Raw genomic sequence first — 144,179 nt, 5'->3', positions numbered from 1 at the left:
GGCCCATAAGGGTCAGTATGTTGTCCACCCAGGTGCCACAAAAATGTACCAAGATTTGGAAACTAAGTTCTGGTGGCCTAGGATGAAGAAGGATGTTGCCGAGTATGTATCAAGGTGCTTAATTTGTCAGAAAGTCAAGTTAGAACACCAGAAACCTGCTGGTTTACTTCAGCCGTTGGATATACCAGAGTGGAAATGGAAGAGCATCTCTATGGATTTCGTTGTTGGTTTGCCTCGGACTCAGGCTGGTCATGATTCAATTTGGGTTATAGTGGACAGGCTTACGAAGTCTGCACATTTTCTGCCAGTGCGAGTAGATTTCTCAACGGTGAAATTAGCTAAGTTATATGTAAAGGAGATTGTAAGGCTCCACGGGATACCGGTTAGCATTGTTAGTGATCGGGACCCGAAATTTACTTCTCGTTTTTGGGGAGCCTTGCAGCAGGCTTTTGGCACTCAGCTCAGGCTGAGCACTGCGTATCACCCGCAGACTGATGCTCAGACTGAGAGGACCATACAGACACTTGAGGATATGCTGAGAGCTTGTACATTGGAGCAGGGCACTGCTTGGGACAAGTACTTGTCATTGGTGGAATTTTCTTATAATAACAGTTTTCATTCCAGTCTGAGCATGGCACCGTATGAGGCATTGTATGGACGGAGATGTCGTACTCCTACTTGTTGGACTGAGGTAGGTGATAAAGAGAGATTTGAGCCGAATTTTGTGCAAGAAACTACAGCACAGATTGAAATGATCAGAGAGAAACTTAAACAGGCACAAAATCGGCAGAAAAGTTATTATGATAATAGACACAGACCGCTGGAATTTGAAGAAGGTGATTATGTATTTGTGCGGTTATCTCCAGTTACGGGTGTTGGTCGTGCATTGGGCGTGAGGAAGTTGAGTCCTCGGTTTATTGGGCCGTATTAGATAATGAAAAGAGTAGGTTAGTGGCCTACCAGCTTGCCTTGCCCACTCAGTTGTCGAATTTGCACGATGTGTTTCATGTATCGCAACTGCGGTGTTATATTCCGGATGAATCACATGTGGTGATACCGGATGATATTGAAATTCGGGAGAATTTAAAGACTCCTGTGGGTCCTATTGATGTCCTCGACCGCAATGAAAAGAGGCTTAGAAGTAAAATTATTCCAATGTTAAAGGTTCAATGGGAAGGACGCACACCTGAGGAGGCTACTTGGGAACGGGAGGATGAGATTCTCCGGCTGTATCCTGAGTTAGCGGACATGTATGATTTAATTTTGCGGACAAAATTCTAAAAAGTGGGGTGATTATAACACCTCGCAATTCTAAATTATATATTAAAATATTAAACATGGATTAAAGGGAAGGATTATTGCAAATCCTGAAAACTAGGTCAAAATACAAAGAAAGGGTAAAACGGTAATTAGCCAACACGCAACCCTAGGAAGATAAAAAATTGAGTAGGAGGTCTTAAACGATAAAAATAACCCTGGAAATGGATTCATAACGAAAAATTGAGTGGATAGGCAAGTTTCAGAAAATTCAGTGAATAGTGTTTTTACCGGATAAAAATATCGTGGTACGATGCACCGTAAAACGTGCTGATTGAGTTTTGAGCTCTAGATTTTGAATACAAGTATAAATGGTTTATAGAACTAGAAAATATGATTTTTGATGAAATTTGACGAAATTTAGTAAGTTTGGAGAAGCGGGCCTGCGACGCGCCTAACAGCTTAAAACAACATTTTTCCTGAACGACCGGAAAACTCAGGATTCATCTGATCAAGTGTAATTAAAGGACATTGGTTAATGTTAAAAATTAGAGTTTCTAAATAGTTTATGAAATTATGGACGTTTAGCGGGATAGGCGAGAGATTTAAATTCGTTTGAAATCGCGTGAGGTGGCGGTGGGGTCCACCTCACTTAAGTGGACTTAATCCACATGGCATGACACAAAATTTCAACACCTTCTCTCTCCTCCCTTCCTCTCCACCCGCGGCCTTCCTCTATGTATGTGCAAGAATGAGCTTGAAACTTTAATCAACCATAACTCCACCAATACTAAACCAAATCCATTGATTCTTGTCTTGAAATTTGTTGGAAATCACCTTCCAAACACATTGGTGGTATCCATTAGCCTTGAAGCCCTCTCATTTGTGAGAAAACTGACAAACACAGCCACGAATTTCTTGGAGCTTTTGTGATTTTGGGGTTGATTTCTTAAGTCATTGCTTGTGGGGTGCTAGAAGGAGCCTTGTGACTTGATTGTGGGTAAGTTTCAACACCTCTCATGGTTGATTTGATGAGTTTGATTTCATGAACCCTAAAAGGGATTTTGTTGATTTGTGTTGTTAGAGAGCTTAAATGGAAAATGTGTATTAGATGATTATGTCTTAGAGTGATGTGTTAGAGCTATAAATGCAATAAAAATTATTGGTGAAAATATGATTTTAACTTAGGAAATTTTGGATGATTCAATGACTTTATGATTTGGAAAATTGTTAGGATTGTGTTGGTGAGTTGTTGTATGGTTGTATGATGTTATAATAGGATTGTATGAGGTGTGGAATAGTTGAATTGGATTGAAAATCCTTTGAGGTGTACCTATGCACAATTCAGCCTAAATGGAATAAATGGGGAATTGATGTTGTTAAAATTGTTTGGATGATGTGTTGTATGCTAAATGGTATTTAGATTGGTTGTGTGATGGTTGGAAGGTTGGAAAACCAATGGAGAAATAATTGATAGGATTGAGTGGTGTAATGGAACCTAGAGCAAAATATTAGGCAAAACGATGTTTGAATGATTTAAAATGAAAAGTGGCACTTGATATGGCCTTTTGGTAACCTAAGGATGCCTAAGAAAATGAGAAACAAAATTTAGAAAAATAAATTGCAAATTAAAACTAATAGGGTCGAACCTACCTTGGGTGGGGGAGGATTTTTGACGTTTTCGTATTTTGATAGATTTGTCGTGTATTGATGATTCGTACATGGTTGTTGTAGGTTGCCGTACGTAGGTTTGAACCCCGAACCGTGAGCTCAGTGGGTTGCCCTTGGTCCTGGACCAAGTGAGAATGAGGTGAGTATTTGAAACCATGCTTGAAGAGTTGATAACTTGCATGTGTTGGTATGAATTGTAAGTAATTGGGAATGTCCTCTGTGTAGGCATTTCTGTCGTGTAACGAGCTCGGGGAATATATTACCTTGGAGCTAATTGGAGAGGATTATACAGGTAACCTCTTGGTATTGGGGCTTGATCCCCTTGTGTGTTACACCATGCCCGTTGAGGGTGATGGTAGGAAGTGTATATAAGTAATGTAGAATAACATGTTCATGCATATGGTATGTGTGTTGGTACATAGTCTAACACCCTGTGTTAACCCGTATTGTTAACATGTCATCGTATTAAGCCACGCTTAATATAAAAATGCGGAATAACTTTTTACTTTTAATTATGACGTCAGTATACTTAGCCAGGTTGATTATTAAAATCCAATTACAAAATATCGCCTGTATGTGATTGCAATCCAACAACTAACTGAAATACCTCATAACATAGATGTGAGTATTTAAGTCACGGAACTACAACACGTAGTCCGGACAATATCCTGATACATTATTAGTTACAACTTGAAACAACTAAAACATAAAGTCAAGTGAATGTGGCATGGACAATCCTCATGCTCACCAAATAAGGCAACAACGCCCAACAGCAATCTCAAATCAAATAACATAACAGTAAAGATAAAGCAATGTCATCATCCAGCAAAATCATCATAATAGCATGCAATCAGCTGAGCTCCGGCCTCTTACCGCTAGAGGTCTCAACCCCCGCATTACCTGAACCTGAAATGGTGCCCCAAACGTGGGGTGAGATCTCTAAACAGAAATCTCAGTAAGACAAAGGGTCCTCAAGGATCTTCCACCCCAAGCTCACTTACATGTGCAATATAAGTTCTAAAAGCAGTAATTCAATATTAGTTCCAAAATCAGTGCAATGCAGCAGATATTCATGTCATGTGTGTAATAACTATTCTACTGATCAGAGAAGTGCATGAATACGTCTATTACCCACACAGTACACGCCCATGTTGTACCCGCCCCCAAGAACACCCCATGGCTTCCTGGCTAGGCGAAACACCATATACATATCATAAGCATTTTGCACTTAACAGCTCCTTAGCATTTCAATAAAATAGTACATGAAAACACATCATGCATATAACTATCCCCCCATGGGACATGGTGGAACAAACAATGGCTAAACCGAGGACACGAAAGCTTACCTTGCAAGCTTGCTATCCAAGCCAAGAGTCCACACAAGCTCAAGGTCCACACACAGCACAATCACAATCTGTTAGGGCCAATAACAACATCAATATTTATACTCTACAAGCATACGACATAAAGACAACGCATTTCCTTTGCGTTCCAAGTCTTAAGGCTTCTCACAAAGCCACAAGCCCTTAATCACTTGATTCTTACTTAACTTAATCATTACAGAAGTTCAACTTCCACAATCTAGGGTTCACAAACCCATAACTCAGTTCTGTATGAACAGTACCGTTACTGTTCTCGAAAACTCAGAATATCCGGATATTTGTCGGGGGCATATCCGGATATCAATATCCGGATATTCAGAACCCCATATCCGGATATCAATATCCGGATATTTCTAACCCAATATCCGGATATTTCGCGGCATAACTCAGATTCTACATTTCGCGAGATATCAATCCAAAGGTGGTTCATTTCACGATTTCAGAAGCTTAAACATGCATTTTTAGGTGTGTTTAACCTTACCCAACCTTAAGTTATCAACTTTAATCCATTGTATGCATCAAGGCTTCATTTTTAACTAAGAAAACTCATGTTCAAGGTTGATGACACTTACCCAAGCTTAAAACAGAGCAACAATGGCCCTTGGAGCTCACCAATCAGCCTCCAAGGTACTGACTTTAAGGAACCAAGAAAATGCAACACAAGGTGGGTCCTTTACACTCAAAGGTGGCTTCTTGAAGCCTAAGATGCCAAGACAATGGCCTTCCCAAGGGGAACCCACCAACTCAGCCCACCAAACCCCACAAATCAGAAGCCACACTCAACAACAAGGCTTCTCAACCTCTTCACAAACAATTACTAGGTGTTTACAAGGTTTAGTGTGAAGGAATCAAAGGGAAAAGATGAGTTCTTGGCTCTCAAAGGTGCATGGAGCTCAAGTTCATGAAGGGAGAAAAATGGCTAAAGGTGGTCAACTCTCACAAGCCTCACGTAGCAGCCAAATTATGGCCTAGGGTTTTGTACACTTAGGCTTTTATAGTTTCATTAATTTAATCCCACAAGTATTAGCACTAATAGCTACGCTTATCATTTTAATCCCAAATTTTGGAATCTGAATCTACTCATTTTCCTAAGATTTGTCATATTTTTATTTTATTTTTCGCAGCACCTTTTCGGTACACGCTTTTCCATAGCCAGTATCAGTTCTGGCACCAATTCTCATATTTTTGACTTGAAACTTGTTTTACAAGTCATATATATTATTCTAGTAATATTCCCACACTTATTATAATTTTCGGGATACTTCATCGGTACGCATTTATATCGAGTAGCAGAACCAGTATTTCCACTTTTCGTCAGAAAAGTGACTTTCAGCATTATTAATCACTTACCAATATTATTTAAGCCTCATAATAATTATTAGGGTCAATTATGGAATTATTTCCTAATTTCTCATAATTAATTAATTAACTTCCTTAATTAAAGGTGCGGGTTCTTACACATAGGATGTACCGTGTCTCTGGCCAATAGACAGTTTGCCTTCGGGCGTTACGGACTTCCACTGGATAGGTCTCCGAGAGGGAGTTTCAGTTGACCTAGGGTCGTGGTGTGTGATCCGGATAGGAGCACACTAGGAAGTCTCGGGTGTATATGGATGGAGGGTGCCTTGGTTAGATGTTCTGGGAACACGCCTTGGTTGAGACCCGTAGCCTTATATGCTGAGCCAATAGGCTGGACATTGCATGGTTTTGGCATTGACCATTCCAGCTTCGTCGTATTTTGTATCCCTATGCTCCCCTATTTTTCTAAATCCCTTGCTTTATCTGTTTTCAAGATGTTATTGTATGTTATTTATATGCATCGAAGTGAGCCATTGGGCGGAGTATTCTCCAGAACCTCTGGGTTACAAATCACCCCGTCTTGGGGGCATTATTTTAGGAGGTAGCAGTGGTGCAGGAGCGGTCGGCAAGATGCCCGAATGATGACTGAGACATAGGAGTGTTAGTTGTTTTGCATTTTGGTGGCCATTGGGCCTAGGCTAGACTTAGGGCATGAACATCGCATATGTATTTAGGAGGAGATTTATTGTCATATTTGTTCATGTCATTTTGCCTAAGTCTAGTTACATTTAGATTATGTCATTTTGAGGTTCTTTATTATGTATCAATTGAAGGTCGAAGTTGTATTTGTAATATGTCATTGGAAGCCTTGAATTTGTACAGGAATTGTTGTAACCATGAAGCATATGTAATATGATGAAAGGGCAATAGACCTATTTTAGGATTCTATTATGTGTATGTTTAGAAAATGCATGCAAATGGACATTGGTGATTGAAATATGTAAATGTTAATAAAGTAAGTGATATGGTATTAATAGAGTATTTTGATATAAATTGTGAAGGGTTGTAAGAGCCCCAAGGCATTGCTGGTCCTTGTGTGTGACACCCTATGATTATTAGGTACCATTTGAGGTCATAGATCACTTGTACAGATTTGGGGATTGTTGGAAAAACAAAGGAAACTCTGGCGAATTTTCTAGAAATTGGCAGAATTTAGACAAACTTTGGGAGAGTATATCTCCCTCCACAGAGGTCCGATAAGGACGTTCCATGCTCCATTTTGAAGGTTGAGATGTTCTTTATCTTGTGGTAAAATTTGGTAAAAATATGGGTTGGGTGTCGGCCTTTAGAAGGCAGAGAACACAGACTGCCCATTTGCTTACTACACATGTGCAGTTCTGGACCGGTTTTGGGAAATTTATTCCTGCTTCGTTTCCTGGTCAAATTAGGTGTATGATATATCAAATTTAAGGTTGAGGTGTCTAGTTTGTTATATAAAAATTTTAGAGCTATTGGATTAGTGGATTTTCTTCAGTAATTATTTTAGTGAGGGATGTTTGGAGTTGTTTTGGGGTTGGCTGACAGCTTTGCTTTTCCAACTTCAAACGGCGGTATCCGGAGCAAACGAACTCTAAATAACTCGTGTGATAGCTTCCTAGAAATTTAATTGAGTCTAGAATAACATACTAAAAGATGAGGAGCGCGCGTCAGGTGGTTTGTCTGCAGAAAAATAAAGAGTTAACCATGTTCAGATATGTAGAAAGCTTAAAAGTGAGATTTTGGCTAAGTGGGTTTATGGGAACCCCTTAGTGACTTCAGAGATGTAAAACTAGTTATAAAATTAGTTTAAATAATTATTCTGCAAAGAGTTTACAATTACGGTCACAGCTTTTAATTATTACGCTTTTTATTGTTTTAAACGTCTGTGTAATAAACGGAAAAAGTTTACTCGCATTTTTATAAATAAACTGTTGTGATTGTAATTGCGCTTAATATCATAATTAATGTTAACAATACCGGTTTACAATGGGTTGTTACACATATGTTCACTAATACAACAATATTAAGCAATCACTATAACTAGACACGTGTGAGGTAACTAGTCATGTGTCATCACATGAAGCCCACTAAGTCAATACCCTATGTGGCAAACTCTTTTAGAGCCACTGGTCTTTTATATATGCAGACAGAACTCCTAGGCTGTGTAATATTCTCCCCCTCTTCAGATGGGACCTTGCCCTCAAGGTCAAAAAAAGGATAAGAGCTACGAAATTCAGTTTCTCTTACCCAAGATTCTTTATCTGGCAGGCTATTAGACCAATGAACAATTAACTCCCTGATTGGTCTTCCATGAACAAGAGTGGAACGAACATCCAAGACATCAACAAGAACCTGAATTGGCATATTATCTAGAGACTCATCAGGCAAGGGTCGCGAATGAATTGAGTTTGAAGGAACAAAAGGCTTCAACTGGGAGACATGAAAAACAGAACGAATCTGAGATCCAACTGGTAATTGCAATTCATAAGCCACTGGTCCAAGCTTCTTAAGAATAAGAAAAGGGCCAAAAAAACGTTTGCTAAGCTTGTGATTAGCTCTTCTCGTAACACTTACTTATTGATATGGCTGAAGTTTCACCCAAACTTTATCACTTACAGCAAAAGAACGCTCTTTGTGGTGAATATCATGTTGCACCTTCATTCGGTTCTGTGCACGATGGAGATTGAGTTTTAGACGAGCCAAAATCTCGTTGCGTTGTTGAAGCAATACATCTAAGGAAGAAACCTGAGTCAACCCTCGAGGGTAGAAAGGCAGAATCTGAGGAGGTTTACCATAGACAACTTGAAAAGGAGACATTTCTATAGCCGAATGAACTGCTGAGTTATAATGATATTGTGCCCAACATAAAAGCAATCTGTCCACTTCTTCGGCTACTCAAAACAAAAAGAACGCAAGTATTGCTCCACATATCTATTGGTTACCTCTGTGAGGCCATCCGTTTGTGGGTGATAAGAGGATGAGGTCGTTAAGGTTGTTCCGCTCAACTTAAAAAGGTGGGACCAAAATTTGCTAATAAATATAGTATTCCTGTCAGTAAGGATGGAGCGAGGAAAACCATGATTTCGAACCACCACTTCACAAAATAGATTGGCTATAGGGGCAGCAATATATAATAAGGGTAAGGAACCAAAATATGCAAACTTTGACAACCTGTCTGTGATAACCAATATTGTGGTGTGGCCCTTGGAAGAAGGTAATCCAACTATGAAATACATAGAAAGGTCTTCAAAGATACCTTCTGGCAAAGGAAGAGGTTGCAACAGACCCGCATTTTTGGATGTCTCAAACTTCACTTGCTGACAGGTCAAACAACTGCTAACAAAGTGTCGGACATCCTTGCACATTGAGCTCCAAAAAAAGTTAGCGCAAAGTCTGAGATAAGTTCTAGCAACCCCAGCGTGTCCCCCTAACTAAGGAACTTTGAGCTTCAGATATTCAATTTGGAATTAACGAAGAGGTGGGGCTGAGCAAATACCTCTGATTGTGGAATAGAATCCCATCCCTACACTACACATCAGGGACACTAGCAGGTTGATCTCGCAACTTCTAATGTAATTGAATGAGGAAGGGGTTTGAACTGTTTTGCTGCTTAATAATAGCGAGAATATTAAATTGAGGCTCATATTGTAATGTTTGTAAGGAGCCTTCCTCATAGACACGAGAAAGAGCATCAAATACTATGTTTGTACGCCCTGGTTTATATTCAATACGAAAGGAGTACCCCATGAGCTTACACACATACCTCTATTATTCAGGAGTGTGTATGGTCTGTGACAACAATTCCTTAATGCTCCTCTGATCTGTTCTGATAACAAATTGAGATCCCAGAAGGTATTGACGTCAGAGCTTGAGTGCTGCTGTGATGGCGTATAATTCTCTAATGTAAGTAGAGTCATTATCCATTCGGTAACCCAACTTCCAACTGAAATATGAGATAGGGTGATCATTTTGAAAGAGAACAGCCCCAACACCAGAAATGGATGCATCGGTTTCTAAAATAAATTGCTCCTCCAAATTAGGCAGACTTAACACAGGTGTATTAGCCATAGCTTCTTTCAACCTTAGGAAAGTTGCATCTGCATCATGTGACCAAGAAATGTTGTTGAACCCTTCAACAACTCAGTTAATGGCAACGCAAAAGAAGCATAACCTTTAACAAAGCGCCTATAATAACCCGTGAGACCCAAAAATCCCCTTAACTGCTTCAGATTCTTAGGTATGGGCCAATTAATCATGGATGAAATCTTCTTAGGATCAACAACAACTTCATTTTTTCCCACTATATGGTCCAAATACTCAATGGTTTCCACACCAAAGGAACATTTAGTAATTTTCACAAAAAATCTATTATTCAGCAAGCAATCAAAGGTCAACTCTAAATGTTTAACATGCTCTTCAACAGATTTACTAAAAATCAAAATATCGTCAAAGAAAACAATGATGAACCTGCGAAGGAAAGCTTTGAAGAGCTAGTTCATCATGGTTTGAAACGTTGCAGGAGCATTAATTAAGCCAAAAGGCATGACTAAGAACTCATAGTGGCATTCATGAGTTCTAAACGCTGTCTTAGGAACATCTGCTGGTTGCATCCTAATTTGATGATAGCCCGCACGAAGGTCAAGCTTGGAGAATACTTGGGAACCACCCAGCTCATCCAATAGCTCATCTACAGTAGGAATTGGGAAACGATCTTTGATTATTACTGAATTTAAGGCCCTGTAATCAATGCATAATCGCCAAGAACTATCTTGTTTCCTCACCAAAAAAACCGGGGATGAAAATGGGCTTTGAGAATGTTGGATGAACCCAGACTGTAACAAGTCAGCTACCTGCCTTTCAATTTCGGAATTTTGGTGATAAGAATAACAATATGGTTTCACGTTAATGGGCTGCACACTGTCAAGAAGGCGAATAGAGTGATTCAACCCTCTAAAAAGAGGTAATCCACGTGGGACTGTGAAGACGAGCTGGAAGCGAACCAATATAGGCTAGATAGAGGAATGAACAGACCCATCTAAAGCTAACACCTCAGGAATGACCACTGGATTCTCCTCTGAATCAATCCCAACATTGTCGTGTGTAAGAAGTGATTGGAAAGAATGGCATGTAGGCGGAGACATAGTATTCATAGCAGCATCATTTTTCCCAAACAAACAAAAAGATGTACTTTCTCAAGAAAATTCCATAGACTTGTGAACATAGTTGTGCGTGACTCACCCCAATTATTTCAACCAAGGCATCCCTAACACGGTGTTGAGGTTGGAAAGATCCAAAACCCACAAGTCAACAACAAAATGATGGCCCTGTATTTGAATTGGGACCTTAAGACATTTTTTTTCAGCAACCAAGAACTCCCTGTTGCCTAAAAATACTGGTAGCTTTCGAACATGTACCATAGGCAAACCCACTTGGAATGCCAATTCCCTCTGGATGAAGTTATGGGTGCTACCGGAATCTACCAAGATTTACACCTCCTTATTCCCGAAATGAGAAACGAAAGACAAAGATCGTGGATTATCAATTGCATGCAAGGAATGTAAAGCAACATCTCAAGTTTCCTTACCATTGGTTTCTGCTTGCTAAAGTATTTGCTCCTCCTCAGCTTCAAGATCATCCTCGTCCTTGTAACACCACGTGTATACTCAGTTTGTTATCATATCATTGCATTAAGCTACGCTTAATTAAAATGCGGAATTAACTTTTTATTTTCAATTATGACGTCATTATTATTAACCAAGTTGATTACTTAATCTTTTTCAAAACATTGCATGTATGTAAATTGCAATAAACAGCTAACTACACTGAAAAACCTCATTACATAAATAAGTGAGTAATTAAATCACGGAACTACAACACGTAGCCCGGACCATAAGCCTGATACATTATACAACTCAATTCTAAAAAAAGACATAGTCAACCAATGTGGCATGGACAACCCCCATGCTCACCAAATAAGGCAACAAAGCCAAACAGAGTCTCAACAACAAAAACATAATAATAAATATAGAACATGTCAGCATCCAAGCATAACAATATAAACAGCAAGCATATCACATCAGCTCTAGCCTCCTGCCGCTCGAGGTCTCAACCCTCGAGTTACCTGAACCTGAAAATGTGCCCCAAACATAGGGTGAGATCTCTAAACAGAAATCTCAGTAAGGCAAAGGGTCCTCAAGGATCTCTCTACCCCAAGCTCAGTTACATGTGCAATATAAGTTCTAAAAACAGTAAAACAGTATAAGTTCCAAAATCAGTGCAATGCAGCAGAATAATCATGTCGTATATGTCAACTATTTTACTGGCCAGAGAAATGCAGGATTTACATACGTCTATTACCTACAATCAGTGCAAGACACCACTTGCACTCACTCACAGAATCACCATATCATATGACGTCACATACTCAGGCTTACCGTCTAGGTGGAACAACACATGCATATCACAAGGAACTTACACACAACAGCTCAACAACATTTCAAATATTTACACATGCATATAAACCATGCCCCCATGGGGATAGTGGAACCAACAATGGCTAAACCGATGACACGAAAGCTTACCTCTTAAGCTAATCGTCCCAACCAAGAGTCCACACTAGCTCAAGGTCACCAAACAGCACAATCATAGTCTGTTTATACAATAAATAATCAGTAATATTCATTGCCCAAGGTTCCATTAAGTGATTAAGGCTTTCCAACTCATTATAAGTGATTTCATGCAAAATTTGTAGGAGGTATTCGAATACTCCTCGATGAGTATTCGAATACTCCAAGTCTCCAGAAAGTATCTGAATACTTTCACTTAAGTATTCGAATACCACAAGATATCAGAATACTTTTTCCCCAGTATCTGAATACCACATGGTATCCGAATACATTTCCCTCAGTATCCGAATACTACCTAGTATCTGAATACTTCATCTAAGGTATCCAAATACTTTTCTTCTTAGAAAAGTATCCCAATACTCCTTCAAGGAGTATTCGACTACCTGCTGATGAGTATTCGAATACTACACGAAAAGTATTCGAATACTTATCAGACAAAATGCAAAAACTCGAGCAGTTTACTGAATAACACCAATTTTAATGGTCCAAACTCGATTTGGAGTCCAAAAACTCCAACAACAGATGTTCATTAACATGTTTTAAACATAGAATGTCAGTCCTTAACTCAAAAGATCAAAGTTTTCCTTTTTAATGGATTAAACAAGCTAAAAGCATGAAAATACAAAGATGGTGATCGTGGTATACCTCCAAGGCTCAAAACTCAGAAAATCACAGTGATATGGAGCCCTCTATACAGTACTATGATTCTGCCACTTCAAGACTACGAAAATACACAACAAGCTAGGTTCTTTCTCCATCAAAATGGTTCCTTGAAGCACTAAAGTGGATGAAACTAGTCTTACCACTTATAACCACAAGGTCAGCAACTCAACCTTCCAAACTGAGGCTATAACTCAGCAATGAAGCAACCCACATCCTCACAAGACCAACCCACACAAGGCTCTGGTGTTTTGGTAGAGGAACAATGAAGAAAAATGGTCTCTTGGTTGAGTTTCAGCAAGAAGAGGGAGAGTGGCAAGGTGGAGGCTCAAGGCTGCTGAAGAAAATCAGAAAACTCATGTAGTAAAGGCACCAAATCAGCCTAGGGTTAAGTGCCCAAGGCTATTTATAGTTGTTTAAGTTTTAAACCCACAGTATTAGCACTAATAGCTACACTTGTTATTTCAATTTCAAACTTTGGATTCTGAACCTAGCCATTTTTCTAAGATTTAACATATTTTTGTTTTATTTTTCGAAACACTTTGCCGATACGCGCTTTTACGTAGCCGGTATCAGTTCTGACACCAATTCTCATTATTTTGACTAGAAACTTGACATACTAGTCCTATATATTATTCTAGGAATATTTTCATACTTATTATAATTTTTCAGGATACTTCATCGGTACGCATTTATACCATGAGGCAGAACCGGTATCTGCACTTTTCGTCAGAAAAGTGACTTTCAACATTATTAATCACTTACTATAATTATTTAAGTCTTCTCATAATTATTAGGGTCAATTATGGAATTATCTCATTAATCTCATAATTAATTAATTAAGTTCTAAATTAACGGTGTGGTTTCTTACAGTCTTCCTTACCTACCAGGAGCAGGAACTTGCTTTTACATCTGTATTTAGATGTCCATTTTTCATCGCAGTTGAAACAAAGACCCAATTCACGTTTCTTCAACATCTCAGCCTGCGAAAGTTTCTTGACATTAGATGGTGGGGGTAGAGCCAAATTCTGTTGTACAACACTGGAAGCAATTGGAAGAGGGTTACTTGGCAACTCCGTTGTTGATGCAACTTTTGGAACGAATATCTTTTGAAAGGGTTGGAACGACGCTTTAAGTTCTCCAAAATGGTCATTATAGGCTAAGGCCAACTGAATTGATTGATGAAGAGAAATTGGTTCTCTAAATTGAACTGCACTTCTTAATTTCGCTTGTAAACTGGAGATGAAGAAGTTCATTAATAGATCATCATCAAGCCCCGGCACCTGATTCACCAAACCCTCAAAACGCTGGATGTAATCCCTCAAAGTGAAGGTCTGGGGCAACTTTGATAAAACCCCTTTCAAATTTAGATAACATGATGCAACGAACCTTTTCCTCAATTCCACTGTGAAATCGCTCTAAGAATTGATGGTGCCACTGTTAAAGGTCTATTGTAACCATGCCAAAGCCATACCCTCCATTCGGAGGCCAGCCAACGCTACCTTAGCTTCTTCTACTATGTGTTTGAGATTAAAGAATAGCTCAGCTTTAAAAATCCGGATATTTGGGTCATTACCATTGAATGGAGGTATTTCCACGCGAATTCCTTTAAGCAATGAACGTTGATCCACCATGGTGTGCTGTGTATGAGGATCAAAAGAGGAAGATGTGCCCCTTTGAGAATTAAGGTGAGCTGGATCTCGTGGAACAGCGTTCACCGATAGCACAGCTTCGTGAAGCTGTTGCATTTGGGTTACTAGGAGAGCAATATAGGAACGAGTATCCGCAGCTTGAACCCGAATTTCATCCAAATTGGAATCCATTATTTGCTGAAAAGAATTCAATTCCTCAGACAATTCTCGAATGCCCATGATCATTCAGGAATGAAAGCACCAATGTTAGGGTTTATCCCTAAGAACAGAGGAAAAATATGAAAAAGAACATAGAAGGAACTAGATAATTCAAGTTGTTATTTCTGATAATCCCTGACAGTTTACAATTACTCTCTTTTATACATCCGTTCACTAATACAACAATACTAAGCTATCACCGTAACTAGACACATGGCAGGTAACTAGTCATGTGCCATCACTTGAAGCCCACTAAGTCAATACCCTATGTGGCAAAATCCTTTAGAGCCACTAGTCTTTTACATATGCGGACAGATCTCCTAAGCTGTGTAACAGTTGCACTGGTCTAGCATTTAGCACACTTCGAACATTCTTTAAAGAAATAGATTATGGTTTTATGAGGGTCAAAGTAGTATCATCCCTGTCAAACTCATCACTTCCATCATCACGGTAAGCATATCTGTCAAGAACATATACAAATTAAAGAACAACAATAACAATAAGAAACAAATTTTGTATAGACAGAAAGAATAGAAGGGAAAACTCATCTTTCTCTTGTAGGCATTAAAGAAAGAAAACAAAAGGACTTTAAGATAAAGGAGGAATTTTTACCGTGATGGTGCCCAAAGAGCACAGATAAGGAAGGCTAAATATAAATATTTAGTCATTTAAAAGTAAAGACATTTTATTATATCATCTTATTCATAATATTGGATTATAGAGAAAATACTTGTAGAAAAAAGAAGATAGAGAAGAATATCATACCTTCCTCTGAGGAAGTATAGAAGTACATATCCTAGTGATTCCAAATCATCTCGTCAGCTTTACTCTACAATAGAGCTACAAAAAAAACGAAAAATAATACATATTCATCTAATATAAGAGTAGTTTGAGAAGATGATAAAGATAAACAGACAGAGAAGAAACATGTGCACAAAAGCTAATTACCAAATGAAAAGGCCAGTAACACATATCCTATTTACACACAAAATAATTTTATTTTTTAGTAACTATTAATAGGGTTAACAATTACTTATGCAGAAAATTTTTTTTTAGGTATACTAATAAGGGTTCGTTTTTTCTGCAGTTAATGCAGATAAGTTATCTGCATTTAGCCCAAAACGACGTCGTTTTGGGGCAGAAATCAAGGTGTTTTTGTAATTTTAATTTATTTTAGGGTTATAATAGTCTTTATAATTATAATTTTTCAATATTTCAACAACAAAGCGACGTCATTTTGGGAGTAAATGCAGATAACTTATCTGCAGTAACTGCGGAAATATTTTTCTGTAATAATAAATATCATTAATAAACTTAACCCATTTCAATGCATCAAGTAGTGGTAGAATTAAAAATTTGAATTAAAATTTTGATTTTAGAAATTTATTAAATTGGAAATATTTTAAAGTGGTTTCATTGTTATTATGGTTTTTCTTGAATGAAGCGAAATTAATAGATTCAACACTTTTCAATGAAGAAAATAGTGGGGTTTTATATTTGTAATTAATGATGAACTATTTTCCCACACGTCAAGTTCAAATTTCAAATTTGAAAAGTGGAACATTTTGTAATTAATGTTAAACTCTTTTCCCACCTGTAAAATAAAAAATTCAAATTTGAAATATTTCTAAAAGTGGAAAAAATTAAAGTGATTTGTAGTGTGAACACAAAGTGGATATTGAAGGAGAGAGGAACACGTCAGCAAACTTGCCAAATAATGATTTTCCTTTTGTATGGATATAGATAGATAGATAGATATTTTATTTCTTGTTTTTTTTCATTTAAATTTCAAATTTAAATTATTTTTTATCATCTATACATAAATTTTTATAATTTTAAATTTTTTTTCGTTTAATCTATAATTTTATATTAAATTTAAATTTATTATATATATCTTTTTTTCCACTGCAGAAACATTGAGCGTCGAACTCTTTTTTCACCTTTCAAGTTTAAAAATTCAAATTTAAAAAAGTTTGAATTTTAAATATTAAATATTTTTTCATCTTTCGATATAATAATAAATATTATTAATAGGCTTAAAATTTTTCATACAAAAATTAATAGGAAACATGCATAGAAGGTTGTGCATATTCTTCAAATAATAGCTTATAATTATTCAAGCATGACATAGGAAATTGTGTTAATTACACTCACGTAATCTACATCAATAGAAAATCCACTAAAATCGTAAGATTTTTTAATACCACAAGATTGTATTTCCTTTGTTTAATATTCTAATCGAATATCATGTGACTTTTTTTCAATTCTTTAAAATTCTAATTAAATAGCAATGAATTTTTTTTATACAAAAATAATCTATTAAAATCTCAATCCAATATAAGTCTCTTCCAATTCAGAAATTATTAATTAGTTAATCATTATATAAGGATCCCAAAAAACTTACTTGTTGAGGAGCAAATCTGGTTCCAAAAGTCTAGGGATATGTGGATAAGAGAAGGAGATAGGAACACTAGATTCTATCACTCTAGTACTGTTATTCGCAGGAAAAGAAATAAAATCTTGAAACTTCAGGATGAGAAAGGCAATTGGGTGAATGAAGAGGGGAAGCTAATTAACCTTGCAAGGGACTTCTTCCTAAATTTGTTCAAGGATGATTCTGAAGGTGACAATTGGATCCAAACTAATAATACTTGGCCGAATTTGAGGGAGGATCAACTTGAGATGCTGAATTCAGGGCTAACTGTAGAGGAAGTAAAAAAGGCTTTTTTCCAAATGCCTCTTCTAAAAGCTCCTGGAGTTGATGGTTTTCCAGCTATGTTCTTCCAAAGGAATTGGGAGATGCTAAAAGGACAAGTTTGTAATAGTATGCAGCATTACTTGAAGTTCCCAAATCAGATTGGTGAGATAAATCACACTCTTCTTGTGGTAATTCCCAAAGTAGAAAGGCCTTGTTTGATGAAACAGTTTCGGCCTATAGCCCTTTGCAACTCCATTTATAAAGGGTTTAGCAAAATTCTGGCAAATAGAGTGAAGCTTTTTCTTGAAGATTTGGTATCCCCTAATCAGGCTAGTTTTGTGCCTAAGAGAAACATTCAGGATAATATAATTATTGTCCAAGAGCTCATTCACTCTATGCATAGATTGAAAGGTAAAAAAGGATTTTTTTCTATCAAGATTGATCTAGAAAAGGCATATGACAATCTAAGCTGGAAGTTTATAAGATCAGTGTTGGTGGATTTGAATCTTCCTGGTTTTTTGGTGGAAGCTATAATGGGGTGTGTGACTAGTCCAACGCTGGAGGTGTTGTGGAATGGTGCTAGAACTCCTAGTTTCTTTGCTCAGAGGGGAATTAGACAAGGGGATCCCCTATCTCCCTATATCTTTATTCTTTGTATGGAAAAATTAACACATCTGATATTGGATGAGGTGGAAGGTAATTCTTGGTGCCCAATTAGAGCTGGTAGGTCTGGTCCTCACATCTCACATATAATGTTTGCTGATGATATTATTTTGTTTGCTGAAGCCTCATTAGATCAACTCAATTGCATCGTTAACTGCCTTGACAAATTTTCCAAGATGTCAGGCCAATGTGTGAGCATTGAAAAATCTTGTATATATTTCTCTAAAAATACTAAGCAGGAAACTATGCAGTCTCTTGCTGATGTTAGTGGCTTCAAGGTGGTTAATAATCTTGGCAGGTACTTAGGTGCTCTGATGAGGCATGGGAGAATAAGGAGGGATCATTATTCTGAGGTCATATCCAGAGTTCAGGGAAGACTACAGGGATGGAAATCCAAATGCCTGTCTATGGCATGGAGGATTACCCTTGCAAAAAGTGTAATTTCGGCCATTCCATGCTATCATATGCAGAATAATATGATTCCAATTCATATCTGCAATGATATTGAAAAAATGCAAAGGAATTTTATATGGGGGGATGAGGAGTCTAAGAGAAAAGCCCATTATGTGGCTTGGGAGATGATGTGTCAACCAAAGGAGTGTGAAGGAATGGGAATTATCAATTTGAGGATTCAAAATGAGGCTTTTATGCACAAGCTTGCCTGGAAGATTACTGAGGAGAAGAACAGTCTATGGGTTCAAGTGTTGCTAGGAAAATATGGTAGGAATCTTGATCCTAATCGTAGTCTAGTAGCAAAGAGTAATGATTCTGTTCTTTGGAAGAACATTGTGTCGGCTAGAACCAAGATTGATCAGAATCTGGAGTGGGTGGTGGGGAATGGTAAATCCATTTTATTCTGGACAGATCTGTGGGGAGGGTGGCAGGATTCCATGATGGAAAGGGCTTTGATTAAGCCTCCTATGGCTGACATGGATCTCAAGGTGTGTGATGTGTATGACTATAATCTTGAAGATTGGAATTGGAACTATCTGCATAAGTTCCTGGACTTGGCTACTTGCAGCAAATTGAGTAAGCTAAGCATTCCTAATTCTGGTAGCAGTGAAGATAGGCTCAAGTGGAAGAAGTTTGTCTCGGGTAGGTCAGTAGTGAGAAATGCCTACTGTCTTCTGCTGAAACCTATACATGAGAAGGACAAAATTTGGTCTGGAGTGTGGCAGTGGAAGGGACCTTTTAGGCTAGCGGTGGTTTTATGGCTTGCTTGCCTTAATAAGTTACCAGTAAGAAGCATCACATTCCTTTGGGGTGGAGGTGAGTTCCAATGCCCCACTTGTGGGCTAGGTCAGGAGACCTTAATGCATATGCTCAGAGATTGTATAGCTGCTAGAAGAATTTGGGAGTTGTGGTTTGCTGGCAATATTCCCAGAAAATTCTTACAAGTTGAAGGGTTGGAATGGTTTAGATTGAATTTGTATAAGAATTTTTCTTCTCATCTTTGGCATTCATGGACCGAAATCTTCTTTGTGACATGTTGGTTCATTTGGTATTGGAGGAATTCTACCATACATGAGGAGCATTTTTCGAGGCCTCAGGATCCTGTTTTCAGAATTTTGTGCTATCTAAAGGAAATGAAGTTAAGAGGAAGAGATGACCCTGCTGCTGTGGTTTCTACTGATTCTGTAATTCCTAATTGGGATGGACAGATGGATTCTGGTAATGGGGTGAAAATCTTTGTTGATGGTGAAGTTAATTTGGCTACTCACAAAGGTGCGTGTGGTGGTTTTGTCTACTCAAATAATGGTGGCTGGTTGAGTGGTTTTTCCCTCAATATAGGAGCTTGCTCTCCTTTGGAAGCTGAGCTTACTGGTATACTCCATGGCCTTAGGATAACAACGAACCTTAAGATCTCCAATGTTTGGCTAGGAAGTGACTGGAAAGAGCAATAGCTTTGCTAGAAGCTGATACCGAAGCCTGCAATTTTTTACCTTTGATAGTTAGCATCGGGAATACTGTCAAGACTTTTAAGCACTTTCATGTGGAGTTCATCCCTAGAGCTTGTAATAGAATAGCTGATTCATTAGCTAAGTTAGGATTTATTTGCAAGGGTGATGAGTTGAAAATGTATACATCTCCACCTGGAAGCATAGAGGTCTTGTGGAACAGTTTTAGTTTGAATTCGCTGATAGAGCATGTGAACTTTAATATGCATCAGCTGTCTTTGTAGTTCTTGCTGGGCTAGGTCCTCCTTTTATACAAAAAAAAAAAAAAAAAAAAGAAGCTTACTTGTTGGGCCTATCCAGAAACGGATAACGGCCCATTAAAAAAGATTGCAAATCCTCACCAACAAGAAACCTCCCTTTGTAATGCTTATATGCTTTGAACTCTGAAGTCCCAAGTTGTGTTTTCTTTTCTGGCACACTGCACTCATAGCGAGATTTTCTTTTGTTCTCTGTCTCGGGGTTTAATTTAATCCCTCTTTTGCTCCTCACTACCTAGCTTTTAGGGTTTCCAATTTCTTCGTTTTTCCGATGGCGCCCGATCCTAATCGCGCCGGCGCCGGCGCCAGCTCGAGCGGCACTGCCAAAGACGAAGCCGTAACGAAAAAGAAGGTCGAGAACGAAGATCTGGTGAGTCGAAAAGCCTGAGTTCAAATTTTCAGCTTTTCTCTTATTCTAGGGTTCAAATTTGTATTAAACTTTCTGTAGAGAAAATATAATCGATTTTTCGTGTGGTATCTGCAGTCGGATGAGGATTTGGCTTTGAAGCAGCAGCTGGAATTGTATGTGGAGAGGGTTCAAGATCCAGACCCTGGACTGCAGAAGGTTGCTCTTGAGAGCATGAGGTAAACCTAGTGTTACACTTGAGGATTCATATTCAGTGATGAAGTGAACACAATTTGGTTTTAGAAAACTATTTGTTTAGTCGTGTATTGAAAAATCGAATTTATGGTTGTTTTGTAGACAAGAAATTCGAACTTCGACAAGCTCCATGACTTCAGTTCCTAAGCCATTGAAGTTTCTTCGCCCTCATTATGGCACTCTTAAGGCATATTATGAAATTATGGTGGATTCTGATTTGAAGGTATTGTTTTTTATGTGTTTTGGTTCTGGCTTTTTTTTGAAATAAAAATATGGTATTCTGCTGCTTAACCTATTTGTCTTTCTTCCTCAATGCAGAAGTACTTGGCAGACATATTATCAGTTTTGGCCCTTACAATGTCTGCTGAGGGAGAACGAGTAAGTTAACTGTATAAGAAATTGGAAATCTTTTTGATGATTGCCTTGGTTGTGTTCAAGCTGGGCTCACCTTCATTTAGGGTTTTAGACACATTTTATGACCTTTCCAAAATAGTTTTCATTGGAGTAATGTTTGTCATATTGAATCTTTCCTATGACTCTTCAGGAAAGCCTCAAATACAGATTATTGGGTTCCGAAGGTGATATTGGTTCATGGGGCCATGAGTATGTTAGGTGAGAATTATTGTTATTTTTTTTTCTGGGATAGTGTTTTTGTTTTTTTATGGTTGAAGACGAACTGCTGTTGTATACTAGTACATCACTAGGAAAATAAAATTCTGATTATTGAAGTCTAACTGAAAAGGAATCATAACATCAATTTTAATCTTAATCTTAATAGTTTTGTTTTATTTCGTTGTCAGGAATCTTGCAGGAGAAATTGCACAAGAGTATGTAAAACGACAGGTTTGGCATCTGGCTAATTTAACTAATAATATTTACCTCTTAAAAGTGCTTTTACTATAGCATTTTGTGTGCTCTCAGCCCAACGAATGTGCATGGATAACCTTCTCTAGTTCATTTACTATGTATAGGATCAACCATTGTCTATTTTTGCATTTGGAAAAGTAGGGTGGAGTATAATTAAATCTATTTGCAAAGTTGTGCACCCCTTGGTGCCCCATTGTTATAAATTAATAATTAATATATATTAAATATGATTAGTGTGTAATAGCCTTTTTTTTCTTTTGATTTGTGTTAAAGGTGCTAACTACTACACATTTAGTTTAGTTGTGCCCGTATCAGATTGTTTTCCAGTTCCTTTTAATTTGATATGTTGGTTATTTTTTTGTGATTTTACAGAGTGAAGAGGCCCCCATAGATGATCTCATGGAACTCGTGCAACAAATAGTTGCTTTTCACATGAAGGTATGTTATATAGCATTCACTTTACTGGAAAAATTGTAAACTATATACAATATAGACGCAACAAGGTGGTGGAGGAAGACTATTATTTAGTTTTTAACTAATTTCAATTGTGCTGCAGCACAATGCAGAACCTGAAGCAGTTGATCTTTTGATGGAGGTAATATGCCTGATCCCTTTTTAGATTGTTTCTTAACTACTTCCGATGGTGAACTAAATTTTTTTCATGTAATAATTGTTTAATGTTAGGTTGAAGACCTTGATATGTTGGTTGAACATGTTGACAAAACAAATTTTAAAAGGACGTGCCTGTATCTCACCAGTTCAGCTAGGTAAGTGCAAATAGGCTTTATTTTTTAAAAGTTTGATGAGACTTTAATTAGATTCAGACAAGTCACAAAGAAAGAGAAATAATAGTTTATTATTGCATATGAACTTTTGTATCTTTTGTAGTTTAATGATTTGTTTGTTTTGCAATCTCAAACCCTTTTTGTTGATTTACTATTCCTATGGTATCTCTATTATTAATTTCTGGATTATTATAATTTAATTATTCCATAATTAAGCGATGTCCCAGGTTATCATCCTGGACTCTTCAAAGTGATAAAGTGATCCAATGCTTTAGGAATGAAACTGTTGTTAGCTTGACCAATAGTTGGACCTTGTGGCTTGTGGTACTGAGGATTGGGAGTTCTTTGTTTTAGTGACTGAATAGATTGAAATGATATGTTTGTACAGTCATAAGCTTGGCTCTAAAGCATCTTAGTTTAGTTTTGAAAACATATTTAAGAGTTGTATTTTATGATGTAAAGGTTTGTTGAATGGAGTTTGACTTGCAACGAGAGGGAATAATTTAAAAGGTTTTAGTAGGAAGTGGAAGCTATTTGATTCATGAGCATCATTTTGCATGATAAATCACATATTGCAGTCTTGGTTTAGTTTTTTTGATTTTATGTGTTGTTTAGGGCGAATTGACCATCTCTCTCTGACTGACAAACTCAAAGTGAAATTTTTGTTTTTACTTCTATTTTTTGTAATGTTGCAGATACCTTCCCGGGCCCGATGATATGTTAGTTTTGGACATTGCATATTTGATTTATCTAAAATTTGAAGAATATCCAAATGCACTCCAAATTGCATTGTTCCTAGATAACCTGCAGGTTTGACACTGAAATTCTTTCTGTCTTTCAAGTGTTTTTTGACTCTTTAATCTGGGATCGAGTTTCACTTTTAAGTATTATTCATATATAGAAATTGACTGGCTTAAATGTTTTATATCCTGTACCTGTAATTCAATTCCATATACCTGAAAGTTATAGGCTATAAAGAAATAGTTTCTATCATTTGTTACTTAAATGCTCTTTTGGTTTGAAACTAACTAGTTGCTGTATTGTTGACAGTATGTGAGGCAGGTGTTCACCTCTTGTGATGATGTGCTGCGAAAGAAGCAATTCTGTTACATACTTGCCCGTCATGTAAGTCCTGGATTCTGTTAGTATCTTTTGAATTTATGTTAGCTGAAGTTTTCTCATGTGCAATATTGGAGGTGGCTGTTACGATATGAATTGTTTAACACATGGTTATTGATCCCGGATAGCATCGCAAAGCAGCTAACCCCAAAAATGTTGGCAAGATAGCATATAGCGGGATGGCTGGTATATTGAAGATTACAGATACAAAAGAAATAATTTATACTGTATGCATATATACGTTCAATAATAGTTTTTTTTTCAAAATTAAAGACATTCATAATTAATAATCAGAGGTCATTGTCTGAACACATAATCACCAATTCTCCATCATTCTAAGGCACAATTAACAAGGCAATTACAACAAAAGTCGAAGAGCATAAGGGGAGAAGTACAGCACCAAATCTTAAATGAGTTGGCGGAATTAATAGAAGAAAAGGGAATAATAGAGTTAATTGAAGAAAACACGAGGGTGAAATGCATAGAAATATAGTAAAAATAGGGAACAGAGGGCTATGAACTTTGAAGCGGGTGAACTGTGAAGGGCTGTTACAGTACACAACAGAAAAAAAAAATGTAACTGAGACACGGTTAAACCATGAAGGGTGTAAACACATTGAACAGATAACCATGTGAAGGTTGTGAAGAACATGCATAGTTGAGCAGATCAGCAGAGGGCACTGGCTAGCAGTAGGTGTGATTGAAAATGCCAGGCTTGGCTGGAAATCACGTCGACAAGCAGTGGGGCTGGGGTCAAAGTTTGAAACAGAGATTGGGATTTTAGTGTTTTACTTGAACCGTCCAAAGGTTTTTACCCAATGACTATAGGGGGCGTGATTTTGGGCACAATGGCTGCGACTCCAAGATGCAATGCAAAGATTTCACTATCAGATTTATTTTGAGACTCTTTTGATTGTTTTTGTGGTAGATATTTGTTGTGTTGATTATTGTTTACATGCAGGGAATTACTTTTGAGCTCGATGAGGAAATGGCCGCAGATGATGATAGAGAGATGTTGCAGGATATCATAAACAATTCTAAATTAAGCGAAGGATATCTGACCCTTGCTCGTGATATTGAAGTCATGGAGCCCAAGTCCCCTGAGGATATATACAAGGTGTGATTTTGATGATAATTTATTCCTGCCGTAATCAACACTTGACAAGATATGGCTCCAAGTTCGTGTTTAGTTTTTACATCTAATGCTCTGACAGGACATATAAGTGAATCATGATTTTTTTTTTTTGGTGCTTATATAATTATTAGTTTTGCAGCTTGCATTGTGGTTGCTTGTCATTTCTGAGAATTTTTTTTGATAATTATACGGGGATTTGTGGAACAATTGATTTTGATTTGTTATACTCCCTTTGATTTAATGCCATACTACAGAATCACTTCATTACATTTATTTTAATGCCTTGCTACAAAATTGAATTGTACATTTTCTAATAATGTTTTGCAATTGAATACCCACATTTTCTAATTGAGTCTATTTTTGTGTCACAAAACCCACCCAAAATAAACCTCACTCTTGCATATTAAACACTGTCAGAGAATCCACCCAAAATGTTTTGAATAGAGAGAAGCTAGTCGCTGATCGCCGGAAACAGAAGCTGGTTGTTGGTTGCTGGTGCTGCTGGTCGCGAAGAGATGAGAGAGACAGGGAGGTTTAGGTTGACACACAGAGAGAGTGGGAGAGAGGTTCAGAACAAAATTAGGATAAAAGATTATTTAACCCCTAAAATATTACTCTTGGCACTTTGAATAGAGGGCAAAATTAGAATCTTACTCCCCTTCGCTGTAGCACTGCAATTGGCCTCAATTTGGCCGCTACCATGAACCATCGTGTGGCGTAGTGGCTTCAGTAGTGCAAAAGTGGCACTATTGATAACTATGTTCATAATTGGAACAGTTGTTTCTGATGTGTTGGGATTCCCTTGGTCAAATTTGGTGCCTTACTACAAGATAGCCTAGATTAATAACTGTAAGAATTTATATGTATGTTGAGTTGGTCATGTGATCAATGTGACATTCTTATTCTTATTTACATTTTAAGAAATCAGGTTTTGTTATTTCTGTGTTATTGGTGTTCTTTCCTATTTGCAACGTAAAGTTCAGTTATTCAGGGTTCAGGCTCTAATTATTTATTACGGAGCCCTTCTTTTTAAAGCAGCAGCTGTATCTGTTAACGCTTCTTGTATTTTGAGAAAGCTGCTGCTTTGTAATGTATTGCTTTATATTGACAGCAGTGGTATTACTAATGAGACTACCCTTTGCAACCTGCTGCAAGGAGTGGGTAGGCTGAAATTTTAATGTGATTATGCTCATGGTCTATGTATCAGAAAAAAAGTTTCTAGCAGTGCTATTTTTTATCCTGAGTGTGCCATTTTGTTGATTGGCTTTCAATCTCATGTTTCGGTCTGCTTGGTTTTTCCTAGGCACACTTGCTTGATGGCCGGGCTAGTGCTGGTGCAAGTGTTGATTCAGCTAGACAGAACCTTGCTGCTACTTTTGTTAATGCATTTGTAAATGCTGGCTTTGGTCAGGTACACTGGACTTCATGTTTCTAAATTGTGTTTGTTGTATTTGTTGTGATTTCGGGTTACTGATTTCTACTGCTGCTTCTACTTTTTTCCTTCTTTTCCATTACTGTTGTGCAGGATAAATTAATGACTGTTCCATCTGATTCTTCAAGTGGTTCTTCTGGAAATTGGCTTTTCAAAAATAAAGAACATGGGAAAACTAGTGCTGCAGCTAGCCTGGTATGCATTTTCTTACTGAATCATCATTTATCTTATTTATGGGCCTTATAAATTTCATTTGCCATGCTTATATTATTTTGTGTTATGATAGGGTATGATTTTACTTTGGGATGTTGACTCTGGACTTGCACAAATTGACAAGTATTTCCACAGTAATGATAATCATGTCATTGCTGGTGCATTATTGGGAGTTGGAATTGTCAATTGCAGTATCAAGAATGACTGTGATCCGGTGAGTTCCTTTTATTTTTCGCTTTACTCAGTATGACATATCTTCTCAGTTTCTATTTTAGATCTTACTTGATTCCTTTTCAGGCAATGGCACTTCTAGGTGACTATACAGATAAAGAAGACACTTCAATCAGAATTGGTGCAATTATGGGGTTGGGAATTGCATATGCAGGTTCTCAGAATGAGCAGGTGAGCAGTTTCTCTTTTTATTTTTTAATACTGTTTGTTGGGATACCTTTTGATTTTTTATTTTCAAATGTAAAAAGTTTTGATTTATTCATGCTTCTTTCAGTTACGTTACAAATTGGCACCTATCATGAATGATGTTAAAGCTCCACTTGATGTGGTTGCTTTCACTGCAATTTCATTGGGTTTGATCTATGTGGGTTCTTGCAATGAGGAAGTTGCTCAAGCAATTATATTTGCACTAATGGACAGAACTGACTCAGAGTTGGGAGAGCCCCTTACCCGACTTTTACCTCTTGGCCTTGGCCTTCTTTATCTTGGGAAGCAGGTATTTAGATGTTCCGAGGTTTCAGTTGTCTCCTTTTTTTTCTTGTCTTTTTTTTAATAGATTGTTTCCATTTTACCTCATTAATCTTACTTTTTTAATTTCTGAGAAACAATTGATGGTTAGGAGGGGGTTTCTTGCTATTAGGTGAGGTCAAAGTTGCAACAATGTAGTATTCACTCTTCACACTCTGCTTTGTGACAACAGGAAAATGTGGAGGCAACTGCCGAAGTTTCAAAGACTTTTAATGAAAAAATTAGAAAGTATTGTGACATGACATTACTATCATGTGCCTATGCTGGAACTGGGAATGTTCTCAAGGTACAATCTAATGATGAGTTAGTTTTAGTTGCGAAGTTCTTTTTAAGAAGAAATTTCTGCTCCAGCTTTCTATGTCTTACAATTGCTGATGCTTTTTTCATGCAGGTTCAAAATCTCTTGGGTCATTGTTCACAACATCTTGACAAAGGTGAAATGCACCAGGGTCCAGCCGTGCTTGGAATTGCTATGGTAGCAATGGCTGAAGAATTAGGTCTTGAAATGGCAATTCGATCATTAGAGCATCTTCTACAATATGGAGAGCAGAATATTCGCCGAGCAGTTCCTCTGGCACTTGGTCTATTGTGTATATCAAATCCAAAGGTAAAATGGGCTTGCTTCCCTGCATTTTATCACTTTGGTATTGTTATTTTTCAACAGTGAGAAACTCATTCTTACCTTGCTCTAAGAAGATGACTAGGCTAAACCTCCATTATAATTGCTGGTGCAAGATATCACTTTTGTTTACTTTTGCTAAGCCTTTACTGGATCATGCCAGGTCAATGTTATGGATACTTTAAGCAGACTTAGCCATGATACTGATTCAGAAGTAGCAATGGTAAGATGGTAGAGCCACCTTACTTTGATCATTATGGTCTATTTCTTCTTATTTGTAGCTAAAATAACAATGTGTGTGCTACAGGCGGCAGTTATCTCCTTGGGTCTAATAGGTGCTGGAACAAACAATGCCAGAATTGCTGGCATGCTTCGCAATCTTTCAAGCTATTACTACAAAGATACCAGCCTTCTATTTTGTGTATGCTTCATCTTAGTTGTTGATATTTTCTAATTTCCTGTGTTTCTATGTTCACTGATTTTCTTCTATTATATCTACAGGTGCGGATTGCCCAAGGTCTTGTACATTTGGGAAAGGGTTTATTAACCCTTAATCCATATCATTCCGATCGCTTCTTGCTATCACCGTAAGTAAACCCTTATACGCCCATTAACCTATTATCCATCTAAATTAAACCTTGTGTAAGTTGTGTTGTCAGATAACAATCCATTTGAGTTCACTGTAAAATACATATACAGCTTTATTGTAATAATTTTTAATTGACTGTTCCCTTTCATGTTTTACAGTACAGCGCTTGCTGGACTAATTACCATGTTGCATGCATGCCTCGACATGAAAGCTATTGTGTTGGGAAAATATCACTACGTTCTCTACTTCCTTGTTTTGGCAATGCAGGTTTGTTTTGAATCTCATTTCTTCTTTCCAATGATTAATTCCTCCCCCTCCCCCATTTTAAGCAAATCTCAGTTATATTTTGTTGTAACAGCCAAGGATGTTGTTGACTGTGGATGAGAACTTGAAGCCTCTATCAGTGCCTGTTCGGGTTGGCCAAGCAGTAGATGTTGTTGGACAAGCAGGTCGTCCTAAGACAATCACTGGTTTTCAGACACACTCCACACCGGTTCTCCTTGCTGCTGGGGACAGGGCAGAGCTGGCAACGGAAAAGTAATATACCACTCCCTTAAAATTTCATAACAGGCTTATGTTATCTTTCTAATACTAACAATTGTTGTTTTCCTGCAGATATATTCCCCTATCTCCCATTCTTGAAGGTTTTGTTATTTTGAAGGAGAATCCAGATTATAGGGAAGAGTGAGGACTGTGGTTATGTATTTTTGTTTGTTTGAAGTTTCTGAACAATATATAGTTATTATGTTGCTTTTTAACATTGTCTCAAAATGTAGAAGAAATTATTTCAATTTATTTCTTCTGGATAAAAGTATGAAAGTCAAACTGTTTAGATAGTTGGAGGATCTTCTAGCTCGACAGTTTTTAATTTCTGTTAATTTTTTAGCATATTCTTAGCACTTTGATCATGTATAAATAGTATGATATCGATTAATTCGAAAGATAGATGTCATTGTTGTACTGATAATAGTTTCCTTTTATAGGCTTTTAGTAATGTAAATTATTCAAATATTTTAACACCCGAAGCATTCAGAAATTACGTACCAAATTAACAAAACTTTAAAAATAAACGTTCTGTATAGTCGAATATAATTTGCAGCAAGTATAATGCGAAAGTAATGCTGCAGATATGAATTAATAAAGAGTTTTATTAATCTCATATTGTAGGAGAGTAGTTTTCTTCTATTATAGAAATAATCATGGGTGGGGCCTGTTTATTTACAAAAATTAAAAAAACAAAATTAAATTTCACAAAAATTAAAGGGTGTGTAGGAAAAAGATATTATTTTATAGTGTATAAGAATAATATTTTCCATTAATAAATAGTATTAATTGAAAATTCAAGTTAAAAAAATATGAATATATGAATTAAAAAATACTGATTATCATCATTTATATAGTTTAAAAGAAGGGAAATACTAATCTCATGTTACATGTGATAAAATTATTTTCTACACAATCTTCGATAATTGTGTCATTTTTTTCCTTTTCTTTTCTTTTTATTTTTTAGATGTTGGGACCCTCAAGTTTGTCTCTATGACATGAGATAACTTATCTCCTTTAATATGAGATTAATAAAAGGGAAAAATATTTCTGCAGTTACTGCAGATAAGTTATCTGCATTTATTCCCAAAACGACATCGTTTTGGTATTGAAATCTTATAAAATTATAATATAAAGACTATTATAACCCTGAAATAAATTAAAAATACAAAGACACCGTGATTTCCGTCCCAAAACGACGTCGTATTGGGTTTACTGCAGATAACTTATGCAGTAACTGCAGAAAAAGCGAACCCTTAATAAAACCCTTAAAAGAATCTGTTGAGTAACTACCATGTAGAATTTTCTAGTGATTTCCTGCGAAGCACTAAGGGCATAGTTATTAAACCTGACCGGGTATCGATCCGGTCGGAGTATTGGATCACTGGTTAGATCAGTGGGTTACTGATCGGACCGATTAACCCAGATATATAAATATATAAAAATATATATAAATATGACCATATAAATTTAATTATATTCTCCATATCTAAACTGAATTAAACAAAGTTCATTAAATAAACTACAAAATGCATAAATACATAAATAAAAATGCATGCTGTTATCATGTCAATTTAAATTGCAACTCGAAATCTCTATAAATATACCTCTTAATGACATTGAACTCATATTTTTCAAATTCAACTACATTAAAAATAACATATGTCACATTCTCTTAATTTATTATTCCACAAATTGCTTCAGTAGTAGAAGCTGAAATTTGAGATCATTATAGAAGAGTATACTAGCAAATAAAATTACAAAAAGTTTTTAAAATGAGTTCTACAATTTATTTTTTTTGACAAAATGAAACAATTTTGGTTATTTTAGTTTTTTTTTAAATGCATGACCCGACCGGGTCACCGGGTCACCAGTTTTGGCCTGTTTTGTCTGGGTTTGACCGGGTCGATGCATGACCGGTCCAATGCTTGACCTGAACCAGTCCGATGACCGGTTCACCGGGTCGGGCCAGGTTTTACAACTATGACTAAGGGAGTGTTTGGTAGGGGATTTTGGTTTCTTTCCCAGGCAACTTGAAATAGATTTTGAACTTAACTGTGTTTGGTAGAAGATTTAACAAAATTTAGGTAGGAGAATGCTTTGCCCAGTCAACCCATTTTGTTTGCAAAATTTCTTTGGAAACAATATTCCAGAAACCCATATTGATGGTGGTATTTTGGGTTTGTGGGGAAAGAAAAAATTGAGCATGAAATTGCTGACCAAATTGTCCCTGGTGTATTATTGAAAGTGTTTTTTAACTCAATTTTTCTGGTAATATTTGTACTTACCAAGCAACTTTTTTAAAATTTTCCTACCAAAATCACTTTCACACCATATGCCTTGTAATTGTATTTTTCTGGTAAATTTTTTTTTCTTCTCTACCAAACGTCCCCTATACGCAATAAATGGGGTGATGAAATTTTCACAAACTCATCAACGCTTCAACTCCACGAGTTGAAGCATGGATGTGACAAGACTCACCGACCCAGGAATGATCCTTTTGTGAGTTTGACAAGGTTAAACTTTTAGAAAAATTCTTTTAAAAATTAGGACATATACTTATTTTAAAATTTTTGGCATAAAAGTCTACAGGTTAGTCTTTTAATTTTTTTTATAATATAATATATTTATGGTATATATTGTTTTACTTAAAGACATATTATGATATCATGATTTGTAACACTAATTTTCAAAGTAATAAGATTGATGTTATTTTAATAAATAATAAATATTTATTTAAAATTTAAAAAATAATATTGAATTAAATTAGTAAAGAAAGTGCAAATTATATATATATATATACATATATGAATTTTTGCATGTGATATTTATGAACATTTTTATATGATCTTTATGAATATTTTCATGTAATATTTATGAACATTATTTCATGTGTTAATGAAATTATTATTTCATGTCATATTTGTGAATAAGAAATTTTATCTTTTATATTTCAGTTTGGTTTGGGCCTATAAACTTTCGTTTGTAACTTGGTAGGCCTTACAAGTCATGTTAGGTTTTTTAGTTCTTTATAATACCAGACTTATAAATCAAGCCTTTAATAAGCTAATAGGCCAGTATAGGCTCTAAATGTTTTACATAGGCTTAGGCTATCGAAGCCAAAGTCTGGTCTAACCTGGCCCATTTACACCTCTAAGTGTCTCTAATTTCATTTGTGCTAAGTCTGCCAAGCAACGAATGTGTAGTCCCTGGACTTAAGCGTTGATTGTAAAACTGCTAGGAAAGAAGGTAGGAGTGGGCTTTATAAAGAAGAAACTTGAAGCACTATGGGCACTAAATGGAGTGGTTATGGTATCTGATATTGGTAACGATTATTTCACAGTCAGATTCACAAGCAGAGAAGATCTTATAGAAGCCATTAATGAAGGACCTTGGGTGATATTAAAACACTAAGTCAGGTTCACTAGAACATTTGGAATTGACTAGATTACATCATCATCATCTAAACTGAAAGAAAACATTTATACTCTATCGGGGTAGAAATCTAAAGTCATTCCACGGCTACACAAAATCACTCTGAACTCCGTACCGTCCTCAAATTCTCTAAACGTGGTACTTCATTCTACTTCAAAAATAAATGTACTAACATGCTTACTTTTTTGAAAGGTTAGCATAAAACAAATACGGATGAGATAAATCTCAGTAATTTGGGGTTTTCAAACTATAACCAGTCCAGCCGCTTTGTGAAAAATACCATTATCTCAAAACATATTTATAATAAGAAAATAATAACATGAATAATAAATATAAGCCCAGACGTTTGTGGGTTTCTGCATACAAATATAGAAAAGAAGTGTAACCTTTAAATGCCCAAACCTTTATGGGTTTCTACATATGAAAGGTTCTGTTTGGTGGAGCTTAAGCCAGATAAGGTGTCCCTTACCCTATAACCCTCTGATCCCAAACCTTTGTGGGTCAGTTCACATCAGAATCATTCAGTTAAAACTTACATATTCTGGTACTAGTCGTTTGGTATCAAAGAAATTCTTTAGTTCTATAGTTTTGATTTTGTATCATTCTTATAACATATAAGAGCATATTCATCAAGGGCTTTATTAATCTCATGTTGTAGGAGAGTAGTTCTCTTCTACTATAGGCACAATCATGGGTGGGCCCCATTCATTTATAAAAAATGAAAAAATAAAAATTGAGCTACACGAAAATCGATGGATGTGTAGGAAAAAGAAACAACATAAGGGTAGTTTTTCCCATTCATCAATCCACAAAACCAAATATAGCGGATAAACTAAAAGAATAGAAGAAATTCATAAGAAAATGATTTGCCAGAGTAACGATACATTCTCATATTTTAAAGAAATAACTTCAAAATAAATTTTAAATATAAAATAGATGAGAAAGAATAAAAATAAGAGAATGATATTTTTTCTCAGTATTACCTTTCCCCTTTTATTTCCCTCTTTCTCTTCTTCTTTTTGTCTCTCTTTTTCTTTTCTCTTCCTCATTCTTTCTTCGTTTTCCTCTCTTTTATTTTCTTTCCTCGGTTTCCTTTCTTTCTTTTGTTTTTCCTTTTTCTTTCTTCTCACTTTCTCTCACCTTTCTCCCTCGATTTCTTCCTTTCTTTCTATGATCATCAGGGTATCTATATATATGAAATTTTTTAAGACTGCAATGATTACTTAGTTAATTTTATTAATTAGTCATATAGTTAAGTTTTAATAAAATTAACTAAGTAATCATTGCAGTCTTAAAAAATCTACACTGGTTAATTAAGCTTGGAAGGGGTGTCTTCCCATGTCCCCTCTGGACATACTATTTTTTATATATTATTTTAATATTTATTTATTTTTTATTTTATTAAAATTATTGGCGCTACAGGTACCTTTTCCTTTCTACACTATTGCATTTTTAGCGCCAACTAATTACACAGCACGAACTTTATACATGGGGCTTCAAGCGCCACCATATGACATAATACGACGCTTTTAGCGCGAAACTGATTCAATTGCATGACGCTTTTAGCGCCAACTCAAGACGCATAATGGCGCTTCAAGCGCCGCAATATTCATTATTTTTTATTATTTTAATGTTATATTTTTCCTCTCCTAAATAAAAATTTGTCACCAGAATTTAGACAAACCTTCTAGAAAAATAATTTGGATAACTTTGTTCAGTTGCCTATGATCCATATAGTGGACAGATAACTAATTTATGCTAAAAACCACACCTATGTCAATCATAGGTAGATAAACTAAAAATTAAATTTGACGTGCGCTGTCGAACTCACGCAAATTACCGAGCTAGGTTTTTTAGTGATAGGGCAACTCGGATCGTCTCCCAAAGAACCTGCTAGAAATCAGAAACGCTCTTGTAAAATAAAATGTAAAGGGAAAGAGGGATTTTGTTGATTTGAAATTTAAATAAAACAGATTTGAAAAAGATATTTAAAAATTAGAATTAAAAAAAAAATAATCAACCTAAAGAGTCAGGGTTCGTTAATTTATTTCAGAGGGTATGTTTTTAACTTTTTAATTCAACTTCATTTTTTCCCAATTCAGGTTGAATATCATGCGATTGTAGATATTCAAACTGAATAATGCGATTGCATTTTCTAAGGGAAAACTGATCATTAGATTTAATGGTCAGATTAAATTACCCGATGAACATAAGTTGAATAGATCAAAATTACTGCGATCGCATAGTTGAGATACTATATTCAACCAGACGCTAGGCGATAGTCTAAAGAGGGTTTCCAATTGAGTTTGAGGATTCCTAATTCGATTGGGGTAAATCTCAAGTTTATAATCATATCTTTTCAATCCAATGACGAAATAAATTAATGAATCCTGATTCCTTAGGTTGATTTTTTTTTTAATTCTAATTTTTAAATATCTTTTTCAAATCTGTTTTATTAAATTTTAAATCAACAAAATCCCCCAAAGAACCTGATAGAAATTACCGAGCCTTAGGTTTGTAGTGATAGGGCAACTCGGATCGTCTCCCAAAGAACCTGCTAGAAATCAGAAACGCTATTGTAAAATAAAATATAAAGGGAAAAGGGGGATTTTGATGATTTGAAATTTAAATAAAACAGATTTGAAAAAGATATTTAAAAATTAGAATTAAAAAAAAAAACAATCAACCTAAGGAATCAGGATTCATTAATTTATTTCGTCATTGGATTAAAAAGATATGATTATCAACTCATGATTAACCCTAATCGAATTAGGAATCCTCAAACTCAATTGGAAACCCTCTCTAGACTATCGCCTAGCTTTTGGTTGAATACAGCATCTCAACTATGCGATCGCAGTAATTTTGATCTGTTCAACTTATGTTCATCAGGTAAATTAATCTGACCATTGAATCTAATGATCAGTTTTCCCTTAGAAAATGCAATCGCATTATTCAGTTTGAATATCTACAATCGCATGATATTCAACCTGAAATGGGAAAAATGATGTTGAATTAAAAAGTTAAAAACATACCCTCTGAAATAAATTAACGAACCTTTAACCTTAGATTGATTAAAGGTGTTTAGCCTAGCATCGTGATGTTAAACATCATTCAAAATAAAATAGAATAAAAGAAGAAGAAGATGAAAAGAAAAAGTGCAGAATTTCGATAAATAAAACTCAAACAATTGTTCAACTCCAAATCTCTCTGCCGAAGGGTTTCCTAAGCTTTTCCTTAAATAGCCGTCATTCAGAACGGTTAGGGTTTCATCACTTCGGCCCATACATAAAATAAAAACTGAATAAAATAAAACAAAACATTAAAACATGGCATTGGGCCCTATACACATTGGGTTCTAATTAATTTACAAGTCAAAATGTCAAAATAAAATTCCAGCAAAAACATGTCATCTCGGGCTCAGGTTTCGACCATCTTCCCGTTCGAATTGGGCTTCAGTAGCTGAAATAGCGATTGTAGCCCTACCTGTTAGCTGCAAAACGCAACAAGAACAGAGTCAATAGGACATCTGTAGAGTGAGATATTGTCAAAATACAAAAGTAGTGTAAATCTAGAAAATTATGACGAAAATCAATTAAACCCAATTAAAATCTAGAATTCTGATTTGACTCAAAAGACCTTTATTTAATTCAAATAAATCATAAAAATACCAACTAAGAGTAATAAATAAGTGTAACAAAATATGTGTTATCACATACCTTCTAGAAAAATAAATTGGATAACTTTGTTCATTTGCCTATGATCCATATAGTGGATAGATAACTAATTTATGCTAAAAACCCCATCTATGTCAATCATAGGTAGATAAACTAAAAAATATCTCAATTAACTTCCCTTCGATTTGAAGAGAATAATTCCTATAAACTTGGAATATAGTTATATTTTTCCTAGTAAGAATGAAGATTTCCTATATAAGAAGGTATAATGGAAATTGGTAACTTTAATTTTTAAGCAAAAGATAGGGAGATGAAAGAATGAGTTGCCCTGAAATCATAAATAAGAGAATTTTGTATTGGACCTGTACCTTAAACTAAATTTGAAACTTAAGTCGCTTCCTAACCACTAAGAGTAAAGACTCTTCCTTTTGCTTTAGATTTTTTTTTGAAGCAATCATTTTGCTTTAGATTGGTTGGATGAATTTTGACCTTGATTTTGAGGGAACTGCCTCATCAGGTGTCCTAACTTTTCACAATTAAAACATAGGCCTTTTCCTACTAGGCACTGTCCAATATGATTTTTTTTTACAGTTTGGACATACCTAAATATGAGAATTCATCCATCTCTCATTTCCTTTTCCTTCATTGCTAGCAATTTTTTTTCGATTCATATGCTTGTGGAATCTTCTCTTCATCGTTGTCATCATTCTTCCTTCTCCGGTTTGTACCTCTGACTTTTTCCTTTGCCTCCTCTGCTTCCATCATACTTGCGTTAATGTCTATGCACCTGTTTATTAATGACGAAAAGTCTCTTATTTAGTGTCATATTATCATGCTTTTAAGTTCATATTTTAATCCTGATTCAAACTTAATTAACAACCATTCTTCATTAGGTTGATTCTGTACATAATTGGAATATCTAGATAGTTCCTTAAATTTTGCCACATATTCACCAACAGTCATGTTTCTTTCTCTTTGTGGAAAATATTTTTCCAAAAAGGTATCTTTAAATGTTATCCAAGTAATCTTTGTTCCTTGACTTTGGAAACATATTTTGGTATTCGTCCACCAATGGTCTGCTTCTCCAATCAACGTATATGTGGCAAAATTTACACTACGAATATTAGAACAGTCCATTACTAGAAATATTTTCTCAAGTTCTTTTACCCAATCCGTAACTGCCTTAGGGTTATAATCTCCCCGAAAAGTGAAAGGTTTATGCTTGCAAAATTCAGTTAGTCCTTTGTAATAGAGATTAGATCCTCCCTGAGCATTTGCAGATCTTGGTCACTTCACTTTCAGAGTTACGAGTGTGGTTTCTGGTTACACGATCCTCCCTCACCTCCTAGATAATTTGCTAATTTGTCATAGCCTGTTCTCTAAGAGCTTCTCCTACCCAATTAAGTTATTTATATCTTATTTTGTTAACACGACATTGATGAAAATAACATTCAATATATATTATTCGAGTCATGTTAATCCGCATAGTTAGCTAGACGAGTTTGTGTCCAGGGTCTTGCATAAATCTTTACTTGTGTCATGTTCTTATCACATCTTGATCCGACAAGAACACCACTCATTCACACAAATTGTCATCCTTAGAATAATGACATAATTTTAAGGGATAGGTTATTCTGCCTACTCTCATTTTTGTCTACCTTTGCCTACCCCTTTCATTATCGTTCGATTACAATCTAATCTAACGGTCCATATTTGCGAAATAAAATAAATTTTCCTCCTTTTCTTTTGCCTCAGTTCCTCCCACACCCTTTCTCTCTTCCTCTACGCCATCCCTATTTATTTTTTCCTTCATCGTTGGTGATTGTTATAAGAAACAATTTTGCGAAATAAATCCCATAATGCTTGTGAAGAGGCATTTTACATTTGATGATTGTTATAAAAAATGATTTTGACTATTCAATCTTCCTTGGAGTAATAACAGTACCCAGTGGTAAAAGGCTTTGGTTTATGGTCGAGTAGTTAACCTTGATATATCTTTTTGCATTCGTTCGTGATTAACTATTAGTAAAGTTTCTTTGAATTTTGCTTTTGTTATTTTACAAATGAAGTGCCAAAAAAAACCTGATAAGCTACACAAGCGATAAAAAAAGTTGTTCACGGCAGCATACACAAGCGATTAACGGGGAGTTTTATCAATTCCCAATTTGCGCCACCATGGAAAACAACTAAACAACACCTTGTGGCACCGCCGCTTTGGATAGAGTTGCAGAAAAAGGAAGGATTTTTTTTTTCAAATTCTTTTTCTGAAGTTGAAAAGCTTCTAACTGCAGATGGAGTTGGAGAGGGTGGGGGGTTAAAGAGGTCCACACGGCAGACAGCAGCGATAAAAGAAAAAAAAAATAGGGATGGCGTAGAGGAAGAGAGAAAAGGGAGGAAGTGAGGAGAAAGAAAGGGGGAAAAGGAGTTTATTTTATTTCGCAAATATGAACCGTTGGATTAGATTGTAATCGAACGATGATGAAAGGAGTATGTAAAGATAGACAAAATGGAAGTTGGCAGAATAACTTATCCCTAATTTTAATAGGTGAACAAGTTAGGTTGTTGGGTTACACTAAATTGAAGTTAGGGCCCAAACGCGCATTGGGCTCGGCCCAAGCCCGACGAACATGATAGAGCCGGGGTTTTACAAGGTCCAAAACCCTAGGTCGATTTCAAACAAGTCCGATAACGAAAATGGCCTCTGCCGCCAGATCGATCTTCCGATCATGCTCCGCCGGCCGGTCAGCGATTCGTGTTGCGTCGGAAGCCAAATCGGCTCGTTCTCCGTTCCGCATGGCCTCCAATAAACCTCTCTCCCAATCTCACTCCGCTCTAAGGTAAATAATCAATACACAGGTTCATACATTGCATGGAAGCTTAGCTAAGCTTCTATTTTGTGTTTTCTGTTTTTATTTTTCCGAATTCGTTGTTGATTGATGGCAGTAGTTGCATTGTTTTGTGTGAAAAGGTTCCCTGTTGAATTGAGTTTCTGTGTGGAATCCATGGTGCCGTACCACACCGCCACTGCTTCTGCGCTCATGACTTCGATGCTATCCATTTCAAGTCGCACCTACATTTGGCTTCTTGAAGGTATCAAAATCTTTTTCATTTCATCTCTCCGATTAACGGTATCACAAAACTCAATCCGTGTATATGCAATTTGAATGGCTTTGATTTAGTGGCATTGTTGAATGTTGACTATGTGCAAATCAGAAATGACTTACAGGAGGTTATTCTTTTTCATGATGTTTGGTATATTTAATGTGGATAAGATTTGTTAGAAGGGGATTTATAAGTTTTTTTTTTTTTTTTTTTCAGTTTTATGTCGTAAAAACCTATCAGAATAAGAGCTAGAAAAAAAAAAATTGAGTTATGTGGTCCCTCTCTTCGGGTCAACTAGTTTTTGTTAGTTTCGATTTCCTGACGATTGGATTTTACTTTTGAATTAGGTAGCTAAACATCTCTAGGATTTCTTCATGTTCTTTCTACAATTAATTTTCTGGTATGTTTTCTTTCGATTCTTGAGTCTTGTGAGATTTATTATATGATTATGATGATGATGATGATGATGCATTCTATTATTCTGATATATATAAATGATCTAATATCATACCATATTCGTACGCAAAGGGCAGTTCGTCTGTCTGATGCTTGACCATATATGTTACTATAACTACCTATCCCGTACCTAAGATTGATGGATTAGTTTACTCCCTGCTTCATATGTTGCCCCCCTAATCGACTAAATGATTTAGTGAAGCCAGACACGCTGCTTTTGTTTGTAGGCTCTTAGCAGACTCTTTGAAGATCAGGAAGCAAAAGTGGGAGGACAGGGACTTCCTATGATATGATGTGTTATTCCTAATAATTTCTAGGCATCTGTAACGAACTATTTAAACCTATTTAGAACACATTTTTTTGCTCGTGGATTTGGCCTATGTCATTATTTAAAATACTTCTTAGTTTACATTCTGGGTTATTTGTTTCCCAATTTATGAATCATATTGTCCAATATTTATTCATCTTGAAAACAGTTATCACTACTTGTCAGGAATTCAAAAGGAACAGTGGCATTGTTTCTGATGAATTCTTTGTTTATGAAAAATTTCTCAATGTCGGAGAAATTATTGATAAAAAAAGTTAAGATAAAAATACTTCTCCATACTCTTTCAAGGGATTTTCTGGAATTCAGTTTATTTGCCCGTACCTTCTACGTTTACTTATTTGGAGAGTTGTGTATCGCACATATCTGTCTTGTGTGATTGTGTTTCTGAAATTCTGTCATAAATAATGCTGCAATTCATTTTTTTTTTTTTTCTGGTTTGCCTTCATCATATATTATAGGATCAATAAGTAATTAAGGGGTATAGTATGCTGATCTCTTTTGTTTAATCGGATTTCTATAATGATGTGTGATAAACATTTAGAAGATTCAAGCAAATTTTTCCTGTAAAAATCTGCGCTGGGTGACAGTGTCTGCTACAAAGATGAGGACATTTGACTGAGCCACTGGAGGAGCAAGTTAGAATTTTCATATTGCATCTCCTAGGGATTGGAGTATGCAGTGAAATTTCTCTATTTCCAATATAATGATGCCTCATAAATAGGAATCTCAAACGAATTAAAATATATATTAAGCATCCTTCCCTTTGGTATATGTAATTTCTGCTCGTTAATGACTTAAGTCTAATAACTTGGCTATGTGCCCTTGGCTGGCCAGATTCTGACAGTCATTTTTTGTGAACCTTTGTGAATGGAGCATTTTTTATGGAATTGTAAACTCGTTATCTTTCTTTATGCAAACACAGTTGGACTGCTTTTGTAGTTCACTTTTAATATAATTTGAGCCTTGGTTACTTGAGCTCTTAAACTGTTTCTGTGCCTCTTAATTCAAGTTCTGATTCCATGTTTTGCTTATACAGGTCTGTGATTTCCCCTAAAAGCAACTTTGGCTTGCAGAATCATGCTTTTCACTTGCATTTCCAAAATTTATGTACGCCTTCGGTATTAGAAGACGGTTTGGCCACCAGTTGCCCTCATAATAGTGCTCGGTTTCCTCATGATGGTTGCTTAGCATTTCAATCTTGCACGTGTATCATGGATATTCTTTAACTTATTTTCATGTGGTGGCGTAGAAATTCAAAAATTAAAATCTCTTGTAATAAACTAAAACTCGAATCTCAGTGGCTTTCAGGGTAACCCATCCCTTGTAAACCCCGTTTCCTGAACACCCGGTCTCAAAAAAATGATAATGATTTAACTATCCATTTTGTAGTTATTCTTTCCTGAAATTCATTATTTTGCGTATCACATCACAAAATGAGTCATGCCTTAGTTGTAGCCATTATCTTTACAACACTGATGTGCTATGTAGTTAGCTTAGGAACTTAGCCATGTCGTTTCCAAAAGTAATTATTGGCCAAAATAAGTCAGAGCGGTTAGGCTAAGAGCCTGTTTGGATCCTCTTATTTTTAAGCTAGAAGCTACTTATAAGCTAAAGCTAAAAAAAAGAGCTTAAAAAAATAAGCTAAAAGCTGTTTGGAAATTACATAAAAGTTTTAGCTTAAAAATTACTTAAAAGCACATATTTCAAGAAAATTATCTCTTTCTATCTTTATCACTCTTTATTTTAAAAAAAAGCACACAATTCAAGAAAAACAGATAAGAGCTTAAAAAAAAGCTCCTCCTAGGAGCTTTTAATTTTCAGCTTTTTTCTTCATTATAAACAAAAGAGCTTTTCGTTATAAGAGCTTTTCCCAAAACATGTTTGGCCTAGCTTATGCTTATAAGTAGCTTGTAGCTTAAAAAAAAGAGGATCCAAACAGGCACTAAGATTGGGTGAACATTTTAATGTTTCCAATTTCATTATGATTGGATAGTGATGGGGACCTTTTTAGCAAAAAGGCTAAGCTTTGAAAAGTAACGTAAATGGGATAATAATTCTGATCCTTTCATTTAAATGATAAAAACATTAAATACAAATTACAATGAGCAGTTTCTTTCCACTAATTACAGAAAACTGAAACTTAATAACTGACTTCCCACTAATTAAAACTTAATAACTGACACCGCAGAAAATAAAAACTAAACAACAAAAATACAAGAATGCAGTGGACGTGCATTTGGTCTATTAAAATAACTGAAGGTCAGCAAGTCTTTAACTTCTATTGTTGTATCTTCCTTGCACGTAGTCTGAGAGGTAAGATGGTGTTACGTGGGCGAGGTGTTGGGACATTGACAGTTGGGTTTGTATCATTCCCCACCACTTCAGGACAAACCTTGTCCCCAAGGTTCTCAAGATCCGGTTCTGGAAGGGCCAGCTTGTTGGGTGTGTTGGGGTCTCCATAAAAAGGTTTAAGTAATGACACATGGAAGACAGGGTGTATACGGGAGGAAGAAGGTAAGGAAAGCTTGTAAGCAACTAAACCAATGCGAGCAAGAATTTGGAAGGGGCCATAGTAACGTCGGGACAGCTTATAGGATTGACGTTGGGCTAGGGAATGTTGTCTATAAGCATGAAGTTTAACAAGGACCCAACTTCCAATGGAAAATTGGCGATCAGTGCGTTTGCTGTCAGCAAGAGCTTTCATGCGTTGTTGGGCCTTTTGTAAGTTACTTCTGAGTGTTTGCAGCAGTGTGTCTCTATCATGCAATAGGCGATCCACTTCAAAGTGTGGAGTACCACCCGAAATATAGTCAGGAATAGTCGGAGGGGGACGTCCATATAAAGCCTCAAATGGTGTCATCTTGGCAGAAGAATGGTATGTAGTATTATACCAATATTCTGCCCAATGTAATAGCTTGGCCCATGAGGATGGGTTGTCCATGGTAAGGCTACGGAGATACTGTTCTAGACAACGATTCACAACCTCGGTTTGTCCATCGGTTTGTGGGTGGTAAGCCGAGCTGACCTGTAATGTGGTGCCATGCTGTTTGAAGAGTTCCTGCCAAAAGGAGCTTAAGAAAACCGAGCCACGATCAGTAGTGATACTTTTGGGGATGCCGTGGAGCTTCACAACATGTTGAATGTATGCACTGGCTGCACTCTGAGCGGTGAAACTAGTGGGCAGGGAAATAAAATGCGCATACTTTGATAGACGATCAACCACTACTAAAACAGAAGTCTTGCCTTGTGAAGGAGGGAGACCAACAATGAAATCCATGGTGACATCATCCCAAACGCGTGTTGGAATGGGAAGCGGTTGAAGGAGGCCCTGAGGTGAAGTGGCGGCATACTTCGTTTGTTGACAAACCGTGCAATGACGAACCCACTTCTTGATATCGACCTTCATCCGTGGCCAGTAAAAAGCTTGAGTCAATCGCTTTAGAGTGCGATAATATCCAGAGTGGCCACCAATAAGAGTACTGTGATGATCATCAAATACTTCTTTGCACAATGGGGAAGGATTAGGAAGGAACAATCTGTTTTTATAAAACAAAAGACCATCAGTGTAACGATAATGAGGATAAGCAGTGGGGTCCTTACGTAAGGCAGCAATGATGGTGAGAGACTTCTGGTCCTTTTGTAGCAATTGTTGAATTTTGGTGAAGAGGGCTGGTAATGGAACAGAAAGAGCATGCATGGTAGGACAACGTGACAAAGCATCTGCAGCAGCATTATGCTTGCCAGGCCTGTAGACAATTCGATAATGAAAGCCCAAAAGTTTGTAAAGCCATTTTTCCTGCTCAGGAGTGTGGATGGATTGGTTGAGTAGGTGCTGGAGACTATAATGGTCTGTACGGATGAGGAATTCGCGGCCTAAAAGGTAGTGGCGCCATTTGTGAACAGCCTCTGTGATAGCACATAATTCTTTGACATATGTAGAGGCAGCACGAACTCTTGGGGAGAAAAGCTTGCTGAAGTACGCCAGAGGATGGTCATGCTGGGTGAGGACAGCGCCCATGGCATCACCGGAAGCATCTGTTTCTACACAAAATGGGGCGGAGAAATCTGGTAGCTGAAGAACAGGTGCATTGGTGAGGGCCTGCTTGAGGTTTTCGAGAGCTTTGTCCTGATCCTCTGTCCAAAGAAAATTATTTTTGCATAATAAAGAGGTCAGAGGAGATGCAATAGTAGCATACCGTTTAATGAAGCGCCGATAATAACCGGCCAAGCCCAAGAAAGCTCGAAGTTGAGTGATGTTACGAGGAGTAGGCCACTCCAAGATTGCTGTAATTTTAGCATGATCAACAGCAATACCAGCAGCAGAAATGATATGACCCAAGTAATTAATTGTAGTTTGTCCAAATGAACACTTAGATAACTTGATGTGCAATTGGTGCTGAGCCAGCAGTGAGAAGACATCACTCAGGTGGGTTAAGTGGGATTCCCACGTGGGACTATAGACCAAGATGTCGTCAAAGAAGACGAGCACGAAGCGGCGCAGGTAAGGAGCAAATATGGAGTTCATGGTGGCCTGAAAGGTGGATGGTGCGTTGCAGAGTCCGAAGGGCATGACTTTGAATTCATAATGTCCTTGGTGGGTACGAAAAGCAGTGGCGAGAATGGAATCTGGGTGCATGCGAATTTGGTGGAAGCCGGAGCGAAGGTCAAGTTTGGTGAAATATTTGGAGCCCCTAAGTTCATCAAAGAGCTCGTCAATGGTGGGGATAGGGAAACGGTCACGGGTAGTGATGGCATTGAGGGCACGAAAGTCAACGCAAAAGCGCCAGGTACCGTCTTTTTTACGGACAAGGAGGACAGGTGAACTAAATGGGCTTAGGCTAGGCTGAATGAGTCCATCTTGCAACATTGAATGAACTTGACGCTCAATTTCTTGTTTCTGAAAGTACGGGTACCGGTAGGGTTTGACATTGACGGGTTTGGCTCCTGGAAGTAAGAGGATGCGGTGATCTTGGTTTCTGGGGGGAGGAAGACCACTAGGTGGCTCAAGGAGATGGTGAAAGGGTTGGATGATAGTAGCAATGTCGTGTGGAATAGTGGGAGAAGTGGATGTAGAATCTGTATTAAGGTGAAGATGGTAGAGTGTTGCGATGGAAGAAGTAGCTAAGTGACGTCTTACGGTGGATGATGTAATAGGGGTGGACATAGGAGGAGTGTATCCATGAAGTGTGACAGGTTCAGAGTTGAAATGAAATGACAAGGTAAGGAGACGGTAGTCAAAGGTAACTGGGCTTAATTGACGCAACCATTGAGCTCCAAGAACAATATCAGCACCATGGAGGGGAAGAACAAATAAATCAATATGAAAAATGTGTCCAGCAAGTTGAACAGGAACAGCAAGACACAAACCAGAGCACTGCAACGTATCTCCATTACCCACTGTAACAGGAAAAGAGTGATTGGTATCTACAGGAAGATGAAGGTGGTTTGCCATCCGTTGTTGAATGAAGTTGTGAGTTGAACCGCCATCCACTAAAACTTGTACTGTGACACCCTTAATGTACCCTTGCAGACGAAGTGTACGGGGAGAGTCTTGGCCAGCAAAGGCATGGAGAGAGATGTCAAGTGTTTCGGTTGAAAGGGGGTGATTGGGTCGATTTCAGTTTCGGGTGGAATGTCAGTGATATCCTCTATGAGAAGGAGATTGGAGGGCTGTTTGCACTTGTGGCCACGGGAGAATCGTTCGTCACAATTAAAGCACAATCCTTGTTCACGGCGGGTTTTCATTTCCTCAGGTGTGAGGCGACGGACACCGGGTGGAAGGGAAGGTGTTGAAGAAATGGAAGGGCGTGACAGAGTCGTTGATTTTGGTGCAGGCAAGGCTAGAGCAGTGATGGCAGTGGGTTTAGAGTGTAGATCGGCAAGTTTCTCCTCCTGTAGTCTGGCTAATCCTTGGGCGGCAAAAATAGTGGTTGGTTGTAAGGCCTGGACTTCTTGTCGTATGGCTGGTTTGAGACCGGAAATGAAGTTGCGAAGGAGGAATTCTGCAGGGAGGTTGGTGGTACGGTTGGCTAATGCTTCATACGTGGCAATGTAGTCAGCCACAGAGGTGGTCTGTTGAAGTTTGGCTAAGGATCCCATATGATCAGTATATGGTGAGTCACCAAAGCGAGCTTCTAATGCTTGCGTGAACTCGTTCCAGTCATGAAATGGATAATTAGAGTGCATCCATTGAAACCATGCTAGAGCTGGTCCATCCATGTGGAAGGAAGTTATTTGGAGCTTTTGGTGTTGGGGAGTGTTGTGGAAGTCAAAAAATTGTGTTGCTTTGAAGAGCCATCCTGATGGATCACTGCCATTGAACCGAGGAAACTCTAGCTTAAAGGCACGAGGTTGAAGGACCGGAGGGAAATGAGGTGGTGTGTTGGAAGAATTGGTATTGTTGCTAAGTGTCAGTTGATCAAGGCGCCCCAGCAAGGTGGTGAGAGTAGTTTGAACTTCATTTAGACGGAGGACAGTTTGGTTGGTTTGTTCTGTGAGTTCAGAAATTTGGGTAGAGGTTTTGGTGGTAGAGTCACGAAGTTGATTGATATGGTTTGTTTGAGTCTCTTGTGTTTCTTCAAGCTTCCGGAACCGTGTTCCTTCTGCCATGGAGGGAGAGTGTGTTCAATGAAAGCACCAAATGATGGGGACCTTTTTAGCAAAAAGGCTAAGCTTTGAAAAGTAACGTAAATGGGATAATAATTCTGATCCTTTCATTTAAATGATAAAAACATTAAATACAAATTACAATGAGCAGTTTCTTTCCACTAATTACAGAAAACTGAAACTTAATAACTGACTTCCCACTAATTAAAACTTAATAACTGACACCGCAGAAAATAAAAACTAAACAACAAAAATACAAGAATGAAGTGGACGTGCATTTGGTCTATTAAAATAACTGAAGGTCAGCAAGTCTTTAACTTCTATTGTTGTATCTTCCTTGCACGTAGTCTGAGAGGTAAGATGGTGGCTTACGTGGGCGAGGTGTTGGGACATTGACAGTTGGGTTTGTATCAGATAGTGTATTTGACGCCACAAAATAATAAACTCTACTCCACATTTCGGAAGATCAACACAATAATCACAGTTCGATTCAATAATTTTTTTTTTCTCGGTAAAGGTTCAACTCAATTTTTTAACAACCGCGATAACACCACGTACATTACGGTGTCATCAGAATTAGAATGGATAATAAAACACAAGGTTACAACCATGTATTTTCAATTTCATGAGCTACCTTTATAATTAGAGGCACCGTATCTTTTCAATGCATAACTCGATGCTTCCAGAAGCAAGTCAACTGAATATATGAATCAGAAAAATATTTGCATAACAATTTCCAAATAATTTGTTGAAACACGACAGGTTATATTATATTATTGAGGTAATAAATAGTAAATACATGACAATATTTACTTTGCATGTTGAACATAAGCACATTAAACCCAGAAAACGAAAAACTAATAAAAACTCAAGAGGCTAAAAAATCACTCTTCAACAACATTAACAAGTTCATACTCAACTAAAGAAAGATTGTTTTCCTCTTTAACCTCAAAATTTGCAGGTTCAGTGACTTCAATTCGCCCCCATCTATCAACAGCTAGCCTCATGGATCCTTTGAACATGTCAATCTTCGCATTACGCAAAATTATAGTTGAACCTGGGTTCATGAGCTCCACTGCACACACACACACACACACACACACACACACACACACACAATTAAAAATTAAAAAATGGATCAAACAGTGATATAACAAATAAACATTAGTTTAAACAAGAAGTAAACAGGAGTTTAAAGTTTAAACATGATTATTTTATTTATCAGGTTAAAACAAAAGAATGCGATGAATAAGTGGTATACCCTGTTCGTTGCGGGCAGTGAAGACGACGGTGCCGGTTTCGTCGCCGATGAGGCATTCGGCGATTCGGGAGGGGCGAGGGCCGCCCCTGTTGGCGACGGTTTTCACCGGTTTGGAGGTGACGACCTTGACGGTGAGTGTGTTACCGGTGGTGCCGGGTTTCAGCTGGTCCACCTTGATGAACACCGGCTTCCTCTTCGCAAGTGGTGGTGCTGCCATGGCCTCGGATTCTCAAGTTTATTCGGTTTTTGGAGAGATAAGGGTTTCTATTTTTTCTAAGTTTGTGTATGAGTGAATAATGATAAATGTTAAGCCCTAACCCTAGTTTCTCTCTCTATTCTTCTTCGGATTTGGGGATTTAATTGATGTTGGGCCTGATTCCATTCTTAAAGGGCCTTTTGAAAGGAAATTTGTGTTTGTGTTTGTGTTTTTTTTTTTTTTAAGAAATTTGAGTTTAACTCAAATAAGCTTTTCTTCTTCTTATTTATATATATATATATTTTTTAAAAGAATAACTCGCAAAACACATGATATTCATCTTAAACTCAATTATAATTACCTCATCTTTTTCTTATTTATTCACTTTTCTATTTATTTATAGGTTAAATTGCTAGTTAGTCACTTCATTTTTAAATTTTGTGAAAATTACTTACTGATTTTTTACAATTTAACCTTTGAAATTTAAACACTTAATTAATTTATAACTTTTATTTAAAAATTATAACTCACTCTTATAATTTTATTTTTTCAATGTTGTGCAGTCAAGAAAGTAAAAACATCAACATAATTATATGTTTCGAATTAATAATGTATAAACATTTAATTTTATTTTATTTTTTGTTAATAACTATATGCATATAGTTCGAAGCTGCTAAATTGCAAAAATTAAAGCATAACATTCTCACTTTTTAATAATGTATAAACATTTAATTTTTTTATTTTTATTAAAAATTACAGTAGGACTAAATCTCAACATTCTCACTTTTTTATTTCTTTTTTTTTTTTATCTGATTTAAGCTCTAATTTTCACCTTTTTATTTTATTTTTTCCTCTTTGCTTTTTTATCCCTACATGTATATAATTTTTACATCTCCAACCAATGATTCACACATTGTCTTCTATTTCTTTTGTACAAAAGAAGTTCGAAAAAGAGAGAAAAAGGAAAACAAACTAATAGAACAAAAGCTCATCCAGTATGCTAAAAAAGAAAATTTGCCAAGAAGCTCCCCTCATTTAAGCCCATGCTATGTGCTAAGATGGGACAGAAACATTCTGAAGAACATTCTAAGGGTGACACTAAAACTGTCACTTGAATATATCCATCTATTCATTGATTACCCGATTAATCTAGTTTGAGCACTATCAGACCTATTATAGGAGTTGACTCTCCCAAAATCATTTTTTTCATTCTTAAGATTCGAACACAAGACTTCTGATTAAGGGAAAAACTATCACTCTTGATAATCAAATTTTATAATTATCCATAAGAACGTACACAAATTATCCCAAATTTATTCCTTCTGGGAAAGCTAACACCTACACTGTCGGTTTCATATGAAAAAGAGTTCAATTTTACAACTGTCAGCAGCAAAGGAAAAATGTAGTCGTTCTTCGATATCATCAACTATTCAGAAGGCAAAATATTTTGCACAGCACACAAATGTTGATATCCAAGTCATTGCCCAAACTATTAGATCCTGATTAATCTACAAAGATAGGATAAGGCTTGATGTTATAACTTATAACCATCCAAATCATGAAGGTAAAAAATAATCACGCAAACATAACATACCTTGTGTAAAAATTTCAAACAATGCAAGTTGCTGGTAAACTCCGCATGCATATTTTACTTGCTCATAGTTGATGACAGGAAAAAATTCCAAAATATTGAGCCCATTGACATGAAAGCCACTCTAGCTTGAAGAGGCACCACCCTGCATATATGCCATAAATATAGCCAAGGAATGTAAGACTCAAGATCTAAGCAATTCAAACCCCAAATAACTAGATTATTGTCTAGACAACGTTTATGAACTGCAACTGCAAAACAGCATATCCAACTCACATATATGATATAACTACATTTAAGTCAAAAAAATGAACTAGCATGTCATTGATATTGAATTTCAGTTGAAAAAGATAAATTAACTGATAAGGGACGCGAACCCTCACATAGGAGCATGAACAGAGAAGAACAAAAGAGAACAAAAAAAGACGTTTCTGTTGAAGATATATAGTCCCACATTGGTTGTATGTGCAACTAATATGGAGTTTATAAGGCCTTGGGCACTCCCACCCTTTGAGCTAGCTTTTGGGGTGGTGACCTCAAGGTTCTTTACATGGTATCAGAGCCTCGTGTCCCGGGTTCGATCCTCGCCGCCCCCAACTTTAAAGTGGAATTAAAATAAAAAGCACAAAAAGGTAAACCAAAAATTGGACCTGTGTAGTTCCACGCTTCTAGCCCAAAGGGCTATTGCTTGAGGGGCCGTGTTAAGATATATAGTCCCACATTGTTTGTGTGGGCAACTAATGTGACCTTTATAAGATCTTGAGCACTCCCACCCTTTGAGCTAGCTTTTGGGGTGGTGTATCCCAAGGTTCTTTACATGGTATCAGAGCCTCGTGTCCCGGGTTCGATCCTCGCCGCCCCCCACTTTCTTTCTAGTAGAATTTCTTAAGAGAAAGTGGGGGGCGGCGAGGCTCTGATACCATGTAAAGAACCTTGGGATACACCACCCCAAAAGCTAGCTCAAAGGGTGGGAGTGCCCAAGATCTTATAAAGGTCACATTAGTTGTCCACACAATCAATATGGGACTATATATCTCAACAGTTTCTGATTATTTTCTTGAATGAATTTCCCATCGGTTACAGCTGTGCCTTTAATACATTGACCCCAAACTATCAAATGGTTTCTTGCCTAATACAATGACACGTCATAGGCTAACAATTGCCACTTCAATTATCAAAATATAAGCTACTCCTAATGCTCCTAATGTAACTCCTATATTGAAATACAACCATACAATTATGATATGCAATTGTAACACTCAATATTAAACTACTATCTTTATTGCTACCCAAGCTGTGCCTTTAATTCTCCTCTTATACTAATATTGTAACATTGCCTTCCCCTCAAAAACGGACCTTGTCCTCAAGGTCCAATGAAAAAAAAAAGTAGAAATACTTTTATATAGACTACATATTTTTAGGAGGGCCGGCCTGGCGCGATGGTGGAGTGGTTCCATTGTGCGCTGGAGGTCTCGGGTTCGACTCAGCCTCTCTGCAAAGCAGGGGAAAGGCTGCCTAGAAATTCCCTTCCCCAGACCCCACAGTGTGGGTTGCTTCGGCACTGGGTAGGCCCTTTATAGACTGCATATTTTTCTACTATAGCTATAGGTGTGGTCGTGAAGATCACATTGCCAAAGTAACCTGGTGGGAGGGGAGGTTGCAACTCAAACTCGTGCAGTTCTGAAGGGCTAATAGGGAGCTGGAGATTTCTATTTCTGAAAGCACCAACCGGGACTTTGATAAAGTCCATTGTAGGGTTCCTCTCCTTTCCAGATTTATACCTATATATTGGGGTGCCCATAAAGAAGATTATAATGGAAAGTAGAAGCCCAATAGCTGATAGGCCATATCCTAATCCCCATCCAAATCTGTCTTGAATGTACACAGCTAGCAGAGTGGCCAATAAAATGCCCAATGAAATGCTAGACGACCACCAGTTGAAGAATGAAACTTTTATCTCTTTTTCTTTGGTGTTGAAGTCATCAAATTGGTCAGCACCAAAAGTTGACATATTGGGTTTCACTGCACCACTGCCAATTGCTATAGTGTATAGTGATACGTAGAGTAATATTACTTGCAAATTTGATGCTTTGCTGCAAATTCCATTTGTACATGTTGGCCTCAAGCACTTCAATGAACTTGTCAGGACCAGAAGCCCAAGTCCTATGGCATATATGAGTAAGGAAATAATAATTGTCCAAAAGCAGCCCATGTAAGAATCTGCTACGTAAGCACCAAGAATTGGAGCTATCCATGATGTTCCTGACCAGTTATTCACACTGCTTACTGATGATACCAAGTCTTTGTGGAGTTGGGTTGTCATATAATTCACCAAATTGGCACCTACCCCATAGTAGGAAAATCTTTCCAATACTTGGTAAACAAGTACAAAACGGCAAGCTTTCTGTTTCCCAGTTCTAGAAGAAATCGTTGGTCGTCCACGGAGATCCACTGTGCCATTTGGTGGGAGGGGAGGTTGCAACCTTGACCTTCCAGCAGTTGCAATGTACAATTTGGTCTCTTGATCATTAAGAAGTGTTATTTCCCTGCATACCCTTTTCCACAAGTGACCAACCAACATCTCATAAGTGTTGTAGGTGATTGTGGTGCCATCTTCTTTGGACTTAGCTTTCAGTATGCTGAGTTGGTCACGAGTCAGTTTGAAAATAGAGACTGCTACATAATCTAAGCCTGATTTTGTTGGTTGTAGAGAAGTCTTCATGGCTGGTGGGGGCTTGTATTCTATGCGATGAAAAACAGGTCTAGGTGGATCTTTGGCACGAAGTAGTATCCGGCCAATGAATGGTGGTATAGAAACATCCAGATCACGAGCCACTGACACTGTATTAATAAAGTGAAGACCAGAATCACCCCCTTGGGAAGGGAAATGAATAATACTTTCATTTATTTTCAATCGGCAAAAGGCAGGACCACGCTGAAACTGCCAAAATTCACCACTTGAGCTACACACAAGGGCAATGCATACAAACTCATAACCGGGAACTGCAGATGCAATCAAAGAGTTAAATGTATGCAATCCATTCAAACTACTTCCTAGCTTACTTTGTTGCAACTGCCGCTTACTTTGTTGCAACTGCCTGTGGAAGGATGATGTTTTCGCAACTTTATTTGTCACCACAGACGATGGAGTAAGAAAATATATGAATCCCCCTGGGTCCCAAGCAAAATGAAAGACAAAATAAAGAAGGCAAAATGAAACAAAATCTTGAAGAGAAAATTCTGAAAATGGGTCTTGACGAATTTCATCAAACACGTGTACTGCATACCCTGCATTTAGGCTAGGATTTTCATCAAACATGTGTGGCGCATACCCATTCTTTGCAAGATTCGACTGCACGGGAACTTTGAAGATCCAACCGGATTTGGGTTTCATCATCTTCTGCAAAACCTGTGCACAACCCTTCTTCGTCATGTTCCAAACTTCCAAATGGGACCACTTCAATCCTTTCATCGGCAAGGAACGCTTGTTCCCATAAACCTTGCAGCGCTGACCTCTGGGCCTTGGAACCTGTGAATTTGAGGGAGGGTGTTGTTACAAGGAGAGGAGCAAGTCTAGGAAGCTTGTAAGGTTTCTTGACCATTACGAGCATTTTGTTGTTCCTCAAACGCTTCAAGTGTTGAGTCAACAAGTTCCTACATGGCTTTCCTTGAACAGGAATGGGCTCTCTTGATGTCACCTCTGGTGGTGATGGAGATCGAGGAGTCAGAACAGGGTTAGAAAAATATGGCTTCAAAGGGCCACGATCTGGAAATTCCATGTGTGACAACTGACTAGAAAGTGATTGATCGGACCATTTCTTGACACCAATATCCATTGCAATAACAGAGGTAGAACTCTCTTCGGAAAGAACATCAGAATTTCTTGGAGCACCAAGAATAGAGGCTTGCAGCGAACTTGCTAACTTGTGTAGAGTTCTTTGATCCGACAAAGATTGTGTTGCTCTTGCGCTCAAAGCATCAGTACCCAATGATTGATCGGGCCATTTCTCCAGGATTACGGCGTGAATTTGCTGCAACAAAGTATTGATTTTGGAGAACAAAGCTTGATCTTCAATAAAACCTTTCTCCATTTTCGTTTGCATCTTGAATCGCTTGCTACGTTCGACAAGGATGAAGATTCAACAAGATGAAAGCATGATTTTGCAAAACAAAATGGCAAAGTTCACAATGGTGAAAGCACCAATGATAAGGGACGCGAACCCTCACATAGGAGCATGAACAGAGAAGAACAAAAGAGAACAAAAAAAGCCGTTTCTGATTATTTTCTTGAATGAATTTCCCATCGGTTACAGTTGTGCCTTTAATACATTGACCCCAAACTACCAAATGGTTTCTTGCCTAATACAATGACACGTCAGAGGCTAACAATTGCCACTTCAATTATCAAAATATAAGCTACTCCTAATGCTCCTAATGTAACTCCTATATTGAAATACAACCATACAATTATGATATGCAATTGTAACACTCAATATTAAACTACTACCTTTACTGCTACCCAAGTTGTGCCTTTAATTCTCCTCTTATACTAATATTGTAACATTAACCTTAATAATGGGAACCATTTGCAGGTAAAGGTTAGCGTATCAGTATTCATTGAACCAAGTGAATTAGAGAAGAGAGTTCATGTGCATGATTTAAAACCATTTTGCAAATCTGGATATGGAATTACTTCTTTGACACCATTACTCATAGTGTCACAAAAATTTGGCATGAATTAATTTAATTGTTCCGACCCAACTAGTTTGGAATAAAGATGTTGACGATGAAGCTGAGTAAATTTAATTGTTACAACTTGCAAGTTTCCCTAATATCAGTTTCTACCAAGAGAGGACATATCTGTATTGATTGGGATTAAGTGGCAGGATGATGAAGTAAAGAAGTATCAAGCTTCCATCTTTTCCCAGCATTGGAAGAGAAACTTCTACTCGACAGGTAAAAACCATTTGTTCTTCAAAGGTATATAAGAATTAATTTGATCAAATTGCTCAGATTTGAAGTTTTCTTGCTACCTAAATGGATGGAAATGTCTTTCTCTTGTTTTTAAAAAAAGCATTTATTCATGGTAACTTGCCAAGAGAAGTGTTTTTTATTATTATTAGGGTTTCCAAATGCACAAGCCATAACTTACTGAACTTAGTTTCTAAACCAGAGCTGTTTGCATTAATGAGTACAAAAGAGGGAAAGCGATAAACATACACAAATAGAAGATTAAATTGAAGAGTAAGAAGATGCGCACCCGAAGTTTAATGCACTGACAGGGATCCAGAATCTAAATCCTGCATAGACAAATCAGACAGAAAGGCTGGCATCAACCCATATGAAACCTGCATCAGCAAGTCATGATAAATAACATTTAGGCAATGAGGTAGGTACCATAAAGTAACGTTGGAAAAGCATCTCTTCTGTATTTTTCCGGAAGCTGTGAGAACTTCCCTAGCCATAAATTATTCCATGCAAAAACAACAGCAATGACACATGGACCTAACACAATCTGGTTCAGTAAAACCTGCCAAAAGGAAAGGGAGAAAAATAGGAAACTTAGAAGGTATCACTATCCATAACTGCTTACACTGCTCCTTGTCATTAATTCACTTATGGGTTAATGATTTCTACTGTTACTTTATATAAGCTTGTCTTCTATGCGGTTACCACTTATAATTATGTCTGAGAATAAATAATTATAATATTAAAGTTATTTTTTTTTCTCTTTTCACATCAGCTAACAAGTTTTTAAAAAATATTTGAAGATAGAAAAAAAAAACTTTAATATTATAACTATCTACTCCCCGAAATACATAATTATAAGTGATGACCACGAAGAAACATATCTAAAGTAATAATAGAAATCATTAACCCTTCACTTATAATCCAATGATTCACATAAATAAAGAATTAGAGTCATTAAATATAAGTGAAATTAACTATCAAAATTAAGAGTATAAGTTTTTGTATAAAATGATAGTAAACCAAATTATAAATGGATTTGGATCCTCTCACGTGAAAAAGTGGTCATGTCCTTATGTTATTGATCACCAACACTCATTGATGATGAGATAAGAGAGAGAAAGATGTAAGTATTATAAAGTATAGTACCTTTAGTATTAGGTTCTGGACCGTTGGTTTGGGGAGAAAATGGTCAAGAGATTGGTACCAAGCATAAGAACCAGGGCCATAGAAAAGGAATCCATAAGAAGTCATTCTCAGAGCACGTAGCCAATCATGGTCTGAAAGGTGGCCCCACAACACATCCTAAAGGAAAACCTTTTGGTTTATTATTGCAAAGAAAAAACACAGCAGCCCTCATTCTTCATCTATAAACTACCTTCTAGCATTGTAATTTAACATCTAAAATGCTCTCAAAAAATGTAAGAATCACTTCAAATTCAAAGAAAGTAAAATTAATCAGCTTCAAATTCAAATTCAAATTCAATTCTCTCATAATATCCCAGCACTACCTTCTAGGCATGAACATTGAATAAAAAATCTCCAAAGTTAAAATCTTTCTATTTACCTGAGAGTCACTGTCCCTACCCTCTTCCTTGGCTTTGCTCCAACGGCCACTGAGCTGAGCGATTGTGTCGCCGGTGAGGGCGAGGGAGGCGGCGGTCGCCGCCTGCTTCAAAGGGAACCGGTAACCGCCTCTGCCGGTTGAATCCGAAGACCCTGAATTGGAGCGAATACGACGCCGTCGTGACGGCGGTAACGGTTTCCAGTTCCAGAAACCACAATACCCAATTGCGTCCATTCCCTTACGACACTTCCAAACACCCCATTTCGTCGCTTTTATAGCAAGTGACTCAAAAACAAAAAAACAAAAAAACAGAAAAAAAACGTGAAAAACGCAGCGTTTCACGCTTAAATTTTCCTTTTCTAAATTGTAAAAATTGAATCTTTCTGGATTCAAAGCGCAATTCAAGGCCAAAAGCAACAAGCTTTCTCCAATTCTGCAATTGGGTCTGCAGCATGTAACTTAGGGAATGAATATCTCATGTTGAGATTTGTGAAAATTTTGTGCATGTATCTCATACCACACCTATCTGTTTATAAAGAGAGAATGACACGAAATTTGTGAAATTTTAACACCCATTTGGAGTTACTTGCTGTTTTACTGAAAATGAGTCTCTATTCAGGTGAGTGTTTGCTGCAACTTGCACAAAGGTGCATGAAGCACCAAAGACAAATGGAGCAAATTCATTCTCTTGTAATCACCAATGGCCACCTTGTTTATCACCCAAATGCATCATCACCCCATCAAAAATGGATGCCAACCCTCTTGTACAATGCCCTCATTAAAGCCCAATCCCATCACATTCAAACCCAACACAAGACCCTTCTCCTTTTCACACACATGCTTGAAAACCAAGCCCCACCCAACAGTTACACCTTCCCTCCCCTCCTTAAGTCCTATCCTCCTATTACTTTGGGGACAGCCCTTCACTCCCAAGCCCTCAAGCGTGGCCTCTTGTCTGACCCCTTTATACTCACCTCTCTCCTTGCCCTCTATGCAAGAAACAACCACCTTGCTCATGCACGCAGGGTGTTTGAGGAAGTTCCTCTCTTTTGCATTGTCTCATGCAACGCAATGCTTAATGCTTTCTCCACCAATGGGAACATGGAGGCTGCTATGTCACTATTTGAAAGCATGTCCCATCGGGATGTTGTTTCCTGGACAACCCTTGTGAATGGTTTTGCTCTGAATGGGAACTTTGGTGCTGCAATTCGGTTCTTTGGACAGATGATGATGATGACTCATGAGGATTGTTTGGTGAAGCCAAATGAGGCTACTTATGTTAGTGTGCTCTCCTCCTGTGCCAATTTAGATGGTGAAGCTGCCCTTGATTGTGGAAAACAAGTTCATGGATACATAGTGGCGAATGAGGTCAACTTGGGAGTTTTTTTGGGAACTTCTTTGATAAATTTTTATGGGAAGATGGGGTGTTTGAATTATGCTGTGAATGTTTTCAATTTGATGGTTTCCAGAGCGGTATGCACTTGGAATGCAATGATTTCTTCACTGGCTTCCAATGGTAGAGAGAAGGAGGCTTTGGACATGTTTGAGAAGATGAAGCTTCAAGGATTACGACCAAATAGCATTACCTTTGTAGCAGTTCTTACAGCATGTGCTCGTGGAAGTTTTGTTAGGGAAGGATTGGAGTTGTTTCGATCAATGTCGCATGAGTTTCAGGTAGTGCCAATAATGAAGCACTATGGATGTGTGATTGATCTTTTGGGAAGAGCAGGGTATGTGCAGGAAGCAGCTGATATCATAAGAAATATGCCTTTTCAGCCTGATGCATCGGTATTGGGAGCTTTTTTGGGTGCATGTAGGATTCATGGAGCTATTGAACTCGGAGAAGAAATAGGAAAAAAGGAGCTTAAATTGCAGACACAACATTGTGGCCAATATGTGATACTGTCAAGCATGAATGCTGAGAAGGAAAGATGGGATCATGCTGCTGATCTGAGGAAAGAAATGATGGAGGCTGGAATTCAGAAAATTCCAGCATACAGTATGGTTCATTTGAGATGATTTTTTTCAACTCTTTTCAGTCTGTACAATATAGGTAAGGCACAAAATTCTTTGTATTCTCACTAATTAGAAAAACAATGAACATATGAAGTTTCTCACTGTTGAATATCTCAGTCGATTACATATTGATAAATTCGACATCAGCTAGATTTCCTTGTATATGAATGAATAAATTTGTGCACTTGAATCAGTTTGTACAACAGGCTGATTATGACTATAGAATGCCTTTCGACATCAGCAAATATTAAACATAGACTATGAAAGCACATTTTTATTTTTCACCTAACTACAAAGAAAAGCAATGTGCCATCAATAGGTGCAAGATACATATTTGTGTTAAGTGTCAAGATATGGCAGGATGAACTAAGTTTCTAGCGTTGGCGCCTTTTTTGTGCACTTGAATCAGTTTGTACAACAGGCTGATTATGACTATAGAATGCCTTTCGACATCAGCAAATATTAAACATAGACTATGAAAGCACATTTTTATTTTTCACCTAACTACAAAGAAAAGCGATGTGCCATCAATAGGTGCAAGATACATATTTGTGTTAAGTGTCAAGATATGGCAGGATGAACTAAGTTTCTAGCGTTGGCGCCTTTTTTCTGCAACCACTAATGCCTGCAGTTGTTCCTCTTCCTCTGGTTCTGCCACCACTAGTGCCTGCTGCTGTTCCTTCTCAGCCACTTTTGCTTCTCCATCTTCTACTTGTTGCGTGACATTTTGCCGAAAATATTTGAGTATTACAAGCAATATAAATGCTGCAAAGAAAATCACATTATAAGAATCAACTATCACAGAAGTTGTCAAATGCACATGTCAATTTAGCTGTCCAGACCTTAAGACAGAGGATTAATCTTTTAAGGATCACTGTCCACCAAGGAAATAGGTAAGAGAAACATTGTTTTTATAGATGAGACTACTAAATACATTTTTGGAGACTGTTGATCCTTAAATAGTCATGCATCCTTCTGCGGTTTGCTCAGGAGGCTGTAAAAATTACAGCCAAATGTCTTAGCCGAGAATTACCTGTGGAAATTCGTGTCTTTATAGTAGATAGATTCCAGAAGGTAATAAGTGCTGATGCAATCACTATCTTCTTGTGTGTGCATGCACTCCATGTGTCCAACAATCGCAATTTCAAGCACTCAGCTGCATAACAAAACGTTATCTACAATTAAGTATAAAAATGTGAATAGACCTAAAAATGTTAGTAAGTGGGTGGAATTATACCCCTCTGGTTTATCTGAGCTGAGTAGCAAGAATAAAGCTTTGGGACACTGAAGCTGACAAAAAATCCTGCTCATATATATTTAGCATAGCAAGACATGAATTATCAGAACTAAAGTATAATGAAAGAAAAAAAAATTGATAATGCTGATGCTGACTCAGTTTCTGGAAAACATTATACAGTTCATGATGTCCTCACCAATGGCACAAAGCCTCCAAATTGTAATAAGATGGCCATACTCTGCTCCTAATATAAGGAAAGGAGCTAACTGCAACCAAGGAAAAAATAAATAAATAGAACACAAAAACACCTGATGGTTAAACCAACACTAGAAAGAAAATTTTGCACACTATCAAGAAACCAAAATTTTGGTTACTGGAATTACTTTCAAGGTCATGGATGGTTCTCCTGAGAATAGCTCACTAGTCTTTGAAATTGCAAAATTTAAAGCAGGAAGAATCAATTTTGCAAGACGTAAAATGTCATCTTCTTTCAGCTTGGCATAACCCCTTTTCTCAACCTGGTTTCTGAACATATACATAAACGCAAATTCGTTAAATACTAGGATAGTTAATAAGAAGAAGAAAAACGACATTTTGACAAAGTAAAATTGCACCTTTGACAAACTGAATTTGAGAAGAACGAAAAAACCAACAAGATGATTGCCAATTGCGAAATGGCCGAGAAAATACTGAAATAACAAGCACGATAACGTCTCAGAATTTTCTACTACACAGCATAATAGAGAGAGAGACACAAGAACAAAAAAGAGGAGTTGCAGACCTAAAGTTGAGTCCTTTAGTGAAGCAAGAAGATAAGAAACAAAGAGACCCGAAACCAAACCAAAGGGTCGATTTTGATACATCATTCCACATAACCAAATCAGTAATCAGGTGCCCAACACGATCTAAATCACCTCCATTCTCTTCTTCAGCTTCTAAACACCACCAGAGTAACACAACACACATATCAATATATGCTTCAAAACAACATAAAATGAAATCAAACAAAAACAAAAAGAAGAAGAAAGAAAAGAAATAACCATACTTGGAGTTGGAGAAGAAGTTGAAGGAGGTAGAAAAGGGACCAAGCTAAGTTTTTCCTTCTTGGGTCTTCCACTGTGTCTTCTCTTCCTCTGTTTTCCAACTTCATCCACCAACCCCACAACTTCTTTTTCTTCCCTTCTCGACCTACGAGAGTTCCTTGGCGATGCAAGCATGCCCATTTGCGCCACTCGGCCCTTGCAGCGGCGGCGCACCCCGGAGGCGGTTTCCGGCAACTCCTCGTCGTAGCGGGCCTTGGACTTTCTCACCGGAGAAGGGGAGAGGAGGAGGAGCTCTCTGAGGGGAAGAGAATTCGTCGGAGATCGAAGAAGAGAGAGAGGAGAAGGGGTTGGTGAAGGAACCGTGTCGAGAGATATGCGAAGAGGCTCCAGTGTTCCATTTTCTCCGATTCGAGCTAAGCGAGATGAAGACTTGGTTTTGGAGGAAGAGCGGTGGTGATGAGAAGTGGTACTCGAAGAAGAAGAAGAACAATCCATGAATTGAATAATTGATTGTGAGTGAGTGCTTTTGTGAGTGGCAATGTTTGATGATTGATGTGTAGCTTAAGATTCAGCGATGTTGTTGTTTAAATGAATGCAGACATTTTGGGTGTTGTAGCCGTTAGAGAAAGATGCCATTTATAGAAGTAACTTTTTCAAATCTAGCGGTGGTGTAGTGTGGGGACAGCAAGAACTCAACGGTAAATGTTGAACATGGTTCTCTTGATGATTACTTTAGTGGGGTTAATGATTACTTGACATGTTCCCTTCCCTCTAAGGTTTGGTCTTTATTTTGTCGATTTAGTTTTCTTTTTTCTTTTTTTCTATGGTGAGACGAGAAATGTATATTAGTAACTATTCTATTCCCCTTCTTTATTGTAGTTTGGTAACAAATTCATAAAACACAAACTGCATTGAAATGGAAGAAAAAGTCTAGGACTTGCATATGGTTCGATCGAGGTTACGACTTGGGAAATTATGCGCCAGCCAGCATCGGCAGCCTCCAACAGGCCACAACTAACGATATGATTATAACATTTTCTTTTGATCGGTCCAAGTTACCGGGACTAATGAAGGTACTCATGATAAGTTTTAGGAAATAACGTTATAGGAAATTGGTTGTGTCATGCTATTGACACAACCAATGTAGATCCCATTAGTTGTGGTCTACATCATTTTCTTTTCTTTTCTTTTCTTTTTTATTTTAAAAGTGATGGAGTCTATATTAATTGTGTCTGTAGTATAACACAATCAATTTCTTATAACATGATATAACTATTTCCCTAAGTTTTAAGCAACAATTCTTGATGGTGGTTTTTTCTAATAGGCAAATGGGGGAGTGTTTATGTTACGGCCGACGATTCAATGCAACTAGTGGACCTAAGCAGATAAGGATTATTAGGCCACCCACTTAAGTGATTTTATAGTGGGTAATTCTGCTTCTGTAATAGCATTTTAATTTCACATGAAATTGAGATACAATGTATAGTTTTGGGAATAAAAATGAGAATACATACGAGTATTTAGAAATTCTTCCCCTTCTTTTTCTTTCTCTTACTACCAAATCCCCTTTATTTCCCCCCTAAAAATCCTAATTCCATGATATAATGGTGTTTTCATTGACCAATGATAGAGAATACCACTTATTTTTCTTATCCCATCCGACTAAAACGTAACTCAGCCTACCCCTTAGGTTATGTTATCCGCTTCTAGGAAGGATAAAATTAGCAAATAGGATAACTTTATCATATCTCATTGGTTTACCAAACATTGGATAAAAGTAGGATATGATAGTTTATCCTATGATGCTCTTCTTATCAGGTGTACCAAACGGGCCTTAATACTAGATGTTAAGCCAATCCAACTAAGGCCTTAACGTTATTGTCATTATCCAAAGAATAAGATTGAAAAATTGGTGAGTGAGATGCCTTGATATGGGGTTATCCGTCCCAAGAAATCCTCATTCAGTTCGCCTAGCCTATACTATTTGTTAAGAAGAAGGATGAGACATGGCGATTTTGTATTGATTATAGGGCGCTAATTGCCATAACGATGAAGGATAAGTTTTTAATTTCATCAATCAATGAGTTGGTTGATTAATTGCATAAGGCCACTATGTTTTCCAATAAGGATGAAACCTTATATTCCAAAGACAACGTTCCACACCCACATATACCAAAAAATTCTTATAGATAGAGTGAAAGATGTAGTGAAAACCAATTGGATTATGCAAGAGTTCATAGTTGAAAAATCGAAAAATCTTACAAGTTTAATTACAGCTCGTCCTTGCATGGTAAAATATTCATAAGACTTCAATTTTGATGAATATCTATAATAGATATTCTTTAATTTATTGCATGTTAATAACTTTTATATATATAGATATGGGAAAAATATTTCTGTAGTTACTGCAGATAAGTTATCTGCATTTATTCCCAAAACAACGTCATTTTGGTCAGTGTTTTAAAACCCTGCCCCGCCCCCCGGGTTGACCCGGGTCAACCCTGACCCTATATGCACATCGACCCCTCCGACCCCTAAAACTCGGCCGGGTTTCAGTAACTCCCGGGTCAGAGGGGGTCACTGCATTTTTTTTTTAGAAAAAATTCCAAGAAATAACGTTGTTTATTAAAAAAAAAATGTTTACAAACTTAAATCTAATCATTCTCTTCTTTCCAAGCGATGTGGATGTCTTCAATCTTGACCTCGCTGCCGTGAATCTTCTAGAAAAGGAAAGAATTTTACCCATTTAAATGAAATCCTTACCGTCGTTGATGAAAAACAAAAACTCATTCTTACTTCATTGAAATTTTCCTTTGTCAGTGACCTTCTTAAAAGAGGCAGAACCGAGTCAACATAGTGACCCCATTAGAATACGAGTTTTGTACTTTGGTATTTTGATCCTTTAATTAGGTTGTGTAATATTGACTTGTGGTTGTAATTGGTGAATTATGTTAAGCATATTTTGGATCTTTGATGATTGGTGGTTTAGTTTTTAATATTTTCATATAGGATATATATTTATAAATTTTTAATATATAAAACCGGGTCAGCGTAGTGACCCCTTGACCCTCCGGTTGAACCCGTGACTCCGTGACCCCTGACCTCGGCCGGGTTGATGGCCGGGCTGGGTTTTTAAACACTGGTTTTGGTATTGAAATCTTAAAAAAATTATAAATATAAAGACTATTATAACCTTGAAATAAATTAAAATTATAAAAACACCATGATTTCCGCCCCAAAACGACGTCGTATTGGACTTACTGCAGATAACTTATCTGCATTAACTGCAGAAAAAGCGAACCTTATATATATATGTAGGAAAAATATTTCTCAAGCAGTTTGAGATAAATTTATCTCCGGCTACCCCAAAACTACGTCGTTTTATTTATTTATTTCCTTATATTAATTGATTCACATTTGAATGATTATGATTCCCTTTTTCTCTTTTTTTCCTTTATCATCATTGATCCATCTTTGTACGGTTATGATTTAGTAGCCAGAGATAAGATTATCTCAAGCTTGATAAACGATAAGCTATATATATATAGGAAAAATGTTTATCCTTTCAAATAACACAATTTATATCATTTCACTCTCATAAAAAGGTGGGATCCACACCTTTAATTTTTTTCAACTTTCTCTCCACCTTTATTTATCTCTTTCTCTCTATTAAAATGACACAACTTTACATCCTTTAAAATGACACACACTTTACCCTATATATATATATGTGTGTGTCTGAGTGTGTGTGTGTAAATGCAGTTAGATGATTGGTATCTATGTAAGAATTACAACACTAAGCGTTAGAAGGAAAGGCAAGACACTGAAGAAGTTACAATATCAACAAATGTTGTTGCCACTCCACAATGTAAACCCAATCAACTTTTTCAGAGTCAGTATATGCAAACTCACTTGTCCACGAATGTGGTTAGTACTCCACATATTGAGTCCAATCAAGATGCTCTACGTGTAAAACCACATTTTTCCACCAATTTAGTTGCCTCCACATTGTCAACCCATTCAAATTTTTCAGGCTTAATATATGCAGAATCTCATTTCCCTTTCTTCCCCTACCTTAGAGTAGCATATGCGAAAACTAATTTATTCCTTCCTATTTTTCACTTCCAATGCAATTATCTGAGTTTTATGATTCTTTTTTTTTTAAGTACAAAGGAGGGGCCAAGGGCCCAAAGAAAAGCAACAAACTAACTAACTAATAAGGTTTTATCATAACACAGAAGATGACTTAAGCCAAGAGGGCAGGAATCAAGAAACTGGCCACTCACACTAGCATGGGTAGCAAATTTCGCGATCCAGTCAGCACATCTATTCCCATCTCTTCTAACATGCTGGAAGGAAAGATTCCAGTTCTTGTCACCCCACTGGAGGATGCTTTGCACAAAGGTATTGGAGTCGCAGTTCTTGTTAGCTTTCGAAATGGCCTAAATAGCACTAAGAGAGTTGCTCTCAACAATGATATCTTGGCCATGCATATACCACGCTAGCTGAAGCCCTTTTAAGATGGCCCAATATTCAGCTGTTAGAGGGGGGAAAATACCAATATTATAAGTATAACCTGCAATCCAATCTCCTTCGTCATTCCTAATCAGACCCCCACAGTAGGCATTGTTAGAGTTCTTCTTGAAAGCAGCATCAACATTCAATTTCCAAGCACCATGAGGGGGAGCTATCCACTGCACTCTAGGGGAAACAGGATGACTAGAGGAACGGCCAGCCTGGTGCAAACCCGCCCGAGAGAAGTCAATAATATAGGAGGTTAAGAATATGGGATCAAAAGGACGATGATAGTTGGAATCATGTACTTCATTGTTCCTCCAAACCCATAAAAACCAGATGAAAGTGAAGAAAATGTCACGCCAGTTTAGGACTTGAGCATGACTCCATCCATGAGTAATATTTTTCCTAAGCCACTCTTCCAGAGGCATGGAGAGGAAGTCCCAGGGAAGGTTACCGGCAAACCACGTTTTCCAAACGATCAACGCTTTGGGACAATTCCTAAGAACATGCGAGAGGTCTTCCACAGTGCTAGGGCAGGAATGGCAGCTGCTGGGTCCCCCCCACTTAGAAGTATTGTCTCTGGTGAGAAGGCGGTCGTGAAGCACCATCCAGGTGAAGGTTTTAATCCTTTGAGGCCCTCTCCACTTCCACACAGTTCTCCAAAGATTATCATGGGTCATGGAATCATCGCCCATAATTAACTTATAAGCATACTTAACCACTCCACCTGGAGAAAGTTTATTCCTTCATATCATTTGATCCTGCCCTCTGCCATCGCACGGTGGAATAATGGCCCTAATATGCTCAACTACGTCGAAGGGCAGAATTCTAGTGAGGGTGTCCAGGTCCCAACTTCCTGTGACGCTGTCCCTAAGGTCCACCACCTTAGTATTCCAATCCATCTGATTTGTGGGACACAGGGCAAGTCTGTCGAGGGTTGTGTCCAGGAGGGTCCAGTTATCACTCCAGAATAGAATGTCTTTCTCATTTCCCACGTCCCAAGTAAGGTTATCCAAAACAGTCTTCCAGATTCTGCATAGGCCCTTCCAGAGGTTAGAGTCATGGCTATAACTTTTGACCTGTCGTCTGATATCCAACCTCCTCGCATATTTTCCAAGCAGAGATTGCACCCACAGAACGTCCTCATTGTTAAGAATTTGGCTAACAACCTTGCAAAGGAACGTGTCATTGTGATGCCTTAAGTTCAAAATCCCCACCCGCCAGCATAGGTGGGTTTACACAATATCTTCCAAGAGACTAGGTGCACTTTCCTCTTATCCTCAGTATCCCCCAGATGAAACCGCGCTGTAATTGTTCAATATCATCGCAGATGGACACAGGTAAAGAATCATGTTGCATTTGGTAGCTGGGAATTGTACTGATCACCGATTTTGCTAGCGTGGTACGACCCGCAAGAGAGAGCAGGCTTCTTTTCCAGTTAGTGAGTCTCATTTTAACTCGATCTAGAATTCTAGTAAAGTTCTTGCGTCTTCCCCTGCCATGGTTCAGCATAGATCCTAGGTACAGACCCATGGAATCAACGTGCTTAAACCCACTAGCCTGGATGATATCGGATTTGAGGCCCTGGTCAATATTCTTAGAGAAGTAGATCAAGGATTTTTCAATACTAACTAGCTGGCCAAAAGTGTCACATAAGTTACGAAGGCAGTTCAACATACAGTCTAATTGCATAAGCGTGGCTTCCCCGAATAAAACCAAATCATCAGCGAACATCAAGTGGGATATTGGGGGACCAGTTCTACCAACTTTCAAAGGTTTCCAGGTGCTGTCGAGAACCGCTTGAGAGATCAGGTGGGAAAGCTTGTCCATGCACAAGACGAAGATGTAAGGCGAGATAGGGTCCCCTTGTCGAATACCTCTCGAAGGAGAGAAACTCTTATACCTACCACCGTTCCATAAGACCTGAAAACGAGTAGAAGAAATACAAAAGCGAATAATGTTGACCAAGTCATGAGGAATACCAGCTTCCACTAGGACCTTTATGATTCTTACGAATGGACTTTAATGATACCCATATAGCTGCCAACAATGTGGTTGACACTTCATAGTTTCAACCCAATCAATATCCTCAGGCACAAAATATGCAAAAGTCATTTTCACCTTCTTCTTCTTCCTTTACCTCGACTATTCCAAGTTTATATTTTAAAAGAAAAAAGGAAGTTATCATATCTTATCATTTATTTTTACTTTTCTTATTATCAACCTTCTTCACTTTAAAATTCCTTTCTTTTTCTCACCTTTTTTCTTAGTAAAATTTTCTCTAAATTTTTCGAGACCCTCCGCTCCTTGATTTCTCTTAGTTTTGAAGTGATGGCTAATGGTTCTTCTAGCCTTTATTTATAGGAAAAATACTAACATGCCAATGGTAAAAATTAATATGGTAATGATAAAATATCATTTACCTAATAATCATTAAAGAAAACATTCCATGTAGAATGTCTTGAAATTTTGTTTATGATAATTTATGCTTGATTTATATATTTTTTGAGTTTAGCTTATGATAATTTATATATGAGGATATTATATTTCAATCCATAGTATTGCTCAACTCCTCTAGGATCAAGTTGGTAAATTAAATGGTCTTCCTCAGCCGATTGTATTTGACATAAACTTGTGTTTTTAAGTGATTTTTGGCGTACCATTTTCAACTTGCAAGGCACCAAACTCTATTCAGTTCCTTGTACGGATGGACAAACACAGAGGGTAAATAGATGTGTCGAATCTTACCTCACCACCTTTGCCCATGAACATCCGGCTAAATGGTCTGGTATCTCAGTTAGGCTGAGTACCACTAGAAGACCATATAGTCTATGATGTTACTGGTTTAACTCCTTATAAAGTCATTTATGGCAGACCACCGCTGAATCTTGTTGCCTAATGCCTAGGTTCCTCTGCCAATGAAGGGATTGACTTTGATTTGACCACTAAAGCGTCCATACTCCATACATTGAAAGAAAACTTAAGAAAAGCTTATTTCGTTGAAGTTAGTTCATTTGTCGTCGAAGAGCTTATTTCGTTGAAGTTGCAACCATACCACCAACTTTCGATCAATCCTTTTGGTCATCCCATAATGTCGCCCTTTGCTATTATGGGTCATTTAAAGTGTTGAAATTAGTGGGTCTTATGACTTACGGGCTCAAGCTTTCACCTTTTTCAAAGATCTACAACATATTTCATGTGTTCCTCCTTCGTCCTTTTCGCTCTGACTAGTCATTCCAAGTACACCAACTCCTAGCATCCACTGGAGACACCTAGCATTAGGGAGTGCACATCTCTCATGTCCTTTTCTAATGGTTAGGACTTCCTGCCGAAGACTTAGTGTGGGAAGATAAAGGTGTAGATATGACGCTATGGTAGGAAAATTTCTTTGGTGATACTGGTGCACCGTAAATTCGTTGCATCTTCCACTTAGGAGAGAGAATAATTTGACATAAAATAAGGCACGTGTCATAAAATAAGTGGAAGATGCACCGAGTTTTCGCTACATCTGTAGTACCAAAGATATTCTCCTATGGTAGATTGTTGTACGTATAGCAGCGCTATCGGTTAGTGCTATCGGTTAGATCTTCTTCTTTTTTTTTGATAAATCACATTTATTTTTTTACGGGAGACAATTTTTTACGCACAGGGCCCACCTACTCATTTAAAGTGTTGAAATTTCATTAGAAAGAAAGTGGGAGGGCGGTGAGGGTTCACGAGAGCCCATTGGACTTGAAGGGTGGACAATGCACAGGTCCACCTACGCTGTTGAGTGAGACTACATTAATAGTTTTATGTATCTCAATAAATACTTGAACCCAAAATTTTGCTTAAATAAAATCAAATATGTACCACTTGAACCAACCCATTTTGATTCTATCCAACAGAGGACTAGTTGTGTGACAATTTGGATAAGGAGCTTTGGTGGTTTGGGCTCCTTCACAAGTAAGGACAATAGATTGGACATGGACACTCTGTGAGTCGGGGCCTTGGAATATTGTTCCCATGACACAATACAACTTTTATCCTGCTAAGCCCATCTTCGGGAATAAAAAGGTCAACAAAAAAACCACAATAAAACCAATTCTTTCATACCAACTGGTTAACCTACAACAGGTATTGTTGAACAATAAATAACTAAATTTTTAAACAAGGAACTTATGAATTGATCTAAAGAATTCTTATGAATATGAAAAATCCTTATCGGGAAGCAGAAGCATAGCTTGACAAAAGCCTACATTGTTAGCAATGCCCTCAATTTGTAATAATTCGATGTATGTAAGCATGTTCCAACCAAATTACTATTAGATGCTCTCTCAAATTATACATGATTTATATTACAAGAAAAAAAATTATTTTATTTGGTGTAATTAATAGCATGTGTAGCTAATAAAATTAAATCTTACTCCGTCTCCATTGTTACAACAAAATCTTGCAACCATATATGATTAGAAAATGTAACCTTCTTGGAATGATCGATTTCTAACACAACGTATTTTGTTCTTTTCATGGAATGATGAATTGGCAGCAATATATTAGGAAGATAAATAAGTTATCACGGAAAGAGCTAGCTAGGTGAAGGGTACATGAATTTCTTACAATAGGTTTAGGAGCCATTGATGTTCATAAAGTTAAAATAATATATGGTCCTTAATACAACATTATCAGTAATTATCCCCAAAAAAAATTGTATATTTTTTTAACTTTTTAGTTTCAATTTCGAGCCTTAATATACCATTTTAGAATATTTCTATCTATCACCATCAATCGTCCTATTTTACTTGACATTAGAACCGGGTTAAATTTACAATGAGGTTGGCTCAATCAACAGGATCAAACTGGGTTGATATAAAGGTATTGGTTTTGATTCTTATCTGTGATCTTTCACTTGTTGATTGTTTATATATGTTATTGGAAGCCTTGTCAAGACTTACACTTTAAGATGAGATTACTTTTCCTCTCTTAATACTTCAAATAAAAATAGTTGAGTTAAACCTTTTCATTGCTTGGTTGGATTCAGTATTGGCCGAAATATTAGAATAAAATTGATGCAGGCCAATTTTTTTTTTTTTTTTTATAACAATTTTTTTTTATGCAGGCCAATTTGAATTGGCCCGAGTGTGTTAGTCTTTCTTGAGTAGTTGTTATTTTATTTGGATATTACTTATTTTCATTTATTGAATTTTGTGAATTAAACCCTTCTTTAAGAAGATTTAAACACTTTATTGTGCGTAATTTTTTCTCCCGAAGATTGTTATGCAAAATTTCCTATTTTCTACTTTTAATTAGTTTTGAGTTCTCCTATTTACATTCATTTTACTTTAGGTGGTCTAAATGAAGAATGGGGTAACCGACCAGCTAGCTAGTTTCAACTGAGATAGGACCAATCCCAGTTTGTCTTTGCCCGTATTGGGCTATCCTTTTGTTTTTTTTAGTATACTTAACAAACAGCCCAAAAAACAGAAAGGAAACTTGTAGATTATAATTATGAAAGTAGACACTTATAGACTATTAAAAGTAACATCACGCTACTAATTTCGCAAAGGTGACTAAGTCATATCATCCTCAATTCCTCATACACTTACACACATATCCCCTTATATTTTATTTTTTATCATTTGTTTACGATTATAGTACTATAATTTCTATAAAAAAAAATGCAAAATGACACCGTGTTAATGTAAAACGACTTATGAAATAAGAGATGTAAATTTTTTTTTATTATATGGGTTCATTTTTTCTGCAGTAAATACAGATAAGTTATCTGCATTGAGCTTAAAACGACGTTGTTTTGGGACGAAAATCAATGTGTTTTTATAATTTTAATTTATTTCAAGATTATAATAGTCTTTATAATTATAATTTTTTAATATTTCAATACCAAATTGACGTCGTTTTGGGAGTAAATACAGATAACTTATCTGCAGTAACAACAAAAATATTACATTTTTTATTAGTTACATATTTATTTTTCAAACATTACATTTTTTTCTCCAACTATAATTAATTATGTGATTTTGGTAATAACATATTGGTTCTGTGTAATAAGCCTTTTATCAAGGAAAAATCCCACACTTTAAGGCTTTTATCATTTAATAATAATAATAATAATAATAATATGTTGGTTTAGATATAAGCAGCTTTGTTAGATTAGCTGCCCCTGTAAATATTGCAGAATGTCAACTAACCAGTCCGTCCGTGTTTGGGAGTAAGAAAGGGAAAATTTTGAAAAGTGAAGGAAATAAGTTTACTTTCTTAAACCACTCTATTAACCTACGTTCCCTTTTTAAGCACCATCCACTAATGACAATTTCAGACGCAGTTTCTTGGTGTAAGGCCTTTTTTAAGCGCATAATTTCAGCAGGATTTGGCCCACCATCAAATCAAACAATCACGCTCTCTACGCATCCGTTCCGTTCCCTCTCCCAGATCCTGCGGTCAAGAACTAAAAAAACAAAAAGCGTGGGGTTCCCACCACGCTAGTTGTTGTGTCGTGGTAAAAAAACACGAAAGTGAGTCACACACCACACACATTACACACACATGGTCTTTCGTTATTTAACGAAAGCGAGAGGGACAGAGACGCGATTTTGGGTGCGGATGGCTGGCACCGAAACAAGAAAAAAAGATGAAAGGGACGGGTTTCCAAGTTTTCAAAGGACGCGTCAAGAGGAGGACAATGACGCGTGTACACGCTCTCACTGGTCAGGTTTCACTCCCCGTTCACCAAAATGTCTCAAAGAACGATTCAAAAGTAACAAATGAAATTATAAGAGAGAGAGAGAGAGTGAGAGAACGAGACGGCCATGTAGCCATCAACACTGACACTTGTTACAAAACTTAGACTCGGTCATTGCTATCCAAAAATCCCAAAACACTTCTCCTATTCATCAAAAGCGCGTACCAACACTTGCGTATTAAAAAGTAAGCGCGTGTGATAGACGTACATGGTGAAGAAGGTGAGCCGAAAAAACGGCCCATTAGGTTAAAAAAGCCGGCACGCATGAAGCCCCAGCCTCGCCGCTTGTCTCGAAATTCCCGCGTGCCACGTAACCCTCTTAACCAAAAACACCGTTATCTCCAATTTTCCTTTGGGCGGCGTCTCTCCAACACACTCATATAACCTTCTTTGACTCCACCTTCCTCTCTCTCTCTCTCTCACTCACTTTCTCACAAATCACAAATTTTTCTATTTTTTAATTAATTAATTAATTAAAATTAAACTAAAAAAAAAAAACTGTTATATATAACCCACCCTTGGCTTTGACACCATCACACCACTCACTACACACGTAACTGCTCTGTTATCGTTTTGGATATGCGAAACCCTTCATCATCATCATCCATGGCTGTGAAGGAGAAGATGAGTGTGAAGAACAAGAAGCCTTGCAATGGCGCCATCGAGGTTCACTTTAGAGGTGTACGGAAGAGACCATGGGGACGTTACGCCGCCGAGATCAGAGATCCAGGCAAGAAGAGCCGCGTCTGGCTCGGCACCTTCGACACCGCCGAGGAAGCCGCTAGAGCTTACGACGCCGCCGCGAGGCAGTTTCGTGGCCCTAAGGCTAAGACCAACTTCCCTCCTCCTCCTCATCCTTCTGATACCAAAGAAAACCTCAACCACCATGTTAACAACAACAACAACCAGAGCCCTAGCCAGAGCAGCACCGTTGAGTCGTCCACTCCGGAGCGTGAGGTCACGCGCCGACGTGACGTTGCCGGCGCGGTTATGGATCGGTTCCCGTTTCTCCAGCTGCAGCCGCAACTCGTGGCGTTTGGCGGCGGAGGTGGTGGAAGTGCGGTTGATGGCATGGTGACTCCCGTACGCCCGGTTTTCTTTCTTGACCCGGCTGGTCGAGCAGAGTTTCTGAGCCAGCGTTTTCCTGTCCGGTTCGAACCGGGACCGGTCGAGTTCACCACCGGGTTTAGCGGTGCGGTCCAGAGTGACTCGGATTCATCCTCAGTTGTTGATTGTCAGCCCAAAATTGCTCTCAATCTTGATCTTAACTTAGCTCCGCCAATGGACGCTTAATTTTTTAACTTTTTTTTTTTTTTTTTTTAATTTTTACATTTCACACCGTACCTAGAACAAAGCAGAAAGCAGAAGTGTTTTTTTTTTTTTTCCCTTACCCGAAGGTTAATCTTTTATTATTTTGAGGAAGATGGCTGTTAATTACATCCTTTGATGTAAATAAGTTAGTTTTTTTTTTTTAACCAAGTTAAAGAGTTTGATCCGAATTTCTCTGGATCTCTTATAATTTTCTGTAACCTCTAATATGTGATTCTGGCTGATGTTAATTTTCTTATAATGTAATAATTTTTGCTCTTTTGAGTTTTCTGCAATCTCTATATCTGGTATTCAGGCTAATTTTTATTTTAGTCTTATGTATAAATCTATTTTTATGACATTAATATAACTATTGCTATTAAAACGTAATTGTCAAGACAGGTATTCCAGGGTCGTATACAAATAAGTTTAATTTTGTAAAAATGAAAAATTATAGACACTATCTGGCTGGGATATTTCTGTAATTATCGCTCTAAATAATGATAATAATTTCACTCTTTATCGTATGAAGACATAAATCATAGTCTTACTTTAAAGTATGAGATTATTCTATAATTCATTTTATTTCAGTGTTTTTTATTTTTTTTAATTACTTGTTAAATTTTTTTATTAAGTTCATTTGTTCAAAAGTGTTTTTAAATATTAAATAAAACAATATTATATTAAACTAACCAATACTCAAATTCAGTAGTTTATATTAATTATCTTAATTATACGTTAAAATAAAAAGCGAAAGTGCAGGCTACTAACTAGTTAAATAATAAAAAATATGAACCTGCGTAGCTTTAAAATGCAATGGCATGCTTTGAATATGGTATACAAATTAAGGTGTCGCTTAATTGAAATATAGTTATTTTCATTTTTCAATGCAAGGGCATTGAAAATATGATTATATGGCCTACAAAACAAGGTTTCTCTTAATAGAAATATGATTATTTTTATTTTTAACGAGACTTAAAATTATGTTAAAAAATAATTACTCATAATTATTACACAATTAAATTTAGATTTCACACTCCAAAACAGTTTGAATTTGTGCCAAGCGTAATTCAAATTCCAAACATGCTGCGATTAATTATCTCAAGGCATCATTTTCTAAGAATAATTGAAAAGATGCAAACCCATTATTATATATTACTTTGTCAAGTTAGTGGGATACAATAATCTTTGAAATATGCACATTAGGTTTCTAAAGTCATTTTAATGACACCCGTAAGTCTACTATATCTCTGGTTAAAAAACAATTAATATTTTACTTGTTAAAAAATAAATAACATTTACTACTTATTACAATTATTTAAAAAACATTACACAAATTTTCAAAATAATAAATCTTTATAAAGATACTCGTCAACGAAATCTAGAACAAAATAATTAAATGCTAACAGTGACTCACACAAATGCGGATTAGCTAGCAAAATAGCATCCTCTGAGAAGTGGATTATTAAGAGGAAAATGTAATACATTAATTAATGAGTTTAGCAATGTTGGTGTTAGTGCACCGACGGCAAATCTTGAAATAAATCACCAACTATTTGGGGCCCACAGAAACGCTCAGTGTTGACGGCTACGTGTTTAATCAATGTCTGAGTACACGCTGAACGACACGTGTATTTCTTTTTTGCCGTCCACAAAAGCAATGTTTTCATATTTAAACCGGTGTTGATCGCCCTATCACTGGTTTAACCGATGACTCAATAATTAATGAGTATGATCTGAATAAGTATATAAAAATTTGTATTTTATATATAAAATTCACAAAAATACTCAAGTACATGTAAGATATGATATTTGTTCAAAATTTTCTTATATAAAAAATTTCACACGTAATTGTTCAACAAGCAAATAAACAAGGGAAAATTGTTTATCCTTTTAAATGACACAATTTATATCCTTTCACTTTTACAAAGAGGTGAGACCCACACCTTTATATTTTTTTTGTTCATTCTCTCTTTTTCTTTATCTATCTCTTTCTTTCATTTAAAATGACACAATTTTACTTTCGTTAAAATTATACACACTTTTCTCAATAAACAAATATATAATTGTTGTTCTTTTCTTAAACATTTAACATCTACGTAAGTTTATAACATTAAACTCTTGATGCTATCAAGAGAAAACAATCCAATCAAAATCTAGCACAAAATATAATTTTTTTCTCATAAAAAATAGAAAAAAGTATTTATTATTTTAAATAATATAAAGTTATATTATTTTAAGAGAGAAATAGATACAAGAAAATATTTTTTATTTAAAATTTAAATTAAAAAATCTCTCACTTTCTCTCCTATGATTTTTATTGTTTGTATCTATCTCTCTTAAAATAACATGACTTGTATCATTTAAAATGACAAACATCAGACCCAAAATACTTATAAGAAAACAAAAAATATTGATCAATGGCGGTCTGGTATGAAGGTAGGGTAGCTTTCACATGAAGCAATCTCCGAAAAAAGGATGTGTCAGTTTTTTATTTTTTTTTATTCAAACGAAGGAAGGACAACTTTTTCAACTTGACAGTAATAAATAGGTACAGTAGATGAAATAAAAAAGTCAAACGACGTTAATTTTTTTTTAAAAAATTGCATGATCCATCGATTTATTTGTAAACTGATCGGGTTACCAATTTTGACAACAATCAGTCGAGTGAAATCGGTTTTAATCGGATTTGATACATGTCTAAGCATAATCCACACAGATTATATGACTAATTTACTGAGTTCTGGGTCGAACTGATTTTGATAATATTGCACAAAAGTGCCTTATTTTTTTTTAAAAAAATTCTTTTATTTAATTAACATTTTTTAATATATAAAAGTAGGGTTTAATATTCATCCTTCGAAAAAATATGTAATTATCTCGTTTTAAATGAAAAAAAATATAAACAATGAAAATTATGAAAAGATGAGCGAGAGATTTTTTTTAAATTTAAATTTTAAATAAAAAATATTATGATATATTTTTATCATTTAAAATAAAGAGGAATTATATTTACAATCTAAATAGTTTACAAACTCTTATAACTATATCTTCATCATTGATTTTCGTCGATCAACTATTGTCTTTTAGTGTGAATTAATAATTAATTTAATTTTTAAAAATTTAAATCATTGACTAACAAAAATTAACGATTAAGATACAATTATAAAAAATTATAAATAAAAATAAGTTGTACGTATAATCTTCTTTTTAAAATAACATAACTCTAATGATGATGTTTAAGCCAACAAATATTTTCCCTATAAAAGGACTCCCTGTTTTGATGGTGTTGGTTGCTTCCGAGTAATTGAATGGAAAGAGGCATAGGAATAAAGAGTAAGGAGCAAGATAAAATGAGAGAGAGAGAGAGAGAGAGAGTGGATGAGGGGATAAGGAGGGAACAGAAGCAAAATCAGTTTTGAAAGTGGTGGATTTAGGTGCCGCTTTCGGTTGCGTGCGTCGGCGGAATCTGTTGGAGACGACGTCGCTTTCGATTCGCCTTTGTTCCATTCCCCTCTCTTTCCGACACGCATGCATTTTTTTTATTTAACCATTTATTTTTATTTATTAAAATTCTAAAAGTACTTTAAAAAAATGATTTATTGACCTGATGCGTACGGCGCAGTGAAGGAAAGATGAAGGAAGTTTCGCCGCCAGAGTTGGCGATGGGTCACAACGCGGTGGGACCCAGAGAAGATCGAGTGTGGGTGCCACGTGACACGGTGCTGGGCGGCTATACGCGGTTACGGTCACCGTCACGTGTCAAAACCGCCAATTTATAAATATTTGGGATCCAAAATCTCAAACGAGGAAGAGGGGCAATAAAGAAAATTTAATAAACTATTGATTTGTCCAACTGTGCAATCCAAGTACTTTATTTTCTCATCATTTTCGTAACAGATAGCACTTTTCTTTTTTAATCAAAAGTTTAGGAGACACCATGCCACCAGGGGCGGCAGGACAGTGTTTTTGTATCCTGGAACACACGGCATAATTAATACAATTTTTACTCATAATTAAATTTTTTGACCAAGTAATAACATCAATGATGTGAACTAGAGAAATTTAATCATTTTTTTATCCATCTTTTCTTATTTTACTTGAAATATGTTTGGACAAAAGAGTAAGTCAAATTTTTTTTTCTAGAAATATTAAAATTATTAAAATATTTTATTTAGTGCTGCTTATTTAAAAAAAAGGACTTTATTTATCTTATATTGCTGTATAAATTTTAATTTTGTAGTTGACCCATCAATATTTACGTCTCATTTTTTTTTAAAATGATGGATTTTATAATGATCGTCTCTATAATATAAGAATTTTTTTTACAGTAATATAAGACAAATATAGCACTTTAAAAAACTAGTAAATAAAGAGATTATCTAATTATAATTACTTTTTTTTCTCTCTCCAAGTTCTTTGATTCTGGTAGTCATATGCCCCTTGCCTTTAATTTTAGTAGTAATCTGAATTATTTGCTTTTCTTTGGATACGCAATCTGAATCATTTGTAGTATTCTGTACTGTAATCGTGTTGAACTAACATGCCGCCACTTGGTAGTTGGTACTGCGGAAGTTCACTAGACGACAAAATATTAGTGGTTGGAACTTCGGATGATACGGGATGTACATTAAAGGAACATGCATGTACATTCAATGAACTAATGCTCAACAATCATCAAACTATATAATTTTGACAATAAACTGTAGGCTGTTTTCAATCATCACCTCTAGAAGATTGCGTAAGATTTTACATTTGGATATTGGTTATGAGTGAACACCAGGGTAAGAGGGTTATAGGTTAAGTGTTTAGGGTATACTAAGGTTGGGTATGATCTAGTATCGATGATGTATAAGTCTCAGTATCTAGAAGAATATGTAAGCTTGGTATAGGATGGTTGAAGGCAGTGCATATGAACTATGAAGTCCCCCTCGTTTGATACTATTCCTGTACGTATTTATATAACCTTTGGTAGTTACAGTGATCGTAATTTGGTACGCAGTTAGGGATGATTGTGTGTATTGCATAGCAGAAAAGGATCATGAATTTAAATTAACCCACGACCCAGATTCATCGCCTATGATGCTAGTACAATGAGAGAAAAATTTATGCCTAGCCTTTGGGCTTTAACCCAGTGGATCTAACCTGGTATTAATCCGGAACAAATATATTCTAATTTGAGAAATGATCCGTTCACAATTTTTTTTTATAAATTACATTAAGTTTGACCGATCATACACTTTTGATTGAAGTATGACCGATCAGACATAGTGTAGTTTGTATTTATAAGAGCTTGTAAACAAAAAGTTTATAAATATATCCTTCCCCTTCTAATTTATATTATAACTTTGGTTGTTCTTAAAATTTTAATAGACGGTAACAATAAATATCTACTATATATGGATAAACATCATAGTAAATAATAATTATTATTATTGGATTATCACGTGACACTAAAATAACCAGTAAATCACAGTTTTTTTTTTGGTATAGAGTAAATCACAGTTCTTCATTTCGGATTATATGATCCAATATGCATATAACCCAAAACGAAATGTGTAATGTAAAATTTATTTAATTTTTTGTCTATTGCATTTCATAAGATATTTTTTCTAAATAGAAGAGATTAGATAGAATGAAAAAGTAATTAATTATGATCTAAGAGCTGTTGGTCCAGTGGCAATCCAATTAAACTTCAGAATCTTATTTGTCCAAATAATAGTGAATTTGAATTTTGATAATCGTAATTCTTAGAGAAGGTAAAGAGGCACAAAACTGAAATTGAATTAATTATATTTATTAAAACTTAGAACATCGATGGATATGTAAAAAAAATAATTATGTGAATGAGAATGAACTTCTGACATGTTACGTTTGGCTCCGAAAATGAAAATTCCGCTCCCTAACATTTTTTCAATGTTTTAAATAGACCGTCCATCCTTAAAATAAAATATAACAAATTTACATTCCATTTATCAATTTTTTTAATCAGTCTTTTTTTTTTTTGGTAAGCTTTTTAATCAGTCTTTACATACTATAAATCAACGTAAAGGAAGATGAATATATAATACATGTTAGGATATTCTGATTGAAAATAAAAAAAGTCATTCCATCGTTATATATAAGCAAAACAAAAAAGAAAAAGAAAAAAGGAATGATCATTTCATTCTCAAACCCAATACTAGTTTCACTTTTTTAGAATAAAAAAATTAGTTTATCTAACTAAAATAAGGGAACAGATCCACTTACCACTAATTTTTTTTTATCAATCTTACCACCAATTTAATCACTATTGATTTTCGTCAATCTAACGGTTATAATTTATTGAAAATTAATATAATTTATTATGTCACACTTTTTAATTAATTATTAATTTCTAATAAATTATAAATACTAGATTGATGGGAATCAACGGTGATTAATTTAGTTGTAAGAGTGGTAAATTTTTTTGGTGGTAAGTATATCCTGCTCCTAAAATAATATGGGTATATCATTCTTATTGAGATTGTCTTCTAAGCTTATGATTAAAATTGTTATTTCACATTGAAGTTCTTCTTTCCAATAAAATAAATTATTTATCTCCAAAATGAGTTAATTTCGGTACAATAATTAACAAGGCATGTTGGCCTCTTGGAGTCGATTCCATTAGCATGTCCAGAGTATATTCCAAAAGTTGTATCATCCTAGCTAACCAATCTTATTAACATTTTTTAAAATATCAAATAAATAAAACTATTAACTTTTTTGTTTACAAGATATGCAATCAATTTACCTTGTAATATAATACTTTCTTTATTAAGAATTTGGAGGATGCTTTAAATTGATATATCAAAACTCATATGACACTATTCTCTAGCGTCATTGCCCATAATGGATAGACACAAATTCTACCACAACTTTCTCACATTGTTCCAAACTGGTTTATATTATATACGAAGAATGTTATATTCATAAAAAAAATTTCTTACAAACTTATAAAACACAATAAGTCTGACTGGTCATACTTGGAACAGTGACCAAAATGTCACTGTTCTCTATTTTTTTTACCTAAATGTCACGCCAACAGTATTAATTCCCAGTATGCCACGTGGGCAAGTTCGCTGGGGTAGCGAACTTAGTTGCAATTATTGCACCTGCACGTTTCCACTTGCCACGATGACAGGTGGCAGACATGCAACGAAGTTCGCATGTCTGCCACCTGTCATCGTGGCAAGTGGAAACGTGAAGGTGCAATAATTGCAACCAAGTTCGCTACCCCAGGTAGCGAATTTGGTGTCCACTAAGAACGTGACACGTCAGCAAACTGAGTTCGCTACAGTGTTCAGCGAACCTGCCCACGTAGCATATTGAAAATTAACACTATTGGCGTGGCATTTAGGGAACAGTGGCATTTAGGTCACTGTTCCGTCATACTTCATTCAAGAATGTATGACCAGTGAGACTTAGTGTTGTTTGTAAGTTTGTAAGAAAAAAAGTTTGTCAATATAATCCCTTCCATTATATATATATATATATATATATATATATATATATATATATATATATATATATATATGGCATAAATATATTGCGTATGTGCTAATACATGCAGATTGCAGAGACCAAACACTATCAAAACCTCCTCACATTGGTCCTGTTATTCTTCCTAAATCAACAAAGAAGCATAAATGTAAGCAATAAACATTACCCAAGTGGGTTGATTGATACTACTAGGATGGTTCTCTCCAATTTCCTATACTTATTGAGAAGTGCAATTGTTCTGACCTAAGACAACCACATATTCGAATACAAGTATAGTCTTCCATTTACTATATAGCATATTTTCAATTTCCAATCACATTATAGCCAATGACTAATGAATATAGGATCTCACACAAAGCATATATATATATATTGTCAGAATACAAATTCTGACTTTAAATGGAAAACTCACAAGTCAGAACCTATTCTGTGGGAATAAAGCTTCTAGTTTACATTTGAGCACATGATCCAACTCAAGCACAAGGTTTTCACATGGTCAAAGAGAGGATGTGTAACTTAGTCAAGTTTATAGAATAACTTGATCGTTCATACAATCATAAGTACAAAGTGAAACTGTTGTCACATGCCTGCAGATTCCAGTTTAGCACACAATGGTGTCAGACAAAGATTAGTTAACAGAATCTTCACATTGTTGGTTCTCTAGTAAAGAATAAAAAGCATGTTATTTTGGTTAACACACTGAAATCAGGGATGGAGCACTTGGATTGCATTCACTTGGTCTATATTCCCCACAATTTGTCAGCGCCTTTTGATTTGAATTTATTCAAAAGCATATATCTAAAGCATAAAATTAAAACTACGGAACAAAACATGAAGTGAACCTGATACTCGTTTAGAGGTTGCCCATCTTGTAGATTTAAATATTCAATTATTACACAAATTAGACCTATTAGTAAAGTCTCCTCATGTTTATGCAACTTGTCAGTGGGTGGAAACCCAACTGCGGACATTATCACAAATGAATTAAGCTATAGTCCAACTATAAATTGGCCCAACATTTCATCTTAATAAAAAATCTTAATGTATTAAGTCACTAGCATTAATCTAGTGATGAGTAATTTAAATAGTTCACATGAGATTATCTATTCAAAATCTCAATGCCACTATTATATATAAAAACTTTAAGGTGGTGTTTGGTTGAGAGTTTTTTAGCAGATATTTATTTTTCTCAAGTATGGCTTTTAGAAATACCATGTTTGTTTCAACGTTTTTCACCAAAAACCCATCTATCCAATTTGTCTGGATTTATGAGAAACATAGATATCCGCACTGTTTAGAAACCCAATTTGAAGGTGAGATTTTTTGGAAAACCGATTATCTGGCTTTTAATGCACTGTTGATTTCATAAAGTTACCTAATTTTTTCAGTAAAATTTTTCCTCGCCAAACAACTTTTTTTTACATTTTTCTACCTATCTCACTTTATCTATCTTTCCAATCATTTCTCTATCTATTACATTTCTCTACTATTCTAAAAAATTTTCCTCAACCAAACGCTGGATTCCAGAGTTATATACAACAAATAGATACCTAGTCTTATAAAAAAATTAACTAAAAAAAGTACCTTCCTCTTTTTGTCAGGACTATGTGAACTTCATTTGTCAGAGTGTGTTGGCTCATCAAGTTAAATGAATCCGAATAATACGCTGCATTCTGTATACGCATGAGCTCAAATACTCCTTTTTAATTTTTAACTAGTAATCCCTTTTCGTTGTCATTCATACTTTGAAATTTTTTATAAAATATCTTAGACATACTACTAGCATCTTGACTGATAGATTTCGAATAATCTATTATTTTATTGCTTATTTTAGCAAACTAATTCATGTAAAGATTTTCAAAAGTCAAAATTGAAGGTTAAATTACTCATTTCGTCCCTATACTTTCACTTAAAATTTAATTTAGTCTCTAGAGTTTAAAATTACTTAAAAAAATTCCCAATAATTTTTAAATAATGCAAAATGGCCCTTAATTGTTATAGTTGAGTTTGTTCCCAACATGCTCTAAAACAATAGAGACTAAATAGGGGCCATTTTGCATTGTTTGAAAATTATAAGTTTCTATTCACATTGCTTGAAAAATATAATTTTTTTTAGACAATTTTAAACTACAGAGCAATGTTATTAAAATCGGCCTGGTCATTGACTCGGTCGAGGTACTGGGTCACTGGGTCGCTGGTTCAACCAGTGGGTCACTGGTTCAACCGCATGACCAGGTAATTATATGTAATTTTATAATTTATATTAAAAAATTATAAACATACTCAAATATCTAAAAAAAATGATAAAATTTTCAAATATTTTAATATAAAAATAATAAATCCCATATTATTATTCAATAAAGGATCAAACAAAAATATATTGATCATGATACGAGGCTTTAGGTTCAGAAAACGACATCTCTAACTATAAATCAAATCAAAATTTTCTAGATAGTGCATAATTGAGATAATATTAGTGTTGTAGGTACATAACTTATGTAAGTCAATAAGCAAAAAAATATTTAAATATATCCATTTTGATTTTTTAAAAAAAAAAATAAATAATATTTTTTTTTGGGACCGGTCCGGGTCATCGATTAACCGACCGGATCACCGATTTTCATGAAAACCGGCCGGGTCGGACCGGGTCACACCGGTTCTGATGCATAACCGGTCTGTTACTTCAACCGAACTGATTATATGACTAGTTTATCGATTCTCGGGTCAGTCCGATTTTAGTAACACTCTACTACATAGACTAACTAAATTAAATTTCGGTTGAATCCCTAAAAACCAAATTTATTCAAACAGTTATAACAAAGCCTTGACGGGCCTTGGCCGTTTTTTTTTCAACTTTTGATTGTAACAAAGCCCAAAGACGTATTTTTTGGAGACTTTTTTTGTTTATTGTTACGACCGTATGCTACCGTAGGTATACCATACGAAACACGCGTATTCCAAGTGTAAATACCCCCGGTGCATCTACCACAGATAGTGGGAACGACCGCAGTGAATCACTACCCCGTCGTCTTCAACGAATTGGTCGTAGCAGATTCGAAACCGAGCGCGGAGCGAAGATTAAAGGTACTCTCTCTCTCTCTCTCTCTCAAGTTTTCGGTTACAGCTTCGAAAGCGGACTCATATTTTATATATTGTGGTGTCGAAATCGATCTTGGATCGCATTCAGTTTGCGTAGATTCCAAGCTAACTGCCACCAAATTTCATTGCGTATTTTTTTCAGGCATGTGAATGTAGAATTTTGTTTATTTTGGATATGTGTTTGGAAGGGAGAAAATGACTTCACAGTTTCTTGTTTTTGATATTTTATTTATTTATTTTTGGAATTTGGACATTTGAATAGTTTCATAGTTCTCAGTGATCCCTATGTTGTGTATATTCATTGTGACTGATCACTGACTAACGCTATTAGTGAAAAGTTTAGTTGAGTTTCACTCAGCTGGTTTTTTTTTGTGAATGAATGAGCACTAGAAGAGTTCATACGTATTGCATAAGATATTATTTTTCTACTATTTTTAGTTATTCTTCGTAACCAAGTTATGATTGGCGTTTTGTGACCTGTTATGATCTAAAGACTAAATCTAGCTGATTCCCAGGGTAGGTTTTAGTTTTATATTTATAATGAATATATATGTAGATTTTGTTCCATGGCAAAAGTTTTTAGCATTCTATAAGTTTATTTTCAATTAATTTGATTAAGATATGGCCTCGTATTCAGCACATCTTAAGTTGCATGCTGAATACTTTGGTAGCATTTATATTTTAACTATGTCAAGTAGTACAAGACGAGACTATTATGCTGAAATGGTCTGCACCTTGCATAATGATGCTTAGTTTGTAATTGAAGATTAGAGAAAACCCTAGCTTGATGTTGCGTTCAACCCTCTCTTTTTTTTTTGGAACCTTTTGTTTGTCAATATTCTTCTCTGCATGTATTTTTCATGATATCAAATTTTATACATACTCTGACTTAATTTCCCCCCTTGTTGCTTGCAGAATATGAATATTTGATATCTTTGTTGAAATTGTTCGCTCTGAGCATTGCAAGGGAAGTGTAGATAACATCCATACATGAGCAGATGCTCCTAATTCAACCATGAAGCGTTATGTTTATATCAATGATGATGAATCATCACATGATATTTTCTGTGATAATCGTATATCCAACAGAAAATATACTGTATTGAATTTTATCCCAAAAAATTTATGGGAACAGTTTAGGTATTCCTTCCATGGATGCTGCTGATTATCCCTGATTTTGTATTAGAAGTATGTAACATTGATGCACCCACATGTGCATATGCAAGCACCTTCAGTGTTGTGTGCCATGATCTCTTTCCTTGTCTTATTTGATATTGAATAAAAAAGGTTTGATTGCACGGAATGAAAATGCATCTTATCAAGTCTTCTTGTAAGCATGTGTTTTTTGCAGTCTTTTTGACATGTATCAGATAATTTGCCAGAGGAGGTGAGAGTTCAGAAGATTAAAAGAGAATGTAGTGTCAAATTGAAATTGTTTGAAATTATTGTGACAATCCCAAGAAGTTTTGATTTGACATTTATGGAACTCACTCTAGCTACTAGGGATTCAGTTTTTTCTTTGTGTGTATTTTTTAAGCTTCCTCAGGTGTTATGGCAGGCGCATGTTTTTTTTATTAGTCAGTTATTCTTGGCTGGAAAGTTTTCCTGTTAACTTTATAATGAAGTATAAATATCTGAAACCCTTGTTGCTACCTTTTATTTGGCAATGCCTTGTCGCTCTATAATTCATCTGTTCTTTTTCCCCCTTTTTTCAGCCGGTTCATGAATCAGTACTTTTTGCTGATAGCTTGCCTGCAGCTATGGCCTCTCATTACTCCAGTAAATCCTGCCAGTACATGGGGTCCACTGATCTTTATTTTTGCAGTCTCTGCAACAAAAGAGGCATGGGATGATTACAATAGATATCTTTCGGACAAGAAGGCAAATGAGAAGGAAGTTTGGGTTGTCAGGCAGGGTGTGAAGAAACTAGTATGAAACACATTTGCTTTTTTTAGATATATTTTTGTTCTTTGTTGCTTATGAGTTGAGAATAAAACAACCATACAGTTAAAAGGTCAAAGAGGAATAGGAAGCTAGACTTAGCTTATAGTTTCCAGCAATTAATCGTCATTTCAATAATTGTAATCTTTTGATTTTTCTGAGATATTGTTACTGTTTCATGTCAGTAAATGATTGACTTTAACGAAAATCCTACACAAAAAGATATCAGGTAAGATTTGTGAAATTTTTAAATAATAGGAAAATCATTTGTTGGTATTCTTACATTTATTGATGACTTGGTAGTTAATAGTTATATGTATATATACATGGGGTATATTCCTCAAATAATATGCATCCTATGTATTTTCTCAAAGCTTTTCCTCTCCCAGTTTTTACGTTTAGAAAGGTCAAAGATAGTGCAAGGTTGATTGGTCCATTCTGGTATAGACTAATTGTTTGTTTACTTTTCATCTACGTTCTTATGTATATACTGCAAAAAGAAAATAAAACACAAGGACTACAGAAGGGCCAAAGAAAATAAAGTAGTTAAACATCAATGTGGGTTGCCTCAGGCCAAAAGCAACAATGAGTAACAGCATTCAACATCCAACTTACAAACGATCTTAACTTGAGCATGCTTCCCTGACTAGATTCACTCATTTGAGTTATGCACCATATTTATTGTTCATTGTCCTGCTGAAAATCATTATGAAAGTGTGAACGCATTCTCATTAATCATTAGTAGTTTACTTGTAAAAGAACCTAAGGTCATACCTATCCATATGAGCAATCTTATCCTACTCCTATGACCTAGTTGAGGCATCAATTTGTGCCATTACACTGTGATTCTATGTAATAATTTGGCCAAAGACCTGCTTGAGCCATTAAGTGAATCAGACTTTAAGGTTTAGCTTCTTAGCTTAGCTTATATATACATTAGTCTGCCCTCCACTTTTCCACCCTTTTCCTAATAAAGAATTACATAAGCTTTATGTTTTAAAGTTCATATGTGCTGTGTTCTTTTATATCTTTAGATCTGATTGTTTCTTTTGGTGGTTGCATTGGTGTTGTTGTTGTAGATCCAAGCCCAGGATATTCGTGTAGGTAGTATAGTTTGGCTACGTGAAAATGATGAAGTTCCTTGTGACCTTGTTTTGATTGGTGCCTCTGATCAACAGGGACTTTGCTATGTAGAGGTAATTATGGCTTGAAACATGCTAAAATTGGTTCTCTTCGTCTGTCTGTCTGTCCCCCCTCGCCTACCTTTCATGGGGGTATCGGAGAGAATGTAATTCCACTCCGTGTTTTTCTTACTTTTTCTTTGAGGAAGAGGGACATCTTTCATTTTGTACATTTAAAGGATTTGATGATATGGCAATATGACGTGTTATTCAGACTGCTGCACTGGATGGTGAAATTGATCTGAAGACACGGGTCATACCTTCTGCTTGCATGGGAATTGAGTTTGAACTATTGCACAAAATCAAGGCAAGATTTTATCTAAAGTAACTACAATGGGTAGAATTGTTAGAAACTTCTGTCAAAATTATATAGCAAAATAAATCACGCTATCCTTTGTGTGTGTGCCCAGGGTGTAATTGAGTGCCCTAGTCCAGATAAAGACATAAGAAGATTTGACGCAAACATGCGGTTGTTCCCCCCATTTATTGATAATGATATATGCCCTTTAACCATAAAAAACACAGTTCTTCAGTCATGTTACTTACGAAATACTGAGTGGGCATGTGGAGTGGCTATATATACAGGCAAGCCCCTGCATAACATTTATCAAACTCTTGGACCATGAAGTTTTTCAGTAAGAGTTTAAAATTTGATCTGGTATTGTGCTATTTCTTCAGGCAATGAAACCAAGATGGGTATGAGTAGAGGCATCCCAGAACCAAAGCTCACTGCTATGGATGCCATGATTGACAAGTTGACTGGAGCTATATTTGTATTCCAAATTGTTGTTGTTATGGTTCTTGGCATAGCGGGTAATGTTTGGAAGGATACAGAAGCAAAGCAAGTAGGTCACAATTTCTGAACTTCAGTTTCTTATGCACTTATAATCATGTCAAATCTTATGCTTGTTAGGATGTGTTCACTTGTCTTTGTAATTTATGGATTGCTATATTGACCTTTCATCTACTTGTACTTCTGTTAAAGGAGCTCTATATGTATTGCAATTTTCAGTTTGTTTCTAACAAGAGTAGGTTGGCTTGGTTTGTTAATCCGTTGTGTTTCATGTGCACTATTTGCTTGAAAGTACTTTCAATGAAGAAAGGTTTTTGGTTAGTTTTAGGAGCTAATTCCTCTTTACAGGGGCAACTGCATTTGTAATTTGCTTGCTGTCATTTTGCTATTCTATTCCTCAAGGCTTGTGTTTTTTAATCTTCCTTCTGATTAAGCTTTTGCCATTTTTAATGCCTTATCTGTATTTATTCTCTATAAGTTCTCATGTCATGAAATGTTATTCTCAAGATGTATGCACGCGGATCCTCATGTTTTTTGTTTTTTTGGAAGCAATGGTATGTTCTTTACCCAGATGAAGGCCCTTGGTTTGAACTATTGGTCATACCTTTGCGGTTTGAGCTTCTTTGTTCCATCATGATACCTATTTCAATCAAGGTGAGCTGGTGGGATAGGTTTTGGCAATATAATCTATATTAGGATTAGATCCTCCAAAGTAAGGGGTTCAGTTTAAAGAGTTAAGTGAAGGATTGTAATTGTTGTTGAGAAGATCTAGGCAGTGGATTACAACGTGTATAATCTATTATGCAGGTGCTTGTATTTTATAAAATTCTAAACCCTTGATTTTCTCATCAACTGTTACGATCCCTCACTTTACTCTCTAAAGCGAACCCCTTACTTTAGAAGATCCAAATCCTATATTTTATGGTTCAATATGCTCATAATTTTGGTTGTCATTCATAAAACACCCATAGTATAGTTATTGAAAAGAAGTTTTTGTATATTGATATTGAATAATTTACATGAGTTAGTATTTATACAAGAAAGAATCGCTAAGAATGACTAAGCGATGACTAAGCGATGACAAATCAATCCTAATCACAATCAATTCTAATCAATCACAATCAATCCTAATCAATCATAATCAATCCTAATTAATAGGAAATAAAAACGGAAACATGTTTGAATTCTGATTTTCTACACTCCCCCTCAAGTTGGGAGGTAAATATTGATCATTCCCAACTTGCCAATCAAGTCTTCGAATGCTGGACGGTGTAGGCCCTTGGTAAGGATATCTGCCGTTTGCTCTTTGGTCGGAACATATATCAAACGCACACTTCCATCATCTAATTTTTCTTTGATGAAGTGACGATCAACTTCCACGTGCTTTGTTCGATCATGATGCACAGGATTTTGAGCAATGCTAACAGCTGCCTTGTTGTCGCAATATAGTTTTATTGGTAGGGAATATGAAATCTTCAACTCTTGAAGAAGTCTTCTCAACCAGATTCCTTCACAAACTCCATGAGCTAAAGCTCGAAATTCTGCTTCAGCACTACTTCTTGCAACCACTGTTTGCTTTTTGCTTCTCCAAGTAACAAGATTTCCCCACACATAGGTGCAATAGCCTGAGGTAGATCTCCTGTCTACTGATGAGCCTGCCCAATCTGCATCAGTGTAGATTTCAATTGTCCTTATATACCCTTTTTTAAAGAATAATCCTCTTCCTGGAGTATTCTTGAGGTATCTAATCACCCTATAGACTGCACTAAGATGCTTCTCCTTGGGTGAGTGCATGAATTGACTAATCATACTCACCGCAAAGGCAATGTCAGGACGCGTATGAGATAAGTAGATTAGTTTACCAACCAATCTCTGATATTGTTCTTTATCCACCTCATTCCCATCTTCAATACCTAACTTGGTATTAGGTTCCACAGGTGTCTCAGCAGGTTTACACCCTAACATTCCTGTTTCCAACAAAAGATCTAGAACATATTTCTTTTGTGTTAGAGTGATGCCTGTTTTGCTCCTAGCAACTTCCATACCAAGAAAATATTTGAGAGTGCCAAGGTCTTTGAGTTCAAATTGAGCTGCTAGAAATTTCTTCAAGGTGTTCAATTCCTCAATATCATCACCTGTAAGAATTATATCATCTACATATACAATAAGAATAGCAATTTTACCATCCTTAGAGTGTTTGTGGAAGAGAGTATGATCAGTCTGTGCTTGAATGAAGCCTCTTCTTTTGACTGCTTGTGTGAATTTGTCGAACCATTCTCTGGGAGATTGTTTCAATCCATATAGAGACCTTTTTAGTTTACACACTGATCCATTTCCCTTTTCAAAACCAGGTGGAGGATCCATATAGACTTCTTCATGTAAGTCACCATTTAGGAATGCATTCTTCACATCTAACTGTTGTAGAGGCCAATCTAGATTGGCAGCAAGAGATAAGAGAACTCGGATGGTATTGACTTTAGCAACCGGAGCAAAAGTCTCATGATAATCTATCCCATGAGTCTGAGTGAAACCCTTTGCAACCAATCTTGCCTTGTATCTGTTGATGCTATTATCTGCATTGAATTTTATTGTAAACACCCATTTGCATCCTACTGCCTGTTTTCCTTTGGGTAGGGTCACTATCTCCCAAGTTCCATTTCTTTCTAAAGCATTCATTTCTTCAAAGACAGCATCCCTCCATTTTTGATCATTGAGAGCCTCATGTATATTTCTCGGTATCTTTGTACTATCCAATATAGTATTGAAAGCACGAAACCCTGGGGACAACTTTCCATATGAAATATGATTAGAAATAGGATGAGTAGTACAAGATCGAGTACCTTTTCTGAGAGCAATGGGCAAGTGTAGATCATTTTCACCATGACACTCAAGTATTGGGGTGCTGGAACTAGAACATGGTTCAGAATCCTGGCAGTGTAGAGGCTCTGGGTTATTCACACTTTGAGGAGGCTTTCGCCTGCTATAAACTTGTCCCCATTTTGAGGAGGCTCTTGATGGTGAGGATTCTGTAGCTCCTCCTGTTTCCAAAAGTAGAGGTAATACCGTGGCATCAGTAGGTTCCCATGACTGATCTTCATCTACTCCTATAGACTCCCCCTGAAGAGAAGTCGAGGGGAAGAAAGGGTCATTCTCAGAAAAAGTGACATCCATAGAGACAAAGACCTTACGAAGAGAGGGTGAATAACATTTATAGCCACGTTGAGTAGGAGAATAACCAATAAAGACACACTGAAGAGACTTAGGATCAAGCTTAGACCGTTGATGGGAGGGAATATGGACAAATGCAACGCAACCAAATAACTTGAGAGGTAAGGAGGAGACACCTCGGAAGGAAGGGAAGATACGAACAAGACTAGAAAGAGGAGACTGAAATTTCAGAATGCGAGATGGCATTCGATTTATCAGATACGAGGCAGTGAGAATTGCCTCTCCCCAAAGGTATTTAGGAACACTCGTGGTAAACATAAGAGCCCGAGCAACTTCAAGGAGATGTCGGTTTTTTCTTTCCGCAACTCCGTTTTGTTGGGGTGTGTCAGGACACGAGCTTTGGTGAAGGATGCCATGTTGGGAAAGATATTCTCCAAGAATAGAGTTAAAATACTCTTTGCCATTATCTGTACGAAGAATTTGTATAGCAACTTGGAATTGGGTTTGAACCATGGCATGAAATTTTTTAAACACGGATGCAGCATCGGACTTACCCTTTAGAAGATACACCCAACAGACTCGAGAATGGTCATCAATGAAGGTAATGAACCATCGAGTACCTGAAATATTTTTAATACGGGCTGGACCCTATATGTCACTATGAATTAAGGAAAATGGGGAAGAGTCATGGTGAACTTCAGAAGGATAATGAGCACGAGTATGCTTGGCAAGTTGACAAATATCACAAGAAAACAAACTTGGACTTTTATTAATAAATAAGTTTGGCAACAACTTCTGAAGATAAATAAAATTTGGATGGCCTAGCCTACGATGCCACAGCATAACATCATTACTTGAATCAAAAGGAAACATAGAGTTTTTTTCTACGAAAACAGCTTCATGAGTCACATCCTCCTCAAAGTAGTAAAGTCCACCATCCTCTCTAGCACTGCCAATCATCCTCTCCGAGTCCTGTTCCTGAAAAACACAACCATGTGGAAAGAATTTAGCAAAGCAATGCAACTCAAAGGTGAGCTTGCTAATGGAAATGAGATTACAAGTCAGAGAAGGAACATAAAGAACTGATGTCAAAGTAATCAGCTCAGAAAGTTTAATGGTTCCGTGTCCCGCAATCTGGGAAAAACTGCCATCGGCGATCTTGACCCGAGAAGGTTCAGAATATGGAGTGTATGAACAAAACAAGCCAAGATTACCTGTCATATGATCAGAGGCTCCAGAATCAAGGATCCAATGATTTTGACTATCAACATGGAAAGCTGTACCTTGTTGGACCACATGACTAGTGGCCTTAGGAAGGGGTGATGAGGAGGCGGAAGAGTGTTTTGAGGAAGCCATGAATAGGAAGAGAAGAGTTGACCGGTGATGAAAAATCAAGTTTTGTAAATTTTTGATCAGACCTCTGGAACAGGAAGGGGAGAAGCCGGCGAGAAGGTCTGTGCAAGTCGCGGCGGAAAAAAATGTTGGGAAGGCGGCGCGTGGAGCTCACGCGCCGGAAACTGGCCGCGCGTGTGACGGCGCGTGCGGCGGTTGACGGTGATGGGTCCAGCGGCGGTTGACGGTGATGGGTCCAGCGGCGGTCGACTCGTCGGATCCTTCTGAGTCGAATGCTCACCTCACTTTCTTGATCGGAGGTCAGTAGACTAGGTTTCTGTGTTGGACAGATTCAAGGAGGTGTTTGACGGTGATGGAAGTGTTTGGATGGTTATTTCAGATTTGAATTAGGGTAGGAACAAACCCGCTCTGATACCATATTGAAAAGAAGTTTTTGTATATTGATATTGAATAATTTACATGAGTGAGTATTTATACAAGAAAGAATCGCTAAGAATGACTAAGCGATGACTAAGCGATGACAAATCAATCCTAATCACAATCAATTCTAATCAATCACAATCAATCCTAATCAATCATAATCAATCCTAATTAATAGGAAATAAAAACGGAAACATGTTTGAATTCTGATTTTCTACAATAGTAAGCATAGTGTTAGTCCTTCAAGGGAATAAGATTGATGACCTTACTATATAAATGAAAGGATGTCATCAAAATTGATGTACTAAACAAAAAGTTGTGATCTTGGACCGATAATAATTGCGCTACTATTAATTATTATTTGATTCGTGTAATGAACCGACTCCTAAAAGCATTAAGCTATATGGTGAATGTACATGATTGTCTTTATATCTTAACATGCCACTTCACCAAAAGCCTTTTGGGCTTGAAGCATAGACAATTTACAGGAGCACCATCTTGTGCTTAAATTTAACTTCTTATTCAGACAAAATGACGGTGATACTCTTGACCGCTTGGTCATAGAGACTTTGATACCATATCATGATCCAACTATTCCAAAAGCTTAAGCTGTTGAGTGATGAATCATTTTATATATCTTAACATTTATTGATTATTTCAAGCTTCTGTAAATATTGAGATTGACTATTACAGTATTTTTAAAGTTGATGCAGCCAACTGTTTGATCTCTGGCAGGTATCTCTGGATCTGGTGAAGAGCTTATATGCTAAATTTATTGATTGGGACCATCATATGATTGATCTGGAGACTGGTATTCCATCCCATGCAACAAAGTGAGTGTGTGGAGCATCCTGATTACAATGAGCACTTTCAGAAACAATTAGTTTGCTCATATTTTGATGAAGAATGTTTGTTGCATATGGCAGTACAGCAATAAGCGAGGACCTCGGACAAGTTGAGTATATTTTGACTGACAAAACAGGCACACTGACTGAGAATAAGATGATATTGAAAAGATGTTTTATCAGCGGCATTTTCTATGGAAATGACAATGGAGATGCACTGAAAGGTCTGCTTGACTTATGGAACTCTTTCTTGTTACCTTTTTGTCTTTTATTGCTGTATTTGTACTTTTTCTTAACTGGAAACTTTACCGGAGTCTTGGCAATTAAAGGTTTGAGATATATCATAGAAAACTTGCATCTGGATATCTATTTTCTGGCTTTATATGTTGAAGTTTTCCCCGAGAAATTATATAACTTCTGGTGTTGAGAAGGTATTGTATCTAAGGCTTGACTAATTGCACTGATCTTGCGAACTCAATGATCATAGAAATCTAAATAGAATTATAATGTTGTCATCTTAAAAAATGTAGGTTTTATATTCTCGTTCCTTCAACAACAAAACTGAAGGGTGCATTTGCATTCTAAGTAAATTAAATTGAAGTTGGGAACAAATGCTTGAGCTTACGATCAACTATTATATATACAATCAAGCAGCTGCAAAGCAGTTCTCAACCTTACCTTATTAGTATATCCTGCACTGATACTTTAGGTATCCAGAAAGACTCCAGAATTGACAGTTCCAATAATTTCTTCGATTCAACACAATCTAGTTTTCTCATTAAGACATGTATGGTTATTTATTTGAAAACAAGCGTGGATTTCTCATCTAATACTCTAATAGGCATCATTTGACATTATCAAGATGGAATATGTATTTTACTGGAAGACATCTCTGGTACATAATACATTATACATATGAAATTCACAATTTGAAGATTGTCTGACTTAGTTGGTCTTGGACTTGTAATTATTATTTATATCTATTTATGAGTATGTGACTTCTCTTTTGTTCCTTTTAACCCTTTACTGTTTATGCGAACACTTGTTGACTTTTTGTTTAATCACTGAATGTTTTGTGATTGTGAAGCTATATTTTGTTCTGTAACTGTCTTAAGAGTTTCACCTTCTGATTAATTGCTTTCTGTGCTCTGCAGACATAGAGCTTCTCAATGCTGTTTCAAACGGTTCTCCTGATGTTATACAATTTCTTACAATTATGGCGATTTGTAATACTGTCGTGCCTACGCGAAGGTTATTATATGTCTTTATCCTTGCTAGGACACAGGGATATGAAGACTATTAAGATTGACATATATCTGAGTATATTTGTTGTAGCCTTGAGAGTAAAAGTTATTAATTTTGCACTTGTTTTTTCATGTTATCATTCTTAGTAAAACTGGAGATGTCTTGTACAAGGCACAGTCTCAGGATGAGGATGCTCTTGTTCTTGCTGCTGGTAAACTGAATATGGTTTTCTTCAACAAGAATGGAAACATTCTAGGTACATGTCACTTGCTACTATTATTTGAAGCATGACCCCGATTAGTTGGCTATTTGGTTTCATATACACATCTTTAATTTATTGCAGAAGTCAAGTTCAACTCTTCAGTACTTCAGTACGAAGTCCTGGAAACCCTAGAGTTCACCTCTGATAGGAAAAGAATGTCAGTAGTGGTGAAAGATTGCCAAAATGGAAAGATCCTTCTTCTGTCAAAAGGTGCAGATGAGGCAATTCTTCCATTTGCTCGCACTGGTAAGATTGTTTATGTTTCCATTTTATTTATATTTTAGTATGATGGAACCCATAAAAATACAATACTGAATTCATTAACAATGGAGGTATAGCCTCTTTTTACATACACTAATACAATATAAAATGCAGAAAATAAACCTAGAAAGCCTCAACTCCCCCTCAAACCAAATATCTAGGCTCAAGAGTTCCCTAGAGGTCTCTCATTTCCCCACTAACCAATTCTGAATACATGCATCCCCACACTACACACACCATCTCCTTTTTATCCTATACTTTAGGAATATTCTAGAATAGTTTTCATAACAAACAAACTATTTTAATAACTTTTAGGCCCATGGCCCATCAATACTCCCCCTTTAAAATTCAACTTGTCCTCAAGGTGAAGAAAGAGACTAGGATTCCACCTGGTTCCATTGTTTGAAGCATCTTGAACACATTGGCAACTTCAATTCCCTTATTTGAGAAACTCTTCCACCGGGATCCCATTGGTTGAAGCATATTGACCCAATCATAAACTTCAATTCACGAGTCACATAAATGACCAGAAAATTATGGGATACCCTAAAGTCCCCTAAGATTACCATTTCCTTTCCATGAACCTCACCCTATAACTTCAAAAAAAAATTGGAATTCCCACCCACCATGCCTTGTACACTCAACCTTAGCGCCACCTCCCCTCTTTCTTCTCCCCTTCCATCTTCCACTGTTCCAACCAACAAAACTTTTGAGGTGAGGAATTTGGCATACCTGTTCATAGAAGATAGGATCCTCCCAGTGGGCCCATAATTTTCGGCGCCTCTGGTCATTCCATTCCTCCATTGTCAATCTGTGATATTGCGAGCTTCTAGGATTATTTTGATCCTTGTTTCCTATTGCGTTGGCACTCCCTGTTGTCGCTTTCATTCTTTGGTCATAAGAAAAGTTTAACCCCAATGAATCAGCGTTCCTTTTATTTGACCCTTGATTATGACCTTGGGTACCATCTTGGGCCAGTCCTCTTGGATGGATTGAATTAGGCCCGTTTCTGATTTCATTAACTACCATGGAAATCTTATTTGGACCCTCCACATTAATCATTCCATGTTGGGCCGTAGGTGTTAGCACATTTCCCTTATGAGTGTTCTCCCCTTGCAACCCATTTCTTCCCTCCATATTTCTCAAAGCGGGTCGCCCAATATACCCGCTTACAGCCGCTGACCCTATTTTCCCATTACCTGCATATGACCCGCTTCGATCCAGAACAGCTTCTTTCTCCTCTATGTTGATTTCTTCTTCTTCTTTGCTTTCTTCAACTTCTGCTACTTTTCCATCTTTTTTCTCTACTTTTTCTGCACCTTCTTTTTCTTTTTCCTCTTTTTTTCCTTTCTCTTGTTCTTTTGCATCTTCTCCGACGAGTATGTTGAGGTCACTCTTGATCTTCCAGACGACCACACCATCATTCTCCACAGCGTTTAGCCAATTATTTCCATTAATGTCAACGATGGTGTCGCCACAATCGGAAATGAAACTCCGGCATCCGATGCCAGGTTGCCGACGGTCAGGAGGAGCTCTTCCAACAGGTTGCGACATTTCATCTGCGCTGATTTCTTTTGTTTCTTCTTCTACAATTTCTTCTTCTTCATTTTCTTCTGTATTCTTTTGCTTTGCTGCAACATCTACGTGTTCTGCCTGTTCTTCTTCTACTTCAATTATTTTTGCACCTTCGATTTCTTTTTCTTCAACTTCTTCACCCTCTGTTCTTCCTTCGTCATGCACTCCATTCAGATTTCGACTATCGTAACACTGATCTATTACATCCTTGAGTCTCCGAATTGTTCCTTGCAATTGACGGATAGCGTCTTCCACCCCTTCCAATCTTTCTTCCCTCATGCGATCCATGCTTCCTTCAACTTTCGTGATTGTGTTTTTTTTTTTTTTTTTTTTGTAGATCTGGACCAGAAGCATTCCCTAGATCGGAAATGCTCTAATATCAAATTGATGGAACCTAGAAAAATACAATACTTGAATTCATTAACAATGGAGCCATAGCCTCTTTTTACATACACTAATACAATATAAATTGCAGAAAATAAACCTAGAAAGCCTCAACTCCCCCTTAAACCAAATATCTAGGCTCGAGAGTTCCTTAGAGGTCTCCTATTTCCCCCACTAACCAATTCTGAATACATGCATCCCCACACTACACACACTACTACCTCCCTTGTATCCTATACTTTAAGAATATTCTAGAATAGTTTTCATACCACAAACTATTTTACTAACTTTTAGGGCCATGGCCCATCATAGTACAATTGAGTGCTATTTACATAGAGATTTTCAATTAAAATTTGTGTTTCACATTTCACAACTGCTGATAGCAATCCTTTGTACTTACACTGGTACTATATACATTTTCACATTTCACACCAGTTTGATTAATATTTTGTTGTTCCTTTTAGAATGAGTTGACCAAAGACTCATGAATGACATAGTCCATAAAAAATTGAAACTTTCCATCACGCTTGTAAATTCATAACTTGTTATAATATATATATATATATATATATATATATATATATATATATATATATATGTTAGTGTAGAATATTCTAGATTGTGATTTATCATTTATTGCTTTTTTGCTATCTGTTCCCTTATTTATTAGTGTCTCTTGTTATTGTAAATAAGTCTCTTAGTTTACTGTTGCTATTTATTGGTGTATGTAAAGAACCTTGGGATACACCACCCCAAAAGCTAGCTCAAAGGGTGGGAGTGTCCAAGGCCTTATAAACTCCACATTAGTTGCTCATACAACCAATGTGGGACTATATATCTCAACACACCCCCTCACACAAGAGCCCATTGGACTTGAAGAGTGGATGATGCAAAAGGCCTAACCTACCTATGCTAAGAAATTCCACAAGAGAAAGTGGGGGGCGACGAGGATCGAACTCGGTACACCGAGGCTCTAATACTATGTAAAGAATCAATTTAACCCAAAAGCTTAAGCTGTTGGGTGAGGCTACATTAATGATTTTTTATATATCTCAACAGTGTAGTTTACTGTACTCAATATTGTTGAGATATATAAAACCATTAAAAAGCCCTCACCCATTAGCTTAGGCTTTTGGGTTGAATTGGTTCTTTACATGGTATCAGAGCCTCGTGTTCCGGACTCGATCCTCGCTGCCCCCCACTTTCTTTCAAGTGGAATTTCTTTGTTCGCACAAGTAGGTGGGCCTGTGCATTGTCCACCCTTCAAGCCCAGTGGTCTCTCGTGTGAGAGGGCGTGTTGAGATATATAAAACCATTAAAAAGCCCTCACCCAAAAGCTTAAGCTAATGGGTGAGGGCTTTTTAATGGTTTTATATATATCCCAAGGTTCTTTACATGGTATCAGAGCTCTTTTGTTCTGAGGACCCTCGCTTTTGCTTAGAAACCTTGTTTTTGCTTTAAAACCTAAGCCCACTGCTTAGGAGTCCTCTTTCTTTGCCGTGCGTCCTTCCGGCAAGCCATCTAGGGCTGTAAACAGCTTCGGAGTAATTTTCCAAACGCGTCAGCACCGTCGACGGCCACCGGAACCACCGTCCGCCACTAGGACCACTGTTCAGGCCACCGGAGACGTTTTTCCGGCGACTTTTCAGACCAGACGTCACGCGATCAGGACCGTCTCCTCCCGGTGATAAGCTCTGTGGAGGTCCGGTCACCAACGCATCCCTCACGCGCCGCCCACCTCCTCTGCGCGTGGGCCTCACGCGCCACCTTCTACCGGCGCGTGTGCACTACTCCGGCGGCTTTTTCCGGCCGGTCTTGGACAGAGAAACTCGCCTTCTCTTCCCCTTTCTGGATCTGTGATTGTTTCTCTGTGGGTCTGACCTTAGACGCGTGGTTCTCCTTGATTGGATATCGTTTGCCTTCGTTTACGACTTTTATATTTTATCTTTAAATGGCAGCAGCATCTCCTGATCTCTCGGAGGTTAACTCTCCTTCTATTGTTGCAAATATAGCTCAGTCAGACAATGCATCATTTGGTTCAGGTTCGGACTATGCTGCACTCCAAACCCCACTCAGGAAGGCTTCTCCTCAGTCTCAGCCTTATACTGGTAATCCCATTGCTTGTGTTTCTCATTCTACATCACTTGGCACTTGGATATTTGACTCCGGTGCTACCGATCATCTCTGTGGTAATAAGGAACTCTTTACATCTCTTACTTATTCTGATCATTTACCGTCTTTTACCCTTGCGGATGGAACCAAAGCCCCAGTTCGTGGGATTGGACAAGCTCGTCCGACCTCTACCTTGGCCCTGACATCTGTCTATTACATTCATGGCATCCCTTATAACTTAATTTCTATTAGTAAGTTGATCCACTTCCTCACTTGCACCATTACTTTCTCTAACCATTCTGTTTCTGTGCAGGATCCGGGTACGGGGAAAATGATTGGAGTGGGTCGTGAGTCACAGGGGCTTTATTATCTGGATGTGCCTCGTCCTTCAGTAGCATGCTCTCTCACAGAATCTCCACAACTTATCCACAGTCGCCTTGGTCATCCAAGTCTTTCAAAGTTGCAGAAAACGGTTCCTCTTTTGTCCGGTCTTCAGTCTTTAGATTGTGTGTCATGTCAACAAGGGAAGCATACACGCTCCTCTTTTGCCAGTCGAGTCAATAAACGAGCTGATGCCCCTTTCTCTCTTGTTCATTCAGATATCTGGGGTCCAAGTCGTACCTTGTCTGTCTTAGGTTTTCGGTATTTCGTTACCTTTATTGATGATTTTTCCCGCACTTGGACCTATTTAATGAAAAATCGTTCTGAGTTATTTTCCATTTATAAAAAGTTTTCTACTGAGATCCATACTCAATTTGGTGTTTCTATTTGTATTCTACGTAGTGATAATGCTAAGGAATATGTTTCTATTGATTTTTCTAATTTCTTGGCCACACAAGGTACTTTACATCAAACTACTTGTCCTCAAACTCCACAACAAAATGGGGTGGCTGAACGTAAAAACAGACATCTCATTGAAACTGCCCGTACCCTTCTTATTCATATGCAGGTTCCCCTTCACTTTTGGGCAGATGTTGTACTCATCTCTTGTTTTCTCATCAATCGCATGCCTTCATCTGTGCTCCACAATGACATTCCTCATAATCTATTGCTTCCAGATGTTCCTCTTTATCCTCTAACTCCACATGTCTTTGGTTGTACTTGTTTTGTTCATGATCTCACTCGTGGTAAGGATAAGTTAACATCCAAAGTCTTTCAGTGTATCTTTCTTGGTTATTCTCGTCTTCAAAAAGGTTATCGTTGTTATTCTCCCGACCTTAAGCGTTACTTAGTTTCCGCTGATGTCACTTTTCTTGATCAACAACCCTTTAATTCTATCCCATCTCAGATGTCACAGGTTGATCATGTACTTCCTGTCCCTTTTCTTGACTTGTCTTTGCCAGCTGCAGGTGGTTCTATTCCAGATGAGCAACCTATTGCTTCTATACCTGAGGACCGTCCACTTCTCACCTCAGCGTCGCAAAACTGTGCCTCCTGTCGACTCAACTCTTGCTGACTCATCGCCCACTGCTGTTGCTTCTTCCCCTCCGGATCCTTCATCAGAGACTCTTCCCATTGCTCAAAGAAAAGGTACACGTACTACTCGTAACCCTTATCCTCTTTATACCTTTTTGAGTTATGACCGTCTTTCTTCACCTCATTTCACCTTTGTTTCTAGTCTTTCTTCTATTTCTATTCCTAAGACCACAGGTGAAGCACTTTCCCATCCAGGGTGGTGCCAAGCAATGCTTGATGAGATGACTGGACTTCATTCCAATGACACTTGGGACCTTGTTTCTGCTCCTCCAGAGAAGTCTATAGTTGGTTGTCGCTGGGTTTATACTGTGAAAGTTGGACCTGATGGCCATATTGATCGTCTCAAGGCACGTTTAGTTGCCAAGGGTTTTACTCAAATCTTTGGCCTTGATTATAGCGATACATTTTCTCCGGTCGCTAAGATGGCGTCAGTCCGCCTCTTTCTTGCCCTTGCTGCTGTTCGTCACTGGCCACTCCTTCAACTTGACATCAAAAATGTCTTTTTTCATGGTGATTTACAAGAAGAAGTTTACATGGAGCAACCACCTGGTTTTGTTGCTCAGGGGGAGTCTGGAAAGGTGTGTCGTCTTCGGAAATCCTTATATGGTCTCAAGCAGTCTCCTCGAGCATGGTTCAGTCGCTTCAGTTCTACTGTTCAGGCGTTTGGCTTAATCCGCAGTAAAGTTGACCATTCTGTGTTTTATAGGATTACATCTCCTGATAAGTGTATCTATTTGTTAGTCTATGTTGACGACATCATTCTCACCGGAAGTGATCAAGACGGAATTCGTCAGTTAAAACAGCATTTGTTTAGTACATTTCAAACAAAGGACCTTGGGAAGCTGCGTTACTTCTTGGGAATTGAGGTGGCGCAATCCAGACAAGGCATTTCTATCTGTCAAAGGAAATATGCCTTGGATATCCTAGAAGAAACTGGTATGTTGGGGAGTAAACCAGTTGATACACCTATGGATCCTAATGTCAAGTTATTGCCCGGACAGGGGGAGCCGTTATCTGATCCTGGACGTTATCGGAGGCTAATTGGGAAGCTCAACTATCTTACTGTGACTAGGCCAGATATTTCTTTTGCTGTTAGTACGGCTAGTCAGTTTCTTGATTCCCCTTGTGATTCACATTGGGATGCTGCTGTGAGGATCCTCCAATCCATCAAAGGAGCACCAGGAAAAGGTTTGTTGTATTCAGATCAGGGAAATACAGAAATTTGTGGTTATTCAGATGCTGATTGGGCAGGATCACCCTCGGACAGGCGCTCTACTTCTGGCTATTGTGTCTTCTTTGGAGGAAACTTAATTTCGTGGAAGAGCAAGAAACAACCTGTTGTTGCTCGATCTAGTGCAGAAGCTGAGTATCGTGCAATGGCAAATGCTACCTGTGAGTTAGTCTGGTTAAAGCAGTTGATTCAGGAGCTTCATCTTTGTGAACAGAAACAACCCATGACACTCATCTGTGATAATCAAGCTGCGCTACATATATCCTCTAATCCTGTCTTTCATGAGAGGACCAAACATATAGAGATTGATTGTCACTTCATTCGAGAAAAGATTCAGTCAGGAGAAATCAAGACTGCTTTCGTCAACTCCTCTGATCAACTAGCGGATGTCTTCACTAAAGCTCTTAGAGGTCCTCGGGTTCAATATATTTGTAAGAAGCTTGGTGCTCACAATATATACGTACCTGCTTGAGGGGGAGTGTTAGAATATATTAAATATGATTAGATATGATTAGTCTGTAATTATTATGATTAGATATGATTAGTCTGTAATTAATTCTGATTGTATTAGGTTTGTATTAGGTCTGGGCCTTTCACTTAAGCCCATTAGAGTCTCTATATATTGTAACCCTCTAAATTAGATCAATACACAACATATTATTTTAAAATTTGAGCTAGCTTTTGGGGTGGTGTATCCCAAGGTTCTTTACAAATATAAAAAAGACCCATTGGGTCTCAATGAATTAAGAAATTAAGTTATTCAGTCAAAACTCTTTTTCTTTTCTACATGGTATCAAGAGCTGGTTATATTCCAATCTCTTCCCTGTTCAGATTTTTTTTTTCCTTCTTCCTATTCCTTTTGTTTTTTGTTTTTGCCACTGCCAAAGCCAGAATCCTTACCTAGACACCTCCAACCACGAAACCAAGGCCACCATTAGGTTCAAAACAAAATTCTGAGCCAGCCCACAAAAGACCCGTCACCGGAAACGCCTCCACACGCCGCCACCAACCTTCAGCCTCGCCGGCGCGTGTGATCCACGCGCCGCCCTCCCGTCATTTTTTTCCGGCGAGTCATACCTCGTTCTGATCGTCTGCCCCCCTCTTCCTGTTTCGAGGGTCAAAATCATATTTGGAGGAACTTTTTTTCTGGGGTTGTTAGAAAGCCATGGACGCTGAAATTTTTGAAGATTCGTCTGGAATTTTGCCCAAAACCTCACCTCTTCCCAACTCTTCCCAACTCTTCGTCTGAAACCTCCTTCTTCCCAAATTCGGTAGGAACTATGTGCAATGGTGTCAATCTGTTAAGTTGTTTATCCAGGCTAAAGGGAAGATGGGTTATCTTGACCGAAAAAAGGTAAAACCAGCAGAACGTGAACCTGGCTATGATGCTTGAGTGATTGAAAATGCTTTGGTCATGACTTGGCTGACTAATTCTACGGAACCAGATATCAGTCAAACTTATTTATTTCTTGATACGGCTCTAAGAAATTTGGGAAGCTGTTAAAGAATATTACTCTGACCTGGGCAATGCCTCTCAAGCTTTTGAACTCAACACCAAGGTGAAAGAATTACACCAAGGAGGGATGACTCTTACTGAATACTTCCTTGCTCTATAAACAATGTGGCAAGAGTTGGATCTTTATGATAAAGCAGACCTTCAAGGTTTAGAAGCTAATGCAAGATTCAAAAATTATAAAGAGGAAAGGCGTCTCTGTGATTTTCTTGCTGGCTTTAATTCTGATCTGGATGATGTTCGTGGAAGAATTTTGGGGCAAAACCCATTACCTTCCCTTGCTACTGCCTTCTCTGAGGTACGAAGGGAGGAGCTTCGCCGAAAGGTAATGTTAGGTGATAAGGACTCTAAGTCCTCTGATGGGTCTGCCCTTATAGCAAAGAATACTGTTCGTCCTTCTGGGGACTCAAAACGTTCTGACCATTGGTGTTCTCATTGCAATAAGGGTGGTCACACACGTGAAAAATGTTGGAAAATTCATGGAAAACTACCAAACTGGAAACCGAAAGGACAGAACAAGAATCGTGCTAATCATGTATCTTCCGAAGATAAGGGGGAGGGGTCTCATGTCCCTTCAAACCCTGATGGTGTTTTCCTTTCTAAGGCCCAGCATGAGCAATTTCAGAAATTGATGTCTCAACCTGTTGAGGCAACTAATCATGTTGCTAAAAAAGATATGGCATTCCATGTTGAACGTAGTAATCGTTGGATCCTTGATTCAGGGGCCTCTGATTACATGACAGGTAATGCAACCTTATTTTGCTCCTATACCCCTTACTATCACCCGTCATGAATAAGAACAGTTGATGGGAATTTCTCCACTATTGTGGGAAAGGGATCTATTAAACTTTCTGAGCATATTATTTTGAACTCAGTTCTTCATGTTCCCTCTCTTAGTTGTAACCTCATCTCTATTAGCAAACTTACTGCTGAGTTGCATTGTGTTGCTAGTTCTATGCAAATGCTTGTATCTTTCAAGAACAGGACTCAGGGATGATGATTGGCAGTGCTAGAGAGGAAGAATGGCTCTATTATTTCAAAGAGGATCTTTGTGAAAGGAGGATTTTTTCGAACCACTCTCTGTGTTTATCAGATGACTGTAATGATGTTTTGTTATGGCATCGTAGGTTAGGACACCCAAATTTTGTTTATCTTCAGAAGTTATTCCGAACTTATTTATCAATAAAAAACCAAGTTCCTTTCTTTCTGATATTTGTCAGCTTGCAAAACATTCTCGTGTCACTTATTCTCCTAAGAAATATCATGAATCTTCTCCCTTTACATTGATTCATAGTGATATTTGGGGACCTGCTCGTGAAAAAAATGTCTCGGGTGCTCGTTGGTTTATTACTTTCATTGATGATCATTCTAGGGTATGTTGAGTATATCTCTTAAAAGAGAAGTCTGATGCGGCATCCACTTTTAAAAACTTTCATGCTATGATTCAAACTCAATTCCAGACCTCTATCAAAATTCTGCGAACAGACAATGGTATTGAATATTTTAATTCTGTTCTTGGAGATTACCTAAACCAGCATGGGATTATTCATCAAAGTTCTTGTCCTAACATCCCTCAACAAAATGGGGTGGCTGAAAGGAAAAATAGACATATAATTGAAGTTGCTCGAGCTCTCTTATTCACAATGCATGTCCCTAAATATCTTAGGGGGGAAGCCTCTTGACAGCCTCTTATCTTATTAATCGGATGCCTTCTCGGATACTAAATTTTCATTCTCCTTTATCCTGTCTTACTAAATCTTTTTCCTCTTTCAGTGCTCTTTCTTCTCTTCCTCCCAGAATATTTGGCTGTGTGGTTTTTGTGCATATTCCTCCACATCAAAGGTCCAAACTTGACCCTAAATCTATTAGATGTGTCGTCATAGGATATTTCCCTAATCAAAAAGGTTATAAGTGTTACTCACTTTCTTTCCGTAAGGTCTTTGTTTCCATGGATGTTACCTTTTATGAGACACAATCCTTTTTTTTCCCGACTTCTCTTCAGAGGGAGTCTATTGGTATTGGTATGGATGAAGATAAGCCTGGGAAACCAAATGATATTGCTGTCTTACCTTGGCCTTTGGAAATAGGGGGAGTTATTGGGAAGGAAACAGGGGGAGCAACTATACCCGAGTCTAATGATCCTCCTGGTAAATGGGAAAAATTCTACAGCAGGCGCAAAACACATCAAGATACTCTAGACTGCCAGGATCCTGACTCCTTGCTCCAACAACTCACTTGAATGCACTAGTACAACCAACATTGATATGCCCATTGCTCTTCGGAAAGGTACTAGATCTTGCACTGCTCATCCTATTTCCCATTATATCTCATATGAGAAGTTATCTCCAGGTTTTCGTGCTTTCAACACTATGTTAGACAGTACCAGGATACCCAAAAATATCCAAGAAGCACTTGATGACCCAAAATGGAGGAATGCAATATTAGAAGAAATGGATGCACTTATAAAAAATGGAACATGGGAGTTTGTGTCATTACCTAAAGGAAAGAAAACTGTTGGTTGCAAGTGAGTGTTCACAATAAAATTTAATGCAGACAATAGCATCAATAGGTATAAGGCCAGATTAGTTGCTAAGGGATGTACTCAGACTCATGGGATAGATTATCAGGAGACATTTGCTCTTGTTGCCAAGCTTAACACTATCCGCGTTCTACTATCTCTCGCCGCCAACCTTGATTGGCCATTGCAACAGTTAGATGTTAATGTAAAGAATCTTGGGATACACCATCCCAAAAGCTAGCTCAAAGGGTGGGAGTGCCCAAGACCTTATAAACTCCACATTAGTTGCACATACAACCAATGTGGGACTATATATCTCAACACGCCCCCTCACACGAGAGCCCCTTGGGCTTGAAGAGTGGACAATGCAACAGGCCCAGCCTACCTGTGCTAAGAAACGCCACAAGAGAAAGTGGGGGGCGGCGAGGCTCTGATACCATGTAAGGAACCAATTCAACCCAAAAGCTTAAGCTGTTAGGTGAGGGCCTCTTTAATGGTTTATACTATACTCTAACACGCCCCCTCACACGAGAGCCCACTGGACTTGAAGGGTGGATAATGCACAGGCCCACCTACCTGTGCTAAGAAAATTCCACAAGAGAAAGTGGGGGGGGGGGTGAGGATCGAACTCGGAACACGAGGCTCTGATACCATGTAAAGAATCTTGGGATACACCATCCCAAAAGCTAGCTCAAAGGGTGGGAGTGCCCAAGACCTTATAAACTCCACATTAGTTGCACATACAACCAATGTGGGACTATATATCTCAACAGTTAAGAATGCCTTCTTGAATGGTGATCTACATGAGGAAGTTTACATGGATCCACCTCCTGGTTTTGAAAAAGGGGATGGTTCTGTGTGCAAGTTGCAGAAGTCTCTCTATTGACTTAAACAATCTCCCAGAGAATGGTTTGGGAAATTTACTCAATCTGTTAAGGGGAGAGGGTTCTTCTAAGCTCAGACTGATCACACTTTATTTTTTAAACACTCCGACGAAGGTAGAATTGCTATTCTCATCGTTTATGTTGATGACATAATTGTCACTGGTAATGATAGCGAGGAGATAACCTCTTTAAAAAAAATGTTTAGCTGACATGTTTGAACTAAAAGATCTTGGATCTCTCAAATATTTCCTTGGCATGGAAGTTGCTCGGAGTAAGGAAGGAATTTCTTTAACTCAGAAAAAATACATTCTAGACCTGTTACAAGAAACAGGTATGCTTGGGTGCAAGCCGGCAGAGACTCCAATTGAAGCTAATATCAAGTTGGGAGTTGAGGACGAGGAAGATGTTGATAGGGAGCAGTACTAGAGACTAGTGGGGAAATTAATCTATTTGTCTCACACTCGTCTTGATATTGCTTTTGCTGTGAGCATGGTTAGCCAATTCATGCATTCTTCTAAGGAAAAACACCTTAGTGCTGTTTATAGAATTCTCAAGTACCTCAAAAACACCCCTGGTCGAGGAATTCTCTTTAAAAAGGGGAACAAAAGGATGATTGAAATTTATATAGATGTAGACTGGGTTGGCTCTGCAATGGACCGAAGATCTACTTCAGGATATTGTACTTATGTCTGGGGAAATCTTGTGACCTGGAAAAGTAAGAAACAATCTGTTGTTGCAAGAAGTAGTGCAGAATCGGAATTTCGGGCTCTAGCCCATGGTATTTGTGAAGGAATTTGGTTAAGAAGGCTTCTGGAGGAGTTGAAGATCTCTTATTCCCTACCTATCAGATTATATTGTGATAATAAGGCTGCTGTCAGCATTGCTCAAAATCCTGTTCATCATGACAGAACAAAACATGTGGAAGTTGATCGTCACTTTATCAAAGAAAAATTAGAAGATGGTAGTGTATGCTTGTTATATATACCTACCAAGGAATAGACGGCAGATATTCTCACCAAAGGATTACTTAAGCCGACCTTTGAGGATTTGATCAGCAAGTTGGGAATGATCAACATATATCTCCCAACTTGAGGGGGAGTGTAGAATATTCTAGATTGTGATTTATCATTTATTGCTTTTTTGCTATCTGTTCCCTTATTTATTAGTGTCTCTTGTTATTGTAAATAAGTCTCTTAGTTTACTGTTGCTATTTATTGGTGTAGCTTACTGTACTCAATATAAAAAGGATCCATTAGGTCTCCATGAATTAAGAAATTAAGTTATTCAGTCAAAACTCTTCTTCTTTTCTACAGTTAGAGATATATGAAACGATTAATGTAACCTCATCCAATAGCTTAAGTTTTAGGGTTGAATTGGTTCTTTATATGGTATTAGAGCGTCGGTGTTACAGGTTCAATCCTCACGGCCCTCAATTTAATTAATAAGTAATTAAGTCTTGTGGAGTTTCTTAGCATAGGTAGGTGAGCCTGTGCATTGTCTACCCTTCAAGCTCAGTGGGCTCTCACATGAAGGGGCTTGTTAGAGATATATAAAACTATTAATGTAACTTCATCCAACAGCTTAATCTTTTGCGTTGAATTGGTTCTTTACAAAATATATATATATATATATATATATATATATATATATATATATATATATATATATATTTGGGTTCATTATTGCTTCTGTTTCTACAATGCTTGTCACCAACTCATGAATGGTTTTTTATCTAACATACACCATCATGCAAGAGTTCTTTAGGCTTGAAGTGCGGACAATATAAAGACCCACCTTACCTTGTGCTGAAATTAATTAATTAATTTATTTTTTTGAATAATGGAGGTAGACAATGATCAAACTCTTGACCATTTCGTCATGGAGGCTCTAATGCCTTGTTAATCACCAACTCTCCCAAAAGTTTAAGTTGTTAGGTGAAGATTTGTGAATGGTTTTATATCTAACAGCTAGTTGATAGGCATTTTATAATATGAAAGATTTCAAAAATAACTAGTATATGGTAAGCAAATTGGAATTTACTCGAAGATTATGCTTTAAAGATAAAACCTACTGGTCCACACCTTGGTTTATTGAGATGAAGATACGTTGCAACTCTTTTGTCCTTTTTTGCTTGTAAATAATTTTGGTTAAAAGTTAAAACATTCAGAAAATTAATTTTCCAACTGTTTTGCTAAGTTTCAGATGTTTTTCGTGCAGGAATTTTTTATAAATAAAATATAAACTACTATGTAATATTTTACTTTAAAAAAATATATTTTATACAATATATAAGCAAAAATATTTACATAGAAGAAGTTTTATAATCAACAATTCAATCCAATCCAAAGTCATTCGTGGGATTATGGTGATTGAGTTTTTCCATAAAATATTGCTTTAATCAGATGGGATTATTCTCCAAACTGATTAGGTCAGTTTGGTTGGCATTGGCGAATAATAGGTTGAGCTTCCAGCCTACGAATAGTTGATGCTTTCGCGAGTTTGAATAGTTAGTTGTACAATTGACATCATTGCTTACTGCAGGGCAGCAAACCCGAAACTTCATTGAAGCTGTGGAGCAATATGGTCACTTGGGATTACGTACACTATGTTTGGCTTGGCGTGATTTAAAGGAAGATGAATATCAAGAATGGTCTTTGATGTTTAAAGAGGCCAGTGGTACCTTGGTTGATAGGGAGGTAAAGGGCACAGTTACTACTAATTTTATATGTTGTAATTCTAAAAATCGCTTTCTCAGTTTACTATCTTTGGACAGTGGAGAGTTGCTGAGGTCTGCCAAAGACTAGAACATGATTTTGAAGTTCTTGGTGTAACAGCAATAGAGGATCGCTTACAGGTGATTATTTGCCATATTTGAACATAGAGGTCTAATTTTTAGATAGCATCCTTAAACCTCAATAATTTTTTTTGAATTGCATCTACTTTTGATTGTTAAAGGGAAAAGGGGGGAAATTTACTGAAAGAATTTCCTTGTGGGTTTATATGATGACTATTATCATTTCTTTCTTACTTGATATTTTTCAGTATGGAGTGCCTGAAACAATAGAAACACTAAGAAAAGCTGGACTGAATTTTTGGATGCTTACTGGAGACAAGCAGAGTACTGCAATACAAATTGCCCTGTCATGTAATTTTATTTCCCCAGGTAGTTCAGATTTGAAATCATACAGAACATACTTCTAAGTGTTGTTCATATATACATTGAATTTGTTCATGTTTGTCCAAAGAATCAAGCAACTAAAGATTCTCAATATGCCCAGAGTAGCTCACCCTCTATCTCTGTTTATTCAGAGACAGACAAGCTTATGCGTGTATTTATCCCACTGTTCTGTTCACTGTGTATTTTTAGGGGAGTAAGTGTATAAGTAGTGAGAACTGAACCAATTGCTCAAAAAGAGAATCGGTGGTTGTTCTCAGATTTGTATCCATATGGTTTAATCACCGTCAACATTAACAACACCTTTATTCCAAACTAGTTGGAGTCTGTGACAGAGGGACCCAAATGAAAAGATTGAGGAAAAAAGGATAAAAATAAAATTAATATATATATATATAACACTATACATTAAAAAAATTGCAATAAACAATTAAAAAGAAAAATATAATAGAATAAAGTGAAAATAAAAATACATAAGAGACAAAAATACGTAAGAGGAAAAAAGAAAAGAATAAGAAAGTAAAATTAAATAAATTTTTTTTTAAGACATAGAGAGATAAAAATAAAGAAAAAAGAAGAAAATTCATAAATAAATAAATAAGAGAAAAAAATTGAGAGGAGAAAAGAGAGAGAAAAAAAGAGGTGAAGAAAGAAATAAAGGGAGATATAGGGGAAAAGTACTAAAAATGGACTATTTGGAACATAGGAAGAAAAACGAGTCTAACCCTTCAAAATGCTAATATTTTTCCTCCAATTCGTCCTAAGACACACTGTCCTTGAATCTATATTCTTCTCCATTAAGTCTTATTTTATTACCTTTTCCTAAGTAAGTTTCGGTTTATCTTTTTATCTTTTTGTGTCAAGCTCTTAGTAACAAACTTTTATTCTTACGAAGCACCTCAATCTATATTCTTTCATCTTTTCAACCACCGGTACTATTCCTACCTTTCGTCGAATATCTTCAATTCTTATCTTATCCATCCTTGTATGATCACACATCCACCTTAAATCCTCATTTTCGTTACTCCTTTTTTATGGTCATGTTGCCTATGTGCTGGCCAACATTCAACTCTGTGTAACATTGCAAGCCTTATTTCTGTTCTATGGTATTTTCCTTTTAGCCTAGGCAGAATTTTGCGGGCACACAAAAACCCTGATGCATTATGCCATTTCGTCCACCTTGTTCTGATTCTATTATTTACATCTTTATTAATCTATCCATCTTTTTGCCAAATTGTCCTAGATATCTGAAAGAATCTTTCTTAAGTACCTCTTGTCCAAGCAAATGCACGGAATCTTAGTCTCCAACTCTTGCTAGAGTAAACTCATACTTCATATACCCAGTCTTTCTCCAGCTTAGAGTAAATCTTTTAGATTCCAATGTACTTATCCACAATTCTATTTATCTGTTAACATCAGCCTTAATCTCATCAATAAGCACAATATCATAGCAAAAAACATACACCATGACACTTCCTCTTGGATATCTTTTGTTAGTTCATCCATAATTAGAGTAAAGCGATAAGGATTTAGAGCATGACAGTAGTGTACACCTACCATGATAGGAAAATAACTTGATGTTCCATTACAAGTTTTCACGCATGTAGTAGCACCATCATACATATCCTTGATCGTCTCTATCTACTTTGATGGTACTTTTTTCTTCTCAAGAACCCATCATAGAACCTTTCTTGGAACCTTATCATATGCCTTCTCAAGATCTATAAATTTAAGTCATTCTTCTCTCAATATCTTTCCATTAATTGTCATATCAAGAAAATGACCTCCATGGTACATCTTCTTGGCATAATCCCAAATTGATTTACAGATTCCTTGGTCTCTCTCTTCAAGCGATGTTTAATAACTCTCCCGCAACTTCATAGTATGGCTCATAAGCTTAATAATGCCTTTATAGTTCGAACAGTTCTGAATATCTTTCTTGTTTTTGTAAATAGGTACAAACATACTTTTCCTCCACACTTCAGACATTTTATTTGTTTGGAGGATCTTATTGAAAAGATTTGTCAACCAACTTATTGCAACATCTCCCAAGTCTCTCCATACTTTAATAGGGACACCATTGTATCCCAAAGCTTTATTAGTCTTCATCTTCTTTAAAGCATCCTTTACTTTATGTGCTTTGAAAGCATATTAAAGTAGCTAATTCACCTTTCTTTAACTTCTGTATCTCTTATCAAAAGTTTTTGATTTTTATCCTTGATGCATCTAACCTAGGTCAAGTCTTTACTTTTCTTATCCCTTATTTTAGCAAGTTTATATATACTTTTTCACCACCCTTGCTCCCAAGATCTCTGTACAAATTAGATAAAACTTTGCCACTAGCTTCTCGCACCGTTTTCTTAGCATTTTTTCTTGCCAATAAACTTCCGCAATTTCTTATCATTAGGACATTTATGCAAACATCTAAAACAATCATTCTTCTATTTAATTGCAACCTGCACCTCTTCATTCCACCATCACATTTCCTTTGTTTGAAAACCATTCCTTTTGCTTTCTCCTAACACCCTCTTTCTCACTTTTTGGATACATTTAGCCATCTCGTTCCACATTTCATTTGCTTTTCCATCAAATTGGTCCTTCATGAACCATTCTTTCCTTGAACTCTTCTTGTTTTTTCTCCTTTAGCTTCCACCATCTTATTCTTGGGTTCTAAGCGCTCTTCCACATTTTATGTACTTTGTTTAACCGAATCTCTAGAACTACCAGTTTATGTTGCATAGCTACACATTCTCTAGGGTAGACCTTACAGTCAACACATGGGCTCAATCTTCTCTTCTAGCAAGAAAGAAATCAATCCAGCTATTATTTTGGTCACTATGATACGTGATTATATGTGACTCCTTTTTCGAAAAAAAGTGTTCACTAGCATTAAATCATAAACTAGTGCAATGTTCAAGAATCTTCGCTAGCCTCATTTCTCGTCCCATAGCCATAACCTCCATGAATTCTATCAAAATCTCTATTATTTTTACCAACATGCCCATTTCAATCTCCTATGAAAATCTTCTCTTCCCAAAATTGGTTCTTATTGGTTAATTGTATAAAGAACCAACCCAAAAGCTTAAGCTATTGGGTGAGGCTACATTAATGGTTTTATATATCTCTAACATACACCCTCATATTAGAGTCCACTGGGCATGAAGGGTGGATAATGCACAGGCCCGCCTATCTGTGCTAAGAAATTCCATAAGAGAAAGTAGGGGGCAATGAGGATCGAACCCAGGACACGAGGCTCTGATACCATGTAAAGAACCAATTCACCCAAAAGCTTAAGCTGTTGGGTGAGGCTATATTAATGGTTTTATATATCTCTAACAAATTGCAATCCAATTTGGGGGCATAGACACTAAGGATATTCAAAATTAAATCACCCACTACAAGCTTAACCAAAATAATCTTGTTGCCTTTTCTTCTGACATCAACAACCCTATTTTCGAAACTTCAATCAACTATAATCCCATTTTTACTCTTGTTTAAATGCAATATAATCATTCCATTTTCGAAACCATGTTCTGCAAAAGCATTGATTTATATCTTCTCTCAGACTATCAAACAACTCTTTGATAATTGGAAAGATATAAAAGGTTAAATCCAGGAAATATCTAGAATACCTTATTTGAGTTTGAAAATACTTCAAGTCCTAGTCAGGATGCTCCAATGACTGAAGCTTCTGGTTGACAGTTTGGGCTACCAACAAAAAACAAAAAGACCATTGTGTTTCAGAAAAATTACAAAATAAGTGCCTTACCAGTTATTAGGTTCATTTCCCTTTAGAAGTTTGATATACGGGTTATACTTATTCTAAAATGTACTAGTGAAAATATTCAGCTTCTCCATAGAAAAAGGAAGTCTCCTTGGGACCAAGAAAAGAATTTCCATTTTGTCCCTTGAACCTGCTCACCTGGTTGGGACATTTGGTTGTAGGTTCACGGTAGGGTGTTTAACACCACATCCCTTTCCTATTCCCTTTTCCCCGTCCCCCTCCTTGCCTTGGGCCCCTTAGTGGGGATTCCCTAGGCAATACTCTAGTGGTGGTACTCCCCTATGCCCTGGCTGGGTCTAGTACAAAAAAAAAAATGCCATTTAATGATATTACAAATTTTCCATACCTGAGCTTTTCCTGCTGTGTAGCCAAATGGTATCCAGAAATACTAATGAGTGTGGTAAAATCTTAGAATAGATAAAAGAAAAAAAAAATACATAATGCATTTTGCTATAATCATATTATTTACTTTCCTATTGTGCATATAGTCCCAATTTTGAAGTACTGTTGCTTCAGAACTTTTGACTACGTGATACTCACTCTCGAATGAAGTTTGGCTTTTAATACAAGAGTTAAGAATTTTTGTTTGGCGGAAAGAGCAGGTGGGTGGGTGTTCGATGGTGTTACCTATGAATATCTGATGAGCTTCGATATTGTTTTTCGGTATTTATTATTTGCATCTGAATTTTCACTGTCTGATTACTTTTATGCATTCTTCTTTGAAAGGTTTTAATTTGCACTAATCATTTATTGTTTTTATTTGCCCTCCAAAACTGATAGAACCCAGGGGACAGCTTTTATCGATTGATGGCAAAACAAAGGATGAGGTTCATACAAGTTTGGAGAGAGTGCTTCGTACAATGCAGATAACTGCCTCAAAACCTAAGGTCCTGCTTATACATTATGTCCTTATCAAACTAGAATCCAGTAATTGGAGAGCTTTGCTAACTGGATGTGCCTTTTCTTGTTTATTCTGGTTTTTGTGTTGTGGTTTCTGTTATTCCTTTCTCTTACACTTCTCTAATAAATTTCTTCTCTCATCTTAAAAGAAGAATTAAAATTAAATCCAATGATAGGTTGATTTGATCTTCATTTTGTGTTCTGCAATCCATTTAATTATGTTTTATGAAGTATTGTAATAATAAGTAATATATTAAAATATTCTGGAAGTATAATATTGATTATTGAATTACCTATAGCTGGCTCCTGCAAACATGTGGGAATTGTAATTCTCTGAACAAATTGTATTCATAGATTGCACTAGACATGTATATTGGAAATTTTAGAATCATGGTATTTCTTTATCTTTCTTATATAATTTTCCTTGAAAGGGTAATTATAAAAGGATGGTTAAACCCCACTTCCTCATTTGCAAGCAAGGGCAAAAACTAATACCACAGTTGCAATAGACAATAATGTGTTGCCTCAGACCTTTCAGTCAGAAAAAGGAAACAAAGATTAAACTGTACAACCCTGAATGAGTTGTTAGTTGTTACGTTTATGATGTTTGTCTCTTCATTTGTCTTTAGTTTTATTCCAGATTCATAGGAAGTCACTTGTTCAATATGTTCTTTATCTCGTTAACACCTGGGTGGTAGGTACAGTCCAGCAAGTCATGTATATGTTTTAACTAAAACCTTTTGAGTCCATCTTTACTTGTTTCTAAAGTATTTTTGAATTTGATATTTTGATGGAAAGGAATTAGATTGACGGATGGTTTCTTAGAATAGATTGGAGGAAATCTATTAGTATTGTGGAGGGATAAATCCATTTTTCTTCCTATGTTTCGGACAGTTCTTGTTTGGTCCTTTTTTTCCTATATTTTCCTTAATTAATTAATTAATTTAATTATTTTCCTCTCTAATTTATTTTTCCCTTTTATTTATCTATTTTTGTTTTCACTATTTTTTTCCTTTTATTTTTCTTTCTTTTTTCTTTGTTTTTACTATCTATGATTTTCCTTTTATTTATTTTTCTCTTATCTATCTTTATTTTCACTTTATGTTTATTCCATTCCAGATGGTTTCTTTTTAGTTATTTTCCTCTATATATCCCTTTATTTATTTCTTTGCCTCTCCTTTTTTTTATTTCTTTCCTTTCTCTTTTGTCCTCTCTATTTTTCTTCTCATATTTATTTATTTATTTTTAATTTTACTTTCTTGTTTTTTGTACTTTTTTCTCTTTTATATTTTTCTCTATTATTCATCTTTATTTTCACTTTATTTTATATTTTTTGAAATGATTTATTGCTATTTTTTAATTTCTAGTGTTACTTATATATATATATATATATATATATATTTAATTTTAATTTTTTTCTCTCAATCTTTATATACTTTTCATTTGGGTTCGTCTGCCACTAACCCGAACTATTTTGGTATAAAAGTGTTATTGATGTTGCTTATTATATTTTTTTTAATTCTAGTTTAATTTTTAAAATTTTCATTTATTTATTTATTTTTCCCTTCTTTTCCCTTGATTTGGGTTCACCGACCACCAATGCCAACTATTTTGAGATAAAAGTGTTGTTTATGTTAATTTTGATGGAAAGGAGTGATGAGAAGGATAACTTGTTTTGTGTTAGCTAGTATGTTTACATGTTCAATTGAACTGGTTGCGTCTATTCATTCATTGGATCAAGATAATTTAAAAGGGTTCGAAGTTCATATTTTTGTTGTTCTTATGCTTTCTCAAACAGGATGTGGCTTTTGTTGTTGATGGCTGGGCTCTTGAGATTGCACTTAAGCACTACCGTAAAGCTTTTACTGAGCTGGCAATATTATCTAGGACTGCTATATGTTGTCGTGTGACGCCATCGCAAAAAGCGCAGGTATATTTTACAACTTTATATGCATATAATTGGGGTTGTTTAAATAATTTATGTAATCCTTTTTTATTCATTCTTCCTCCCTGTTGTAAACTCCTAGCGTACAGGCTTGTGCTGTCTTGGTTCCATTTTAATTAACTTTTACCTTAGCAGAAAAATAAGGAAAGCTAAGATAGATATCTTATATTACCTAAAATTGACTCCGTTCAGCTGTTTGTTTTTTAGCATAAATGAAGTTTCCTCTTCATTTCTATGTTTTGCACCATTTACACATCCATCTCAAAAGGTACAAGACGGCATTCGTTATCCAAAATCAGCGTTACCAATGGAGTCCCTTATTATATGAGCAAATAGTGTGTGTGTGGTTTCTATCTCAAGTCTCCCCCTTCTCAAACTGTTACGTTTTACAGAAAACAACCCAAGAATTATCACAATCAGCAGAGAAAATAGAGACACAACCACTCTTTTGTATCATTCAGATGCAAAATAACGCTCATAAACAGAGTTTGATTCATCTTAAAGGAAAGTTACATCAAAACTAAACCCAGCAAATTACAATGGAAATGAAAAGATAACAGTGAGACAATTATAGAGGTCCCACACTCTCCTAAGCAATTGCTTCTTCCATATCCAGCCTGCCTCTCCATTCCTTCCCACGCTCTATATAACCAACTCATGGCACAACATGCACTAATCAGTTAAGGGGTATTCTTGTGACTTCCTACTGCTGACGTGGCATTATCATCTGAGAGCTGCTCTTCTGAAGCATTTGGGCCTTGCTTATCTTTGATCCATACACGTCTTGCTTTGTCCCTTGTGTACATCTTGGGCCTGATTGTATCAATACTCCCCCCATTTGTACAACCTTGTCCTCAAGGTTGAATTGAGGAAACTGACTGTTGATAACTGTAAATTCCTCCCACGAATTTTCAAATGTTGGTAAATGACACCATTTAATCAACACTTGAACTGTGTTTTGGACAGAACGCCTCACACCCAAAATAGCTTCAGGTTCCATTTTTAATTCCCAATTATCATTAAGGACCGAGGGGAGAGGTTGGATAACAGCAGCTGCCTTGACTGCCTTCTTAAGTAAACTAACATGAAAAACAGGATGTACCTGACACCCAGATGGGAGATGTAAACGGTATGCTGCCTCCCCAACCCGCTCCAGCACTTGGTAGGGACCATAGAAACGTGGGCTAAGCTTCTCATTGATGCGTCTGGCAATCGTTTTAAGACGATAGGGTTGGATTTTGAGGTAAACCCAATCCCCCACAGCATATTGGACTTCTCTGCGGTGTTGGTCAGCAAAGTGCTTCATGCGATCCTGTGCCTTGAGGATGTGATGCTGCAGATCTTGCAAGATGACATCCCGCTCTGCTAATGATTGGGAGACAGCATCAACCGAAGGAATAAACGTCCCACACTTGAACAAAGTAGGTGGATCTCTGCCATACAAAGCTCTAAATGGGGTCATGCCCGTTGTATCCTTGAATGTTGTATTGTACCAAAATTCAGCCCAAGGAACCCATTTGGGCCATTCCTTGGGTTTAGTGCAGCAAAAACAGCGTAGATAGGCCTCTAAACAGCGGTTAACGACCTCCGTCTGGCCATTGGTTTGCGGATGATACGCTGTGCTATAATGGAGCTTGGTAGCTGCACACTTGAAAAGTTCAGTCCAAAAGTGACTTAAAAATACCCTGTCACGGTCTGAAGTGATTGTAGCAGGAAAACCATGTAATCGTACGATCTCCTTGACAAATAATTCAGCCACTTCCTTAGCCGTATAGGGATGTTTGAGGGGAATGAAGTGAGAATATTTGGTGAACCGGTCAACTACTACCAACAAGGTATCCACTCCCCTTGATTTTGGGAGCCCCCAATGAAGTCTAAGGAGATATCTTCCCAAACTTGAGTTGGAACGGGTAGTGGCTGTAACAGCCCAGCCGGAGTCAGATTGAGGGACTTACACTGTTGACAGATAGCACAACCTGCGACATACTCCTTTATATCCTTCCTCATCCCTTCCCAATAGACTACTTCAGCCAACCGTTTGTAGGTGCGAAAGTACCCTGAGTGTCCACCAACCCCAGAATCATGGTACTCTTGCAATAAGGAAGAGATAAACTGAGAGGACTTTGGGAAAACCAACCGTCCATTATAAAAGAGCTTCCCTCCCTTCCTGGAGAATCCCTTATGCGCATCAGGTACGATCAGCAAGTCCTGGAAGATCCCCTGCAGCCTTGCATCGTGCTGTATCTCTTTTTCTAACTCATCCAATTCAGACCACTGCACTGTAGATAAAGCTACAAAAATCATTTGTCTAGACAAGGCATCAGCTACTTGGTTATCCTTCCCTGGTTGGTATTGAATTTCAAAGTCAAACCCCATCAGTTTTGATATCCATTTCTGTTGATTTTCACTCAGGATGTGCTGCTCAGTAAGGAATCGTAAGCTCCTTTGGTCTGTCTTGATGATGAAATGATTACCCATGAGGTAATGTCTCCATTTCTTGACTGCAAATACTATGGCCATAAGTTCTTTCTCATAAACAGATTTGGACTGAGCTTGAGTAGAGAATCCTTGACTCATAAATGCAATCGGTTTATTATCCTGAGTGAGGACTGCTCCAATCCCCTTCCCTAACGCGTCAGTGACAACTGTGAATTGCTTGCTGAAATCTGGTAAAGCTAACACCGGTACTGAGCTCATCATCACTTTCAATTGTTGGAAACTGTCCTTTGCCTCCTTATTCCATTGAAAACCATCTTTTCGCAATAACTCCGTAAGTGGTTTTGCTACTTTCCCATAATCCTTCACGAACTGCCTATAATATCCGGTTAGCCCCAGGAAACCTCTCAACCCTTTGACACACCTGGGTTTCGGCCAAGCCACCATGGCTTTTATTTTTTCCGGGTCAACTTTGACCCCTGCAGCAGACACACAGTGTCCTAAGTACTCGATAGAACTCCTGCCAAAGCTGCATTTTTTTTTATTTGCTACTAACTGATGCTGCCTCAATACCCCAAAGATGGTTCTCAAATGACCCAGGTGTTCCCCCTTATTCCTGTTGTATATTAAAATATCATCAAAAAACACAAGGGCAAACTTCCTCAAGAATGGGCGAAGGATTTCATTCATCAGAGCTTGGAATGTAGAGGGAGCATTGGTCAAGCCAAACGGCATGACCACATACTCATAGTGGCCTTCATGCGTTCGAAAGGCTATTTTCGGGATATCTGCTACCCTCATTCTGATCTGGTGGTACCCAGCCTTTAAATCCAGCTTCGAATAAACCTGTGACCCGCCCAACTCATCCAGAAGCTCATCCACCATTGGCATAGGAAACTTGTCTGGTATGGTAATCTTGTTTAAGGCCCTATAATCCACACATACTCGCCGACTCCCATCCTTCTTCTTAACCAGAATAACAGGACTCGAGTACGGACTTGTGCTATGACGTATCATGCCATTTTTTAACAGCTCAGCTACCAACAACTCAATTTCAGTTTTCTGGTAATGGAGATACCTGAATGGACGGATATTGGGCACCATGCTCGCTGGTTTGAGGTGTATTGCATGATCAATTGCTCGGGCTGGTGGCAGCTCTTTGGGTTCCTGGAAAACCTCCGCGAAGTCAGAAAACAACGGCCCAATCTCAGCCCACTGTGCTTCTTCCTCCCGAGCCTCTTCTTCAGTGGAGCTGACAAAAAATCCCTGTGCCTGATTCTTTAAGGCCTTAGTGATGGATCTGTAAGAAGCCTCCGACCTAGACAGTGACGGATCTCCCTTAATGGTTGTCTCCTTCCCCCTCTCTCCATATTTAAGAGTCATCTCTTTGAAGTTTGCTTTAATTTCCCCCAATTGAGTGAGTCATTCTAACCCCAACACTACATCAGCGCTACCCAATTCAAAGAGATACAAATCTTGTTTGATTTGTGTCCCCTGAATATTGATGTCGACCCCGTAGCACACCCCTTTGCACCCCACCTTACATCCATTTCTGATTTCTACCTGATAAGATGGAGTATCAGTTATGTCCAGTCCCAATTTTTCCACCACCTCTTTTTTTATAAAATTGTTGGATGCCCCACAATCCACCATGACCACCACCTGCTGATCCCTGATCTCACCCCACACCTTAAGTGTTTGGCTTGAAGAGAGCCCTAATAGGCTTTGTCGAGAGAGTAGAAGCGGTTTCTCCAACTCACCAGTGTCCACAACCGGAACCTCCTCAGCTTCTTCTCCTTCTTTCTCACCATCTTCCCTAATTTCATCGTCCACCAACAGCAAATGCAACTGACGGACCTGGCACTTGTGGTTGGAGTGCCAACGATCCCCACACTTGAAGCACAACCCCTTGTTTTGACGATCACGCCATTCCGCGGTTGACAGCCTCCTCACCTGACCGGAATCGTTTTCTACGGTACGGATCTCAGTACCTGGGGTCATCGTCTTCGTGTTCTCTCCTTCGCTAGGGCTCCCACGAGCTGCATTCCCTTGACCCACACTCGCTTGGCTGGATCCGGTAAACGATTGGTTTGAATTAACCCTGTTGCTCGCTCCTGAGGTTGCGTTTTGGGCTGTCCAAGACTTATTCTCAGTTGGGCCAGCATTTCTTGTTTGGCCCACTGAAAACCGGTTGAGTCCAGTAGACCAATTTCGCCCCAAAGGCCCTAGTCCCTCTTCCTTCCAAGTCGTGTTACGTCTCTCCACCTTGATAGATAGCTTCATCATCTCTGTAAGACTGAGCTCCGGCAACATAAGCAATTCTTCCCTGATACTGGTACGAACTCCGTTGAGCCATGCTCCTTTGAGCAGATCTTCATCTTCGAAATGAAAAGCCCCAACCATCTTCTCAAATTGGGCACGAAAATCAATCACGCTCCCGTCTTGTTTAACGGTGTACAAGGCCCTGTATGGGTTGTCCAGGGCCTCCGATTGAAACCGACTGAGTAGTTCTCGCCGGAAAACTCCCCACGTCACGTTTGGATGGCTTGCCTCCCACCAATGGAACCAGTGAAGAGCCTCCCCTTCCAACACAACCAACACCGAATTTACTTTCTCAGCCTCGGTGACCCCATTAACCACAAAATAACGTTCCACTTTACTCAACCACCCAAAGGCATCCTCCCCTGCGAATGTGGGAACCTCTAGGTGTCGGTGAGGAGGTCCATTCATATTAAATCTCCTCCCGTTCCTTCTTTCGTAATGACCTGAACCCTCCTCCTCATCATTTTCTCCGTCGTGAGATTGTCCGTGTCTCCTCGCAGCCAGCTCATCTAACCGACGGAGTATATCGGTTATGCCCAATTCGTTTGCTCCCAGTCTACGCAGCAGCTCGTCATGTCTAGCGTCACTTGCGTCTAACCTCAACAGAACTTCTTCCTGCCTCGCACACCCTCTGCGCAATCCTTCCTCAATTAAATCCATTCGATGTTCCATTTGTCGCGTGATTACCATACCACAGAGCTCCAAGATCGGAGCTCTGATACCAATTTGTTACGTTTTACAGAGAACAACCCAAGAATTATCACAATCAGCAGAGAAAATAGAGACACAACCACTCTTTTGTATTATTCAGATGCAAAATAACGCTCATAAACAGAGTTTGATTCATCTTAAAGGAAAGTTACATCAAAACTAAACCCAGCAAATTACAATGGAAATGAAAAGATAACAGTGAGACAATTATAGAGGTCCCACACTCTCCTAAGCAATTGCTTCTTCCATATCCAGCCTGCCTCTCCATTCCTTCCCACGCTCTATATAACCAACTCATGGCACAGCATGCACTAATCAGTTAAGGGGTATTCTTGTGACTTCCTACTGCTGACGTGGCATTATCATCTGAGAGCTGCTCTTCTGAAGCATTTGGGCCTTGCTTATCTTTGATCCATACACGTCTTGCTTTGTCCCTTGTGTACATCTTGGGCCTGATTGTATCACAAACACATAATACTGCCATTTTGTATTGCTTCTGATTTACAGAAAATGATCTTGGTTTGCTGTACAACTATTTGTTGCAGCTTGTTCAGATCTTAAAATCATGTGATTATAGAACACTGGCAATTGGTGATGGTGGGAATGATGTAAGGATGATACAGCAAGCAGACATCGGTGTTGGCATTAGTGGCAAAGAAGGATTGCAGGCAGCGAGGGCAGCTGATTACAGTATCGGAAGTAAGGCTTTTTATACCATTTTGCGGGTGCAATCATTATGTGTATACAAGTTCTTTAGTGCAGTTTACTAAGCACTGTTTTCTTCTTTTTTCGCTTTTGAGGATGAGGGTTGACATGCAATAGTAAGGATGTGTTAGAGTAGTTAATATTCTTCCGTTAGAATAGTTAACATTCAGTTAGTAATAACTGTGCAGTTGCTGACAACTGTCAGACAGTTATAAACAGTTAGAGCTATATATATTTTTACTGGTCTCCGTAAACTATTATTGAGAATAATAGATTTGGAGTATCAGATTTCAGAATAAGCCTCTCCTATTTTTCTCAAACTTTCCCTTACTTTCACTTTCTTTCCTTTTCTCTATGATCTTGAATCCTTATATGATATCAAGAGCTTAATCTCGACCCAAATCCATGACTTCCCCTAGAAATCCATTTCCAACCTCAGAAAATTCACTCAATTCAGGTGTACCTCCACCTTCAGCTCCTTTGATTTCAGCCTCTGCACCTGTGATTTTCTTGCACACGATTTCTGTGCGATTGGACAAGAAGAATTTTCTATGTCCCATTACAAGTCTCTTTGAATATTTGGCTGTGCTTACTACCCATTCCTAAGACCCTACAATCAGCACAAACTGGGCTATAGGTCCCAAGAATTTTTTTACTTGGGTACTCCTCTTCTCACAAAGGTTATATGTGTCTTTCTTTTGATGGTTGCATGTTCATCTTTAAGGATGTGATTTTCAATTAATTTTGCTTTCCCTGTTCAGTCATTTTCTCTTCTCCCAAATCTAATAGCCTTCCTTCCACTTCCACTTCCACTTCTATTCCTGCTCAACTTTCACTGCTATCTCCTACGGTCCAACTTTCCAATTCAGACTCAATGTCCATACCTTCCTTCCACAGAGTCTCCTCCCATGTCAGGTTCTGTTTCAGGTTACTCCTCCTCAACTCCATCATCTCTTCTATCCTCACCTCCTCCTATTCCTGCCATCAACTCCTCAAGGCCTCAGCTTGTGCCACTTAATACTCATTCAATGCAAACATAATCAAAATCAGGCATCCATAAGCCTAGACTTGTCCCAAACACTCCTTTTGATCCATTTGAAACCAACCTCGGTTCAGCTTTGGTAGCTGATCCTCAGTTGTTATCAGTTATGAAAGCTGAATATGAGGTGGCATTACTTAATAATTCTACATGGACACCGATTCCTCTGCCTCCTCATTGGCAGGTCATGGGCTGTAAATGAGTATTTCAGGTAAAAGGAAACCCTGACGGATCTATCATCTATTAACAAATATACTAAGGTATCTGAAAGTTACTCCACAGAATCTACACCACGGTCTCTTGCTGCAATCAGCAGATTCTCATAAGACACTGCTCCTTCATGGCCTACTGTGATGCAGATCGGGCCTATAATCCAGATGACAGGCTAACTCATGCATTTATATAGGACGTAATCTAATACCTTGGTGGTCAAAGAAGCAGCCACTAGTTGCTAGGTCTAGTACTGTAACTGAGAACAGGAGTCTAACAAATACAATAGCTGAAATCTTATGGGTTCAGACTCTTCTTCTAGAGTTGAAAGTTCCGGTCACAGTCCCTAGCATATACTGTGGTAATCTTACTATGGTTTCTTTGTCATGTATTCCAGTACTTCATTCTCGAACAAAGCACATGGAATTGAACCTCTTCTTTATTAGAGAAAAGGTTATAAACAAAAGTCTCAAGGTGGTTATATCCCAGCACAAGATCAGTGTTAAGATATTATGACCAAAGAACTTTCAAGCAGCAGATTTTGTGAACTATGAGACAAACTCGGAGTCTATGATCAATTTTCATTAATACATCCACCGAGTTTGAGGGGGAATGTTAGAGTAGTTAACTTACTGCTATTAGAACAATTAGTATTCAATTAGTAACTACTTTGCAGTTGCTGACTGGGAATGTAAACCTATGTTGCACCGACACTGACACGGGATACGACACAATATGTCAACACGTTAATGCTAAAAAAATATTAAATTTCGACACGTTAGGACACGTTTTGATATTAAATAATATTTTTAATATATATAATATAGTTTATATTTAATACATATAACAATTCATAATAAGTCATATAACTAATCAAATATTCAAATTCCATAACATAAATATAAAGCAAAAATAATTTTTCATGTGTCCGTCCTTCTTAGATGTAAACTATCTTTTTTTGGTGATTGTAAATTATAGAAGGTAGATATGGTGTAAATGGGTCAGCTTGGCCTGACTTTTTTGAAAATTAGAATAGGCTTAGACTTGTAGAAAAGACTATTTAACTAATAGGCCATATGCCAACTATGAAAAGCCTGGCCTACACGCTTGTAGGCTGGCCTATTAAATTTTTTAATAAAATAATATATTTATCTTAACTATTATTCATTTATCCTAAGTCCCACCTCTTAACCCTATTTTCTTCTCTTGTGGGCCGCTTCTTAGTTCTCACCCTAAGAGCACCAACTTTTCGTTGGAAATTCTAGTTAGACAGAAGAGAATTTTAGGCCATGTTCTCACCCTAATTTATTGGTTTCATATTGTTCTTATAAATATATCATAATTGGTAGGCCTAGCAGGCCTATAGGCCATGCTAGGCTTTTTATTTTTAACAGTATGTCAGGCCTGGCCTATAAACCAAGCCTTTAATAGGCTAATAGGTCAGATAGACTCAACATACTTTTACATAGGCCTAGGCCATGAAAGCCAAAGTCTAGCCTAACTTGACCCATTTACACCCCTAGAGGCAAATAAATGGTACTCATTCATTTATTATTTGCATATGACTGTGACTTTTCATCCTTCATATGATTTTTTTCTTCTTAATTTGCAGAGTTTAGGTTCCTGAAAAGATTAATTCTTGTCCATGGCCGGTATTCTTACAACCGTACAGCATTTCTTTCTCAGTATTCATTCTATAAGTCCCTACTGATATGTTTCATCCAAATCTTGTGAGTTTCTGTCAACAATGCCTTCCTTTTTAATTATATTTTATTTTCTTTCATATAAGCAGCAAACTATTTTGAAAATGGATCCCCCTGCAAGAAGGGGTGGGGAGTACCTGTGTACAATGGACTGCATAAAAGCCATCCCAAAAGGAGCCCAGGAAAAAAAAATAATAACAGAAGGAAAAATTAAGACAATGTCCTTTTTCTTTTTCCTTTTGTGGTTCTTTTTATTGACTATGAATGTTGCACTGCAAGAAGTGCTTTTCAATTTCTTCTTTCTGTTTTAAAAAATTTCAGATACTGATGATTTCATTTTCAGTTTTTCATTTATTTCAGGTGTCTCTGGAACCAGCCTCTTCAATTCTGTTAGCTTGATGGCCTATAATGTTTTCTACACTAGTGTTCCTGTTCTAATCAGTGTGCTTGACAAAGATCTTAGTGAGGAAACTGTGATGCAGCATCCTCAAATTTTATTTTATTGCCAAGCGGGGAGGTTTGACATTATTTTGCTATTTGACTTGCTGTTTTAAATGCTGTAGATTCTTCTCATTTTTGGGTAATTTCTAGTTCAGTGCAAGTGAGCAAAAATTCTTGCATTTTGGTTTGATACCCAATTTTTATAACAGAACAATCATATTTATTACAACTGAACCTTTTCAACAAACCAAAGTGGAAAATATTGTTTAACTTGCACACAGTAACTACTTCATTGGTAATCATTAATTTGACTATAAATATTGGAACAGGCTTCTAAATCCTAGTACATTTGCTGGATGGTTTGGGCGATCTCTCTTCCATGTGAGTGTTATTAGTGAGAATAATTTTGGTGAAGGCATTGATAATAACCGATCATCAGTTATAATTGATAATAGAAGTTACTGAGATGATAAGTTCATAGGAAGCTTATCATCATGAACTTTTTACTAAATTCAATTATTTAGTTTTGGGAAATTTTAATGCCCGTATATTTTCTGATTATTATTGTTGTAATTTGCAGGCAATAGTTGTGTTTGTAATAAGCATACATGCCTATGCCTATGAGAACAGTGAAATGGAGGAGGTTTCAATGGTTGCACTTTCTAGTTGTATATGGTTGCAGGCTTTTGTAGTAACAATGGAGACCAAGTAAGCTTAAATTTCTGTAGTTGCACATGCTATTACCTATTACAATTTGACATGGTTTTGGTTCTTCAGCTTTTGGGTGCTTTTGCTGTTAATATCAGATTATAGAACTAGCTGATATCTATAGTTCCTATCATCTATGAAAAAGAGGAAAAAGGTCGGAGGGATATTTTATTTTTTTGAAAAACTGTTTGCTTGGTTTGTAAATATATTTGGTTGGTTGGTGAGGCAATTGGTGAAGAATCATTTTTAGTTTAATTGGTTCCACTTTGAGGAGAAGTTTCTGTGAATTGTTTCCCTGACTTAAGTTTGATGCTTGCAGTTCCTTCACAATATTGCAGCATCTTGCAATATGGGGCAATTTGGCTGCCTTTTATGCCATTAACTGGATCTTCAGTACTCTTCCTTCGTCAGGGATGTATACAATTATGTTTCGGTTGTGTCAACAACCATCATATTGGATAACAATTTTTGTAAGTACCCTAGCTTATCTTTTGCCCTCAGATGGAAAGTCCTTTACTTTTTTTTCCCCCTTTAGATGAATAGCTCCTCTTATTGCGGTGGGCCGTGGAAAAACTGTGTAGTTGTTGCTTTGTGACTTGGTGGTCACGGTTTCCTAGTAAGGCTACATACATCTGAACCTTCTCTCAAAGCCCACATGGGGGGAACCTACTGCACCAGGCCATCCTTTTTATGAATATCTTATCTTATCTTATGCTACACCGTACACCTGTCATTTCCCTAATCTCCTTTCCTCTCTTAGTTTGAGCATGAGATTTCACATTCTACTGAAATTTTGTCTCATAATTCCCCCCTTAATCCCATATACATTGATATCTTTTTTCCTGATAAAATTCAATTTCTGTTTCTTTGCCTAGGATGGTATAAATTAATATTGATCATTGCATTTGTCATTTTGATCTTCATATTTTCCTTTTGCTCAACATTTTATCCACTGCATTGGTTATGTTCTGATAGAAACTGTAATATCATACAGCTCACAGTTGCAGCTGGGATGGGTCCAATTCTAGCCATCAAGTACTTTCGATATACATATAGACCAAGCAAAATCAATACGCTTCAGCAGGCTGAACGTTTGGGTGGGCCAATTTTGTCTCTCGCTACCATTGAGTCTCAGCCCAGATCTATAGAGAAAGATATTTCACCCTCATCAATAACTGAACCCCAAGACAGAAATACTGTTCATGAAAATATGTTATCAGATTCTCTAAATTCCACCAGAAGATCTTTTGGAACAGGAACACCATTTGATTTTTTTCAGTCACAGTTAAGATCATCCCTATCTAGCTACACAAGAAATAAGGACAAGTGAATCTACAGCAATTGTAAGAGCTTTAGGTGCCGTAGTTTAGGTGTATATCCCTTTTGATCTAAATTAACGAATTGGATTTTTAGTTTTCCTTGTATAACTGATTTCAGAAATTTATTTTTTATTTAATCTTTTATGTGGGTTTTTTTTTTTTTCCAATGTATCTCCAACGTCATTGATATGAGCCTAACCTATAATAAAGTATTATCACGACTAAGAGATTTGATATCACTTAAGGTTTTTGTTGTAATGTTTTTTTAGTTTATCATGTTATCCGTACGCCTTTAAGCCTCTTGATAAATGATTTTTTTTTTCTAGTACACTTTCTGTTCTTCAATGATTTAGTTATAATACTTGAACAATAGTGTAGCCAAGTGAAAAATAAATAAATAAATTATTATTATCATTATTATTATCTTTAAATATTTTTTATTTTGCATTACATGAAAATTGAACACACACCATTACACTATATACACTTAACACCCACACCACTAGGCTAATCCTAGTGGATTTATTTTTAAATATATGATTGTTGGGTTGGATGGCTCACGGGTAAGCAAGTTAACTCGGGGGTTGGCAGACAAAATGCCTTGTCTTAACTTGTATCAATTTCAATTTAGGTTGTCCTGCACTCCTGCGTTTGTAGAAAAGTAATGCAGCTTTTGAATCAAGTATAATGACGTGTAAAATTAATGTATCAGTTTTATCATTCTCTGCTAGGTTCGGGAGCATAGTAATTCGTGCAAAGATTTGAACGTAGCAATCTGCAGATGCATACAAATTTAGTGACCATTTGAATGCTATGGAAGGAAGGAGACAACTTATTAATCGACTATAAGATAAAATATACTTGAACCATCCTCGTCAGAACTGAACTACGAGATTGAATGGAAAGTTTAGCATTGATTGAAATATATCAAAGTGTACGAGCATTGAGAATCTTTGAATAGCATTATGCAGCCAAAAATAGATGTGATGCATCAATTGACCTATGACCAAAAAAAAGTACCATTCATAGGTGTCGGTAGTCACCCCCTTCCCCCCAATTCACAGGTGAAGAAAGTCACAAACATAATAAGAGTATGGGCTGTTTGTCCCACAAAAGCTCCATTTAATTTTTTTCTATAAACGAATATCAAATTGTGACACAAAGGTAAGGGCAGAGAGGGGACCCCAAACCCCAAAATGGATCATTTTAGCATGGGTTGCTTCCCCTTCCCACACCATTAGGTGCGAGTTTATGGCAATCACTACCTAACCCAGTTCCTCACCAAACCAGCAAACCCCACCAAATGAGTTATTCCATACACATCCTTATGGGTCATTCCTTCACCACCTTAGCTGTCTGTCAGATAAGTTTGCCTCCTAGGAAACAAATATTACGCTATCAACGAATGGTACGTTATCCCACTTTGCTCTATGATTTAATGTCGTTCTTTAAGGAGTAATGGATTACAGCACGCTCCTGTATTTAAAGCCCTACCCATCTTTGATGTAAAATGAGTATTTTGTAATCTTGAATTTCACATCATACCCACTTAAAATCTTCTTCAATATCAGGTTTTCTCTTTTACATTTTACATGTAAATTAAACTTATTCATTAAAAATAATGCTGGATTTCAACAATGATTAAAACCCAATTTAGATTATTCAAGCTAAAAATGTATCATACGCAAGGTCCCCTTCCCATGTGGCCATTTCAAAGAAAATTGTTAGAAAATATAATATAAATCATTAAAAAGCTCTCACCCAACACTTTAAGGTGGGTTGAAGTGGTTCTTTATCATGGTATCAGAGCTTCAGTGATATTCTTACTGCTCTCACTTTCAGGTGGAATTAAGAAAAGCACAAGGCAGATAACAAAAATGGTTTGTGCAGCACAAGACGGACTAATAATGGGCTTGTGCCATATTTACGCTTCAAGCCCAAAGCCCTCTTGCGTGAGTGAGTGTTTTAGAAAATAGCCCAAAGTTCTCTTGCGTGAGGGAGTGTGTTAAAGAATATAATATAAATCATTAAAAAGACCCTCACCCAACACCTTAAGATTTTGGGTTGAAGTGGTTTTTTATCACAAATAATGCCCCGTACATATGATTCCTCCAATGACATATCAGACGAATTGAAATCTTCAACTGAAAGCACACAACCATGAAAGAAATTAAGCACATCTATGGGGACAATTTCAAAGTTTTTTGCAACACGAATATACGTATAGTCCATTAAAGTTACTCTATTGTTTTCATTATGCATATATTTCTGTATGGTTCCAATATTATTAAATGTTCACGAAAATGACAAATATGCATTGCTTATCTAAACTATTTGTTCAGTGTATTATCTATATAACAAAATAAATTCATCCAAATCCTATCTGACCCAAAACTGCATAAGAAGGAATAAACGAGTTGTGATGAAATGAAATGGCTTCATTCGCCCTTTATTCCTTTAAAGATTCTACTGATAGGGACTCAACCTTTAGCTCTTCAAATTGCAGTCAATTAATTTTCTTCTACTTAACCCCTAAAAATTATTACTTAAATGTACAACAAAGAAGAACAAATTTAATTTAATTTTGATCCAAACTAGGTGTTATTGTTGAACGCCGCGCCAAGACGTGCTAAATAACCTTTCTTCCTTCTATGCCGAAGAGGAGGATTTTTTTACGAAGAAGATTATAGTTATAACCTATTTTTATTTATAATCTTTTAAAACTAATATTTTAACCGTTGATTAATGAATTTGATTTGCAAAAATAATAACCGAGAGTTAAGATATTGATGGTAAAAAGTTAGGTTCTAAGTATAATTTTTTCTACTATCCGATTTATTATTCTTTTTCAAGCAAATAAACACTACTTTCAATACTCAATTTATTAATCTTTTATGATGCCAATATTTTACTTGCAGTCTTATTTATTTATTTATTTGTGTGTGTCCTGAAAATCCTGAATCAAGTACTGAACCATTTCCGAGATTATCTTAGACTTGACCACGATAAACATTGCATGCTTGCCATGTGTAAGGACTTTCTACACTACCAAGGGCTAACAGAATTAAAAATATCTAAATCATTTTCTGTACTAAAAAATATATATATATATCTAAATCGTATGTACCAATTTTTATTTTTATTTTATCTAAATCATGATTTCATCACAACACAAAATTTATAACATGACCAATAAGATAAAGCTAAGGAGAAATCCACAAATAATAAATAATAATAACAAGAACATAACATGAATATCAGTGTTCCCTTGTACACAAGGCATAAAACAAGATCAAATCTAATTAATGGGCATAAAAATTACAGAATTTGCACAAACTTAAACAAATTCAGAAAGTAATGAACTCAAAAACAATAATTAACAATAACAACAACAGAAAGCCAAAAAGATAAGTTGCTCCCACTATTTACACTTAGTAAATCATCATCATCAATTCATCATCATATATCATCATATATAATTAACACCAACCATCACCACCACCACCATTTTGGTCATCATCTCTACATCAGCAAGTCATTAACCCACCCGAGATCCGGGGCAGTGACATCATCAACAACAACCCTTTTCTCCTCCCTCAAGAACTTGCAGCTTGTTGAATATTTCCCATTAGAAAAGTTTCCAGAAGCCACTGTTGTTGGCAAAACAATGAACTTCTGCTGTTGATCCTCACAACCAAAAGAAGCAGCTTTAGCAGAAGGAGAAGAAAGAACAAACTGATGCTGATCCTCAGAGTTGAAAGATACATCAACCCAATTAGACACAGGCGAATTAGAAGCCTCACCAAAACTCAGTTTCTCTAAGGAGCACATAAACTCTGTGAGCACATCCTTATAGCTCACAACACCATGATGGTTCATTCCACCACCACCACATGTTTCAGACCCTACAAACCTAGAAACAGAAGGTGAATGGCAAGTTGAAGAAGGGGAATTAGAAGAAGGTGACAATGGTGGAGAAGAAAAATGTGACATGCCAAACAAAGTAGAAGTTGGTGAATAAGTAGAACTAGCATTAACACTAGCACTAGTAGTGGAATTAGAGCAATGACAAAACAAACAACAATGGTTTGAACCCGAAGAAGGGTTCAAAAACTTGCTCTTGTTGTTGTTGTTGTTATTGTTGTTGCATGAGAACATGTCATGTGAATTATTCACTGGCAAAACCCTGAGTTGGCGAGTGGTGTGTGCAAAGAAACAAACTTTTCGCTTGCAATTTTTCCCATCTTTGCAAGCTTCTGTTCTATACCTAGCAGGGTGCAACCAGCACTCAAAAACACCGTGGGAGAACTCACAGGAATCACCGCGGCTGCACCCGCCGCGGCGATACTCCGGGCACACCGTGCCGGAGTAGTGGTACCGCCGGGGGTCACGGCGGCGAGCCTTCTCGCCGGGGTGAGCAAAAGGGCAGTCGGTCCAGTCATGGCTCCGGCTGCGGGTGCATCGCCGGACCTTGAACTCATACATGCGGAAGTGGTCGGAGGAATAAGGGTCGTCGGAATCTTCATCGGAGTCCACCGGATTGTTGTGGGGGAGGTATTTCTGCATGAGGGTCTCATCGGAAAAAATGTCGCCGGCGCCGGCGACGTCGTGTACGGCGGCGGCGCGGCGGGTGAGGAGCTTCCTCGGTGGGATGTCAATGTCTCTTAGTGATTTCTTAAGGGAGAGGAGTTGGTGGGTATGTTGAAACTTGTGATGCTGTTCTGCACAGACATTGCTCATTTTTGGGGTAACCTTAATTGGGAGATTCTCACTCACTATTTTGTGTATGAAAGAGTGGGTGGGTACTAATGACAAGGGGAGAGTGAAGAGTGGGTAGAGAGAAACAAAACAAAGGGGTGAGTTATATAAGATGGTTGAGGAGAGAGAAAGAAAAAAAAGGGTGTGTGAGAGTGTGACAAGGATCCCTTCTAGGGATGGGCTTTAGGGGCAGCGTGGCTGCATAGCTTTTGGGATGAACATGCAAAATAGGGTATGTGGCAGTTTGATAATTCGCTGCAGTCATTGGTGTTGCTTATGTGTAACTCTGCTACAAATTTGTTTAGTGAATTATGCTATGGGGGATTTTGAATGTTACTTCATGTTTTGGGTTATGTTGGCATCATCGCATACGCAGCGTGAAATTTCTAGACCATACTAACTGTGTGTCAAAGTTGCTGAGCATTTTCTATTAGAAAAAATTCTTTAATTTAACAAGATAGGTTACATTTAGTGAGCATTTGTTTCAGGAAATTTTTTTGAAATACTAGAGAAATGAGATAGATAGAGAAATGATTGGAAAGATAGATAAAGTGAGATAGGTAAAAAAATATATAAAAAAATTGTTTGGTGGGGAAAAACTTTACTGAGAAAATTAGGTAACTTTATGAAATCAACAGTGCATTAAAAGTCAGATAATCGGTTTTCCGAAAAATCTCACCTTCAAATTAGGTTTCTAAACAGTGCGGATATCTATGTTTCTCATAAATCCAGACAAATTGGATAGATGGGTTTTTGGTGAAAAACATTGAAACAAACATGGTGTTTCTAAAAGCCATACTTGAGAAAGATAGATATCCGCTGAAAAGCTCCCAACCACACACCACCTCAACTTTACTTTATACTCTTTCATTTTGTATTTTCCTTTACTTTTATGATGTGTTTATACAGAAAATTTTGACTGATTGACTAAGTTAAAATCTTTAATGAAATCTGAGAGGAATATTTTTTCCTGTTTTTTCGCTTTTCAAAACCAATGTTAACAGGAACCGGTTAAATTTATTATTATTTTTTTTTTTTTACCACTTCTTACTATTATTTTTGTTATCAATCAAATTAATAACTCTCACTTGATATTATTTTATAATCATTGATTTAATTTTGATTCAATGATGATAAAAGTGGTAATAAAAAATGATCAGAAAAAAATAATAACTATAACATCCCATGTTAATATTATAAAAGGTAATGTTTTTCTTCTTGCACGCGACACAAAAATTTTTTCTACCAAGACACAAAAGTAGGCCCATCAATTTTTTTATTTTTTTATTTTAAAAATGATAGACCTCACAATTGATTATATCTATGACATGATCTAACATTTTTTTCTACGATATAATATTTGTTTTTCCTATGCATGGTTATATGGTTATGACTTAAGAATCTAAAATCGAGGCAAGAAAGGATTAAGAAAATGGAAAAATTTTAAAAATCCCCCCATGAATACTCTTATAATTGCTTATCCCTTTATGGTTATTTATTATTATTTATCATCTATGATTTTTTCCATCAACTCCACCTTTTTTTTTTTTGGTAAATAACTCCACCTTTTAACTCTGTTAAAAATTAAATTAAACTGTCTATTTTATCATTGTAAAGAGAATTATTGTAGAGATAATAATTTTATACTACAACGTTATTTTTTTCATCCAACTCGGATTGTTTTTTAAAATGTATACCAAATTATCTAAAAAACTTTTCTTCCCAATAACATTGAGAGAAAAATTACAATGAAAATTGCAAGTTAACAACTAAGTTCGATATTCCAATAAGATTATATTCACAACATTGTTAGAAAGAATGAACACTTAGAACTATTATTTTTCTTCTTACAAATTTATATATCTTTAATAAAATTGGATTTTATTTTATTCACAACTATTGTTAACAAGAGTTCAATTTAATTCATGTTATTTTATTTTAACTCAATTGGCTCCTCATTTAACTCAATTAATATAAATGAGGAGCCGATTTAACTCTTTTTATTTTAACTTATTGACTCCTTATTTATTTGAATTTTTCTAGATTTTCATGTTTTATTCATGGTCAATTCGCTTTTCATTTGTATGTATTTGCTCGTAGCTTTGAGCATAATACATGTGAGTATTGAACATCAATAGACTAATCTACTTCTTAATATATTAGTATTTTTTTCAATATTTGTTTTTCTTTGTTACCTATCTCTGACTCTATTTTTCATTTTCATTTTTGAACTCAGAATAAAAAATATATTTACATATAAATTGATTACTTAAATAATTTTTAATTTTATTTATTAAATTTAAGATAGTAATATATTTATCAAACTCAAGTGATGTTAGTTTTATTAAAAATATATAAAATTTGTAAGAAGAAAAATAATAGTTCTAAGTGTTCCTTCTTGTTAACAATGAGCTAAACAAGTGGGGGTGAGAGCATGTGTTTGATCTCTCAAGTAACATATTTGGGAGGAATTTAAAGGCTTTAATTATGATCTCATCCCGAACAGAATTACCTCCCCTGAATGATACTTATGGTTTGTCCCAAAAAAAATATTGAAATTAGTTGCTAACTTGTTGTTTGAATTATTATTTTTCTCTCGATATTGTAAGAATGAGTTTTTTTTTTTTTTTTTACAATTTATTAGTATAAATTTTAAAAACAATCAAAGTTGGATGAAAAAAACAATATAGTAGTATAAAATTTTATAAAGGTAAAGTGGACAAATTAATTTAATTTTTAACAAGGTTAGAAGGTCGACTGGATAGAAAAAAATCATACGAAATAAATGATAAAAAAAATAATCATGAGAGGGTAAAAGATTCTAAAAGAAATCATAAGAGGGTTTTTAAACTTTTCCCTTTAAGAATAATTATATTCTTTTCTTTATACAATAATAATGATGGTTTAACTGTAAGAAGTGAAACCCAAAATAGATGTAATGATAGATTTAGTATCTGTTTGGATCATCTCTTTTTTTAGCTTCTCTTATGCTTATAAGCATAAGTTAGGTCAAACGTATTTTTACAAAACTTCTTATAATAAAAAAAAACTTTTTTATAATGAAAACAAAATCAAAAGTCAAAAGCTCTAAGCAGGAGTTTCTTTTCAAGCTCTTATCAGCTTTTCTTGAAATGTGTGCTTTCGAAAATGACCAAATTTTAAATAACTTTTAAGCTAAAAAATTTATATAACTATAGTAATCACCAAATTTTTTATTTTTTTTTAAGTTTTAATTTAAAAATAATTTTTAGCTTAAAAAAAAAATTCAAACAAACTTTTGGGATACCAAAACATGAATTGTGCTGGCTAAGCCGCTCTGTAACATAATTGCAGTAATAATTGAAAATGAGAACAGACTAAAATTTTCAAAAAACTTAAAATAGGATATTTGGTGGGGTATTGGAGCAAGAATCTTGTTAAGTTAAATCTTATTCTTTTCAACAAAATCTCGCCAAGTGGATTGTTTTCTTTTCAAAGAAAAATCAAATCCAACATCAAATGTTAATCAATTGTTGATGAGCTCGTAATTTTGAATTCGGTTTTTGTTATGGAATTGTATTAAGATTTAATAAGAACTAAGAAAAAGTTTTCTCGTTATTGTGTTTTACCTAGAGCTGGTAAAACGGGCTCAGCTCGGTGAGCCAACTCGCCCCATCAGTTAAACGGAGTGAAAAGACTGAGTTTTTTCAACCCATTTCAAAAGCGATGCAGGCTCGTTTTTTGATGGGTTGATGACGGACATAGGTGCATCAAGATCAATCAGTGTAAAATAAGTTCGGGCTGACGGATCGAGTTTTTCAATCCACTTTCGAAAATGGGATGGAGTGGGCTGATTCATTTTTTAGCGAGTTGATGATTGGGTGAGACTGAGGGGGACGAACCGCCTACTTTTCAACCTCTAATTTTACCCGACTCAAATTTGAATTAATCTATATCCATTGATGACTGAATACCAGGTGATTTGTATTAAAAAAAAATTAAATAAAAAAGTTGAAGCAAACGCTTATCTCTTCATTTCATACTGTTTAGATTGTTGACTAAATCTTAACAATTATAATAAATAGGAAAAGGATTGTAAAATGGAATAATGTTATATTATATTATTAGATAAATAATGGTGGTATGCACTTTGATCCAACATTTGATATTAGGATGGAAGTTATGCGTTACATAACGACATTGTGGAGAAAAGATGTTAGGGGATTATTGGTCGGTGAAATCAATATCCAATCTTAATAAGATTTGGCATATGTCAAACTCATATCAAACCATGATACTTAAAATAATAAAAATAAGTAGAAAGTATTGTGTCTTAATTAACCACTGTTAATAGTGACCTAATTATAAACGCTGCATCCCAGCAATAATAAATTGTATAATTTAGAAATTGGCCACTTATTCCTCGATAAGCACTGGGCGGATCTGGAACTCACATGAAAAGGAAATTGGAAATATAAGTAAAGATTTATTATTTCCTGAGCTTTTTCCTAAAATGAAAAATAAAATAAAAAATTATGTGTGTAATTGTTGACTTGGTTAACAGAGTGAATTCACGATCATTAAAAAAGAAAGAAAAAAAAAAAGAAAAGAATGGATTCACCTGTTAAGATGAAGCATTTGTCTTCCGTAGCATCATGGTAATATCATATTCAAGATCATCCTTTAAAAAAGTCCAAGCCCGTTTATTTCATTTGACAAATAGTGCTAAGCCCATTAAAGCAAAATTTCCCTAGGCATCAATCATGATGACCCAGACCAAACTTTTTAGGACCATCACTGATTCAAAAGCTTTTTTAGTGTAGTTTCTTTCCCTAGAGAGAATAATCAATCAACATAATGGAGTGGCAACAATGACACTTGTTCAATATCTAATGGAGTGGCTGCTCAATTCCATGTGAGAAGAGAAGGTGAGAAGTTTTTGTCTTCTTGATTCCACTCCACCCCAATCCCAAAGTTAAGAGGGACACATGTTTCTTTCTTTGGTGGACTTGTGTAAAGGTTGAATGAATTAATGCATCTCCATTTTTGGACATAATTTTAAACTATGTAAAAAAGTAACTTAGCAATAGTAATGGTTAAGCAGTTTAAATCAAGGAAATCATTATCTCATTTTACATGAGATAACTCTTTTATGTTGTCTCACATCAAAAATTATGTCATCATTTTTTTTTTTAATAAATGGTGGGTCCCACCACATCATATGTCTATAGTAGGAGATAACTATCTCCAACAACATGAAAAAATAGAATCCCTTAAATCAATTGTATGATTATTTTTAGCGATAGGCTATTATATCTACTTTTTATGTTTATTTTATTTATTTCTCTCTAATATTATTATATCATAATTTTTAAGAGGAGAGGGAAAGGGAGAAAGTCATTTAAAATTGTAAGGTAACGTTCTTAAAGTAGAATCGATAGAGTAAGTATGAAAAAAAAGTATACATAATATCATAACTCTTATTTTTATTATAGAATATGAGTATACATAATATCATAACCCTTATTTTTATTATAGAATATGATTATTTGTATGGTAAATGTAATTATTCAATTCTACACTAAAATGTAATTTCTAATGTAATTATAAATGAGGAAGGTTATAATTACTATCTCTTTTTCTTATTACTTGTGACTACTAAATCATAACCATTGATTTCTGTCAGTCTAACGGTTATAATTTATTGAAAATTAATAATTAATTAATAAGTATGACCCAATAAATTATAACCGTTAGATTGACAGAAATCCACGGTTATGATTTAATAGTAACATGTAATAAGAAAAAGAGGTACTAACTATAACCTCTCCCGTTATAAATAAGTAAAATTGTTCAACAATTTTTTTTTTTGTATACAATTGTTCAACAATTTATTAATGCACCATATGTTCCTTAGTTTTTTGTTGAGTCTAAAATCAAGGGGTATCTTTTTAGGCAAAGGATTCAAGGTATATTTGAACAAATTTGTGGAATTGATCATGCAAGAGAAACGGATAAACAAATTTCTAAAGTAGAAATGGATCCTGATGCAGATTTGGATGATAACAAAGAAGATGAATTAAGAACAAGGGAAAAATATGAAACTCTAAATTTTGCTCCTTTTGAAGAACAATTGACCTAATCATTATGTCAAACAAATTTGTGTTCTCTGAAAACTCCAATTCAACGGTAATAGATGTTGCTTGGTTAGTTTTCTCGGTTCATGAACATCTATCTATAAGGGACAAGAAAAATCATTTACCCTGAATTCTTTTTTTAATTTTTTTAATCAATCAAAAATATTTTTGAGACAAATAAAGATTCCTCTATGCATTGATATTATTTAACTTTTCGTTATTAATTTTTCTATATTGGAACACAAATAATTTGATTGTTTATGATAATTTAAAATAATTTGAAAACAAATTCAACATAGATGGAGCAGAACCAGTATAGTGGTGGCCAACTATTCATTAAGACACAATCGGTTTAAAAAATCTCATAAAAGAAGTAAAAGTTTGATTGGCCATTTATACATGCAATCAGTTCTTACGAATTTCTACAAGCATTTAGCTTAGAAAAGAACAACAAATTCAACTTATACAGACACACACACATATCAGCTTGTGCTTAGGAAAAGATTGCTCCTCTTATCCATAAGCATGTCATTGTTGGAACTTGACAACTATGCAGGATATGTCATCCTTACTTTTCTTGGAAACAGCCTCTTCTATCAAGTGCTTTGCTGCAGCCTGAGCATCCTTTATTTGTCTAATAGAATCCACTGCTTCTTGGTTTGACATAACCTGTAAACATAATGTGGAACAAAAATTGTCAGTTAAGGGTGCTACTCAACAAAGGTAGAAAATGCAAAAAATCTGTTTCATTTTGTCACTGAGATTTGATAAATTGTTAGTAGTAAAGTGTATAATGAAATGGAAGAGAAAGAAAATGGTAAAAAAAAGTTAACCTTCCATATTCCATCACTAGCCAGAATAAGAAACTCTGTATGTTGGTCTACCTCCTGTACAACCACATCAGGTTCTGAACTAAGATGCATCTTCAGACTCTTGTCACCAAAAGCCCTTGCTACTGCCAGTTGTCCATCCACACGAGGGACATCTCCTACAAGAAACAGAAATTCAGAACTAGTAGTAACTTTGATATTATTGCCTAGTTCTTTTCATAATTTCTAATTGAAATCTATTTATAACCAAAATGAATGTATAGATTATAATACATTTCTTCAATACTATTTTTTAAGTCAAAATGAACAACAAATGTCAATCATACTCGGGCATAATGTCCTTCTAAATAAGAGTTATAGAAAGTACAAAAGACAAATGATTTTTATGAGAAAATCCAACATATTAAATTATTAATCCAAGCACATGTTGAACTTTCTGTGTTTTACAAAACTCAATTTCACTGAAGACCAAGGGGAACATCTCAAAACACTGGCTACCTGGAATATTTGATACAAAACCACCACGGCTCTCAATATATATTTTTTCCTTGCTTGGTTCATGATCAACAGATAGTTGCTTAGCCTTTCCATTCTCAGAAATAACAGCTCGAGAATCACCAACATTTGCTATTACAAGCTTCTGACCATCAATTAGTATTGCAGTCACTGCTGTTGATCCTCCTCGTCCCAAGACAAGTGCTTGTTCCAATATTTCCTCATCTGTTTCAAGATAAGCTCTCTTTACTGCACTTTTTGTTTCAATCCAGAAGTCATGCTGCTTACAGCATACACAAAAATGAGTTAAAGAAGAACCACTTGAAGCAGGTTTAGAATAAAGGGTATGCATTAGATATTGTGGAAAGTGGAAACTATCAATCATTCGAGCTTCCAATTAACCATTTTTCGTGAAAATGTAACCAAACTGAAGTTATATGAAAGTTACATTACCTGTTTCAAGATGTTTTCAAAAAGGTGGTTCTGCAAATAGCTTGCAACATCATGGCCTAAGTGGCCATCAAATATAGCAAACAAACCTAATTCTTTGTCCTTTTCTTGCTTAAATTCTGAAACCAAATAATCTTCCATAGGATGGCTTGATTTTCCCTTCACCAAGTGAAAGCCATGTGTAATATGATTTGATATTTTGCTTTTTCCTTTCCCTGTGTCTGATGCTGATGTTCCAAACCCTGCTTTCGCCTAGACACATGATTTAAGTAAATCTCAGTCTCATTAACTAAGTTGAAATAAAAAAAAAAGTGGAGTTCTAATTTCAATTAAAAAAAAAAAAAAAAAACTGAATTGACATATTGTACACTATCATATCATAGTTTTGAACAAGAATAGGGATCTAAAACAAAAGTTCATGGTCTGTTTCCCAATTGGAAAGTCAACACATCAATATCTTTATACAATGGGTATCTTGACCATACCAGTTTCTACAATCATCAGTTTTAGATGCTATTAAGCACACTTACATATATGATGTAATGCATAAAATATTATTATATATGTATACTTCCTATATAAACAAAAAAAAAAATGTAAGCCACAACATATCAATTAGTGTTCAGAAAACTAGTTGAAAGAACAAACAAAACAAATCCATAACTTCAAGAGAACTCCACAGTATTGTAAGAATTTGCATTTGCAAAATACATTCATGAATTCACAAGTGAAATATTTAATTAAAATGGCATGTCAAAGTTGCATAAGAAAAATCAGGCATTTTTTTTTTTTCTAGTTACCTTCATGATCTTATGGAGGATTTCTCTGCCAGTCATGGATGTTAAAATGCTAGAAAGATATGTGAAGAGTTTAAGAGTAGAGAGAGAGAGAGAGAGAGAGGTATATAAATAAGGCAACTTTGACTTTGAGCACGTGACATGGCTGCAACTTTATTTTATAGACCGCGTTATTTGACAAGAACGCGTTCTTGCCGACGACCTTTCTTTTCTTTAGTTGTGTCCTCTCTCTCTCTCTCAAATTTATCTTTCATATCATTTATCATTTTGTGTTCATACTTCTTACTTTTCTACTAGTTCTTTTTTCCCATTTGCATCATTGGAAAAAGAAAAAGAAATTCATGACATGAAAGGAAAATCTGTAACATTATGTTTTACTAAGTCATGGAGTAACAATTAAAACTACGGCTTAGAATAAGAGCTTCAAAATTTGATTGATATATGTGATGATAATTTTTTGAAACTTTTAGCACTTTTTTTTTTTATTATTTGGCTTGGAAATGTTAAGGCAATTAAAAGGGGTGTATACATTGTGATGAATATGAGCAGAGAAGGAGCTGTTTTGGTAGGTATGTAAAGAATTTTATAATGGGAAATGGAAATTTTTATTGAATTATTACATAAGGTGGTTGTAATTTGCATCATGCATGTTCAATGCATGATTTGATATGAATGCAACTGAGTCAATCAAAAGCAGCCATCTGGTTTGGAATTGATCAAAAGGGTAGCTTTAATAAAGAAAAAGAAAAATCACTGCCTGCTGATTGATGTGCTTGAACTATATATAAAGTGGATTAAGTAGATTGATTAAAGCATGGATATTCTATAATAGTGTTGTATGAATGTTTGGTATGGAGCCAGGTGTCCACTATAAGTTTTTTTTTTTTTTTTTCTTGATAAGGAATGCATTGCAATTATATCACATTCCCACTTTTCTAGTAATTAAATTAAATAATGTCATTCCTTATTAAATGAAATGGAAAAAGCTATTTTAAAATCAATTCTTTCATAAAATATATAAGTAAATCTATATCTATTATTAAAAAAATTTATGAATAAAAGTTGCGAAATATTTTAAATTAAATTGAAAAGAAATATATAATTTTTTATTTTATAATCTTCTTTTATTTTTTGGGAAAATATTCTAATTAAAATGTGGTGTCACGGACTTAAAGTAGCTTACATGATAAGTAATAACGACCAACGAAATTTTCTATTGCAGTTTACGTGTTGATAAATGAATAAACTTTTAACCATGAACACAGAGGCTTTGTCAACACCGAGAAGTTGAATGTCCAAAAAAAAAAAAAAAACACCGAGAAGTTGTTCTCATTTATTAGTTTTAAAAACTAAAAAATCATTTTTAGTTTTAAAAACTAAAAAATCATTTTTAGAAATTGAAATCAAACAATGACCACTCTGAATGCCTTAGCACAATATAACTCAAATTCAAAGGATAATCATTGCCACACTTTCAACCAGTGTTATTAAAATTGAATTGGACCCACCGATCCGATCGATTAGCCGGTACATCGGTCCAATTCAAACATTGGACCATTTATGCAATCAATCCAGTGATGAAACGTGACTCAACCTCAACCGGTATTAATTGGTACCCATTTCCCCCTTAAATCGAGCTTTTAAAATTGGTACAAAATATTCCACTTAAGTTACGGCTAGTAGGGATCAAACTCTTGTCCTGGGCATGTATATCATAATACTTACCATTAGACAATATTGGATTGTTGTTTAAATTTTATCATTTAAAATATTTATTATATAATTAAGTATAAAATATAAATTTATATATATTTATCCGAGTTATGCAGTTTAACCAGTGACCCATTGACCCGATATTCTAACGAAGCCAATGACCGATTTGAATTTAATAACATTGCCTCCAACACTATAAAAGGCAATCAATATAAATCCGAAAATTTTACAAGTCTCTCTTTATATATATATATATATATATATATATATATATATATATGAGAAGAAATATTCTCACTATCAAAATTTTTCACTATCAACTTACTATCTATCTAATCACCATTAGAATAACATTTTCTCTCTCTTCAAAAACTTTTTAACATTCTCTCTCTTTGATCCAATGGTGATGTGATGGGTAGTAAGTTAGTAGTAAAAAAATTTGGTAGTTAGAATATCTTTACTATATATATATATATATATATATATATATATATATATATATATATATATATATAGGTAGGGTTGGCAAAATAGGTCAACCCGGCCCAACCCAATTGCAACCCGAGAAAAAAAAAAATGAGCCGGTTAGAATTCGCTCGCGGGTTGGCTCGAAAAATTAGAAGAAAAAAATGAGCGGTACGTTCAGGTAATGTCATCAAGTTAGGACTCAATGCCTTCTACTCCATCCTATAGAACCTTGTGCTTCTAAAATATCAACTATGGCTTCCCCCACCACATGATACACAAACGATGCCATCAAATTTCAAAAAGGT

General features: G+C 36.5%; 10 protein-coding genes across 11 annotated transcripts; 5 read left to right on the top strand and 5 right to left on the bottom strand.

The window, feature by feature from the left end:
• The first annotated feature begins 20,502 nt into the window (after positions 1–20,502).
• Positions 20,503–29,422, top strand: LOC133300100 (26S proteasome non-ATPase regulatory subunit 2 homolog A). The gene is made up of 25 exons (XM_061499595.1): positions 20,503–20,730; positions 20,845–20,945; positions 21,064–21,184; positions 21,280–21,339; positions 21,506–21,573; positions 21,762–21,804; positions 22,201–22,266; positions 22,385–22,423; positions 22,513–22,595; positions 23,309–23,423; positions 23,664–23,738; positions 24,694–24,849; positions 26,171–26,278; positions 26,393–26,494; positions 26,586–26,726; positions 26,810–26,914; positions 27,018–27,239; positions 27,444–27,557; positions 27,663–27,878; positions 28,054–28,113; positions 28,198–28,311; positions 28,392–28,477; positions 28,638–28,746; positions 28,838–29,016; positions 29,095–29,422. Exons 1-25 carry the CDS (start codon positions 20,632–20,634, stop codon positions 29,165–29,167), a joined length of 2,655 nt encoding a protein of 884 aa, XP_061355579.1. The 5' UTR covers positions 20,503–20,631; the 3' UTR covers positions 29,168–29,422.
• Positions 29,423–38,807: 9,385 nt separating this feature from the next.
• Positions 38,808–41,431, top strand: LOC133300109 (protein NUCLEAR FUSION DEFECTIVE 6, mitochondrial-like). Of its 2 annotated transcripts, none has more exons than XM_061499604.1 (3): positions 38,808–38,968; positions 39,100–39,221; positions 41,054–41,431. In XM_061499604.1, the coding sequence occupies exons 1-3, from the start codon at positions 38,826–38,828 to the stop codon at positions 41,059–41,061; spliced, it is 273 nt and encodes a 90-aa protein (XP_061355588.1). In that variant the 5' UTR covers positions 38,808–38,825; the 3' UTR covers positions 41,062–41,431. The 2 variants fall into 2 exon arrangements, with proteins under 2 accessions (XP_061355588.1, XP_061355589.1); XM_061499605.1 differs by lacking the exon at positions 41,054–41,431 and adding an exon at positions 39,917–40,123.
• A 5,926-nt stretch (positions 41,432–47,357) lies between these two features.
• Positions 47,358–48,252, bottom strand: LOC133300106 (uncharacterized protein At4g28440-like). The gene is made up of 2 exons (XM_061499601.1): positions 47,885–48,252; positions 47,358–47,698 (listed from the first exon to the last, which is right to left on the bottom strand). The coding sequence occupies exons 1-2, from the start codon at positions 48,099–48,101 to the stop codon at positions 47,508–47,510; spliced, it is 408 nt and encodes a 135-aa protein (XP_061355585.1). The 5' UTR covers positions 48,102–48,252; the 3' UTR covers positions 47,358–47,507.
• An 823-nt stretch (positions 48,253–49,075) lies between these two features.
• LOC133300105 (uncharacterized) lies at positions 49,076–56,469 on the bottom strand. Its single transcript, XM_061499599.1, has 6 exons — positions 56,207–56,469; positions 55,789–55,944; positions 55,069–55,201; positions 54,932–54,971; positions 49,675–49,816; positions 49,076–49,588 (listed from the first exon to the last, which is right to left on the bottom strand). Exons 1-5 carry the CDS (start codon positions 56,438–56,440, stop codon positions 49,729–49,731), a joined length of 651 nt encoding a protein of 216 aa, XP_061355583.1. The 5' UTR covers positions 56,441–56,469; the 3' UTR covers positions 49,076–49,588; positions 49,675–49,728.
• Positions 56,461–58,260, top strand: LOC133300104 (putative pentatricopeptide repeat-containing protein At1g10330). The gene has a single exon (XM_061499598.1). The coding sequence runs from the start codon at positions 56,810–56,812 to the stop codon at positions 58,223–58,225; it is 1,416 nt and encodes a 471-aa protein (XP_061355582.1). The 5' UTR covers positions 56,461–56,809; the 3' UTR covers positions 58,226–58,260.
• Positions 58,261–58,776: 516 nt separating this feature from the next.
• LOC133300098 (reticulon-like protein B17) lies at positions 58,777–60,997 on the bottom strand. The gene is made up of 8 exons (XM_061499593.1): positions 60,505–60,997; positions 60,241–60,394; positions 60,074–60,148; positions 59,843–59,984; positions 59,656–59,725; positions 59,460–59,525; positions 59,256–59,378; positions 58,777–58,987 (listed from the first exon to the last, which is right to left on the bottom strand). The coding sequence occupies exons 1-8, from the start codon at positions 60,995–60,997 to the stop codon at positions 58,812–58,814; spliced, it is 1,299 nt and encodes a 432-aa protein (XP_061355577.1). The 3' UTR covers positions 58,777–58,811.
• An 11,306-nt stretch (positions 60,998–72,303) lies between these two features.
• Positions 72,304–73,363, top strand: LOC133300108 (ethylene-responsive transcription factor 4-like). Its single transcript, XM_061499603.1, has one exon. The coding sequence runs from the start codon at positions 72,339–72,341 to the stop codon at positions 73,050–73,052; it is 714 nt and encodes a 237-aa protein (XP_061355587.1). The 5' UTR covers positions 72,304–72,338; the 3' UTR covers positions 73,053–73,363.
• A 10,211-nt stretch (positions 73,364–83,574) lies between these two features.
• Positions 83,575–128,436, top strand: LOC133300107 (phospholipid-transporting ATPase 2-like). The gene is made up of 25 exons (XM_061499602.1): positions 83,575–83,672; positions 84,603–84,827; positions 85,403–85,616; positions 86,708–86,824; positions 87,024–87,116; positions 87,220–87,394; positions 87,488–87,654; positions 88,152–88,256; positions 93,279–93,376; positions 93,470–93,612; positions 94,543–94,639; positions 94,780–94,889; positions 94,977–95,141; positions 109,391–109,545; positions 109,623–109,703; positions 109,892–110,012; positions 114,589–114,695; positions 116,507–116,638; positions 122,668–122,821; positions 125,689–125,806; positions 126,123–126,296; positions 126,550–126,601; positions 126,801–126,928; positions 127,248–127,398; positions 127,923–128,436. Exons 2-25 carry the CDS (start codon positions 84,703–84,705, stop codon positions 128,256–128,258), a joined length of 3,318 nt encoding a protein of 1,105 aa, XP_061355586.1. The 5' UTR covers positions 83,575–83,672; positions 84,603–84,702; the 3' UTR covers positions 128,259–128,436.
• Positions 128,437–131,769: 3,333 nt separating this feature from the next.
• LOC133300112 (zinc finger CCCH domain-containing protein 2-like) lies at positions 131,770–132,987 on the bottom strand. The gene is made up of 2 exons (XM_061499608.1): positions 131,980–132,987; positions 131,770–131,919 (listed from the first exon to the last, which is right to left on the bottom strand). The coding sequence occupies exons 1-2, from the start codon at positions 132,985–132,987 to the stop codon at positions 131,770–131,772; spliced, it is 1,158 nt and encodes a 385-aa protein (XP_061355592.1).
• Positions 132,988–139,487: 6,500 nt separating this feature from the next.
• Positions 139,488–141,750, bottom strand: LOC133300101 (probable protein phosphatase 2C 58). Its single transcript, XM_061499596.1, has 5 exons — positions 141,697–141,750; positions 140,900–141,148; positions 140,450–140,726; positions 139,955–140,109; positions 139,488–139,790 (listed from the first exon to the last, which is right to left on the bottom strand). The coding sequence occupies exons 1-5, from the start codon at positions 141,730–141,732 to the stop codon at positions 139,650–139,652; spliced, it is 858 nt and encodes a 285-aa protein (XP_061355580.1). The 5' UTR covers positions 141,733–141,750; the 3' UTR covers positions 139,488–139,649.
• Between the last annotated feature and the right edge of the window lie 2,429 nt (positions 141,751–144,179).

The sequence above is a fragment of the Gastrolobium bilobum genome, unplaced genomic scaffold (genome assembly GCF_033153095.1).
Source record: "Gastrolobium bilobum isolate Gb01-03AN ecotype WA unplaced genomic scaffold, APGP_CSIRO_Gbil_v1 utg13108, whole genome shotgun sequence".
Classification (NCBI taxonomy): domain Eukaryota; kingdom Viridiplantae; phylum Streptophyta; class Magnoliopsida; order Fabales; family Fabaceae; genus Gastrolobium; species Gastrolobium bilobum.
This window is presented reverse-complemented; position numbering and strand designations above follow the sequence as displayed.

Bases quoted from the DNA above. Each gene is read 5' to 3' on its own strand.
- LOC133300100 (XM_061499595.1), top strand. From the start codon at position 20,632: ATGGCGCCCGATCCTAATCGCGCCGGCGCCGGCGCCAGCTCGAGCGGC. The intron at 21,185-21,279 runs GTATTGTTTTTT...TCCTCAATGCAG, and splicing joins TGGTGGATTCTGATTTGAAG to AAGTACTTGGCAGACATATT. The intron at 29,017-29,094 runs GTAATATACCAC...GTTTTCCTGCAG, and splicing joins GCAGAGCTGGCAACGGAAAA to ATATATTCCCCTATCTCCCA.
- LOC133300109 (XM_061499604.1), top strand. From the start codon at position 38,826: ATGGCCTCTGCCGCCAGATCGATCTTCCGATCATGCTCCGCCGGCCGG. The intron at 38,969-39,099 runs GTAAATAATCAA...TTGTGTGAAAAG, and splicing joins CAATCTCACTCCGCTCTAAG to GTTCCCTGTTGAATTGAGTT.
- LOC133300106 (XM_061499601.1), bottom strand. From the start codon at position 48,101: ATGGCAGCACCACCACTTGCGAAGAGGAAGCCGGTGTTCATCAAGGTG. The intron at 47,699-47,884 runs GTATACCACTTA...GTGTGTGTGCAG, and splicing joins CACTGCCCGCAACGAACAGG to TGGAGCTCATGAACCCAGGT.
- LOC133300105 (XM_061499599.1), bottom strand. From the start codon at position 56,440: ATGGACGCAATTGGGTATTGTGGTTTCTGGAACTGGAAACCGTTACCG. The intron at 55,202-55,788 runs GTACTATACTTT...TCCTTTTGGCAG, and splicing joins TCCAGAACCTAATACTAAAG to GTTTTACTGAACCAGATTGT. The intron at 49,817-54,931 runs GTGCGCATCTTC...GCATATATGCAG, and splicing joins GTCAGTGCATTAAACTTCGG to GGTGGTGCCTCTTCAAGCTA.
- LOC133300104 (XM_061499598.1), top strand. From the start codon at position 56,810: ATGAGTCTCTATTCAGGTGAGTGTTTGCTGCAACTTGCACAAAGGTGC.
- LOC133300098 (XM_061499593.1), bottom strand. From the start codon at position 60,997: ATGGATTGTTCTTCTTCTTCTTCGAGTACCACTTCTCATCACCACCGC. The intron at 60,395-60,504 runs GTATGGTTATTT...GGTGGTGTTTAG, and splicing joins AACTTCTTCTCCAACTCCAA to AAGCTGAAGAAGAGAATGGA. The intron at 58,988-59,255 runs GTAATTCTCGGC...TTTTCTTTGCAG, and splicing joins AAAGACACGAATTTCCACAG to CATTTATATTGCTTGTAATA.
- LOC133300108 (XM_061499603.1), top strand. From the start codon at position 72,339: ATGCGAAACCCTTCATCATCATCATCCATGGCTGTGAAGGAGAAGATG.
- LOC133300107 (XM_061499602.1), top strand. From the start codon at position 84,703: ATGAAGCGTTATGTTTATATCAATGATGATGAATCATCACATGATATT. The intron at 85,617-86,707 runs GTATGAAACACA...TTGTTGTTGTAG, and splicing joins GGCAGGGTGTGAAGAAACTA to ATCCAAGCCCAGGATATTCG. The intron at 95,142-109,390 runs GTAAGATTGTTT...TGCTTACTGCAG, and splicing joins TCTTCCATTTGCTCGCACTG to GGCAGCAAACCCGAAACTTC.
- LOC133300112 (XM_061499608.1), bottom strand. From the start codon at position 132,987: ATGAGCAATGTCTGTGCAGAACAGCATCACAAGTTTCAACATACCCAC. The intron at 131,920-131,979 runs GTTCTTTCTTCT...CAACAGCAGAAG, and splicing joins CTGAGGATCAGCATCAGTTT to TTCATTGTTTTGCCAACAAC.
- LOC133300101 (XM_061499596.1), bottom strand. From the start codon at position 141,732: ATGACTGGCAGAGAAATCCTCCATAAGATCATGAAG. The intron at 140,110-140,449 runs GTAGCCAGTGTT...TGTTTCTTGTAG, and splicing joins TTTTGTATCAAATATTCCAG to GAGATGTCCCTCGTGTGGAT. The intron at 139,791-139,954 runs GTTAACTTTTTT...TTATGTTTACAG, and splicing joins CTAGTGATGGAATATGGAAG to GTTATGTCAAACCAAGAAGC.